This window comes from Physeter macrocephalus, chromosome 2, assembly GCF_002837175.3.
Source record: "Physeter macrocephalus isolate SW-GA chromosome 2, ASM283717v5, whole genome shotgun sequence".
Classification (NCBI taxonomy): Eukaryota; Metazoa; Chordata; class Mammalia; order Artiodactyla; family Physeteridae; genus Physeter; species Physeter macrocephalus.
Genome location: NC_041215.1, coordinates 77,261,771 through 77,405,949, shown reverse-complemented (window position 1 = coordinate 77,405,949; position 144,179 = coordinate 77,261,771). Strand labels below are relative to the sequence as shown.

General features: G+C 37.2%; 3 protein-coding genes, 1 long non-coding RNA gene and 1 pseudogene across 7 annotated transcripts in view; 2 read left to right on the top strand and 3 right to left on the bottom strand.

Moving 5' to 3' along the window:
- The window catches only part of LOC129392562 (uncharacterized), a 42,612-nt gene extending 38,710 nt beyond the window's left edge, over positions 1-3,902 (top strand). Inside the window, exons 2-3 of the long non-coding RNA XR_008618684.1 lie at positions 3,330-3,418; positions 3,528-3,902. This is a non-coding gene — a long non-coding RNA (uncharacterized lncRNA). The remainder of the gene's footprint in view (positions 1-3,329; positions 3,419-3,527) is intronic.
- The window catches only part of HAT1 (histone acetyltransferase 1), a 49,361-nt gene extending 22,062 nt beyond the window's left edge, over positions 1-27,299 (bottom strand). Inside the window, exons 1-4 of one of the 4 annotated variants that reach the window (XM_007117883.3) lie at positions 27,210-27,299; positions 22,175-22,279; positions 11,138-11,213; positions 7,444-7,564 (exon numbers count right to left, since the gene is read on the bottom strand). In XM_007117883.3, coding sequence (XP_007117945.1) covers positions 7,444-7,564; positions 11,138-11,213; positions 22,175-22,279; positions 27,210-27,216 — 309 coding nt within the window. In that variant the 5' untranslated portion in view covers positions 27,217-27,299. Of the gene's footprint in view, positions 1-7,443; positions 7,565-11,137; positions 11,214-22,174; positions 22,280-26,932; positions 27,033-27,209 lie in introns of those variants that run through there. The other 3 variants (XM_055088528.1, XM_055088526.1, XM_055088527.1) reach the window with 3 other exon arrangements.
- Positions 27,300-38,540: 11,241 nt separating this feature from the next.
- LOC102990315 (cofilin-1-like) lies at positions 38,541-39,181 on the bottom strand (annotated as a pseudogene).
- Positions 39,182-49,734: 10,553 nt separating this feature from the next.
- On the top strand, positions 49,735-138,769 carry SLC25A12 (solute carrier family 25 member 12). The gene is made up of 18 exons (XM_007117888.4): positions 49,735-49,834; positions 50,781-50,834; positions 68,639-68,781; positions 78,530-78,645; positions 86,746-86,885; positions 96,708-96,854; positions 99,009-99,147; positions 99,826-99,919; positions 101,462-101,546; positions 110,966-111,047; positions 112,329-112,487; positions 115,536-115,588; positions 115,835-115,915; positions 131,315-131,455; positions 133,285-133,423; positions 135,994-136,152; positions 136,266-136,356; positions 137,667-138,769. The coding sequence occupies exons 1-18, from the start codon at positions 49,823-49,825 to the stop codon at positions 137,863-137,865; spliced, it is 2,034 nt and encodes a 677-aa protein (XP_007117950.2). The 5' UTR covers positions 49,735-49,822; the 3' UTR covers positions 137,866-138,769.
- On the bottom strand, positions 105,306-107,914 carry LOC102989765 (small nuclear ribonucleoprotein E-like). Its single transcript, XM_055088516.1, has one exon. It carries the CDS (start codon positions 107,523-107,525, stop codon positions 107,247-107,249), a length of 279 nt encoding a protein of 92 aa, XP_054944491.1. The 5' UTR covers positions 107,526-107,914; the 3' UTR covers positions 105,306-107,246.
- Positions 138,770-144,179: the final 5,410 nt, after the last annotated feature.

The window sequence follows — 144,179 nt, the reverse complement described above, 5'->3', positions numbered from 1 at the left end:
GTTTATAGCTATAAAAAAAGCTATTATTTAAAAATATAGCTCTTCGACATTTTGCCCAACAGCTTATTTCTAATATGTGCACCAGTCCTTACAATCCATTCACCCTCAAGATCAAATAAACTGTATCTGACAGGACCACTTTTGCTTATTTTTAAAGTACTATTTGATAAATTATTTTTCCTTGATACTGCTATCTAATGTGAAAAGACCATCTTAAGCATATTTTATAGAATTTGTACAATTTCAATAATTACAAGAGGAAAGTGTAATAATAAGGGATAGGTTTAATAGGTCTGTTGTGTGGCAATTAAAATCCAAAGTAGCGATGGGTAAAGTACTATTAATTCAAGTTTTAAAAAGTCAAGAAACACTACTTTTAAATAAAGAGGTTTACAATCTATCAATTTAAAAGAAAACACTTCAAGGCATGTACAGTGTATATAATTTTAACTTTAAAAACTTTCCCTATGTCCTGTCTTCTCAACAAGGCATTGCAAAGCATGATCAAATAACTTCACATATCAGGCACCAAACGTACTTCAAAGATTTCTCAGAAACTCTAAGTTTCAAGTAGCAGTTCAGATAGAAGATAAAGCAGCCAAAGATTTGAGCTCAACAAAGTTGAAAGAGAGTTAATGTTTAACTTTCAGCCTTCAAAGGATACCTATTTATTGTAATAAATATCTTCAAATAAATATTTTGCTCTGAGCAAGTTTACACATTAAGAACTTTTACAGGGGAATAAAAGGCCAAGTTTAAAAACAAGGAATCTGTTACATATAATACATTAGAGAAAATGTATATGTATTACATAAAATACGTAACATAAAACCAAACAGCTCTTCAAACCCAGAATTCAGAACTTTGCACCACTAAAGGAAAAATGTCAGCATTTCTCTATTAAATGGATTCTGCTTTAAGAAAAAAAAATCCTATAACTGTCATGTCTTACGGATCTGTACTCTTTTCTAAAAGAATAAATACATTTTAGTTCAGTTAAATATTCATTTTTCATATTGGATTACTGGCCAGACAATAAAATTACCACTAGAGAAAACCCCCATATACTCATTTTCAATTGAATGTAGAATTAAAGATTAACTGAAACCTCTTAGTTCCAATGCTTGTGGCTAAAAGTTTGGATTCTGTTTCTGAAGATTCCTGAAAAATTCCCTATCTTCAAGAATATTCTAAACTTTAAATAAAATTATGTAAAAATACAGTTCTAGAAAGGATAAGAAATTAAGCTGATTAGATCAAGAATCTAGAATACAACCTGATATATTTAATAAGGATATGCCTTACAAATGTTTTCCTAACCCTTGGCAATATCTTTTTAATAAGGAAAGCATAAAAGTAACTCTTCTATTCAGGTCTTCTCTTAGGTGACTCAAGATGAAATATTCTAGATTGTATACTTTCTGACTATGGTCATCTCAATTTCCAATGTTCTGTACTTTGTTACACATGAGATGTTTCCATGAAGCAATTCTTACTATTCTTCATCACTGCATAAAGCAATGTACCTGAGACTAACTGGTAGTCTGCTATAATACAAATGTTTACACTTGTACACATGTACTTATCACATTCGAAAACCAAATTACCTCTTTAATGTCTTATCTTAAACAGCAGCATTTGTCTAAATTTGTCTATGGTGCTTTATTTTTGAAATAGCAATTTTAGAGGCATGTTAAATAGTAGTACATGCTATCCTTTATTTGGCTGAAGTGATGAAGACCTAACATTAACTATAATTCTAAGAATATGCTATAAAACAAGCAAAAAACTCCATATCTACATAATTTGCTCAAGATATGCTACAAAAACAAGCAAAAACACTCTGTATCTACATAACGTGCTCAATCTTACATTCTCTGACAATATTTAAGCCGTAGAAATTTCCATATTGTTAGAGTAGAGAAAAAGCGTGAATATTTCAACTACTGGAAAAACAAAGGTCGCATTATGTTAATTTATACTGCATTAGTGTTTTGCAACCTAAACTCACAACAAAGTTCCAAGATAAAAATCTAAATACATAATTTTAAAGCTTTTTATGATACTTCATAAAAAAATTACTCATTAAGAATGCTGACACCATTATCAAAAAAAGAATATAGTGGAATATACTGAAATATTATTAGTCTACCAAAGAGTTATTTTTTCACTTCCTCAAGATTAAATTTTTATAAGTACACAGGATTTTTCTATTTAAAAAGCCCTAAGGAATCCAGAAAATTTTAAAAATCTGCTCTCATCTACTCTCAAATTCAATCCATATTAATGAGAGACAAGGATAAAATAGATGACTGAAATTCACAGATAATACAAACCTTATCCATGTATTTCAACTTTCTCCAACAAAACTTTCCCTAAAATGTTAGCAGTTAGCAAGACTGAACAATCTTAGTTAGTTCCACACCCTTCCACTAAAAAGCAATGAAATTACCTCAAGAGAGGGCAGGAGGTATTGATAAAGGCAAAGATCAGGGACAACCATAAGATGAACAAACCATCAGTGCCTGAATAATCAAGTTTATTGTATCACAAAATTCAAAATAATTATGTTGTCTTTAAAGAGGACAGCTAGTGGAGATGTTTTACAGGCATCTTAATTGTAACTAAAAAATTTCAGGTGCCACTGGAGAGCATATAAAAGAAAAAGAATGGATAATGAAAGATTAATATAATGGCAAAATTTTAACAAGCAAATAACTTCTAAGCAGATTTGCTGTGGTTTCTGACCACCTAAAAGGGTATATTTTTCTTATGCAAAAATAATGCTACATAGTAGAGTCTGCAAAACTCAATTATGATATATTATATAATAACCTCAAAACAATACATCTAAAACAAAAATCTTGGGCTTTTCCCACTTAAATCTACTTCTCTCATCTTCCCCATCACAGTGAATAGTACCACTACTGCTTAAGCAATGGGATCCTCCTCGTTCCTCTTTCCCTCATCAATCACATTTAATTCAACAGCAAATGCTACTGGCTCTACCTCCAAAGATATATCCTCAACCAGACAACTAAATGCAGTGTGGCGTATAACACTGCAACATTCTGGTCTCCCTTCTTTCACTCTTGCCTCCTACAGTGTGTTCTCTGCACAGCAGCCAGAATCATCCTCTAAAAATATAAACCCTATCATATAACCCCCACCTACTTAAAACCTCCAAAGGCTATCAACTACTCTTACTCCATATGACCTAGTTTTGCCAACCCCCTTCAACCATCTCCTACCTTTCTCTCCATCACCACAATGACTTAACAACAGTGACCTTTCTGGACAACAAAAATGCAAGAATGTTCTCATTTCAGGGCCTCTGCATACGTTGATCCCTTCAGATTATTACATGGCTGTCTCCTCTTCATTCAGAAACCAGCAAAATGTTTCTTCAAACATTAAGGTATTTTCATACATATTAATTTGTTTATTTAATATTTGTTTACTGACTGCTCCTCTTGGCAAGAAGGTAAGCTTCATGAGAGCAGTGACTTTGTTTTGTTTGCCACTAGATTCCTGGCATCAAGAACACAGAAGGCACTGTGAAATGAACATTCTCACTGCAAACTGAGAAGAGGCAAGCCCATTCCTCCTACATCTGCTACCCATTCTTTTTTTATAAGGGGAAAAAGGTCTCTGCTTGAACATGTAATTTAAATAAATGATCTTCGACCATGAAGCAAATAAATAGTCCTACAAAAAGGCATTATAAAAGATGGATTCCTTACTCCTAACACAGTACTTCTAAATGGAGAAAGCTGGTTTTCAAGAATGGAACAATTAGAAGTCAATGCAAATACATAGCTATTTTCACTGCACATAATATTTGAAAGATTCATCAATAACTAAGTCAATAGTTCCTTTGGAAGAAATCAATTCAGCACTACCAGCCGGAACTTAAAAAAAAAACAACAAAAAACCACAAATCAGCAAACCCCTCAAACAAAAGTGAATTTTGTACAACACAAGAAAAAAAACCCACCACTGCATTTTTAAAGAGTATCTAGCCGGGCTTGAAAATTTAACAATCTAATAAGAAATATTTGATTATAAAAAGCTCCATTTTACTAAGTCTGTGTTAAATGCTAGTTTATCTAAGATTAAATTTTTTCAAGTATCAAATCACCACAACTACAGTATTATTCAGAATCACTTTTATATCTGCAAATTTTCAAAAATTCCCAAGGGACACAAACCACTGAATAAAACAAATATTAAGTGCAGTTACATATTATTTATCTGACAAGCTTAGGCATCTCAAACAGAGTGGGAAATGGAAACCAAAAAAAGTAAGTGCTCAAAGTATTTCTGACACTGAAGTTTGAATAACGGATATAAGAGACTATTTTAGACCTCTTTATGCTATATACGATTCATGTTACAATTCCATTAAGTTTACTAATATGGTATTTTTACCTATAAGGGGACTGTTTGCAAGAGGAAAGTCCCTCACACCAGCAGTAAATTGAGAGCTAATAGCATAAAAGTATGGGAGCAGGCAAAAATAAATCCACATTGTAAAAAACAGAAATAAAAACAAATAAGCACAAGCGCCTGGGCCCATTTAGAACAGGTCATAAACAGTTCTATAATCACATCTTTTAAGACGGTATTACTATATATTATGCATACTACGACTAAGTGATTCCCATGTACAATACAAATCATTTATTGATACTAGTTGTGGGACTTTGGGCAAGTCCTTTACAATAAAAGAAAACCAAAAAAAATTTAATAATAATAAAAAGGGGGCAAATCAACCAATGCAAGTAATGAGAGAAGGTTTTACAATAAAAGGGTGAGGCACAAGGTTGGCAAAAGGCTTAAGTCAGAAATTTAAAGTTAGTTAAAGCCTTGAAAAAGTTGGCTTCAATATCTTTAAATAGGAATGCCCAGGAACAGAACAAGTCTAAAATATATAATTTTTTGGGACTTCCCTGGTGGCACAGTGTTTAAGAATCCACCTGCCAATGCAGGGGACACGGGTTCTAGCCCTGATCTGGGAAGATCCCACATGCCGTGGAGCATCTAAGCCCGTGCGCCACAACTACTGAGCCTGTGCTCTAGAGCCTGTGCTCCGCAACAAGAAAAGCCACCACAATGAGAAGCCCATGCACCGCAATGAAGAGTAGCCTGCGCTCGACTCAAATAGAGAAAGCCCACACGCAGCAACCAAGACCCAAGGCAGCCAAAAAAAAAAAAAAAGTGTCTTTTCCACAAATATTTAAACAAAAAAAAAAAGGGAGAAAATGGTAGGAAGAAATAAGTCACCAGTACCAAACAATTTCAAAATCCAGCTAATCTAATCCATATTCCATTAGACCTAGGAATACTATGGCCTGTGGGTCCACCCTCTGAGCCTGAAGCTCCACCTTCAAAATTGTTCTTTCTTTTTCTTGAAAGGTAGCACATGTTTGCAGCTGAATAGTGTTATCAGCCTGTTTCCTGCTTATAGAATTTTAGAAGTCCATTAGCCTTCCCTCATTCTGTCAGTCCAAACTGGCCGTGTTTCTGCTGATATAACACTCTCGAAAAACCTTGTGGGTAATCTGTGTATACCATGAGCGTTCATGTCAATAGACAAGACGGTCCTCCACAGATGTTCCCTTAATTCATATCATAGAATTCAATCCCTATTCCTGGCTTTGTTGAGATTACTGAGAACAGTGAATCACATGCCTATCTCTTCAGCAAAATAAGATTACTTAGCCATACTCTTGGCTTTCTCCCCACAGCACACTTGCCTGACAATGAATCTTCTAATTTTAGTGTCTTCAGAACAGGCTGAGAATCTCCCAAATCATCAAGTCCTAGATCTTTTTTGCTTAACAGTTCTTCCCTCAATTTCTGTCTTTCCTCTCACATTTTACTAAAAGCAAGAAACCAGGCCAAAGCTTCAATACTTTGTTTGGAAAACTCCTAAGCTAAGTATCCAAGTTTATTGCTTACAAGTTCTCCTTTCCACATTAATGCAGGACACAATTCAGCTAGGCTTTCTGGCATTATACAACAAAGATCTCCTTTCCTCCAGTTGCCAATAACATGTTCCTCATTTCCTTCTGGGCCCTCACCAGAGGCACCTTTTACTGGACTGTTACTAGTACTAGAAGGCATTCCTATTTCTATCAACATTCTCTTTTATAATGATATAGTATGTATTCTCTAAGATGATAAAAAAGTTTTCTCTCCCATGTTCCTAACTTTGCTCTGAGTCCTCACCAGCAGTGCCTTTAACATCCATATTTCTACCAAGAGTTTGTTCAAGGCAATTTGCGTTTTCTATCATGTGTCTCAAAATTCTTCCAGTTTCTAACTATTACACATTTCTAAAGACATTTCTACAGTTTTAGATGTTACAGTAGTATCCCACTTCCTGGTACAAAAATCTGTATTAGTTTCCTGTGGCTGCTGTACTAAATTATCACAAACATGGAGGTTAAAACAACAGAAACGTATTCTCTCACAGTCTAGAGGCAAAATCTAAAATCAATATCACTGAGCTGAAATCAGGGTGTCATCAGGGCCACACTCCCTCCAGAGGCTCTGAAGGAGAATCTGTTCCTTGCCTCTTTCAATTCCTGGTGGCTACTAGCGTTCTCTGGCTTGTGGCCACATTACTCGGCCTCTGTGGTCACGCTGCCTTTGGTGGGGCCATAATTTTGCCTGCCACAGGTGCATACGCTTCATACTCTCTGCCTTTACCCTCTTTTGGTTCATTTGCTTCAAATAGTTTTATAATGTAATCAGCTTAATTATCCATGTTCATAAAGGAATATATATTAGGAAATTTGGGATTAGAAATATAGCAAGAGAAATTTTAATAAGAAAATTGTACATGAAGTAAATGCAGAAAATTTAGCTAGTTCCCTCCATCTTATTTAACTTTTGGGAAAATAAGTACTTTTAATGTCCAAAATAAAAAACTAAAGTTGGTAAATAAAATGCAACTCTGATCAAGTGAAGGTTTTTATGGAAAAGGTCCACTCAGGAAACAGATCAGGCTAAGGATCATGATCACAGGGTTAACTGGAATGACAGGCAGACAATCATTTCCATAACTAAATATTAAATATGTGGGGTTTTTTTTGTTTTTTTTTTGTTTTTTTTTTTTTTTGCGGTACACGGGCCTCTCACTGTTGTGGCCTCTCCCGTTACAGAGCACAGGCTCCGGACGCGCAGGCTGAGCGGCCATGGCTCACGGGCCCAGCCACTCTGCGGCATGTGGGATCTTCTCGGACCGGGGCACGAACCCATGTCCCCTGCATCGGCAGGCGGACTCTCAACCACTGCGCCACCAGGGAAGCCCTAAATATGTGGTTTTAAAGCTGCTATATAACAGATTCTTTCCTCCCTCAAACCTTTACATCTTATAATCTGTTTTATACTCAACTGGAAAACAGTTAAAAATAAATTTATTTCTGTTCTTACCTCTACACAGTCAAAGTTCTCATCAACTTTAGATGCATATTCAACACGGAACATTGTTGACAGGCTACCAGCAATATAATATAACAAGATCTTCAGACCCTTGTAACCAAAAGCAGTTTCACTAAAAGGGGAAAAACAGCAGTAATCTAAGACCCGAAAATGAATCTTGACAAAGTATTAACCCTACATATAAACAAGTTTAACTTCATGGGTAGTTTCAAGATTTTAAACTATACTTATTAAAAACAAACACAGAAACAAACCATACTGTAATGAAACTGTGCCTCCACTTTCCTCATTTATAAAATGAGAGAATAATAACACCTACCTCAAGGATGTTTTATGGGTTAAATGAACAAGTTAATACATGTAAACTGTGTATAATATTGACTGGCACATTGTACAAGTATACTACAGCTACTGTTGCTGCTCTTACTGTTGCTACTACTAGGAGGCATTTCAAATCAAAGACAAGTAATGTCAAATTGATTCCTGGCTAGGCAAGCAGCTAAGACGTAGCCTTAGCCCAGTGCTTCCAACTTACCACTTGCATCCATCACCAACATCCAGAGCTGCTGAAAGTGGTGAGTGATAGTACCTGTCTGATCACACCCCACTTATGAACTCAGAAAGCAGATCTGGAGCTGCTCCTATTTTTTTCCAACCTTGCTCCCTGCTACCCATCTACGCCTTGCTATTCCCTTTTTCAGCTTAAAAAAAAGTCTTCTGGGACTTCCCTGGCGGTCCAGTGATTAAGAATCCGCGCTCCCAATTCAGGGGGCATGGGTTCGATCCCTGGTAGGCAGAGATCCTGCACACTGGGCCAAAAAAAAAAATCCAGAATAGGTAAATCTATAAAGACAGAAAGGAGATTAGTGACTACCCAGGGCTAGGGAGGGTAGGAGAAAGAGGGAACAACTGCTAATTGGTCACAATGGGAATTTTGGTGGGAGTGATGAAAATGGTCCAAAATTGGCAGTGGTGATGATTGCGCAACTCTCAATATGCTAAAACCCATGGAACTTTACACTTTAAAAAGCTGAATTGTATGATAGAGGTTTTGTGGTTTTTTCTGCGGTACGCGGGCCTCTCACTGCTGTGGACTCTCCCGCTGCGGAGCACAGGCTCCAGACGCGCAGGCTCAGCGGCCATGGCTCACGGGCCCAGCCGCTCTGCAGCATGGGGTATCTTCCCGGACCGGGGCACGAACCCATGTCCCCTGCATTGGCAGGTGGACTCTCAACCACTGCGCCACCAGGGAAGCCCCAGAGTTTTTTTTTTTTTAAGGTGAATACTGAAAGAGTGGATAAAAGAAGCAGTGTCATTTCCAGATTTCTGTCTAGGCTACCAAAACAAAATATGAGCAGTGTCCATTCTAGGACTCTGAAAATTATATGTAGTAGAAAGGAGTGGCAATGACACTAGGATCAAGATCAATGTCATGGGTCCCGAGATACAGAGTTATCATGATTATGTGATTGTCATCTGCCTACCTTAGAGGAGGGGTATGCAAGCACACCACTTTTAATGACATGCAAAGTGAGTGTGTAAAATGCCATTAAGAAGCAGTACCTGTAAAACTAGATCCTACTCACTAAGATATTACCATAGGAAGAGATTTTAAATAGCAGTAAGAGGAAGAGATAAATAAAAAGCTCCTTAAAGACAGAGATACAAAGAGAAAGCATTATTTTTATGGTGTAATAAAACCTGTTTAAAATATGAAAGGCTCAAATTTTGGCACAAATCAATATATAATACAATTCAGTTATTAATATTTAAAGCACATAAAATGCCTAATCTGATGTATTAATAAGAAATTCTCAAGAAACTTGTTCCATGAAGAGACATTTGTCAAGTTAAAAACACATTAAATAAATGTATCCAAAATGTTGAAATAATGCATCGAGAAAATAGCAATAAGAGGGAATATTTTAAATGTCAACTATGTCTAAACACCCTTTCCTACTAAAAAAAAACATGTTTCCTTGAGAATATGCCCGACTCCAGAACTAGCAGAGGAAGTACCAGGTGAATGTGGAACACCTTATTGTATCACAAGGCAACATGTCCTCAAAATGATGACGATATATCAAAAGGACTCAAAAAGCCAGTTTGAAAGAAAAGCCACTTGTTGAATCTGTGATAATTTGAGCATCAAATTAATAACAGTAAAAGATTATAACCCATTAAGTTAAAAAAAGAATCCCTGAGTCTGTTCTGATATAAACAATACACAAGGGGAAGAAGAGCTGTTTTTTATAGTAGAATGCAAACTAATAACTGCTGAAGGTGTGGTAGAGTTAGAAAATCGCCATTTTACAATCATAGTAAAATACTGACAGGAATCATTAACAGTTTTAAAACTACTGAGCGAAAGTTTAATGGGAAACAGGATATTTTCACTCTCAGACTATCTCCCCACAGATTACATATAAATAACAAAGAAAAGCCTATTAACCTTTTAGTGGAAAAACCTGGCAGATACCTCTAAACTTAATGACCCAAGTTAGCTTAACCAACAATGGGACAAACTGACATCATGGACTTTCTGATATGACACACTGAGAAGGACATATACAACTTCTGTTGTGGTACTACAAAAATATGCATTATCTGAATTTAATCATGAAGAAACAACCAAACGAGTCCAAAATGGTTTATAAAACTAGCCTATTCTCTACAAAAATGTCAGTGCCATGGAAAACAAAGTCTGAGGAACTGTCTCAGACTAAAGAGAGATGACAACTAAATGCAAAACGTGATTCTAGATTGGATCCAGGATGGGGAAAATTGTTATAAAAGAATTACTAGGAATCGACTGGCAAAGTTTGAAATGTGGATTATATTTTAGAAAACAGTACTGTATCAATGCTAAATTTCCTGAGTTTTGATAATTCTACTATGGTTACTGTCCTTGTTTTTAGGAAATACATACTAAAGAATTTAGGAGTCAGAGAAGATATATCTGCAACCTACTCTCAAATGGTTCAACGACAACCTATCAATATATTTATATAAGAGAATGATTAAATCAAATATAGCTAAATGTTAACAACTGATGATTGTAGATAAAGGATATACAGAATATTATTCTTGCAACTTACTGTAAATTTGAAATTTTCTTCAAAATCAAAAGTTAAAAAAACACAAGGTGATGGACTATTCTAATAATGTAATGAAGGTATAGGAAATAAAAGAATTGTGCCGAATAGCCCAGGACGTATCTTTAAAGTTGCTTCTGAAAATAAATTTCTCTTAATTGCCTATTTACTTGTCACAGAATAAACTTGAGCTTTCCAGATTTAGGGGAGTGTTTTCTAAAAGCAGTATAGCAAAATGGTAGGAAAAAAGGAGTAGTTTTGAATATGGGCTCTGCAGTCAGACTGACTAAATCTGAACTTCAGCCATTCATACGTCCTTAGGCAACTATCCAATCCCACCAATGTTAATGTTACAAATGATAATACCATTGCTAAGATTATGAGAATTAAATGAGATAATGCACCTATAGCACTAAATGATAGGCATTATATAGTAGATTGGTGTCTCAATGTAAAAAATGCCATTCTAATATATATTTTAAAATAAATTACATGAAAAATAACAGTAAAGAAAATAAATTCTCATTTCTAAATTTAAAAAAAATGTTTTTGCCATACTAATTTGACAAATATCTTACTAAGTTACTTACTCATCCCCAAAGAGTTGATGGGTATATTCAGGAAAGAAAGTTCTAATGTCATTCTCAAGATCTTCAGGAAAACGAACTGTTTTAAAAGAATAAAAAATATAGAGATATTAACAATATTAAAGATGACAGGTATTTCCAGTTTAAGAATTTCAGTATAACTAGGATACAGCCAACATTTTTCTTACTTAAAATGTCACTTTTCCATTATATGATTTATACTGGATTCTCATGAGAAAAACAAACAATGAAAATCAGAATATTCCTTTGAGTGCTTCAGCATCAAAACCCTACTGATTCTAAGAATTAGAAAACTAGGCATGACAGAGGCATCTGATTTAATTTTTACTTTTCTGGTATGTTTATACACAATGCAGAGAGTAAAAGAAAACAAAACCAAAAAAGCACTTTGAGATGAGAAAAGCTACAGTACAAAGGAAACAAAAACAAAGTGCTAAAAGAAACATTCTGAGAACAAGAACAATCTGAGTTTGATGAAGCTCATAGCATCACATCATTCTTTATGACTGCAAGATGATGATGTTTATGTTGTTCCTAGTTTTTTTCCTTTTCTTTTTTGCTATTAAAAGTAACGCTGCAATGACATCCTTAACCGTGCTATACTTTTACAAGTATACATAGAGTAAATTCCTGGCAGTACAAGTGCCGAAAAAAGTACTGAAATATTTTTGCAAATACTGCTTAAGTGCCCTTTAAAATACTGTAAATACACACCAGCAGCTACTTAAACTCCTTTGTTTCTCCCATATCCCTGAGAATACTCTGTACCCTCAACTTTAATTTCTACCAATCTAAGATGGAAATGGGTATCTTGTTATTTTTATTTGCATTTATTATGAGTACTGATATTACTGGACTTTTTCCCAATATAATTTATCTTATGAAGAAAAACTACCAAAAAAAAAATAAACCCTTAAGCAATTGAAGAATGAAAAGATAACTGCACATGAAAAGTTGCTAACACTGTCCTCATAGAGCAGGTCATTCACAGGTTGCCAAAGTTATCATCTAGCAGCTTACTGATTTACAAAAGGAAAGACAATCTTCTCACTGTAGAAATCTGGTGGTCACCATCTTTCCAAGTGTCTCAAACTTAGAATCATTCATTGTGGGACAGACCAACAATATCTGCCTCTTGATTCAATGCAACATAATGCATACAGTATCACCTATGAAGTTTTCTTACTGAAAAATTTTATCCTAGCTCTAATCCAGCTTTATATCCTCCAATTTACAATACAGAAGTAGGGGAACAAATTAAATATCAGCAAAAGGAAATAGACAAATCCAGAATGCAGATTTGTTTAATAATTCTATGTAATGACTTTACTCTGCCAAATAAATCAATGGCGTAGGGAGGGAAAAGTTCCATGGGTAGGAGGGACTGTTCTGGATTAAAAGAGATTAAAGAAACACCCAACACAATGCATGATTCTTGAGTGGATTCTGGTTTAAATCTTTTTTTTTTTTAAAGCCACTGAAGATGTTCCAGAACAACCAGGGAAACCAGAAAATTTCATGATACCAAAGAATTACCACTAATTTTCTTAGGTGTGATAATTGTGTTGTGCTTATATATGTGCATATTCATATATTAGGACATGTGCTATGAGCAAATTCATGATGTTCAGAAAGCTACTTTCAAATAATTCAGCAAAAATACACACACATTAAAGCATATATGGAAAATGTTGATTGTTAAATCTAGGTGTAGGATATACAGGTATAATCCTACTCCCTCAATTTTTCTGTGTTTGCAAATTTTCATAATGAAAATTGAAAGAAAAAAAAGGCCTGGGAAAATACAGCAAAATGCTAAGATTTGAAAAAGCTGAGTGATGGAATCACAGATATTCATTAGTTGCTTATATTTTTTGCATGTCTGTAATATTTCATAATAAGAAAATAAAGTAGTCCAATATGTCTAGACTCATTAACTTAAAAATTCCCAACTACTGCATCTCTAATACTTTAAAATGTCTGATGTCTCTAGAAATTATTAAAAATTAATTTCAAGCTACTGCTTCTAATATGTATAGCACTTTGGTAACGATGGGTAGATACATGGATAGAGAAAAAGACAAGTAATGAATAGGAAAAGTGTAAAGTTAGTTATGATAACTATTTCTATAATTTGGATTGGCCTTCTTCCAATACCCACTCCTGTCATCCAAATTAGTGAGGTTTTACTATTTTAGCATGGAATTTAGTCCACAGGAGATAGGAACTAAAAGAAAAAGTAAAGTGATGAATCTTTTAGTTAAAATGAAGTAAAACTCAAATAGCTTAAGGCAAATATATACTTAAATATTTATTGACTTGAGCAGATTTGATTAGATTTTAAATATAAGAATCCAAGAGAAACTCTCTAAAACCAGTGCTGTGTAGTTAATAAAGGATTCTTTTACTATCCAATAAGTGAAGTTTTTATATCAGTCCTTATCGTGAAACTTGAAATATGAAAACTTGCTCACCGTACGACCTTTAACCACACTGGGCAGATTTCTAAAAAGTTGCCTAAAAGTTCCTGGGATTACACATTGAGAAAATACCATGGGTTAAACTTGATAGAGATTAGAATGAAAGTAATCTCCTCAAAAGAGGGTTTTTAAGGTAAAAAGTCCTGAGCCTTAGAGAAAAGGAACCAACAACTGGTGCTAGGGGCACAAAGAACAGAGGTTAGTCCTTTTAATAGACGGGACAAATGTGAGTTTTCTATTCTCATTTTAAAAACCCTCAACACTTATACAAATGTAGTAATTACTACGAAAGGAATGAAACCAGATCTCTAAATCTGCCTACCCTGGGCATATCAAATAAACAGAATTATAAAATATGAGGGCTTCTGTGTCTGGCTGCTTTCACTTAATATGTTCTCAAGGTTCATCCATGTTGTAGCATGTACTAGGAGCTCATTCCCTTCTCGTGGCTGAATATTATTCTACTGTACAGAGAGGCCGTATTTTGTTTATACACTCATCAGTTAACAAACATTTGGGACTATTTGAATAATGCTGCTATGAACATGCGTGCACAAGTTTTTGTGTGAAAAACATTGTTATTGGATATACATTTAAGGAGCAGTCACACAAAAAATAATAATATGTTATTAATAACATTATTAGTTGTCACTTGAACATTTACTGTGTGCCAGGCAATCTGTTAAGGATTTTATAAACATTATTGTAGTTAATCCTTGCAAGAGCTATACAAGGTAGGTAACATTACTACTTCCATTTTACAGATGAATAATGCAAAAAAGAATAATTTGCTCAAGGTTACAAAGTTGGTAATAGTGAGTTTAAGGCTGACTCAATCTGACATATATATATGTACATGAGAACACATACAAAGTGCTGTTATGTCAGTAAAGCAAGAGAGCAAGCAAGCAAACCAAATATCAAGCACTAGGAGAATGATTAAATAAATTATATAAATGTGAAATGGTTTATATAATCACTAAACATCATGTTACTGAGATATTTGGTGACAGAGAAAAATGTTCACAATGTACCTACAGTTAAGTGAACAGAACATGACACTGTGACCTGAATTTTATAAAAGAGAAATAATATAAGTGAATATATAATATAATTTAAAAAACTAGAAAGAAATATCCCAAATTACAATACTGAAGTAGTTATTTTGGGTGACAGAATTACAGGTTTAATTTTAATTTCTTATATTCTTCAGCACTTTTCAAAATTTCTGCAAAATATGCATTATTCCAACAGAGAAACAGACAATATAAAAACTGAAATAATTTAAAATAAGCACTAAAAATTTTCTTTCCAAGAAAAATTATGTCACTCACATCTGTGGAGAAAAATGGAAGATCAGGGCCTGGAATACTAAATGGCACCTTATTGCCAACATAGGACCTGAAATGAATCTTCTTTTTGAATATACGTCCTATTGTTTCTACTCCTATATATATAGTTCCTATATTTCCTAGTTCTCAGAATCACTTCCGTAATTTTTGGAGGGACAAAGAAGCATAAAAGAAGATACATCCTACATATGTCTTATTAGCCAAAAACAAAATTAAGAAATCACCAATGCATGTTAATCAATTATTAAAGTTTAATTAAATACTTAGGCGTTTAACATATGTACAACCCACTGACAGGTGCTCATATTGCAGATATAATGGGTTCTAGCTCTCAAGCAGCTTCAGAGATGCCACATATTCCCTACTGTATCTAGTTGTACTCTAGACTATAAGTTTATTCATAACCCTGTGTTCTTTAAATAACTGAAATCTTAAGTGCTTTGGCCAACATATATTTTCCTGAGTATACTAAATTCCAGAGCTATGGCAGAAATAACACATGAGCCTAGAACATCTTGTTCCAGAAAGGAATCAAAAAACGAAGTAATCAAATAATAAGGAGGACATGTAAAAAAGACACAGAAGCCAACTTGATCTGGCCTCCCACTGGTCAAGTCAGGGACAAATTGACCACCAAAATAAATTACAGTAACAGGTTATAATTCATTAAATAAAACAGGAAATAAATGAAAGAATTGAAAGTTTAATGAAAAACTGATAGGATGCAATGAGATCTGCACATCACTTCTGTGATAGTCCTATGAAAGATGTACAATCTGAAATAAATGATAAGCAAACATGTGCCAAACCCAAATTGAGGGACATTCTACATAATAACTGGCCTGTAATCTTCAAAGTGTTAAGGTCAGGAAAGTCAAGAAAAGACTGACAACTGTTCCAGTCTGAAGGAGACAAAAGAGACAGCCTGGAACACTCCTTGAGATATCCTTGAGTTATCTACATGATTCACAGATTCACTTTACTTAGCATCTACTCAAATGTCACCTTAGTTGTAAGACCTGATCACTCTCTATTTTCTCCATAACACATATCACAATGTGTCATGTATTTAATATGTCTGTTTTTCATAATGAGAATGTAAGTTCAATGAAAAGAGGGACTGTTTGTATACTGCTCTATCTCTAGTGCCGAGATAAGTGCCTGTCACATAGTACACCTAAATAAGTATTTGCTGAATGGTAGTAAACTTAAAACAGATAATCTCAGTAGAATTAACAATACACTGTATTTTTATAATTGGTCATATGGCTTTTTAGTAGAATTTAAAAGAGTATACTGAAGAGTAGGGGATAAGGGAAAACAAAACACACACTACATAGGAAAAGAGGAATGAGAAAGTATAAGGAAGCAACAGAAAAAGATGACAAAAGCAACAAACAATAAATGTAATGGAGATAAACTGGCTAGATTAAAAAAATTTTTACAAATCAAATCCAATATGTTCTCTATAAACGACATGCCTAAAAGGAATGACAGGTTAAAAGTAAATGGAAGGACAAAAAAATGTAGCATGTAAACCACAAAACCTGAAAATGCAATCTAAATTGTATTAAGGCAAAAAAAGCATTAAATGGCCTAAGAGGACAATCTCTTCAAAATAATTAAGGTGAATTCTTTCAAGCCTTTAAGGAACAAGTACACCTAATGCTTTAAAAACTGTTGAGAGGAATGGTAAAGTGGGAAGGCCATTAGAAATAGTTAGAAAGAGTACAAAAGCTGACCTTCACCTTCCCTAAAAAGAAAGCAAAAGAGGAGAAAAAAACAAGACCAAGCTCATCTATAAACAATAATGTAAAAATATTTAAAGATAATATAAAATAGTCTTCATCAAAACAAAATATCTCGAGGTACTGAAATGCAAGGATGGTTCAAAATCTAAAGATTAAAAAATAAAATTATTTAAATATTATGTTTTACATTGTATATAATAATCAAAATTCTTTCCAGGGAAACCAAAATGGCACTCAATAACCTCTAATATGCATGTTTGAATAAAAACTCTTTGCAAACTGAAAAATACTCTACAATGTAATAAGCCAGGATCATGTTTAGTGGAGAAATAACAAGAACCATCATCATTAATTTAAGGAAGAGGAATGACGGCTATCATTTTTTAACACTGTTCTGAACGCGCTAGCCAATGCAAATTGAAAAGAGAACAAAGTAAGAGGTATATATAGAAAAGAAAGTGAATTTACTAAAATGTTCAAATGCTATGATTGCATGCTTGAGAAAAACAAAGAAAATCAGCTGAAACCACTCTCCACAACAGTAGAAGAATCCAGTAAGATTATCTGTTTTTTAAATATATTAAAACAACAACGACAACAAAAATATATTAAAGATAAACAACTCAATTTAAAAATATGCAAAGGATATGAACAGATATTTCTACAAAGAAGATACACAAGCAGCCAATAAGCACATGAAAATATGCTAATGCCATCAGTTATTAGGGAAATGCAAATTAAAACTGCAGTAAGATGTAATTTCACACCTACTAGGATGGTTATATATAAAAAAATAATAAGTTCTGACAAGGATGTGGAAAAAGTGAAACTCATACATTGCTGGTGGGAATGTAAAATGGTGTAGCCACTATGGAATATAATTTGGCAATTCCTCAAAAAGCTAAACATAGAATTATCATATGACCAGCAATTCTGTTCCTAGCTATATGGCAAAAGAACTGAAAACAAGGACAACAGACAACTATATCTCGATGTTCACGGCAGCATTATTCACAATTGCCAAAAGGAGGAAACAACCCAAGTGTCCATCAACAGATGAATGAATAAACAAAGTGTGGTATACAACAGAATATTATTCAGCCATTAACAGGAATGAAGTTCTGATACATGTTACAACATGAAACATTTGCTAAGTGAGTTGAAAATATTATGCTAAGTAAAATAAGCCAGACACAAAAGGACAAATATCCCACTTAAAAAATATCTAAAATAGGTAAATTCATAGAGACAGAAAGTAGATTAGAGGTTACCAGGGGCTGGAGGGGAAGGTGAATGGGGAATTACTGCTTAACAGGTATATAGAATTTCTGTTTGGGGTGATAAAAAAGTTTTGGAAACAGATAGTGGTGATGGCTGCACAACACTGTGAAGGTAGTAGTTAATGCCACCTAACTGTATACCTAAACATAATTAAAATGACATATAGAAAAAAAGATTCACTCTTTCTACAGTAAACTACCCCCAGAGCACTGGACCTGTGTGGGAAAAGTGTGCCTATCAATCCCTCACACACGAAGTGAAAATAGCTTGCTATGGGAGAAGAATCTTGGGATAAACCTTAGTGGAATTATTGGTATGCAGTCAAGAGTTAAAGTTATCCCATGTGTCTAGTACAATGCCTGTCACATGGTAGGTTTCAATAAACATTTCTCCAGAGAAAGTAGAAGGGGAAGGGAAAGAGGGAGATAGGAAGAAAGGTTGTTTTGAGGGAAGCAAATTATTGCTGCTGACTGTAAGGGATTAGACTAACCAAATAACCCAGTCAATTTTAGTTCTGTCAAATATGTATAAAATTTATGTAAACTAGATTTTGATGTGGGAAAAAGATATATATTAAGAATTATTTTCCATAGTTCTCCCATACACAATAAAGACAGAAAATATAATGGCGAAGACATCCCATTTATAATAGCAGTAAAATAGATGAAATACCTTGGAATAAACTTAAATGTTTATCATCTGTACATAAAATTTAAAACTCCACAGCTAGACATAAAAAAAGACCTGAATAAACAGAAAGATATTCTTGCTATTAGAAAGGAAGATTCAGCAATGTAAAGATGTTGATTCTCCCCATATTAAACTTAAATTTTAACAGGATCTCAATTTAAAAAAATCAACCAAACATCTCTTTGGAACTTGATAAAATGTCCACCTAGAAGAAGACATTAGAGAAAACTTAGGAAAACTCTTAAAGAAATGAGTGGGACCTAGTCACACCATATACTAATCACAACATTTATTGTAACAGTACACTAATGGCTCAGGGAAAAAAAAAAGGCCCCAAAGTAAACCCAAGAATATATATAATACTTTAGTATGATTAAAAAAGAAATTTTAATTGTTGAAGAAAACAAATCAGCAGCTAGATAACTAACTAAACCATCTGGAAAAGTATAAAGCTGGATTCCCACCCTATGCCTTATTAAGATAAAGATTCAAAGGTTTCAATTTAAAAAAATAAAAAAAATCAACAAATTATTAAAAGAAACAATAGATAAACCTTTTCATAATCTTAGAGCAGGAAGGACCTCTTTATAAGACACAGTGAAAACTCATAAAAGAAAAAGAAATTTCCCTAGATAAAAAATTTAACTTCTACATAACAAACTCACCAAAAGTCAAAACAGGGAAAAAAGTACTTGCAACATATGACCAAAGAAGGACTGATTCTTTTAGAATACAAAGGATATACTTCTCTTAGGATTAAAAATCAATTTTAATTATCAAATCAAAAAATGGTCAAAAATTGTGGGGGGAAAAAAAAACCTCAGAAAATAATGTGTCGGCAAGGATGTGGAGAAATTGGAATTTTTGTGCACTGTTGGTGGGAATGTAAAATGGAACAGCAACCACTATGGAAAACAGTACGGAGGTTCCTCAAAGAATTAAAAATATAATTACAATATGATCCAGCAATCCCACCTCTGGGTATATATCCAAAAGAATTTGAAGCAGGATCTCGAAGAGATATTTGCACACCCCTATTCACAGCAGCATTATTCGCAATAGCCAAGAGGTGGAAGCAACTCAAGCGCCCATCAACAGATGAACGGATAAACAAAGCGTGGTATATACATGTAATGGAATATTATTCAGCCTTAAAAGGAAGGAATTCCTGCCACGTGCTAGGCTACATGGATGAATCTTGAGGATATTATGCTAAGTGAAATAAGCCAGTCACAAGAATACAAATACTGCATGCTTCCACTTATATGAGGTATCTAAAGTAGTCAAATTCTAGAAACAGAAAGTAAAAAGGTGTTAGCAAGGGGCTAACAAGAGGGGGAAAACAGGGATACAGAGTTTCAATTTTGCAAGATGAGAAGGTTCTGGAGATTAGTTGCACAACAATGTGAGTATAAATGCTAAACACTACAGAACTGTACACTTAAAAATGGTAAAAAATAGTAAATTTTAAGTTATGTGTTTTTCACTACAATTGCAAATTAAAACAAGAAGCTATTTTTCACCCATCACAGGGGCAGGGTGTTCTGCTTTGTTTTTTTTTAATGATAATATGCAACACTGACCAGGGTATAGGTAAAAAGGCAATCTCAAATTCTGGTGTAAGCACAGGTACTTTTTTGGAAGGCAATTTAGCAACAGCTACTAAAGTAGAATATGTTTGTAACCCTTTGACCAAGCACAGTGGTTCTTAAACAGAGACAATTTTACACACAACCCTCAGGAGATGTGACAACGTCAGAAGACATTTTTTTTTTTTTCTTTTTTTTTTTTTGTGGTATGCGGGCCTCCCCCTGTTGTGGCCTCTCCCGTTGCGGAGCACAGGCTCCGGACGTGCAGGCCCAGCGGCCATGGCTCACGGGCCCAGCCGCTCCGCGGCATGTGGGATCCTCCCAGACCGGGGCGCGAACCCGGTTCCCCTGCATCGGCAGGCGGACGCGCAACCACTGCGCCACCAGGGAAGCCCCTAGAAGACATTTTTGATTGTCACAACTGAAGGAAAATGTTACTGGCATCTAGTTAATAGACAAGGAATGCTGCTAAACATCCTACAAAGTACAGAATAACAAAGAATTATCTAACCCAAAATGTCAATAGTGCTGAAGCTGAAAAAACTCTGATCCAGCATTTCAATTTCTAGCCACACACTCTACAGATCACTCACACAAGTGGGTACATACATATGCAACAATATTTACTGGAGAATTACTTTTAATAGCAAAAGAGGAGAAGCACATCTTCCAACAGAGAATACTTAAATAAGTTATGATACAGTCATACTATATTACATAATTTAGAAGAATGAGGTAGATCTATATATAGTTACAAGGAATGATATTCAAGATACTATTAAGTTAAATAACAAAACAGCCTTACAACAGTATCCTGGTTTTAGAAAATTAATGTATGTACAAGAAAAAAAAACTTAGATCAGTATTACCTTTTTAGTGAGGCATCAGGGCACCATTATCTGTCACTTTCTTTGTATTTGTTATGTTTGTACTGTTTTAAATAATAATAGCTAACATTTATTGTGAATTTCTAAATCAAATTGTTTAAGCACTTTACTTGTATTTAACCTCATATTTAATCTTTACAACCACTATACAGTAAGTAATATTAACTCCATTTTAAAGATGAGAAACCTAAGGAATGGAAAGTGATGGAACCATAATTCATGAGCTTATAATTATTTCTTAAATAGCTTTATTGAGTTATAATTTACATCCCATAAACTCAACTGCTTTAAGTGCTTTAAGTGTTGTAGCATGTATCAGACCTTCATTCCTTTTAATTGTCAAATAGTATTCCATCACATGGATATACCACACTTTGTTTAACCGCTTACCAGCTGACTGATATCTGGGCTATTTCTTTTGGCTATTGTGAATGATGCTGCTGTGAACATTCATGTACAAGTTTTTGTATGGTCAAACATTTTCATTTCTCTTGGGTAGATACCTAGGAGTTGAATTGTTGAGTCATATGGCAAATATATATGTTTAACTTTTTAAGAACCTGCCAAACTGTTTTCCAAAGCAATTGCCTCATTTTATGTTCCCATCAGGAACATATGCAAGTTTCCCCACATTCTCCCCAACACTTATTTTCTATTATTTTTATAAGCAAATAAGTAAAAGTAAATATTTTTAAGAGGCCGAGACCACTTATACTTGTCACTTTTTGCCACACTGAACTTTCTATATGTAAACTCTGCCATCTCTCAAACATCTACCAACATCATGACATAAACCAAGACTTAATAAAATCTGAATGTGTTCAATAAGTGTAGAAAACGAAACATTAAATTGTAAAAACAATTCAATAACTATACAAATGACTACAATAAACTGCTCTTACATAAAATTCTACTTCAAATTTAAAAAGAAAGATTATATATACACACACACTACACAACGTAATACTACTTAGAAAAGGCATACATACCTAATTTTAGTTCAATTGCTGTGTTGGTGTTACATTTGTACTCTGCCAGTTTCTTCTCAACTGCACTCTTGTATTCAACCAAAAATTTCTCCATAGCACCAAATCCTAAGAAAAAACGTTTTTGAAAAGTCTAGGTGGAAGTGGTTTAATTAGTCAAACCTACAAATAGGGTTCTTATTAGAACTGGAATAAAGGTAAGACTTATAACATGCTAACAGATCATAGATCTCCATATACTCCTACATAAATGTACTGAGTATGACTGTCTCATTATAAAACAGAAAAAAATCACTTTTGAGATACAGGCTTGTGAACTAGACCTGCTTTACATAAATAAGTAAAGCTGATAATTAAAATGACAGACTATTGATATTTCTGAATATTTAATATTAATATAAATTACCTGTTAGGATTTATACCTAAGTAGCCTTTTTAAAAGAAACATAAAAAGGATGCTACTGCTCTAATAAGAATCAAGGTGAGAATGTCCTTTGATAATTACAAGATAGCATTTTTATTTCTAATACTGAAAAAATTCTACCCAGAGTACTTCCAGGTCAACTATTAAAAAGACCAACAACAGAAAGCAGGCATAGAGGGAACCTACCTCAACATAATAAAGGCCATATATGACAAACCCACAGGCAACATCATTCTCAATGGTGAAAAACTGAAACCATTTCCTCTAAGATCAGGAACAAGACAAGGTTGCCCACTCTCACCACTATTATTCAACAAAGTTTTGGAAGTTTTAGCTATGGCAATCAGAGAAGAAAAATAAATAAAAGGAATTCAAAGCAGAAAAGAAGAAGTAAAACTGTCACTGTTTGCAGATGATACGATACTATACATAGAGAATCTTAAAGATGCTACCAGGAAACTACTAGAGCTAATCAATGAATCTGATAAAACAGCAGGATACAAAATTAATGCAGAGAAATCTCTTGCATTCTTATACACTAATGACGAAAAATCTGAAAGAGAAATTAAGGAAACACTTCCATTTACCATTGCAACAAAAAGAATAAAATACCTCGGAATAAACAAACCTACCTAAGGAGACAAAAGACCTGTATGCAGAAAACTGTAAGACACTGATGAAAGAAATTAAAGACGATACAAACAGATGGATAGATATATCATGTTCTTGGATTGGAAGAATCAACATTGTGAAAATGACTATACTACCCAAAGCAATCTATAGATTCAATGCAATCCCTATCAAACTACCAACAGCATTTTTCACAGAATTAGAACAAAATATTTCACAATTTGTATGGAAACACAAAAGACCCCGAATAACCAAAGCAATCTTGAGAACGAAAAATGGAGCTGGAGGAATCAGGCTCCCTGACTTCAGACTATATTACAAAGCTACAGTAATCAACACAGTATAGTACTGGCACAAAAAACAGAAATATAGATCAGTGGAACAGGAAAGAAAGCCCAGAGATAAACCTACCCACATATGGTCACCTTATCTTTGATAAAGGAGGCAAAAATATACAATGGAGAAAAGACAGCCTCTTCAATAAGTGGTGCTAGGAAAACTGGACAGCTACATGTAAAAGAATGAAATCAGAACATTTCCTAACACCATACACAAAAATAAACTCAAAATGGATTAAAGACCTAAATGTAAGGCCAGACACTATAAAACTCTTAGAGGAAAACATAGGCAGAACACTCTATGACATAAATCACAGCAAGATCCTTTTTGACCCACCTCCTAGAGAAATGGAAATAAAAACAAAAATAAACAAATGGGACCTAATGAAACTTAAAAGCTTTTGCACAGCAAAGGAAACCATAAACAAGACAAAAAGACAACCCTCAGAGTGTGAGAAAATATTTGCAAATGAAGCAACTGAGAAAGGATTAATCTCCCAAATATACAAGCAGCTCATGAATCTTAATATCAAAAAAACAAACAACCGAATCCAAAAATGGCAGAAGACCTAAACAGACATTTCTCCAAATAAGACATACAGGTTGCCAACAAACACGTGAAAGGCTGCTCAACATCACTAATCATTAGAGAAATGCAAATCAAAACCACAATGAGGTATCACCTCACATCAGTCAGAATGGCCATCATCAAAAAATCTACAAACAATAAATGCTGGAGAGGGTGTTGGGAAAAGGGAACCCTCTTGCACTGTTGGTGGGAATGTAAACTGATACAGCCACTATGGAGAACAGTATGGAGGTTCCTTAAAAAACTAAAAATAGAACTACCATATGACCCAGCAATCCCACTACTGGGCATATACCCTGAGAAAACCATAATTCAAAAAGAGATATGTACCACAATGTTCACTGCAGCACTATTTACAATAGCCAGGACATGGAAGCAACCTAAATGTCCATCGACAAATGAATGGATAAAGAAGATGTGGCACATATATACAGTGGAATATTACTCAGCCATAAAGAGAAACAAAATTGAGTTATTTGTAGTGAGGTGGATGGACCTAGAGTAAGTCAGAAAGAGAAAAACAAATACCATATACTAACACATATATATGGAATCTGGAAAACTGGTACTGATGGACCTAGTGGCAGGGCAGGAATAAAGATGCAGACGTAGAGAACGGACTTGAGAATGTGGGGTGGGGGAAGGGTAAGGTGGGACGAAGTGAGAGAGTAGCACTGACATATATACACTACCAAATGTGAAATACATAACTAGTGGGAAGCAGCTTCATAGCACAGGGAGATCAGCTCGGTGCTTTGTGACCACTTAGAGGGGTGGGATAGGGAGGGTAGGAGGAAGGTGCAAGAGGGAAGGGATATGGGGATATATGTATACATATAGCTGATTCACTTTGTTATACAGCAGAAATTAACACAACATTGTAAAGCAATTATACTCCAATAAAGATGTTAAAAAGAAAACAACTAATAATGCAGAGAAGGATTATCTCAGGAAGGATACACAAGAAACTAGTAACCACTGTTACTTCTAGAATAAAGAGAAGGAACGAGGACAGGGTTAGGAAAGAAAATTTTCACTGTATTAGCAAAATTTTTGTAACCATGTGCATGAAGTCATAGGCTATTGGAATAACAAAATGGTTTTAGTACAACGTGGCTACCCATCAATGTATATAATAATTAACAATGGAAGAAACCATTATGAAGAGAAACTTTCAAGCAAAGATGACAATAAATTCCTGACAAAATGATCATAAAAATTAGGAAAAATTCAGGAAAAAAAGGTCATGAGCAGAAATGAAAAATGGGGTACAATGACATGCCACAAACTTCAGTAAGCGGTTAAAACACACATATACAGAATGTGGGGAACACTTGAAGCAGTATAGTTTAATGGTTTGGAGTCAGAATTGCTGGATTCAAATCCAGGCTTCACTATTTACTTACTAGATCTGTGAACTAGAGCACATTACTTGGTTTCTCTGATCCTAATGGATAAAAATGGTATAACAGAACCCATCTCAAATATCATCTATAAAAATGAGATAATAGAACCCACCTCAAGGCATTTATGTATAATCTAAGCAACAAATCATACATTAGTTTAATCCCCACAATTCTATAAGACAAGTAGATACTTCATCAGCCCCATTTCATATTCAAAAGCTCGGTTAGAAAGAGATTTGGTTGGGCTTCCCTGGTGACACAGTGGTTAAGAATCCGCCTGCCAATGCAGGGGACACAGGTTCAACCCCTGGTCCGGGAAGCTCCCACATGCCGCGGAGCAACTAAGCCCGTGTGCCACAACTACTGAGCCTGCGCTCTAGAGCCCACGAACCACAACTACTGAGCCCACGTGCCACAACTACTGAAGCCCGTGCGCCTAGAGCCCGTACTCCACAACGAGAAGCCACCACAATGAGAAGCCCGCACACCACAACGAAGAGTAGCCCCCGCTAGCCTCAACTAGAGAAAGCCCACACACAGCAACTTAGACCCAACGCAGCCAAAAATAAATAAATAAAATAAATTAAAATTAAAAAAAGAAAGAGGTTTGACTGCTTAAAGGGCACCCGATTACTAAACGGTGGGACTGAGACTCGAATTTAGGTGTAATTCTTATAACACTACACCCTGTGCAATACACATGTCCCCCCTCTTTTATAGTACCAGTGTACCCCCCAAATCCTACAGTCTCTATTTGGTAGAAGAGGCCTTCCTTAAACACTTGTAGAACTCATGCTATAGCCTTTGAATCCAGCACATCCATAAGTGTACTGAGACTACTATAAAGACAATGGGGAAAGATAAAAGAAAAAGAAACTGTCCATCACTTCAAAAGATATGTAAATAGATTTTAAAAAGCATATACTCAACACAAAACAATCCTTATAAACGTACAGAATAATGGCAATTATTAGTTATTAAATGTTGTGAACTGAAGAGACTCAATAAAGAAAAGGTGAATAGAATAAACACAAGAAAATTAAAATAGACACCCCCTAAAAGAGAAGTTTAGATTAAGGAAGAATGCTTCACTGTCTCTCTCTCAAAGGAAATCTAAATAGATCTTAGTATTACTAAAGTGTGAGATTCAGTAGACTATTACGGAGTCGATCAAGATTCAAATGAGAGCCCTAGTGCAGGGCAAGACATCAATGCGCTAGCTCAGAAGCTGACTGTAGTGGAAGGCGGAGAGAGACCTGGAAGAGTCTGAGCATTAAAATCAGCTGGCGGGAACACAACCAGACTAGTGGATGAGGCAGCAGTAGGTAAAGGGAACGAGAAGAGAAACAGGCGTCCAGGCACCTGGCACCTTACAAGCCCAAATCACGACGCTTTCTCCTGGCCTCTTCGGCCCTCCTAAGGGCCGAGTTTCCCAAAGAAGGTGCAGAACCCCGAGCCGTTGGGGGCGGGGGCACGAACGTCGGCGGACAAGGAGCTGAGCTGAGAGTTCCGCGCTTCCAGGCTGAAACAGGCCTTCTAGAACCTAGGCTGCAGCCCGAAAGTTCCGGGCAGGCACTGTCACCACCGTCTCGGCGTTCTTTCCCAAACCTGCCCGACCCCTCCCCTTGGTAAACTTTTCCCGGGAACTTACCCGCCATTTCCGAGCTACGAGCACCCGCGGCCGATGAAGGACGAATCAACCCGCGCGCTCCCTGGCCGGAAGTGAGCACACTTTCTGACGCATTTCCCCCGCCCACCCCTGGCCTGGTGCTGGCCAATGAGAGGAGGAGGTTCGAGGCGCGGGGTGGTGGAAGCGTCTCGAGAGGCGGGGCTAAAACGGCAGGGAAGGCTCGGACGGTTGCGTAGCCACGGCCAGCACAGTCTGCCTCTTTGAGTCTTGAATTGGAGGAGGAGGTCGCAAATGGGTATTCTCAGTTGAGATGCTCGCTGACTCGAGGAGAGGTTCTTTGGGGTTGATTTGCATTATATACATACCTCTGGCAGTTTTCTGTTCCGCCTTAACGATGTTTTGGAGACTGTTAGAAAAACTTTTCCCTTGGCCTGGACAGTAGATCCAAACACCTGAGCCCTCATGCCGCGGAGCGGCTGGGCCCGTGAGCCATGGCAGCTAAGCCTACGCGTCCGGAGCCTGTGCTCCGCAACGGGAGAGACCCCAACAGTGAGAGGCCCGCGTACCGCAAAAAAAACAAAAACAAAAACAAAACAAACACCTGAGCCCTAGTTTTACAGGTAAAATATAGGGATTGAGTTCTAGTTGCCAGAGAAAATTTCCCGTATTTTATTTGTTTCCATTTTTGCGGTAAATAGTTGTTTAACATCGTTTTTCTTTTATGTTTTTTTAACAGTATGTGTACGGTGTGATATCTAGGTACTCTGCTTTCGCATTTTAAGGTTATGAGGCAACAATTTAGTGTAAGGAAATTGCTACCTAGTAATAATTTAGGTGACCAGAACTGTTCTGGTTCTACATCTCTCAAGTCCTAGTGGCGTAAACCACATCACAGGATGCTACCTGATTTGGGCCATAGGGCTTGTTAGCGTTTAGTAGCTGCTGAAACTGTTTGTCCCTGAGGATAAGCCACTGTTTAGGTATCCACAAATACTCCCATGATGTCTGTACACTAGAATGCCTTGTCTCAACAGATGTTGGTTAATAGGTTTTACAATGGTGATACTAGAGCTAAAATGGACCCTTGGGATGATAATCTAGAACTAACACACTTCCTCGTTTTAGAGATGCGGAAACTAAAGCCCAGAAAAGAGAAATTACCCAAATTCACACTCAGTGTACAGCCTACACAAGAGCCCAGTTCTCCAGATACTCAGCTCAGTATTTGACTACATGGAGATGGCCCTCCTGAAGATAAAGATCAGAAAAGGTACTGAGAATGCTCAGATCCTTTTTCTTTAAGCTTTAATGAAACATAAGAAATTACGATCATAATGTTAAGAAGAAAACTGAAATCGTTGTCACTAATGACATTATGGATCAAAACCGGAAAACAATCTTTTTGTATAATCGTTCTTTCAAAATGGCAAGATTCAGCATTTCTTTCCAAAACCACCTTACCTGTAGATTTGTCAATAGCTGACCGGCAATTATGATCCTTAAAATAAGAAACCAAGAGGAATTTGTCTTAACTGTCGCAAATCTGAAACAGATTTTATGACTTTATGTGACTTTACGTTTGGTTGTAGGGAAGAAATATGTTGAAACATGATAATATGAATAAGAAATAAGGTGAATATGAGTAAGAAATACGATGAAACCTATATATTGTATGACTAATATTTCATATGATCTGCTTGCAGAATTGAGGTTACAGTTTTAAATTGTCCTTGTCTTAGAACTCTTCACACATATTTATTAAAAATGTCACAGAATACATGTTTAGCTAGTTTACCTAAAACCTAAATGAATGACTTCGTTCAGAAAGGTAGTAATAAACTTACCAAAAAGGAAAAAATATTTTTGTAGGGTTTTCCCACTCCTTTCAACTTATATTTTACCTTATTCTAAAGGGGATTTAGGAAGTGAATGTTACCACCATAGAATACAATTTCTACAAAAGGAATCTGCTGTCCTCATGTATAGGAAGGAGGCAGCATAGTGGTGTGGAAAGTTCATTGCCCTACTAGTCTCAGTTCTACTACTTCGTGATTGTGTGACCTTGTTTCATCTATTAAGTGGAGATAATAACTTTCCCAGTCATTACATTGAGTTGTTGTGAAAATCAAATGGAAAAATTTAGGAGAGAGGTTTGTAAACTGTAAAATTCTATATTAATATGAGGTGGTATTAGTATGATACCATTCACTCTAGAATAGGAAATTTGGAAAAGGCATTTTTCTCCATAGAAAAAGGCCATATTACACTGTTAGGAATGAACTAGCAACCGTATGTTTGGTACAGGTTCAACTGCATATGGACTAGTAAACTTTGCCATCGTGTCTTGAAACCTCTGGAAGGGATTTTTTTTTTTTAAACATGGTATTAAAAATATGGTTATCAGAAAGTGGATGTAGGAAATTTGAGTTCCAAAAGAAAAATGCAGGTACTTGATGTGTCTTTATTTCAAAATACATACATCTCTACAGACAAATAAGAATAGCTAGTTAACTCATTTGTTTAGCTCATAGTGCAAATGGTGGGGGTGTGGTGTATGAGTTTCAGTTCCCAGAACAATTATCCAGAACCCCCTATCCAGCTAGATGACTCTCATATGGGATAAAAGAAAATAAAAATAGGCCAGCTCATATTGAAAACTACTGCTAGAGGAATAACTTAAGATGTACAGCACCAACAGTTTGCACATTCCATATTTTAATTCTCATACACTACCCATAGGTATGTAAACTAGTACTTTTAGAGAAGCAATTTAGCAATTTAAAAAATTTAACACGTTTCTATTTGTACATCCTTTGAGGTAGTAGTTCCACTTAAAAGTATTTGTCCTACAAAACTATTTGCACAAGAATGCAAAGATAAATGAGCAAAGATGTTCAAGGCAGCATTAATTTTACTGGCACATTGGAAATAGCCTAAACATTCATCAAAAGGAGCTGGCTAATATGTACTGACTTGGAAAAATACTATATAATTGGTTAAAAAATAAATTACAACATTATAATGTTATTTTACTTGTATAAAAAAGTGTATTTTGATACAAACTTAGAAAACATCCAGAAGCATAATCAACTAGTTTAACTGTGGCTCCTTCTAAGAGAGGGAATTTGGAGATGGGGATTAATCAGGGATTTAAAACAAAATGCTGTTTGCTTCTTTTAATGAGGATGTATTGGTTTCTTTCATAACTAGAAACTTATCAATCTTTTGGAAGTTTTTAGACATGGTGGCTAACTCTACAGTCTACATTCTATAAATTATGATACATGGAATTAAAGAGCTTAATTGGTACAAGGAACAGTTAGTTGAAAATTAATATTTCTAGTTTTGCATTCTGTCATTATTTACAAGCAAAGACTGGTCAAAATGAGGGAAGAGGACTATAATTGCTTATTCTTGTTTACAAAATGACCACCCAGTGATGCCTGCTTTACTTTTTGAAACTATAGTTTGTAAAAATGTCTTTAATTATGTATGTCTACTTAGGGTGACTAACTCAATAATGCCTATGATATTTCACATTTCATAGTTAAAATATTACTTCAAATATTAATTCTTTTTTCCATTCTAGCCAACAGAAAAATGACCATTATTCCTCTGTTTTAAACTTTTTTTTTGCCGTTGTTTTGTGTTGTTTTTCAAGGTAGAAGACCTTCAGGATAGGAGGAGGGTGAAGAAAACTTTATCAAAGCTACTTTGATATTAAATAAATAAGACTAAAAAGTGGTGAAAATTATGACTAGAAATATTTTAAACTAATATATTGTTTCAGTCATTCTGTCTTTCTTTTTTTGATTGTAGTAAAAAAATACATAACAAAATTGACCATCTTAATCATTTTTAAAAAATTAATTAATTTATTTATTTTTCATTTTGGCTGCATTGGGTCTTCGTTGCTGTGTGCAGGCTTTCTCTAGTTGCAGCGAGTGGGGGCTACTCTTCGTTGCAGAGCACAGGCTCTAGGTGCATGGGCTTTTTTAGTTGTGGCATGTGGGCTCAGTAGCTGTGGCTCATGGGCTCTGGAGTGTAGGCTCCATAGCTGTGGCGCCTGGGCTTAGTTGCTCCGCAGCATGTGAGATCTTCCCGGACCAGGGCTCGAACCCGCGTCCCCTGCATTGGCAGGCGATTCTTAACCACTGTGCCACCAGGGAAGTCCCATCTTAATCATTTTTAAGCATACAGTTCAGTAGCATTAAGTATATTCACATTGTTGTGAAAGCTGTCATTCTAATGGGTTGGTTTTCCCGCACCGCTTTGTAACCTGTTTACCCATATCACTATGCAAAACAAGACTCTTAACTTCCTATGATCTGGACCCACAAAGTGAAGAGCTTTTATGCCTGCTATACAGTGTTGTTAAGTGTTTAGCTCATAAACCTCTTCCTTAAAAGAATTATAAAAAAAATAAAATAGCTTTATGGTAGTGTTTCTTCTAAATTTTTTTACAAATCAGAATTTTGAGGGATTATATATAGTTGTTAACAAGCTAAACCAACCAATCACTGTGCAAATTAGTAAAAGAATTCTTTCTGAAAATTTTGCTAGAGGGAATCCAGAATTTAATGATCTAAGAGAAACTGTCATACTAACCGGCACCATATAATACAAAGAGAACCTGCTTCATCAGGTAAGAAGGGTGTGTTGTTAGGGTTAGGATGCGTTTAAAGAATAAAAGGTTTACTTTTACATATCTTTATAAAGTTCAATTTTGTTGTATATGAGGCAGTTTATGTTACTATAGATATGGTGTTATTTTTTAATAGATTTTAAGAGCAACTAAGGTACTTTGAATAATACAGAATCAGGAATTTTAGAGCAAAGTGATTTTAGAAATCAGGTAATCTAGTCATTGTCATGTTTATTTGGTATACATATGCATAAAAACTTTTGCTGATATCTCCTCTTCTATATATCAATATATTTCTACTACTGTTAATTCCTATATTAAATATTACTATTATTAACTTTTTTTATTAATTAATTAATTTATGTTTTGCTGCATTGGGTCTTCGTTGCTGCGCATGGGCTTTCTCTAGTTGCAGCGAGTGGGGACTGCTCTTCATTGCGGTGCACAGGCTTCTCATTGTGGTGGCTTCTCTTGTTGCGGATCACGGGCTCTAGGAGCATGGGCTTCAGTAGTTGTGGCACGTGGGCTCAGTAGTTGTGGCTCGCCGGCTCTAGAGCACAGGCTCAGTAGTTGTGGAGCGTGGGCTTAGTTGCTCCACAGCATGTGGGATCTTCCCGGACTAGGGCTCTAACCTGTGTCCCCTGAATTGGTAGGTGGATTCTTAACCACTGCACCACCAGGGAAGTCCTGCTATTATTAACTTTTAATTTTTTAGACAAAAAAGAATATGAATACTCGTTTTTAATATTTTCTACCCCAGTCAATCACCTGTGCACCCCTGAAGGTCCCTGACTTAAAAAACCATTTGCTTGAGGTTTTTTAGCAAGTAACTGATGAAGGTGATACTGTGATCTAAGTCTCTCAGTTTGGTCCTATGGTTTCCCACTTTTTTTTTCCTTTCTTGCTGTAGAAAGGGCTAATTTCCTTCGTGAAATACGTTGCTTTGGGGAGAAAGTCACGTCTGGCACATGGTTGATATCTAATAAGTATTTGTTAAATGACTTTGCAGTAACACCATCAAGAACACAATTAACCCCCCAAACAACTAAGCTTCCGCTTTTGTTCAAGCACTTCATGGTTCCTGGTATTGGAAACTGCTGTTTCCTTGCTTTAAAATAAACATCCTTGAGCATGTTATTAGAATCAGACTAAAAACTACCTTATCCATATTTAACCCATTACTACCAACATGTGTATAACACAGGTGTTTTTCTATTAAATTGTTCTCTGGATGTCATCAGGGAATAGGGTGTGTCATCAATACAATTGCCAGGAGATGATCTTTTGCCAGAGTAAATTTATCCCTGGTACAATGGCTCCAAAGACAAAATTCCGTGGGACACAGGTGTTCTTGTAGCAAGCCCAGATCATCAGTAGCCCCGGCTTTACCCAGAGAATTTTAAACCAGATTAAATTCTAGCTTTCTTACAAAGCTCTAAGAAAGTCTAGCTTACCGTCTCATCAGAGTTTACTTACCCTCCTTCTCTATACCTCCTTCTCTATCTCTCAGTCAGTTAGGCACCCAAACGTTTAGAACTAAATGTATGCTGCCTTCTCCCCAAACCCAGGCCCTATTTGGAGTCTACTTACAGAGTCCAAGAGAGGTATTGGGTAAGTGGTACAGTAGGTATAACGTCTCTTCCTCCTTTTCTCCGTGGGTTTCCTGCAACAAACAGGAGTGAGCCCAGGCTGTTACTTGCAGCGGCCCCATGTTTCACCCCAAGTGAGGCTTGTATGCTCTTCTCTCACTTCTCTCCATTTGGCTTCATTGAGGCCTGCTGTATCTGGGGCCTGCTGTGTTGACTCACCAAAGCGGGCCTGCGTATCACAGAAGGATTGCCTCACTTTCTGATCTGTCCTCCTAGGGGATAATTATGAATCATCACGTTTGCCAGTCTTAAGTCTGTTCACCTCTTATTCATAACTCCTCCAGAGCTGGAACTGTGTTATCTTCATCCCTGAGTTCTTACTTGAAGTGAGAACAAATTCTTTTAACTAACATTTACTGAAGGTTTTTATTCAGATTAACTGTTGTATTGAATACATTTAACATTTAAATTTGCTTATATCCTGTCTTCTTAGGCCCACTCTCATGTTTGTCTCCCGCCCCTCCTCTGCCTGACCCTTAAGGACTATTCCTATATTAATGAAATTATCTCTTTACTGCAATACTGTGTTATATTCTCATTTTATGAAATCTTATCTAAAAATCTGAATGTTAACTTTAAAAAAACATGTAATATTCTCAATTAAGGACGAATACTTGGAGAAATGAAAACTTCCATTTTAAAAAAGTTTTAAGAATAATCTCAAGGGATTCCTAAGATATTTAAAAATATTAACAAATAATTATAACATTTTATGTTATATAAGTTTTGTTAGACCAAGATCACAAGAAAAACCAGGATGAAATTTTCTTTTTCAAAAAGTTGTGGCTGCACATCTACATTGTCCTTGGATATGTAGAAGCCCTGCTGAGCTAAATTGTATGTTTCTTTCATTTGGTAAAGATTTTTGCTATTTTTTCCTTTGCAAGTGGACTTTCAAGTTATTTTATTCTCAAATTTTGAACTTCACATTGTTCTTTTGAGTAAAATGCACAGAAGGACTGCATCAGGGAGATGACAAATGTCATTTAAATAGTATCAGTATAATTTAATTATCTTAGGTTTTGCTTTGCTTTCCGTTAAATAAAATAAATTAGATAATATGTTTAAATGCTAAATGACAATTTTATTTACTATTGGGAGACTTAATTGTATGTGAGTCCATATCTAAGCACAAATGAAAATTGCACAGTTACATGTTTAGTACATTACAACACGTTATCCATTTATTAAAGGTAGATAAATACTTATCTAAATCATCATGTGACAGATAAGAATAATAGCTGTAATTTGAAAGGTCATTCTTTGGTGATACTTTATTTTTATGCTATCTAGTTCATATATATTTCTCATTGGGATTATATAGAGTTGAGATTTTTTAAAAGATAGCCATAAAGTTCTTATCTTTTACCAGGCTTGGGTTAAGAAGGGGTTAAGGCATTCCTAGGTATGATATCAATATGCCACAGGAAATTCTTACCCTGCTCCAGTGTCCTAAAATATTCCAATATGGGAGGAAGACTTCATACATTAGAGTCTTTGTATAAATATAGCAATGATGCTATAGAAATTGGAGTTAGAATAGGTTTTGGTAGATGATTTCACATCGAGTGGGCCTAAAGGAATCTGCACTAGAGAGCTCAAAGACATGTTCTCTGAAATACCTGCACTATTAACAATTATATGTATAGACTCCCTGCAAACTGGAATGATTGCAGATAATGGAAAAAGTCAAGCATAATACTCAATTTTTAATGGAAAAGGGAGGAACTGAAAGATCACACTCTGTTTAGTCGTCTTTGAAATACTATGGTGTTAATCTTTGAAAAACGACAACAACCAAAAAACCAAAAGACAAAAAAACATGATTTATAAGTCCACAGAGGGTGGCCAAGTATCCATTGTCTAACATGGATTTGTGAAAAGCAATCTTGCTAAATAAACTTATTTTACTTCTTAAAACAAATAAATGGCAAAAAGAAGTATGTATAATAGTATGTTTGATTAGATACATGATCATTGCTGACCCTATGCAAAATTGTGTTTTAGAGAAAATTCAATTATCTGCTCCTGGCTTTGTTTAATATATTCAGATTACTCATACAATTGTACTTGCTATATATGTACAGTTTCAAGTTCTGATTCATTCACTTAACATTATATCATAAACTGCATGCTACTCTTACTTTTATGTGAACAAGTTACTAAGGAATCTGAACTTCGTGGGGATATAAACATAAAATGTTGTATTTTTCCTCTAGTCACTGCTGCCACTGTACTATGTTGAATACCCTTTCCCCCCAGGCAGATTCCATAGTTTTCTGCTCTTTTAAGTTACTCAAAGTCTAGCCTGGCCTAGTTTAAAACTTTGGTGTTTTAAAATCCCCTCCATTGTGGGCCAGACTTGTAGCCACAGGGGATGCGAAATGAGGAAGGGAATATAACCAATTTTTCACTCATTCTCCCTCATCAAGCCCCTAAAGATTGGGCTGGGGAGAGTGTCTGGTTCTAGGATATGTTTTCCTCTTTCTTTTTCAAGGGTAATTCCTCTGGTATTGGGGGATAGAAGTAGGAATAGAGGAGAAATGAATTTTGCTCTCTGTCTTGGTCATCTCTGCTTCTCCGGCTGATGTTGACTGCTCTCAATGCTCTTACTGCCTCTCCCATAGCACACATTCTTAATTCCTTCAGTGAGCAGAAAGGGGCCTCCGTATTGTACCAATTCCCTGATAAGGAAACTCCAGCACCTTGCTGCTGTTATTTACTTTGTTAGTAAGTCCTCCCTTTTGGGTGGAGTGCTGCAAAAGCAATTCAAGCCCCAATATCTTCCTGGTGTCACTTGACCTACAAGAAATTCATGTATCACATCTTGTGTGCAACCAATGTCCCCCATGCAATGGACACACATAGTCTTATCAGCTATCATATCATCACAGGATAATGAAATTTAAAATGTTAGCCAGTGCCAATGCTCTTCATATAAAGTGGGCGTGGGATGGGGAGTGATAATGATATAAAGTAGAGCTGCTATTGAACCCCCATCCTGTAGGTGGCCTTGAGGCCTAAGTTGATAATCATAACTTCATTTTTCAACCCTTCATTGCATGTCCTATTATCCCTCTAAGCTCCTTGACTGGGTCTGATTCTTTATCTAGTCCAGTGCCTAAACCTTAATTCCCAAATGATCTGAATCCACTATGGACTTATCTTCGGACTTATCTTATATTGGCTCTCTTTACTGAGTTGCCTCAGTTGGGTTTCAGACATAGTCATTCTTGCCCTATTGTATAGCAGAAACTGAGTTTCCCTTTGATGATCAGGATTAATCACCACATGGCCACGGCGACCCTTTTCTGCTTTTAATTCTACAGCTCCAGAAGCCGAAAATAGCCAGTGGGCAGTTTCAGTTTCTAATTCATCCGAACCTTGATGGTGTGTCCTGATGGAAGCATTCCTCCTGCGGATATAGGACCTCAAAAACCATGAGCCCAAGGTTGTTGGGAAGAAAGGCAAAAATTTCTTCAGTGGGTTACTTGGTGTGATAATGAGAGGGCAATTTTACTTCCTCTTTTAGCACATGGATTTGTGTGTTCCAGCTACTGAGATCCTCTTTTTATCTCCAATGTTCTGATATTTTATAATGTGCCTTGGTATTGAACCTTTTTCATTCATTGTTCTGGATATACAGAGGATACTTTGAAACTCAAAACTCATCCTTTGGATTTGGAAAATTCTCTTATTTTTATTTGATAATTTCTTCCCCATAATTTAAAATCTCTATTTTCTCTGGAGATCCTAGTAGTCAACTATTAGGCCCCCTGGTTTAGCTCTCTATATTTAAATATTTTTCTCCCATTCTTTGTGTATTGCCCTATTTTCTGAGAGATTTTCACAACATTTTTATTACAATCCTTTTACTAACCATTTTATTACCACTTCCTAGCTGTATAACATTGGGAAAGTTGCTTAATATCTCAGTCTGTTTCCTCATCTTTGAAATGGAGATGATAGCATGAAATAACCATACTTCACAGGGTTTTTTTGAGGATAGAGTCATAAAAGTGCTTAGAATATTGTCTGACACATAGTAAGTACTCTATAATAAATATTAGTTAATATTAGGTATTCACCAGTATCTTGTGAATTTGGTTAGTGTAAGTGATCTTTGGGCCATTTAGAAGACAATTTCTAACCAGATCCTGACCTTGGTGACTTTACCACATTAGGCCTTTTTTGAGAGGACCAAACAGTTGGCCTTTGGCAATCATGCCTCTCTATCTCATTATGTCCTTCAAAGGCAACAATTTTTAAAGTCCTTCTCCATTTTTGCCTCTGTATCTGTGCTTACATGGGTGTATTTTGTAATGTAAAATTACATATAATATCTTGTAAGAAACTCTTATTCTTAAAAAGGGAGATGATGGAGGGAAACATGATAATTCATGAAGACGGTCTGCCCCAGAAGTGTGCATTTATTCTTTTATTAAGCATCTTTATTTAACACTGCTATGTGTCTAGCGCTGTGCTAATTGCTAGGGATACAGAGATTTTTGTTTTATCTTTTTCTTAATTACTTGTGTTGAGCATCTACTATGCTTGAGAATCTATGTGAGTTCACAGTCTACGGCAGCATTTTTTTTTTCCCATCAGTGAGCCTTTTCATTGTTGTGCGTTTTTTTGTTTTTTTGTTTTTAATTGAGGGTCCCTTAGTGGTCCTGCTTCCATGAGTGGCTGTGACCAGGGGAAAAGGGGAGGGAAAGCAGGCGGCGCAGGGAGGAAGGGGTCATCTCCACAACATTCCATTTATACACAGAACTAAACAGACAAGCACAGAGTCACTATTGCGGTTAGAAGTTGGCAGCATGGAAAAAGGGAGGAACAAGTGGGGAACTGGGGTGTTGTTAAAAAAAAATACAGTCCCCCCACAAAGAGGGGTTCCTGGGGGGAACTTGGTCTGTTTCAACCCAAGAGGAATCAGAAGATCAAAAGCGGTTTAGGAAGGCCAGAACCGTCAGGGATGGAGGGAAGAGGAGGAGGAGGAAGGTCCAGGGGGTGGGGAGGCTGTTTGGTAACTGGGGTGAAGGGACTTCCCTCCCTCCTGCTGGGATCCCCCCAGCCCCTCCTGTCTGGCAGGAAGGGGGCAGCCTGCAACTCCCATGGGCAGGTCTGGGGCTGCCAGATGCTCCAGGCAGGGGTCTGGAGGGGGCTCACAAAGGCTTGCCCTCCAGGGAGATGACGGTGCTACCCCACAGCTTCTCTGCCAGGGTGCAGTGGTCTTTGACCTCCTCATAGCAGTTTGCTTGCAATTCATGCTTGATCCCCATCATCTTCCTCTTGATGGAGTCCTTGGAGCTGGCATAGATCATTTTGCTCTTAAGGGGTGCACACTCAGGGGCCCAGAAAATGAAACCAGCTCCTCCTTCTTGCTCTCCTTGGTCTCATAGGTTGCGTCATAGAGGGCGTAGCGGCAGTCCTTGTCTGGCAGCCTCTTGACAAAGGTGGCGTAGGGGTCATCTCGAGTCTGGCCCACATCACCTACCAGGATCTCCTTGCCCTCCTCCAGGATGATGTTCTTGTCCTCACTCAGGCAGAAGAGCACCGCCTTCTTGCGCTTCTTCACCTCCTCTGGTGTCGACGACTTACGCACCTTCATGTCATTGAACACTTTGATGGCCCCATCAGAGACAGCCACACCAGAGGCCATGTTTCTGGAAGAGAGAAGGAGAGAGCAAGGAGAGACAGAAAAGACAAGAGCCGCTACTGCAGCATTTTTAAAGTATGGGTCGTGAAATCAATTCAGAATGTTGAAAATAGAATTAGAAAAAAAAATATATAGAATAGTACAGAATAGTAAATACCAGAGTATGTTGCATGTAATAAAGTTTGGTATTGCTTCATGAAGTTTTTACTTCAGTGTGTACTGGGGTTGTGATAAAAAATGTATTTTTTACTATTTAGGTCTGGGGCAATAAAGTTTGAAAGCCACCAGTGGAAAAGACAATAGGCAAAGAGGTATTTACAGCACAATGTGATAAATATGATGGGGAGGTCTACGATGGGTGAAAAAGGGGGGTTAAGGATTGTTTTCTGGAGGAAGAGATTCTTGATCTATATCTTAAAGGATAGGCCAATTGTAATAAATGTGGAGTAAAATATCTCCAGTAAAGGAAATAGCATAAAAGCTCAAAAATCTTTGTGACTAAAGGAACAAGTATAGTAGAAAGATATAAGTAAGAGGAAGGGGCTGTATCAGGAAGCTTCTATTCTTCATCATACTGAGGAACTTGGATTTTATATTGAAGTCGCTAGAGAGCCACTGAAGGATGGGGAAGTGACAAAATTTAGTATCTTTTATATCGAACAGTTGACAGCACTGTGGAGAATGGATTTAAGGATAGTGACAGGAGGCAGAAAGTGGAGAACTGGAGGTGTGGGAGAGCAATTAGGAGGCATAATGAAGGCCATTATAATCAAAAGAAGAGATTTTAAAAAGACTGAAGAGGATGGAAAACACAGTACTGGGTAGCTATTTGGATGTGAGGGGTAAGGAAGAGTCTGATACCCAGCTTTCTGGCTTGAGCCACTAAGACAATGGTAATGGTCTTTACTTAGGAAATATAACAGGACTAATGGCTAGTGGTTGAGCAACCAGGTAAGAATAATCAATAAACATTTAAGTAGTACTTACATAGTTAATAAGAATAATCAATAAACATTTAAGTAGTACTTACGGGCTTCCCTGGTGGCGCAGTGGTTGAGAGTCCGCCTGCCGATGCAGAGGACATGGGTTCGTGCCCTGGTCCGGGAGGATCCCACATGCCGCAGAGCAGCTGGGCCTGTGAGCCATGGCTGCTGAGCCTGCGCGTCTGGAGCCTGTGCTGCACAACAAGAGAGGCTGCGATAGTGAGAGGCCCGCGCGCTTGCGCGTCTGGAGCCTGTGCTGCACAACAAGAGAGGCTGCGATGAAGAGTGAGAGGCCCGCGCGCTGCGATGAAGAGTGGCGCCCGCTTGCCACAACTAGAGAAAGCCCTCGCACAGAAACAAAGACCCAACACGGCAAAAATAAATAAATTAATTAATAAACTCCTACCCAACATCTAAAAAAAAAAAAGTGGTAAATTATGGTTTCCGTGAAACCTTCTGTATATCACCCAGCTTGAATTGATTTTTTCTTTTTCTAAACCTGTATTGCATAAATTTACCACATAGTTAAGCATATGCATTGTTAATTAATGGTTTTACCTATGTTTTGTCTTAATACATTGTAACATCTTTATGGAGAGGAATAGTTATGTTCCCTTCATATTTCCTGCTTATGGATATCAGTAATAAGCCAACACTATGTCTAAGAGATGGAGGAGAACTTCATAGCCATATATAATTCCATATGATGAAATGTCCTTTCATCCCTTCATGGTTCTCTAGTATGTTTGAACAAAAGGGGATTTGTCTTATCTACTACTGAACAGTTTCTTCTCTGTGATCCATGTCCCCTCTTTACCACCCAGTATACCTTGGGTTATACTCACTTGGCTGCTGTTCCCTACCTAGAACTGAGCCTACTGTCTTTGATGAAATGATACTGCTGCTACTGCCACATGGATCTCAGTGAAGGGGTGATATGAGGAAGGCTACACTTCCCATTACTGCGACTTAATTTTCCTTCCACACCATCAACACAAAACTAGTTCACATAAAATGCTTTATTGAGGGTCTGGGGATGATTAAAGGAAGTATAATTGCTGACTATTTTATTACCCATCCTCATCCTGAACTGTCCAGGTAAGCCCATCCATCCATCCAGGCTGATGGAAGAAAAGGGTGAGCAAACAATGTTTTCTGGGGCTTCTTTCCAAGTAGTAAAAGTGAGAGATAATACAGGCAAGACCATGTAGATCTGTTACTCCATGATTTCTTCCCATGCTGACTTGACCAGAGTCACGGAAGAAGCAGCAGGTCAGCATTACCCAGAAGCTTCCTCAAAAGCACAAAATATAGTTAACCCCCCCTCTTTTTTTTTTTTTTGGTATTTTGGCCGTACCACGCAGCATGTAGGATGGTTCCCCAAACCCGGGCCTCCACAGTGAAAGTGCTGAATCCTAACCACTAGGCCACCAGGAAACTCCCTAGTTAACCCTTTTTATACATAAGTTTATTCTTATCCATTGTGACATCTTTTGAAGTACAAAGACGTTATACCATGGTGAAGACCTCATAATTATTTATTTCATTTTCATGTAGTTTTTTCTTATCATATTGTCATTACCTTAAGGTGCTATATATACTATTGTCAGGGCTACTGGGAATGGAAAGTGCAGAATACTACTTTGACTGAGACCTTTTAACAGTTCTTGGTCAAGTTCCTTCTGTGTTCTCAGCTTCTGACATTTTCCAATCAAAAGAATGCCAATCATTCCACAATTCTGCCCACTTTTCCTCCTTGATTTGTCTCTTTCCACAAGATCTAACTGTCCTCAAGTTTTAGCTCTTTCATGTTGTTTCTCCAGAACTTTCTAACTTAAATTTCCTGATTATTCTTCTGGTCAGTACAATTTTATGCTGATCAATACTACATTGTATTACATTATTCCTTTATAGCAATTCTTCAGAAGGAGTTTCTTCCTGGGCATACCCTGGTTCCTAGCTTCCTTGTCTTGAGATTTGTGGCCCTCTCTTCCTTAAGGAGTCCTTTTTGTAGGTCTCCCACTACAAACCTGCCCTCCCCTTTCTTGAAACTCCCTTCTCACTGGGGTTGATTTCATCCTAGGATGAGTTCTCCTTTCCCCAACAGGGCAGTCCAAGGACACAATGACCCATTGCAGGATATTTCCCATCAAAGTCTTGAGTTTCTCAGCCTAGATTTACACTCTAGGTGCATTTCAACAGGAGAGTTCCAGGGCAGGCTTCAGATTCCAAGTCTGGTACTTTCCAAGGTTTCTGTCAGTATGTTATGCAAATATACCTCCACATTCTTCCTCTAATTTTCCTGTGGGTAGCTATTAGACCAAACAGACACATAGACACAAACACACACAACTCCCAAGGACATATAATTACTGTCTGAATCCATGTTAAGGAAAACATTTTTTTTCCTCAGTGCAATATAGTCTTCATAGATTTCGCTGCCTATACTAGAGATATATTATTTGTCAAGCAGTTTCAGTTTCTTTTCCCTACCCTGCAACAATGCACAGAGACCTGTCAGTGTTTAAAAAACAAGGTCCATTACAATTTCTAGCCAAATAACAGAATTACATAACTGGATAGCCATCTTCAGTATCAAAAGACCCAACACGATTTTCCCCAGTATTTTATTATGAAAATTTTCAAAAGTATACAAAAGTTGAAAGAATTTTTACAGTGAATTCCCAAATACCACCCCCACCCCAGGTTAGGTATAACATATCTATCTATCTATCTATCCATCCATCCATTGTCTTATTTCTTTTATGGATTTCAAAGTAAACTTAATATACCAGTACTCTTCTCCTTAAATACTTCATGTCATTACCTACCTAGTTCAATATTTATTTACAGATTTTTTTTTCTTTTGAGGAAAAATTGACACACAATGAAATGTATAAACTTAAAGTGTACATTCCCTAAATTTTGGAAAATACATACACCTGTAACCTAAGCCCCTAGCAAGACATAGACGATTACTATTACTCCAGATAGTTCCCTCATGCCTCTTTCCAGTTAGTTCTTCTCCCTAAGCAACCATGGTTCTGCTTTTTCCCACCATAGATTAGTTTTGTTTGTTCTAGAACTTTACATAAATGTAATCACATAGTATATGCTCTTTGTATAGGATTCCATGTAAGGCTTCTTTCATTTAGCATGATACTTTTAAGACTCATCCATGTCATCGTGTGTATCAGTAGTTTGCTCTCTTTTACTGCTGAATAGTATTCCATTCTGTGAATATATCATAGTTTGTTTATCCAGTCTCCTATTGATGGACGACTGGGCTTTTCCAGTTTTTGGCTTTTATTTATTTATTTGGTTGCACAGGGTCTTAGTTGTGGTAGGCGGGCTCCTTAGTTGCGGCTTGCTGGCTCCTTATTGCAGCATATGGGCTCCTTCATTGCAGCAGGTGGGCTCCTTAGTTGTGGCTCCCAGGCTCCTTAGTTGTGGCGTGCGAACTCTTAGTTGCTGCATGCATGTGGGATCTAGTTCCCTGACCAGGGATTGGACCCAGGCCCCCTGCATTGGGAGCTCAGAGTGTTATCCACTGAGCCACCAGGGAAGTCTGAAGTTTTGGGCTTTTATGAATAAAGTGGTTGTGAACATTCTTGACCAAGTCTTTTTATCCACACATATTTTCATTTCTCTTGGGTAAACACTGAAAGGTAGAACTGCTGATTCATAGTGTAGGTATATGTTTAGTTTTATAAGAACCCGCTCGATCTTTTCCCAAAGTGGTTATATCATTTACACTTCCACTACCGTGCACGAGAGCTCTGGTTGCTCCACATCCTTGCCAGAATCTGGTGTTTTCAGTCTTTTTAATTTTAGCCATTCTAGCAGGTGTGTAGTACTATCTTTTTACTGTGATTTAATTTGCATTTCCCTGATGACTAATGATGTGCAGTTTTTCATGTGCATATTAGCAATTTGTATACCTTCTTTTGTGAAGTGTTTGCGTCTTTTGCCTATTTTTAAACTAAGCTGTTTATTTACCATTGAGTTTTAGGAGTTCTTTATATCCTGGATATCAGTCCTTTGTTTTATATATGTTTGCTAGTTTTTCTCCTAGATGTGGCTTGCCGATTTCTTTTCTTTTTCTTTTTTTTGTTTTTGTCCTATTAATTTTCTTAATGCTATCTTTTGATAAGTAGAAAATTTTGAGTTTAGTGAAATCTAATTTATCAATTTCTTAATTTATGGTTATTGATTTTTATGTTCTAAAACACCTTTATCTACCTCTGAGTCATGAAGATATTCTTTAATGTTTTCTACTAAAAGCTTTATGATTTTAGCTTTTGCATTTAGGTCTACGATTCATCTCAAATTTATTTTAGTATATGTTTTGAGGTAGAGGTTGAAGTTTCTCTATTTTCCCACATGGATATCTAGTTAGTTGTGTCATTTGTTGAAAAGACTCCTTGCTCCATTGGGATGCATTGGCACCTTTGTTAGAAATCAAATGAGTTTATAATTTTGAAACTATTTCTGAGCTCTCTATTTTGTTCCATTGATCTATTTATCAATCCTTTTGCCAGCCAGTACCATACTATATTGATTTCTTTAGCTTTACACTAAATCTTGAAGCCAGGTAGTGTTAAGTCCTCCAACTTTGTTCTTTTTCAAGTTTGCTTTGGATATTCTGGGGTCTTTGTTTTTCTCCCAGCCCAATTAAAAAAAAAATTTATCTATTTTTGGAGGCGTTAGGTCCCCGCTGCTGCACGCGGGCCCCGCCCCTCACCGCGGCGGCCCCTCCCGTTGCGGAGCACGGGCTCCCGGCTTGGGGATTGTGGCCTACGGGCACAGCAGCCGCGGCTCGCGGGCTCCAGAGTGCAGGCTCCGCGGCATGTGGGATCCTCCTGGACCAGGGCCCGAACCCGCATCCCCTGCATTGCCAGGTGGACTCCCAACCACTGCGCCACCAGGGAAGCCCCACAATTTTTAAAGTGGAAATTTTTTCTTTACTTTGGATCAGACCCAAAGCATCCTTCCTTATTGACCTCTGAGTGGAAGGGAGGCAAAAACCAGATCCAAGTAAATCCCCAGAGGAGGGGAGGGGTGAGCATCTGAGGGACTGGGCAGGATGTTTGCTCTTCCAGTTATGTACTTTTGATTGGAATGGGAATATGTGACAAACCACAGAGTTTTTACCCAATTATTACCTAAAGCTGCCTTGGCCTTTGGCATATACAAAGGTTTTGGTATCATTCTTTCAGCTTTATTCACTGAAAAAATGAATAGTAGCAGTTGCCACAATAAAACATTCTCCATACTTTGGGAATCATGCTATTTATTTTTCTTATATTTCATATAGCTGCAACAGCAAGTTTAGTATCAACACAAGGCACTTAATGAATGTTTGTTAACTAAAATTTGGGTCATTCCAAATCATAACATTAGAGTGTTAAAAGAAGCATTAAAGCTCACCTAATTCAATCCTCCATCTGATCATAAGGTTTCCCACTAAATACCAGCTTGTACATGACTAATACAGTAATAGGGCACTCACAGCCTTAAACATCTAGAGCAGCTCATTCCATGAATTCCTTACAAAATCTATTGAAAAGAAAACTGGCTGTTACTGCCTCCACAAGGGAATAAAGAAGACTGGTCCCAAACTAAGATCACTGTTATCTGCATTGCATAATTTATAGGACTTAGACTGTGAGGAAGAGCAGTTTAGGAAGATGCAATTGCAAGAGTACAGCTATTTCATCTGATTTCTGATATGCCACTCTTCCCTCTCCACCAAAATGAGAATTTATTTCAATTAGTGCCAATGTTCCTACAGGGAGTATAATACTTGTACAGTATAGAGAATTCCTAAAGTGTGTCATTTATCTAGTATCTAACTATAAGTGGCTTGGGTTAAAATAATAATTTCTGATTTATTGATTTCCAGGTCAGCCTTACCAACTGAAACATAATTTGCTCAGGCTTGGACACTTAACCCTTCATACTTCTCCCCAGTCTACCCCTGCCATTTCCCCATATAGACTCTTAGCAAGGAAAAAGTTAAAAGCACAATTTATAAAGTTTGTAGGTTTTGCAATATTTCAATAAAATATAAAGAACCATTTTATACTTCTAGATGTAGGCTCAAACCAATCTACACTTAAAATTTCCAGATGTTCAAATATCTTTGTGTGTATGTGCCATTTATTTCATTATGCTATTTATTTCAAATATTTTAAGTGAGCATCTTGATGTGGGGATGGCATAAATGCCAGCTTATTCCTCATCATAGTGATGGTGTATGTACCCTTAATCTAGGAGGAGCCCCACTCCTGGTTTAATTAGTCAGTGATATCCTAATGCTCCACTACATGTTTGTACACCACCTTGATTTAGTTCTTGCAAGATGGCATCCGTCATAGCTGTGTGGGATATGGAAATGGGAACAAAAATATATTCATGTCAGTAAAATAATCAGAGGAAGCTAGAATATAAATAGAACATGTTATTAAATATAGAGGAGGGCCAGGAGTTGTGGCAGAATAGGCTCATTGGAAATTGCCTCTTGTTTTAATAACTACATTTTAGTTTATTAGGGTGCTAGGCATTAGGATAATTCCAACTTTCACCCACAAAGTTAATGCAATGTCAGCTGCCTGGGAGTTGGAGACATATTTCTGTGGATTTGTCTAGTAAGCCCATACTTTGTTTTTGCATCTGGGGGTAATATATTATTTTCATGGGCAAGGACTTCACAAGCAGATTTAAATTTCCAGCTCAGTCAAGCTTCATATTAAATATTTTATGAAACCAACTCTAAAAAGTGACTATTAATGACAGTACCTTTGCAGCTAGTCTCTTAGCCTTTAACTTCCAATTTCACTTTCTGAAATGTCATTCTTTTTTTTTTTTTTTTTTTTTCGGTACGTGGGCCTCTCACTGTTGTGGCCTCTCCCGTTGCGGAGCACAGGCTCCGGACGCGCAGGCTCAGCCGCCATGGCTCACGGGCCCAGCCGCTCCGCGGCATGTGGGATCCTCCCAGACCGGGGCACAAACCCGTGTCCCCTGCATCGGCAGGCAGACTCAACCACTGTGCCAACAGGGAAGCCCAAATGTCATTCTTTTTAGACTCAGTTATCAAGTTTTCAACTTATAGTTGTGCCAAGGTGTTAAAATTATTTCTTGTTTACAAATATCGTTTGCAGTCTAAAGAAAGTTATAAATTTCTATACTGGCATTCTATTTTTAAAAATTATAAAAAGTTTTGAATTATGTCTACCTCCTTTTCCCAAATATTTTGTGAATCTTATTTGACAGGTTTGTCTTTTGTTATTCCATTAACTAATAAGTTTTCCCTCAACCCTGATCATCTACAATTGAGGAAGAAGTAAGTTGTAGTTTGTTTTAACATCTAATAATACTATTAGCCAATCATCATAACAGAACGACAGAGTTCAAAGTTTTTCAGGGCAGAAGCTCTAACTCATAGGCTTTTGTATTCATTTCCGTACTTAGTTCATCCCACAGTACATACTTTTAATACCTTTGTCCAATTTATTGTTTGTTATATTTGGATAGATGAAAAACCTAGCAAAATTCACCTTTTTTTTCTTTTGTCTGTGCTGGGTCTTTGTTGCGGTGCATGGCGCATGGGCTACTCTATTTCTGTTGCACGGGCTTCTCTAGTCGTGGCACGTGGGCTCAGTAGTTGCGGCGCACAGGCTTAGTTGCCCTGCAGCATGTGGGATCTTAGTTCCCTGACCAGGGATTGAACCTGCGTCTGCTGCGTTGGAAGGTGGATTCTTAATCACTGGACCACCAGGAAAGTCCCAAAATTCACCTTTATTCAGGGTAGCTGAGCTCTCCTAACTTCTCTTTATTTAGGGTAGCTGGCAGCCTTAGTTTTAAATTATTATATCATCTCCATTGCAACTAGATTGGCATCAGTGATACTCTTAGAGCTTGCTCAAAGATCAGCTATATCTTATTCAAGAAAATTGTTATTGTGGCCTGGTGCCTGCCTATACCTATGAATTATTGTGGTGGGTTCTGTCTAAATGTAGTGTTGTCTTCCTCTCTACGAGTGGCCAGTATGTCCCTAAATTTCACTCCAAAGGTATGGATTTGGTCAACAACAATGTGTTCCAATAGAAAATAATCCCTTCATTTTAAATAAATGCCTTCCTTTCCTTTAAGTACTTTTATTCAAACTAAAGGACTTTGGGGCTACAAACAGACATCCTTCCCTTGAAAAGTAGCATGAAATAAACAACTTGAGATTCCTACTTAGAGAAACTTCATAAAATAAGAGAGCAGAGTATCAGGGACATAAGGTGCTGGTAAAACAAAATATGAATTTGTAAATCTTTATGTCCAATTACATTGTTAAAAGAACTTTGAACGGACTGAAGAAAGAGATGTGATGGTGGCAGACAGTTAAAGCAACTGCAGCAGAAAAGCTCACTTTAGGAGTACTAGTAATATATCATTCCTTATCAACAATTTCCATTTGCCAGTCCCTTGCCTCATTTCTACAATATTAACTTGGATAATTAACACAAATATTATGATTAGTGAGGCTGGAGAAAAGGGAAGCCTCCTGTGAGATTCAACACTGGAAATGGAAAAGAGGGTGGAGAGGGATTATAGCGCTAAATGAGATATTAGATATTAGACTTTTTTTTTCAAACAGGGAGCTTGCTTGGTTTAAAAACACAAACAAACAACAAAAAAAATACACTTAGGTTTGGGGTTGTGGGGAAGCACTGACCATCTGTAAGCTCCTAGACAGTAAGGGCTATATGTTATTAATGTTATTAATCTTTGTATTCTTTACATGCAGGACTGTATCTGGCGTATAATAGATGTTGTTGAGCAAACGTTTGTTGAGTGACTCAATATTCGGCTCAATATAGTCATAATGGCAGGACTCAGTTTGAGAGACATTATTTTGGTTCAAAGTAAAGCTACCCTTTCTTAGACAGGGCTGGAAATGTTTATGTAGAGGCAAGCTGGGCCAGGATTCAGTGCCAGCCCTGTCAAATGGATTTTTTTCCCTCTAGGCATTTGTGTCCCACCTCATGCACAAAGGATTTGGGTGATTAGGAATGTGGAGTCTACTAATAAAGCTTTATAACAGTACACGAAGCACAAGTATATTAAGCGTATTCATCGCGTGCCAATTTAAGGGCCTATTTCTCAAGTTATGTTTACTTAGGCTTTCTCCAGAGTGAGTGGTTCCCAATCTGTTTTATTGTCAGTATTTCCCTTTAGTTGTCATCAATTCACTTGCTGTTATTCTTTTAAATGGGACATGTTCTTTGATCCTTCGAAATCTTGCCCAATCTAGGCCCCAAGCGTTGCTCTAAGTCTCAGGAGAAAACGACTTTGGCTGAAGTCGGCTCCCAAAGCCACACCCACTAAGAGGCCTTAAGAGACCTGGGGCTTTCCCGGTGGCTGCTCAGCGGCCGGCAACCACGCGGCACGCCGGAATCCCACGGCTTGGTCCTCCAGTCTCCCCGGCGGGAGGCGCATCCCCCTCCGCGCCGCGGGCCAGCTCTTTCTAGCCGGGACGCCGGGCCTTCTGCCGGCCCCGCCCGCCCCGGGCTCATTTGCATAGAGGCGCGCGCGGCGCCGGCGAGCAGGAGGGAGGGCGGGCGCGGCCGGGAAGGCGGCGCGCGCGTGCCCTGACAGCTCGGCCCTGCTCGTTCACTCGCTCGTCCCCGGCTTCTGAGCACAGCATGGCGGTCAAGGTGACTCTAACTCTCTGCTGCTGCCTTTATTTCATAAGAGACATTCCGGGGACCGTGCCTGCAGCCCCTCAGCTCTTCCTATTTACTTCTTTGCCTGATTGTTAGATAGCGTGTCGTGGGGCTCCAGGGAGAGCCGTACGGGGCTTGCACCGGAGGGAGAGGATGCCCGGCCGGGGGAGGGGAAGGAGGAGGGATTGTGAGTTGGAGGGGCTTGTAAGGACCACAGGTCGGTGAAGGAAGCGTAGTATCCTGCCCTGGGTACATGGGATTGTGAGCCAGGGGTTGGAGGGCATCAGAAAGGGAGTGGGAGGAAGTGGCATATATAGCCGGGGATGCCTAAGGCATCTGTGTACCGCGGTGGGGGAGGGGGTGAGTTATTGAGTATTTTGGGGCCTCTGGAGCCGGGGGCAGTGGTTGGCATTTGAGCTGCAGGTGGCAGGATGGCTAAAGTATTTAGAAACGTTGCAGCAGTTTTCATTATTTTAGGTTGGGTGGAGAAAGAGAGGGGCGTGGAGATAATTATATTCTGGATTGCTTTCCACGGGAAGAAAGGCCAGTAGGCCATGCAATGAATTTGGGAGTTTCAACTTTCCTGTTGTCTCTACTCTTAATGGCCTCTTGATTTGAAGGTGGGTGGTTGCCAAATGTGTTGCTGGTGGATGTGGAGTAAGGTAGGGGATTGATCCTCATGGCCTTCCCTTTCCAGTCCAGGGGAAATCTATCTGATAGATTTGCTATATTTTAGGCTCTTCACACCTGTCTTTCCACCTTGTGGTCACAGAGCTCCAATTTGACAGTTGTTATCAGTATTAGTGCTTTTGGTTTGTTTTAAGCTAAATGCCCTTATAAAAGATAAGAGCATTGATTGCTGGCATTTGTGAACTGTAATCTCAAGAGATTGCCTGGTCTCTAGTGAAGCATTAACTGGCTTTTTTTTTTCTTACAGGTGCAGACAACCAAGCGAGGTGATCCTCAGGAGTTAAGAAACATATTCCTCCAGGTAAATTGGCTTATGTGCTGTGCTTTTTCTTGGTGGGGGAGATGTAAGTCTAGTACTTTTTAAGGCCTTAACTTTCAGGAATGTCCTATTTTCATGTATTCTTAAGAACATGATAATAGATAATATAGATTATAAGTCTCTTATTAAGTTTTTATAAAAAGATTTCCCTCACATTATTTTTTAACATGACTTAAGACATGTAAAAAAACACTAAAAAGAATTTCCAGCTTCTCTTAACCATTGTGACCAAAATAAAATTTCAAAATGTATTGACACTCTTGTGCAATTGATAGGTATGATGATTAAAATTCTTTTTTCCTTGAAAGTTGTGTGTTTATAAAGTTTTCCTACTTCTAAGCACTGTGTAATTTGTTACAGAGATAAGAATATTATCTGTTCTTAATTAAGCTGTTCTTAATTTGTGTGTGTTTTCTCCCTCTGTTTATTTATATTATATCCATGGGCATTGGGGGTTGTGTTACAAAATGTTTCTGTTTGGGATTCTTGCAAGGATCCACCTTCACTTCTGCTAAGTTTTTAGAATCAGTGACTTGCTGTAGATTTCTAAAAAATTGGCTTAGTTTTTTTGTTTTGCTTTCTTTTCTTAAATTTCAAAAGTTCTGCATGCAGGAAATTGTACCTAAGTACATATAAAGGGGGAGACAAGCTAAGGTGTTCTACCAAATGTTGTGTTTTTCTCTGAAATCTTTTAAGAACTTTCTATTCTGGACCTGGTTCTCGTATAGAAACTTTGACCTTGGGCAGGTCCCTTCTGGGTATTAGTTTCCTCTGTAAAATGAGAGGTGATCTCCAAGGTTCCTTCCAACTGCAGAAGTCTGTGATTCTATATTAGGAACAGACTAACATATACAGATCAGCCTGGAATAGATGACATTTTTATCTGAGACATGTGAGTTGCTTAAGCTATTGTTGGGGAGCACACTTCACAGATGACCAATTAGTGAAAATGAGAATCTTAAATTTTATAAAATCTGATGAAGGGAAGCATCATTTCCAGAACAAAAGTAATTGTGATAGAAATGCTCTATTTATGGTTCAGAACCTTTATTCCTCACAGTTGTTCTTGAAAATAACCAAAAATATGTCAGTGTTAACCACACGATGTACTCAATTGTTTTATGAGGAGTTCATGTGATATAGTTAATTTTATTTTCTAAATTAAGTAGGCATGGAAGAAATCATTTGAAATGCTGCAGGAGGTGATGAACAGAGCACTGACCCAGGTGTTAGGAACACTGGGTTCAATTGCCAGTCCTGCCTCTATCTGGTTGTTGCACCTGTAAGCTAATTATCTGGCTTTCCTGGGCTTCATCTTCTCATGTGGGACTCAGTGGGCATAAGGGAATGTGAACTGAAGTCCTTTCAGCTTTAAAAATCCTATGGAAAAAATCTGTGATTCTGTATGGATTTGGTTTTTGGGGAGAGGGGAGGGTGCAGATACAGAGAGAGAGCTGGGACTGTGCCTAGCTTTATGAAAACTTTTAAATCTTATCTTTTTACACATTATTTTGATGATGCCCTTATTTTTTATACTGAAAATTTGTGGAATTTATAATTGGATGTTTAGCACTAACTGTAAAGCACTGACCCAAGAGTTATTGATAAGAGACAGAGGAGATACTTACCTTCAAGTAGCTGAAGGAGCTTTAGTTGAATCAGTTTGAGGGCAGTTAGCAAGTAACATAGATTTTTAAATTTCTTTCTGAAATACTTCAAAATATAGTTACTTGAAGCTGTAGGACATTATTTAGAAAGTTTTGTTTTAGATACATATGGTTTATAAATATTTTAGAGGTAATAGCAGGCAAAAATACATACTAACTATGCATTTCTTTACAACTTAATGTTGCTACATATATTTACTGAGGATTATTTGTGTGCCATGTATGCACTTGTATTTAGTTTAGTATATTGAATAATTACAGGGGAGGATTGAGCCAAGACTTGAATGGTAATGGACATGTGACTAGCTCCTCTTTGAGACGGGTTCCATCTCCCACAGTTTTTGGTAGAGGGAGTCAAGAATAATGAAGGCAAATGCATAGCCTCTGGTATGACAGTCAAGTTGGTTTGTCTAGATAATTGTGGTTATGTAATAATAATGACGGTGACTATCATTTACTGATCATTCTGTAGTATGCTGGGTATTGACCTAGTCCTTTAAGGGTATTATATTAATTTTCTTTTTAAAAAATTTTTAATTGACATGTAGTTGATTTACAGTATTTCAGGTAAGGGTATTTTGTTAATTTTCATAAGAACCTTAGGAGATAGCATTATTGTCCCTGTTAAACAGATGAAGTTAATTGGCTTGGTTAATGTCACTTAGCTCATAAGTGGTAGAGATTGGATTCAAATCAAACTATAGAATCCATCTTCTTAACCCTTATACTCTGCCACTTGTGGGATCTTGAAATGGGATGACTTTTGAAAGCTAGAGGTATGTAAGGGTTTAACAGCAGCTGTGTTTGTTAAGAAGTTAAAGAAAAAAACATCCGGTTACTTAGGTGATGAAAAAAAGTACCTTTACACTGTGACTACCTAGAACATTTGGCCAAGGGGTTTGGATTTGCAACAGTAGGAAGGCACTGTGGGTTTTCTGAGTGGGCAAACTGAAGTGGTGAATTCTGGTAGCTCTTTGTGTATGTTGGATAAAGTGTGGAGAGGTTGGAAATAGGTAGAGAGATCAGTTAAGAGGCTATTGAAATAATTCATGTTGGAGACAATGACCTGGAGTGGCTGATGGCTGAGGAAATGGAATGGGAGGACAGTACCAGGGACTTTGGAAGGGATGAATCAATTGAATTTGGTATTAAATATGAAAGTAAAGGAAGGAGTAGTGAATCTGGCATTTTTAGAATAGATGTTAATTTATAAGGCATCTATTTTGGGAATTTGGCAGGGGGGCGGTTTGAAGTTTGGTTGCTAAATAAATGTGTCCCAGTAAGTAAAAGTCAGATACAAATTTGTACAGGTGGTAGATGAATCCTTGGGTTAGGGGGATTAATTGTAAAATAAACAAGACAGGGGATAAGGGACTGATTTATAAGTGATATCCTCAATTGAAGTGGAAGGAGGAGGAGAACTATGGAGAATGATCCCATGGGAGTTTAGAGTTTCACAAAAAGGGTATAGTCAAAGACTAAAATCTAGATTATTCTGTTATTAGTATAATTTGGTTTGGGTAGGATTTGGGGGTCACTTAAGTTCACGGTCATTTGAGCTACTTAAAGAGAAGATTTAATTTTGAATTTTAGAATGCAGTTGAAAGCTCTCTTTTGTAAAATTTAGATCTGTGGCATTAACTGTCTAAATTCACAAATAGTCGGTGTGGCTCAAAAAATCATTTGTTTTGTAAACAGCAAAATATTCCTGTTTGAAAGTGCTGTTATATCTGTGTTTAATGGAATGATGTGTGCAGGTTCATGAGAGTAAAGCATTATGGTTCTGAGTATAGAGAAATAGGTTTATTTTGTCTGTGTTCATTGTTTCTCAAATTTTGATGAGCTATGTTTTCCATTAATTAAAAAAGAACAATAATATTCACTAGGATTCTTGCTTTTTCCTGCCGCCCAAGTTCATAAAATTGGAGCAAAGCTATGAATTCTTATGTGTTAGACTGCTATAATTTTACAACCAGCTGTCAAGCTAATATTTTACTGTTGCTACCCTTACAACTGTCATTTCTTGATTTATGCCTTCTTTTACCTCTCTCACCCACACACTATCATTGACCCAAATTTGCTACATCAGAGGTATACAGTAGCAAAAGGAGACAATAGAAGCAATGAAGAGGGAGGTGAGGTGAGGACAACAGGAATGTCACAGGCTGTTTGTTAGAAGCCTGACGAATTTCAAAATGAAGAGTTAATCTGGTTTGGTCTGTGCTTTGTGGCAAAGTAGGTTTATCAAAAAACTGTTTTGAGGGACTTCCCTGGCTGTCCAGTGGTTAGGACTTGGTGCTTTCACTGCTGTGGACCCCGGTTCAGTCCCTGGTTGGGAACTAAGATCCCTCAAGCTGCACGGTGGGGCCGAAAAAACCAAACCAGAACAAAACAAAAAACTGTTTTAAGTGAATGATTTTTCAAGATCTCTGTCTTTTTTAAAAAAATTAATTAATTTATTTTATTTTATTTACTTTTGGCTGCGTTGGATCTTCGTTGCTGTGCACGGGCTTTCTCTAGTTGCGGCGAGCTGGGGCTACTCTTCGTTGTGTTGCGCGGGCTTCTCATCGCGGTGGCTCCTCTTGTTGCGGAGCATGGACTCTAGGCGTGTGGGCTCAGTGGTTGTGGCACGTGGGTTCAGTAGTTGTGGCTCGTGGACTCAGTAGTTGTGGCTCGTGGGCTCTAGAGCGCAGGCTCAGTAGTTGTGGCACACAGGCTTGCTCTGCAGCACGTGGGATCTTCCCGGACCAGGGCTTGAACCCGTGTCCCCTGCATTGGCAGGCAGATTCTTAACCACTGCACCACCAGGGAAGCCCTCTGTCTTTTTTTTAGTTGATAGATTTTCTGTTGTTCATTTACCAATGTATTCTATGATAAAAGCAATACATGTTGAGACTGTACCATTATATATGCTAGACCAAAAATGTATGGCAGTGTAGAAACCAAATATTATTTTGATCCTGTTCTTTTTTTCATTATCACCAATGTAACAATGCAGATCATATCCCATATAAAATTATGAAATTGCATTTTTTCTATCTTGTTTATTTTACATTAGAAAGTAGGTATAGAAGATGCTGCTGCTAATGTAAAGCAAAGAGTAATTCTTCCTTAGGGTTTTTATGATAACTTAAATTTTTGATTGAAAGAAATATCCTTTATTCAGTAAATATTTGTTTACATATTATGTATTTATTTACTTTTGGCAGTAACCTGTGGCTGAGAAGGGAGTTAAGCAGGGCTTTTAGCAGGAGACTTTTCTATTTTGTTGAAATATGAGTTAGGGCTATGTTTTCCAAAGTGTAGAAAGTGTACCACAATATTACAGTTCTAGTAAGATTATCAAGTATTGAAAGATGATAACATCTACTGAGGCCAAATGTGGAGAAAAAAGGTGCTCTCATACTGCATTTGTGGAAACAAAGACTCTTTGCAAAGCAGTTGGCAATGGTTTAAAATAAAAAGATACCACTTAAACAAGCAATCCTACTTTTGGGATATTTATCACAGAGAAATAAAAATACTCATAAGAATATATATGTACAAGGTTGTTAGCGGCAGCACTCAATTGTCCCTCAAACAATAGAAAAAAAAAAGGGGGAGACAAAATAAATGCTATCAAAGGGAAGTGGTAGAAAAATTATGAAATAACCATAACATGGAAAATTATGCAGATACAAGAAAGAATGAGTTAGGCTTATTCCAGCTGATTTAGAGGGATTTCCAATGTACTATAAATGAGGAAAGAAAGATATAAAAAAGTTTATGTAGAATGATTCTACTTTTCTAAACATTACTTCATATATGTTGTATGTATATTTAAACATATATTTTGATATGATTTAATGGGCATTAAGAAAGGTATGGAAGGATAGATAATGTTAACTTGGTTGGGGAAAGAATTTGGGGGAAATAAAAACAAAATTTCAATGTATATGTATTAAATTTTGAGCAAGAGAATAATTTAAAAAGTAAGAACTTAGTAATTCAGAACCCGAAGTTAAAAAAGGACTTCGCAGTGTAAATTGGGTTGTAGAACCCAGTAAGAGACACACAGAAGGGGATCTATAGTTTTCTTAGCCACACCGATTAACAGGTTTTCACCAGTTTTTCAGACTATAGAAATTGAAGATGATAACCTTTATCTTTAGTTTATAAAGTATTTGCCGTTAACTATGTAGAGTTCTCATTAATAAAAAAGTGTTAGGCATTAAGGGCATACTAGCAACATAGTGAAGGCTTTATCCTTGAATCAACTAGACAGATTAAAAAATAATTGAAAAGATGAAAAAATGTGTTATTAAATGCCATCTATGTTCTACTACCAATCAATACATTTTTAATTGTCTTCTATGTGATAGGCTAGGCATATGTGTGGTTCTACCTTTGTAGATAAGATAGGAGTTTAGTGAAGGTAGGACCTCACATTCTAGGTAGGGGTGAGACAGACAATAACAAAGCCCACACACTGAGAAACAAATAAACAAAAACCAACTACAGATTGTGACAAGTCCAATAAATGGAATGATGGAAAAGGTGATTGTTTTTCAAGATGGTGGCTAGTGAAGGCCCCTGAGGAAGTGATATTAGGGCTGAGAACTGAAAGGTAGGTATAGAGAGTTCCGCAAGTGCAAGGGCCTAGATGTTGATAGGGTTTGGTATGTTCAACAAACAAAAATGAGGCCAGTGTGCCTGAAGCATCAGTGAGTGAGGGGGTGCATGGCCAGTAAGAGATGAGGCTGAAGGAGCCACACCAAGCAGGGCCTTGTTTGTAGGTCATGAAGAAGAGTTTGGATTCTTCTTATAAAGAGTGTCGTGGAAACCGCTGAAGATCCTTCACCTTGGAAGTGGAATGATTCAATTTATATTTTAAATACGTTGTATTTAGATAGATCATATTGAAATGTAAGCTTTCTCATACATTTCTGTACTTTCTTGTGGATGACTGCCTTGAGTAGACTGTGATTCTTTCAATTTAATTTCCTCCTGTCCACAGCATTCTTAGAATATCTTGAGCTGGGCCTTGGTTGACTCCTTCTCATCCAGGAGGCAACAGAGTGTAGCTGGAACCTACATGGGCTTTGTAATCTAACCAGAACTTGAATCCTTATTTGATCCCTTTTTGCTATATGACCTTAGGTGTTTACATTACTTTTGGAGTCTGTTTCCTCATCTCTCTAAGAAAGAGTAACCATATCTAGCATGTAGGGATGCTATAAAGATAAATAAGGTAATGTGTAAATAGTGCCTGACACATGGAGAATCTAGTAAAGCTTAGTTCTTTGTCCCCTTTCTTTTCTTCTGAGGTGAGGACTTTTCTTTCCTGAAAAGGATCTCAGTCCCTTGTGTTCCCCAGTTAACTGTGCTGGACCTATAAAGTGACTGAGATGCTAATGAGTGTTTATGATTATGTACATTTAATAAGTTAATTACTCCTTTTTTGATGTGTTGGGTCTTCGTTGCTGTGTGCGGGCTTTTCTGTAGTTGCAGTGAGCGGGGACTACTCTTTGTTGTGGTGCGCAGGCTTCTCATTGCGGTGGCTTCTTTTTGTTGCGGAGCACGTGCTCTAGGTGCGCCGGCTTTAGTAGTTGTAGTGCACAGGCTTAGTTGCTCCGCGGCCTGTGGGATCTTCCCGGACCAGGGCTCGAACCCATGTCCCCTGTATTGGCAGGCGGATTCTTAACCACTGCACCACCAGGGAAGTCCTACTCACATTCTTGAGATATACATCTGAAGATCTTCACAAATCCCCACATTCAGAAATACTACCGTAAGAGGTAATTTCTCACAAGTCCGTAGGTTCTGAGAAGGGGTAGAGCCATGGTCTAAGACTGGGAGACTGTGGAAGATATAGGCAGAATTTTCTTTTGAACCTTTAGTTGCTCTTTCTGAATCAGAGAAGGAAAAATAGTCCAACCAAGAAATACCAAGACACAGACGTGAAAGAGAGACTTGTAATTCATTCTTTATGTGTGTAATTTAAAAAAAATCATCATCTCCCTGTTCTGTCCAGCTCTCTTTTACTTAGTGCTGCTGAAATTTCTGGAACATCGTTCACTGAAACCAGTGCTACGGCCAGTATTGGGCTTCTAGAACTGTGCTATTGTTTGCTTACTATTATGTCTTAGGCACTGTTTTAAGTGTTTTATACAAATCATATGCAATCCTCAGAACAACTCTATAAGGTAGGTGCCATTAATATTCCCATTTTATAGATGAGAAAACTGAGCCCCAAAACAGTTAAGCAACCTCCTCAAGGTTGTTTGGTAAATGGAAGAGACTTGCTTTATGTATGTTAATACAACATGCCTTTTTTACTTAATATTGTATGGCAATACAGGTATGGTAGTAAGTGTAGAATCGTCTCATTGTTTTTTGGAACCTTTTAAAAAGACTTTTTTATTATGGAAAATTTCAAACATATAGGAATTTAAAGAAGGTAGCATAATGAATTGCTATGTACCCATCACTGATCTTCACCAACTATCATAGCTAATTTTGCTTCATCTATATTGCAGCTGCACTGGATTATTCTGAAGCAATTCCCAGACATCCTATCATTGCATGCATAAATACTTTAGAGTCTGTCTCTAAAAGATGATGACTCTGAAAACCAACCAAACCACAATACGTTGTCACACCTAAAATTTTTCCTTAACCACATGGATTTCCATTCACTGTTGAAATTTCCATGCTTGTTTCATGTTTTTTTTTAAAGGTAACTTTTTTTTTTTTTAATTTTTATTTCTGGCTGCATTGGGTCTTCGTTGCTGCCACGCGGACTTTCTCTAGTTGTGGCGAGCGGAGGCTGCTCTTCGTTGCAGTGCGTGGGCTTCTCATTGGGGTGGCTTCTCTTGTTGCAGAGCATGGGCTCTAAGTGAGCGGGCTTCAGTAGTTGTGGCACACAGGCTTCAGTAGTTGTGGCTTGCAGGCTGTAGAGCGCAAGCTCAGTAGTTGTGGTACACGGGCTTAGTTGTCCCACAGTATTTGGGATCTTCCCGGACCAGGGCTCGAACCCATGTCCCCTGCATTGGCAGGCGGATTCTTAACCACTGTGCCACCAGGGAAGTCCCTTGTTTGATTTTTTTAAAGTTGCTTTTTTAAAATCAGGACCCAAGCCAGCTTCCTACATTGCATTTTGTTGATCTGTCTTTGCTCCCTACGAGGATAAAGGGCCTTCTTTCTCCATGGCAAAAATCTTGCTATTTAATCAAGGCTTACCAACAGTAAAGCATTTTGTACTCCTAGGAGCTGTACCTTGATTGTCAAATGTGATTTGCCCCGGCTTATAAGTATATACGCTCCTTGTATGTTCCCATGGTTACTTAGACCAAGAGATTGAAGTATTTATTTTAAAAACAATGCAAATTAATTATTCAACTTAATCTGCCCTGAGAAGTATTCTAGTTCCAGTTATTGACTTGTCTGGGGTCATTATTTTATTTCCAAGGTTTTCGGCCATTTTTAGGGGTTGTTTTGATAGACTTAGTTTATTATGGTAGCTTTAGTTGATTTCAGTGATTAACGAGAGTCTTACACCTCCTCATTCTGTTAGAAATTGCATTGTTTAGTAGCTGACAGTAGGACTTGCTGTAATGGACAGTAAAAAATACATATATTAAAGCAAAAAGAGAATAGTATTTCATGAAGCAATCAGAGTGAGAAAGGCAGACTTCTGGAGAATTTTCTTTGCAAAGTTAAATAGAAGGTTTTGTTTCTAGTATACGTGAAATATGCAGCTGAAAGTGCTAATTAGATGTATAAAACTGCCTTTTCCTAATGCGTTTGTAGATTTTAGTAAATATCAGAAAAATTTTGTGTCACTAATTAAAATCTGTTTAAAAAAAATTAACGTGGCTCAATAGAGTTGTTAAAATTTATGTGACCATATGTGTTAAAAATTATTTTTTCTCATTAAAATATTATTTATGATAGATGAATTCCACATTGTACTATTGTAACAGGGTTTGTGTTGTTGGATCTGTTGCGGTCTTTGCTTGTTGCATAGAGAGCTTGTGTCGTGAAAGGGCATGTATTCCTGACTAAATTTGGCTTCCATTAGGAGTAAGAGCAGTAATAATAGTGAAGGACAGCAAGAGGATTAGCTTCATATGCTGAGCTCTTGCCTTGGTACCTGTCTTTCTCCTCCACTGGTCATGTAATTCGTTTTTCTATGTGGGAAATGCTCTACGTGATATTTGTAGTTACTGAACATTGTGACGTCGTTTGAGAATTACTGAAATCGCAAGGATGTTAAGATCTGAAAATGTCAGTGTATCTTAATTGGAGCAAAGTCATGGAGGAACAGTGTGTTTTGACTCATATTACAGCCACATGTTGGCTGAGCAGAGATGAAGCTTCCTAGACCAGTCAGGACGGATTTTCTGGTAAACCCAAGAATAGTGGAAGTCAACCCCAAAGAAACCTTGGTTTGGATAAAGGTGAGGAGTTAGAAGAGTAACTCCTTCATGTTCGGGCAGAAGCAGAAAAATTCAATACGCAAGGAGGGAAACTGGGATCCTCTGCGTTTCTGTGTTTTGTGAGCATTTCTAAGCATATTCTAAGAATAACTATGTCAATATGCATTAGCTTTACAATTTCCAAGTACTTTGGTGTTCAAGATCTCATTTTCTCCCTTACAAAAATATCTATCTTTCTGTAACTTCTTGTTAAAGAGACTCTGAGAAGCTATGTGTTTGCTCAAGAAATCTCTACTAGTTAACGACCCAGGCTTAGTCCCTGTTTTCTGACCTTAGTTTCAGTGTCCATCATGCCATCCTCTCTGAGCAACTTGAGGGCTGGAGCTAAGTTTTTTTGATCTCTACATCCCTAGTACCAGGCCTAATGCCCAGCACAAAGTTGGTGCTTGATAAATGTTTTAAAAGTGAAAACAAAGTAACCTGAAAGATTTGATTTAAGCATATTTTTGGCTTAATAAGTAGTGCTTCTAGATATATTACCTTGTTTTGGTATTACTGAAAAAAGAATATCCTTTATCTTGACACACTGTATAATTTTTTAAAAAGTAACCAACTTTCTAGTCACAGCCTGTCAGAATTTTCCTTTATAATCTCTGGAAAGTCTTTTAGAAATATCAAACATCAAATAAAATCTGTTTTTGAACTTAAACCATTTAAACAGGTAATTTAATATCATTTAGACTATTTGGGTTTACTCATTCATGTCATTGAATTTTAAGTTAACCTTTTTTTTTTTTCCTTACTCAATGGAAATTTAGGGTTGTATATATAGACTCTTCGTAAAGTCTTACTTTATAGTTAACCTGTGATGTGGGTTGCATACATTCTAAAGGTTACTTAAGGTTAAATTTGGTAAATTGCAAAGGAGTTACTGTTATCCAATTTACTACAGTCAAGTGAGGTCTTGATGTGTTGATCTGTAGGCTTGACAGGCAAAACATTTCTAGATAACATGATCTTATCATTTGGTGCTAGAGGTAGTTCAGTGCAAGTACAACATAAATCTGTATATGAAACCCTACTGTCTTTTATCAACAATAATTTTGAATAAATGTATAAAGATTCTAATTTTTCATTAAGATCCATTTTCTTTCTCAAGTTTCAGAATGTCAAGGCTTTTTCAAACACATATGAACTATACTCAAAGTAAATCCAGCTATTTCTGGAAATGTCAAAGCTATGTGCACTTTTACATTAAAATACTTGCGTTAGGTTAGGAAAAAGTTTAATCGAGAGAACAGACTACCTATTTTTATTCAGATACTGTCAGCTACTTCTTGTCTGTCTTTCATGTGTCCTTGACTTCTTGCCCAAGAGGGATTTATGACTGCTTAAGAAACATATTTGAAATGGCAAATGATTAACTCTAAAGTTATTTGGAGTATGGATATAATATTTGGTTAATTTCATTTGAAGTCATTTTAGTTCAGTCTTTGAAATGATAGGAACAAAATAGGAATGATATTGTGGGACTTCCCTGGTGGCACAGTGGTTAAGAATCCACCTGCCAATGCAGGGGACATGGGTTCGATCCCTGGTCAGGGAGGATCCCACATGCCATGGAGCAACTAAGCCGGTGAGCCACAACTGCTGAGCCCATGCACCACAACTACTGAAGCCCGTGCACCTAGAGCCCGTGCTCTGCAACAAGAGAAGCCACCTCAGTGAGAAGCCTGGGCACCGCAACTAGAGAAAGCCTGCCTGCAGCAATGAAGACCCAACACAGCCAAAAATAAATAAATAAATAAAATTTTAAAACATTTAAAAAAATAATAAAAAGAAATGATATTGTGAAACTACTAAATTACTTTAATATATTAAAATTTTAGCCTAAGTGTTAGCCTAGGAGATCCAAAACTTTTTTTAAATTGCTTTTTATCGTTTTTAGTGTAAACATGCAAGTCATTTTGGTTAGCAGAAAGAGGTCTCAATAAGGCCACTTAACCTTTTCCTATTTCTAGCTGTATGTGTTACTTTAGGCCATGTTTCCTTTTTTTTTTTTTTTTTGGTCTGGTTAAACATTATTATCCAGTCAATTAAAATAAGTGTTGAAAGCAATGAAGTTATTTAAAATAAACAGATCAGTCTTCTTTTAAAAAATACTTTTTGGTTTAAATGTATCACCTGTTTTTGAGGTACCTGCTTTTCTTTGTTAACGAAATTCCTAAAATGTTTTAGTCTCTTGACTGACTGTGAGTAGATTCTAGTTTCAGTTATAAATTCCCTCTTCTGTTTTGTCTGTTCAGGCAGAAGGCTCACTGACATTGCCAAGTAATTGTCTCTAAATTAATGAGTTAATTAGTTAACTGTCTCCTGCAGAAGTCAAGTACTGACTCCTTGTAGGTGAGAAGACTTGTGTTTTTTTCTCTGAGCTATGTACTTTATCTTTCAGTTAAAATCAAGTTAAAATAGACTAGGAGAGTTGGGGAAAACACTAGCAAAATACCTCAGGGTAAGTGATTCTCTGGCATCATTTATAACCTAAGATACTGGCAAAGCCTGTTCCAAGTACATGTCAACAAAAGCATTTGTTTTCCTTGTTGGCCACTGTGTCCTTGGTGATTTGTGCTAAGGCTGCTTTATTTCCTGATAGTTTTAAAGTCAAGAATGTTGTGAAATCCTGGTGATTCAGTAAGTGCAGTATACATTCTGTGTGTGTGTGTGTGTGTGTGTGTGTGTGTGTGTGTGTTCTGTGTATATAGTGGTGATAGTCCTGGCAATCAAATTCAGGTATTAGTATTAGATATTAGACACCTCCGTGACAAAAGAAATGAACAATTAGTTGCTATATTTTGTTAATACTAACTCTGAAATGTTTTCATATTGTTTCTTTTGAAAATTGACATCTGCTAATTAAAGAAAGTAACACTCAAATTGTGAAGTGAGAGAACAAAGAGCACCATAACCCATCTCTTGTATTTTCTTATTTTATGTTTAGTTCTTAATTCTTTTAAATTTCTCTTAAAAGTTGGCCCAGGATTCTTTGTCAAAGAATATGAGCATTTCTATGGTTCTTTATATATGACATGTATGTATATTTGTGTGTATGTACATATATATGGCTAAATCACTTTTTAAAAATTTATTTATTTATGGCTGTGTTGGGTCTTCACTCCTGTGCACGGGCTTTCTCTAGTTGCGGTGAGCGGGGGCTACTCTTCGTTGCGGTGTGCGGGCTTCTCATTGTCGTGGCTTCTCTTGTTGTGGAGCACGGGCTCTAGGTGCACAGGCTTCAGTAGTTGTGGCACGTGGGCTCAGTAGTTGTGGCTCGCAGGCTCTAGAGCACTTAGTAGTTGTTCACAGGCTTCAGTAGTTGTGGCACACGGGCTTAGTTGCTCTGCAGCATGTGGGATCTTCCCGGCCCAGGGCTCGAACCTGTGTCCCCTGCATTGGCAGGTGGATTCTTAACCACTGTGCCACCAGGGAAGCCCTAAATCACTTTTTAAAAGGCCTGAATTTGAAAAAGTAAGGTGTACAGAACAATGTAAACAGTATGTTATCATTTGTGTAAAAAAGAAATGGATAAGAATATTCATACATACATATTTGTATGTATATATATTGGCATATATATATATCTTATATATAAAATTTACTTGTTTATGCACAAAACATCTCTGGAAGCATATGCAAGAAATCGATTGCCTCTGGAGTGAGGAATTGAGTGATTGGGGACAGAGGTGGGAGGAAGACTTTTCACTGTATATCCTTTTGAATTTTGAATGGTATGAATTGACAGTATTAAAATCATAAATAAGACAAAAAGCCGCCAGCAGTGAGTGAAAGTCCCCATTGTTTTTCATTTTCACTCCCATTGCCTTGGTTCAGGCTTCAGTCTCTTTACCTGGATCATTGCAGTAGCCACTGCTTGGTCTCCCTGCCCCCAGTCAGTTTCTCTCTTCTCCAGTCCATCTTTTACATTGCCTCCAGAGAGAGCACAGGTCAGATCATGTCTCTCTCCTGTCGTAAAATTTTCCGTGGCTTCCCATGGCCAGGATAAAGTACAGACTATTCAGTTTTGCATTCCAAGCCTTCCACTATCTGGTCTCAAACTGCCTTTCAGCTTCACTTTCTTCTACATATCTTTGTATACCCTCTCTTTGTTACCATTTCTTTCTCCAACTAACTCCTCCTCCCCCCAAAAAGAAATAAATATATTTTTAAAATTTCTGTATTTGTTTTCTTTTTTTTTTTTTAAGCCTGAAATACCCTTTCTCTCCATTTGCAGTTGAAATTAGATTTTACTTTCAAGGCCTATTCTAAACATTATTTTCTTTTCCCTCCCACCAATCCCTTCCCACCTCTCTGCAAAATGAATCATTCTTTTTGGTTCCCAGTGTATGTTTTTCATACCTTTGGCACTCATTCTAGTTAGTTGTTGACTTGTCAGTCTCTTAAAATTCTATTTTTATACTTCCTTTTATTGATTCCTCTTTCCAGTTGCAGTAGTCTCCCTGACATTGTGCCTTTCCCCACTTTTGCCTGTCCTTAACTCTGGTGGTTTTCGTATCTTGGTAAACATGTCAGGGTACACATGTCAATGTATAGCATAACAATGTTATGTTATACATTGAAGAACTTCAAGGAGGAGAAGAAGCAGTTGATTAGAATTAGTAGAATCCACTCACTATCACTATCAATGCCATTCAGTTTATTTTTTCTTTATCCTATGTTTGCATGTGTATTGTTTTAAAATTCAAAGATTATTTCATTTTCATTTTATAGATGCGTGTTATATCTAGAGGCCTGGGAGGAGAATGGCATCGTTGAAGGACTCACAGCGAGTTAGTGGTAGAGCCAGTATGTAAACCCAGGACCCTTTCAGGAATGACTTTTATAGCATGTAGAGAGAACATGACTTTATTTTGGGGTGATATTAGTTAGGTGCTTTTGGTAGTACCAGCTAGTAAAAATGCGTCCACCTTTGGGCTGCTTCTTGTGCAGGCTGATAGAGCATTTGTTGTGATACCCTCTATGGTATTTTTCAGAGTACAACAAAGGAAATATTTAAAAATTTAATTCTCTCCTTATTGAAAGAGCTAGTGGCTTGGTTTAGACAGATTCACAAATGAGGACATTTGAAATGCTTAACCAAAAAGCAGACCAACCGTCCTTTGCTCTTTTCCTTCTCATCCTCATCTTGTTTCCTAGAAGCAACCTCTTGTAACTTTTCTAGCTATTTATTTTGATATTTCCCTTCATATTTCTATACTGCTGTTCTAGACACTATTGACTTTCTTTTATAGCAGTTGAGGACTTAGCTTCTTTATACTACTTCCGGACCCCATTCTTCTCCCTCCATTCTTATGAGCATATTTGTAATTGTTATTAAATTAATATTTGTTATCTACATTATTATGACTAAGTTCTGTTTATTTTCAGCCAAGTCATGTATTATAATATTTTCTATTTTTATACAAAAGAAGTACTTATTCATAATTTACTTTTTTTATAGAGTTAAAAATTACCTAACTTTTCATTTACTTAGTGATTTGTGTACCTAGTACTAATTCATTAACAAATGTTTACTGAGTGCCCTCCATGTGCCAGGTATTATTCTTGGTGCTTGGGGATACATCAGTGAACAAACTAGACAAAAATTCCTTCTTCTGTGTTATTTACATTCTGGTTGGGAGATACAGTAAACATAATAAAGAAATAAAATATATATTATGTTAGAAGGTGATAGGTGCCAGGGGGAAGAAAAGCAGAGCACCCTGGAGGAATTGGGAATATGATATAGGCATGGGTGGTGATGCGAAATAGGCTGATGAAGAGTAGGTCTCATTGAGAGGAGGGCATTTGCGTAAAGATTTAAGCTCCTCCCTATGTTATTTTCCACGTACCAAATGCCTTGGATACCCTGACATTCCGGTTTCCCTAGTGGCTTGTCCTCTTGGAGGCCTCTGTCTGCCCCAGCCAGGAATGACACTCCAGAGACCTGCAGCACAAATGTTGTACTGGGATTTCCCTTGGCCACTTTACTGGGTTTGATTATCTGTTTCCTGAATCCCCTGTCTTTCTCTTACTTGGTCCATGCTCTCTTTTTGATGGAGCGAATTATCTTATAGCTTCCTGAGAAAGGGTACATAAAGGGAGAAAAAAAATCTTGAGAACCTGGATATCTCAAAGTACTTTTAACCTACTCTTAAAATTGGTTGAAAGTTTGACTCAGTTTAGAATTCTAGGTTAGAAATCATTTCTCTTAGAATTTTCAGTGCCTTACTGCAATGTCTTCAAAGCTTCTACTGTTTCTGTTGGGAAACATTGAGGCCCATGATTCATAATTCTTTATATATGACCTATTTTTTCTCTCTGAAAACTTTTAAGATGAGATTTTCTCTTTATCCTGATGTTCTGCAGTTTTATGATGATGGGCCAGGCTCTGGTGTGGTTTGTTGTTGTTGTTTTTTTTTTTTTTTTTGCAGTACGCAGGCCTCTCTCACTGCTGTGGCCTCTCCCACTGTGGAGCACAGGCCCCGGACGCACAGGCCCAGAGGCGATGGCCCATGGGCCCAGCCGCTCCGCGGCATGTGGGATCCCCCCGGACCGGGGCACGAACCCGCGTCCCCTGCATCGGCAGGCAGACTCTCAACCACTGCACCACCAGGGAAGCCCTGGGTTTTTGTTTTGTTTGTTTGAATTTATTGTGCTTGGCACTAGTGGGCCCTTGTATTCCTCAATTCTGGCAAATTTTCTGATGTTACTACTTTGATAGTTGACTGAAGTAGCTAAATTGATCAACTACAACCCAAAGATGAAGGCTTTGGTTGTTCATGTTTGGTCACACCATAGTACATAAAACCCTGAATGTATAAAGAGGCATTTATACAATAGGCAGGTATTATTATTATTTTATTCTCTAAAATTATTGACATAAAAGGCAGAATGTTTTTGTTTTTTCTTGCTCCTGGAACTTAGAATGAGTACCTATGGTGGCAGGTCTTGTTTGCTATGCTGTTGTCATTCATGGTTTGGCAGGTTGTGTCCCCATCCCCACACCCCGACTCTTGCAGGCAGGAAGTCTCCAGATGTTATCTTCTCACTTTCCATCTTGCTCACTTGGCTGCCTTTCCCCTTTCTTCGTCTTTCTCATATTTTTTCATATATATCTACACATACATTTGATTGACATAAAAGTCATTACATAAAATTTACCATTTTAAAGTATGCAAGTCAGTGTTTTTTAGTTTATTTACAATGTTATATGACTATCACCACTATCTAATTCCAGAACATTTTTTATCATCCCCAAAGAAAAACCCCCTACGTAAAGTGGTTACTCTTCATTCACCCCTCCTCCTAGTTCCTGGCAACTACTCTTTTCTCTGAAGCTCTGAATTTGCCTTTTGTGGACATTTCATATAAATGGGATCATGTGGTATGTGGCCTTTTGTGTGGTTTCTTTACTTAATAATGTTTTCAAGGTTCATCCATATTGTATCAGTACCTTACTGATGTTCTTAACTCAGGCTCTGGGTGTTTGTTTTTTGACGATCCAGAGAAAAATCTGCATTTATTATTCTTATTTTGATTATGATACTGGCCTTTAATTTACCTTTTCAGAAAACATTTGTTGGCTACAAAATGATATTGAATACTTTTAATTTTAAGTATACATTATTTGTTTATTTTTTAGTATGCCAGTACTGAGGTCAGTGGAGAACATTACATGACCCCGGAAGACTTTGTCCAGCGCTATCTTGGACTGTATAATGATCCAAATAGCAATCCGAAGATTGTGCAGCTCTTGGCAGGAGTAGCTGATCAAACCAAGGATGGGTAAGAACCTTTATGCACTTTTTAAAAATTAATGTTCTTCCATATTATATTAAAAAATAGGAAAACCATGAATTTACCCATGACCATCTGGAATTTTAATATTAATAAACCATATCTTTTCTTAGAAGTTTATAAAAACTGTTATTTAGTGCCATTATCAAATATACTACATTTCTTTCTCTTTTTTTCTTTTTATGAAAAAAAAATTACATGCAAAAGCAGTATTTTATATTGAATAATCTGAGCAGAATGGTTTTTAGGTAACTGTCTTTCATTCATTCATTCATTCATTCATTCATGCAGTAAATATTGAGTACCTATTATATTTTAGGCAGTGTTCTAAGTACTAGAATTCCATCAGTGAATAAATCACAGAAAACCAATAAACAAAATTTAAAAGTAAATTATAACATTAGGTTATAACTGCTATGTAGTTGTAGCTTTAAAATAGTTAAAGTAGAAGTGTTGGTTTTTTAAGTAAATTGTAACATTCGGTTATAACTGCTATGAAGAAAAATAAATCAGGGAAGAATTTAGAGAGTGGTATTTATTCATTTATCTGTGTACTCATTTATCTGACAAATATTTATTGAACAACCACCATTTGCCAGGCACTGTTGGACGTTAGAAATACAAACAAATTAAATGAGGTTCCTGACCGTAAGAAGAAGCTCATGGCTTAGTGAGAAAGAGGATGAGTAAACAAAGAAAAAAAAGTAATACTTTGGGAATAAGGTGTTATAGTAGAACCATATGAAACATACAAAGGACACCCAAGAAAGCATGGTTAACTATGTTTTGGGTGGTCAGGAGAGCATCTTAGAAGAAGTGATGCTTGAGTGAAATCTGGCAAGACAAAAAGGAGCTTGCTGGTGGTTGGACAAATAGGGAGGAGAATTCCAGGAAAGGGAACAACAGTGGCATGAAACATCAAGGGCCACTTGCATGTCTCTGCTGCATATGCATTGAGGAGGTTGTGTTACAAGTACTTCGGTGGGGCTGTGGCATTACTTTGTTGTTGTCAGAGTAGTGGTTGGAGTGCTGCTGGGACCTCATGTGCTAAGCTTTGACTATATCCTGTAGGCTTGTGACTCTCAGACTTGGAGGTATTTTTAGCCTGGCAGTGTATACATGTGTGCAGTCACAGAAGTTACAAGGTGCATCTTACTAGAGTGTCAGTTTACTCAAATCAAGGGGAAACAGCATTTTTATATTAAAATCAAGTATGACTGTATTATGGAGGGTATGGAATATTTTTATGCCTTGCTTTGTGAGTTCCAAGCTACAGCCCCAGGCCTCCAAGGGCCCAGTTTCTTTATCCTACCTGTAGAGGTGCTTGTGTGAAAAACTTTGAAAAACTAGGCAAAACTAGTTTTAAGTCTTTAAACCTTATTTCTGTTATTACAAATATGATCAGATTTTAGAAAAATGGGAGGTTAAAGTAGGACAAGACTTGCGTGCAGTGAAATTCGTTTAGAAGGCTGTTGTAATAGTTAAAGAAGAAGTGTTGTTTTCTAAGTTCTTTGAATCCTGGGTTATTGTATTCATTTGTATTTTCTCACAGAATATCTAGCACAGTGCATGAAATTTACTATGAGTACTTTATATCTTGGAAAGATTTTGTATAATTTATCAATGGCAGATATCACGGAACTTGTATATATTTTGTGCCCAGTCTCTTAAAAAAAGTCAAATGAACTGCTGAGTTACTGTGGACCATTCAGTCATTGGGTCTCTCAATAGTGATTAGACAGTAAGGCATATAAAAATTAATCATATTTAATCAGACTTCCTTCTTCAAATTTATTAAAGCTCTTTTAGAAACTTTTAGAGTATTTATTGTCATTAATTTGGCCTGAGACTTGCTTTCAGATATCCATATCTTTTCAGATGCTTCCTTTTGTGACCGTCTGCTCTGATCCATCCTACTTGTCTATCTTATTTGAAGCTTCATGTGGTTCTGCCAGAATCAGTTGTGTTGTTAAAGTGTGGTCAAGTGGAATCAAGTGTTTAAGTTGCCAGAGTGGGATAGATCAAAAATGGGTTTGGCTAGTAAAGAATCTAATACTGTTGAATAGTGTTTACTTAAAAAAAAAAAAACAAACTGTTTCTCTTTTGAAAAGGTAAATCTGTTCTATTTCAAATTTTAAAAACATCTTAAACTTCCTTTTTCCCCTCTCTCCTTGGAAGAAATCAGATTGAGATTGGGTAGGAAATCTGATTCATAGAGTTAGGTCATAAAAATTATAAATATATGATAAATATATGTTTATGAAACATAGATTATTTCTAAAAGCAGAGAAAGGTGGAATTTTCTAGAAACAGTGATTCTTTTTTCTTTTTTTAATTAATTAATTAATTATTTTGGCTGCGTTGGGTTTTCGTTGCTGCGCATGGGCTTTTTCTAGTTGCGGCGAGCAGGGGCTACTCTCCGTTGCGGTGAGTGGGCTTCTCATTGTGGTGGCTTCTTTTGTTGTGGAGCACAGGCTCTAGGTGCACGGGCTTCAGTTGTTGCAGCACGCGGGCTCAGTAGTTGTGGCTCGCGGTCTCTAGAGCACAGGCTCAGTAGTTGTGGCGCACAGGCTTAGTTGCTCTGCAGCATGTGGGATCTTCCCGGGCCAGGGCTCGAACCCGTGTGCCCTGCATCGGCAGGCGGATTCTTATCCACTGCGCCACCAGGGAAGCCCTAGAGACACAGTGATTCTTAACCTCCTGTTCTTGGATAGTCTTCAGAGTTTCCTGAACTTGCTGAAATATAATGCGAAATGAGTGAATTTGTATCTGCATTTTTCTGGGGAGAAATCACAGCTTTTTCAAAAGGGTCTATGGCTTCAAAAAGGTTATGAAGAACCTAGGGGAAAGACGGAAATAAAGACACAGACCTACTAGAGAATGACTTGAGGATATGGGGAGGGGGAAGGGTAAGCTGGGACAAGTGAGAGAGTGGCATGGACATATATACACTACCAAACGTAAAATAGATAGCTAGTGGGAAGCAGCCGCATAGCACAGGGAGATCAGCTCGGTGCTTTGTGACCACGTAGAGGGGTGGGATAGGGAGGGTGGGAGTGAGGGAGACACAAGAGGGAAGAGGTATGGGGACATTTGTATATGTATAACTGATTCACTTTGTTATAAAGCAGAAACTAACACACCACTGTAAAGCAATTATACTCCAATAAAGATGTTAAAAAATAAGTTAAATATCATTGTTAAAGTTTCTTTAATACTTTTAAGAAAATCAGAGGCTTTGATAATGTTTAACTTATTCCAAGTAGCCACCCCTTCCTCATTTAACGTTTAAGGAAAATGAGCTCCAGAGAGGTTGATTGACTTCCCCAATAACACAAGATTAGTTCTCTTAATTAAAAAAACTATCTTTTCTCCATTGTTCTGTTTCCCACCCCTTTACCCAGGGCAATGATGAAAAGTTCGAATAGTTCAGTTGGTCCATCTTTTTTCCAGCTCCAAGAGGTAGTCCTTGATTCTATTATACTTTTTTTTTTTTTTTTGCGGTATATGGGCCTCTCACTGTTGTGGCCTCTCCCGTTGCGGAGCACAGGCTCCGGACGCGCGGGCTCAGTGGCCATGGCTCACGGGCCTAGCCGCTCCGCGGCATGTGGGATCTTCCTGGACCGGGGCACGAACCTGTGTCTCCTGCATCGGCAGGCGGACTCTCAACCACTGCGCCACCAAGGAAGCCCTATTATACTTTTTTGATGATGAGTCTTATACATATATAACTTGAAATAGAATCACATAATATTGTTTATAATTACCCCAGACCAAATCTCAGTTAATGGAACTAGCATAAACAAGTTTGAGTGATTTAGTTAAGTGTATCAGAAAAGAAGGTTTGGGAGTGGTCAAATGTGGCCCCATGCTCTGCCCTTATCCCCCATGTTTTCTTAGCATGTAAACTGCCCCCTTTTTCTTCTTCCCTGCTCCCTTTCCTCCAACAGATAGTAAAATAAGCAGAAGTGTTTTGATACAGGTGCTTGCTATGGAGAGCCATGTAGAAACAGCATTGTATAGGATAAATAGCATGATGGGTTGTCTAAAAGTAAAAGCCATTAGCCAAGCATTATTTGTGAGATTGTGGCTTAAACTTTGAAGTTCTGGCTGTATAATGAAAAGCAAAATGATTTTGTGCATTAATTGCAGATCTCAGGGACCATTATTGTGTGATTTAATCTAAAATATTTAGACAGTTTCATGTTTGAAACTGTAACTTCTAGAACCATAGTTTCTATTATTTAGCTCTAGTCAGAATTTCACCAGGAGGCCCTATTCTCCTATAATGTGGAAAACTCTAGTTTTCCTTCCTTTCTTTTTCACAGGTGTTTTCTTTTAATATTCTACATGTGTATAGAAAAACCTTTAATGAAGAAATCTTGGTTGTTTTAAAAATTACAAAATTATCATATTAATGTTTTGAAATTTTATTAGTTTCCATTCAGTAAATTACAAAGGAACTCTAGGAAAATTTTAAAATACATCAAATTCATAAAATATATTATTTCAAAGTTATAAAATGAATACATGTTCTTTGAAAAAAGTCAAACAGAGGTAGGGTAAAAAGTGAAGGTGCCCCCTCATCCTCGTTAAAAGAAAACAAACTATGGGCTCCCCTGGTGGTTCAGTGGTTAAGAATCCGCCTGCCAATGCAGGCGGGGACATGGGTTTGAGCCCTGGTCCGGGAAGATCCCACATGCCGTGGAGCAACTAAGCCCGTGCGCCACAACTACTGAGCCTACGCTCCAGAGCCTGCGAGCCACAACTACTGAAGCCCACGTGCCTAGAGCCCGTGCTCCACTACAAGAGAAGCCTCCGCAATGAGAAGCCCGTGCACCACAACGAAGACAACAGCAACTAGAGAAAAGTCCACGCGCAGCAAAGAAGACCCAACGCGGCCAAAAATAAATTTAAAAAAAAGAAAGAAAGAAAAGAAAACAAACTATCAAAGTGTGAAGTAAGCAACGGTTTCTTCACTCCACAGTTAGTGGCTTGTGGTTTGCCTTTGTTCTGCTGAAGTCTTGATCAGGTTCTTTTATAGATAGGAGAATCCATGGCAGGATAAAGGAAAAAGAGCTTTAAAAATTATTCTGGAACATGTTTGCTTTATGTTGCCAGATAAGCAGACTGTTTCTTGCTTTCTGAAAAGTATTGTTACATTACAATGTGGTATAAAATGCCTGCGGGCTAAAAATAGATAAGGAGCATATCAGAGAGAATAAGTGGCCTATCCCCACTCCCCATTTCCTCCCAATGTTTTATTATGAAAAATTTCAAACATTCAGGAAAGTTGAAAGAATTTTACAGTGAACACCCCATATACCCACCACATGTATTCTACCATTAACATCTTTCTCAACTTCTTTTCATGTATGTATCCGTCTATCTTTACATCAGTCCATCTTATTTTTTTTACACATTTCAAGTAAATTGCAGACATTGATACACTTCTTAAATATTTCAGCATGCATATTATTAACTAGATTTTAATATTTGTTTTGAGTTTTTTTCTTTAGATGTAACATTTACACACAGTGAAAAATATAAATATTAAAGGTACATTTCCTGAGTTTTGACAAACGTGCACACCTGGGAAACCCCATGTGACTTATTATTTTTTATTGTATTAAAATATATATAACATAAAATTTACCATTTTAGCCATTTTTAAGTGTACAGTGCAGTGGCATTAAGTACATTCACATTGTTTGCTATCATCACCACTATTCATCTCCAGAACTCTTTCCTCATCCATACTGAAACTCCATACCCATTAAACAAGTCCCCATTCTCTCCCAGCACCCAGTTCCTGGTAACCACTATTCTACTTTGTGTCTCTATGAATTTGTTCTAGGTACTTCATATCAGTGGGACAATACAATATTTGCTCTTTTGCATCTGGCTTATTTCACTTAGCATAATGTTTTAAAGATTCACATTGCAGGATGTATCAGAATTTTATTCCTTTTTAAGGGTGAATAATATAAAGTGACTTATTTTTAAGTTGCTTTTGTGTTTCTTAATTGACTTTTCTTTCTTTAAATAAATCACTGTATAACAAAGGTAACTCTGAGTATTGAGGGTTGGCTGAGTATTATAATAATGTTCTACTTGCTATAGATACCAGATACCGTTTCTATTTTTCAACTATAACTTTAAATTTGGGGTTGGGGGGCAGGATGGTGAACACTGGATTGAAGGCAGGAGTTGAGTCTTCGACGTGGCCCACTGGGTTGCTGAATGTCTTTGAACAGATCACTTCTTCAGATTTTCTAAGGGTCCTTCTGACTCTAAATTTCATGAATATATGATTTGCCTTTTTGAATATACTGGTAGTTAAAAATGTAGATATTTAGTAAAGTCCATAGAATTTATATTTTAAACAAAGTGGCACTTAGTTGGAAATCTACGCTGCAAGAGTCTCAGATCTGCAGGGGCAGGTGTAGATAACTGGCAAGCCCTGGTCTCTCTGAAGAAGGCAGCTTCTGCTAGGCTCCAGGAAGCTGATGCTACTTGGAACCAGAAACCTGTTGCCCAAGTTCATAATTTATCAAGAGAAACCAGAAAACTGGATATTTATGTGAAACCTTAGGATTTCCTAATGTTGGCAACAAACCTAACTAAAAAAATAATGCTTCACATGCTAAAGAAAACACATGTGTGGGCCAAATTCAGTCTGCCAGCCAACCATTTACGACTTTTGCTAGTTAAGGAAAAGGTCTTTGACCTCTTCTCATAAATACAGAAAGTTTTACTACTGAGCATGAAATATGCTTTAAAGCTACATATTCTGTACTTCAGGGTAATTGTATTTTTGATGTCTAATTCCTGAGACTTGTTTTGGAAAAACCAAGATGCTGGGCATTGTTCTTCCCTCCTATAATCAGCCTAGCTACTTTTAATTTTTATTTTTAAAATTAATGTTATGAGCAGAAGAAATAATGCTAATTCTTTATTATAAATATAAAAATTTCAAATGTTTCTGAATTACATAATATAGAAAGTGAAAGTCTACTCTAACTCATTTCCTAGATCACTGTTGTATTTGTGTTATACATTCTCATTGATCTCTAGTTTTGTTCAGAGCTTAAAACCACATATTGCTCATTGCTTTTTAGGAGTGTGTGCATAGTCATGATGATACCTGATATATTGTTACTTCTTTGTTTTTTTACTACCCTAAAATTTGTGTACTGATAATCATACTTTTGAGTTTTACTATATTTTTTAGTAATGCATAAGGTGTGTTATGACATGTAGCCTGATAAACAGTTTTGATTGTTCCTCCCAGGATTCATTAGGCACTCAAGCTCCTAATTTCACCAAGGATTCTTCAGCGTGGGCACAGTGAGGGCATAGTCTTCAGTGCCCTGAATACTACCACCACAAAGCCTTTCTTTCCCTCAAAAAAGGGCAACGGCATAGTGTACATCGTTGCTTTGTGTATAATGTAATCTGTGTAATTTAAACATACTTCAAAGTGTTTTAAGTAATAGAAAATGTAACTTTGAATGTAAAATATGTCTTAGATGAATGAGGGCATAAAATGAAAAGTAAGATGTAGTCACTTAATACCGTGTTGGAAAACAGGTATCTCTAAAAAGTCATGTATTCTAAATTGGGTTTATTCAAGAAGATTTATGAGTTCCTACCCTGAATCAAGCCTGTGCTCTGACAGGCCTACCTTCTAGCGGGGAATTGGACTTTAAACAATGAGTTACATAATTACTTTAACAAGAATTCTGTGAGGGGCACTAAAAAAGTACAGTACTGCTGTAAGGTGTGAAGGGGATGTGAAGTCATCTGGGGACTTTAAGATGATTCTCTTGAGGAAATGATATTTGAGATGAGCTATGTAAAGACTGGGTAGAAATTAAATGGACAAAAGTTCGGAGATGGTGGGATCATTCCAAGGAAAATGAATTGCTGAATGATGGCCCTGAGTGGAAGGAGCATGGATTGTTTTAGGAGCTTAAAATGAGTGGCCTGGAGTGCAGAGAGCAGGGAGGAGATATGGAGAAGTCAGATCCTGTGGGCCTAGAAGCTACATTAAGAATTAGGTCTGTTCCTTTGGATAGGGTGACTGTAAATGTATTGTCCAAATCAGCCCATTTGAGAATAAAATGTGGCACTATTGGTGTGTGTGTATATAATTACTTGGATATATACTGTTATATGTATTTCTTGGATATATACTGTCACTTGGATACTAGTCACTATCAGTGGCAGCAACATGGTATGAAATATTTGCAGCAAGATTTGTTGTGGAAGATGACTCTAAACTAGCATATGCCTACTCCATAAGATCACTGAAGGCAATTTCAGTGTAGTTTTGGCCACTGGCTAATTTCACAACCTTGACTATTATAGGATGAAATAAGTTTTAGTTTTCTTCCTTTTTGTTTTGAATTTTCCTTTAAAAATTTTATCATTGACATTTCAAACATATATAAAACAAAGAGTAGTATAATAAATTCAATATACTCATCGCCCACTTTTTTTTGAGGTTAGTTCGTGCTTTTATTTGTCAGTATAATTTAACCACAGTGGCCTGCAAACTTTTTTGATCTATAAAGTACATTTTACATCACAATCCAACAAACATACACACATGTATAATATGTATACATATATAAAAGTGAAACAAAAGTTTTGCCAAAAATGTCTACCCTGAGTGTTCATTCTTTTTTAAGACTCTTTTTTTTTAAACTAAGGATGAACTGCACTGACACATCATAATCACCAAAGTCCCCAGTTCATCTTAGGGTTCACTTAAATGAAGTGAATACACCCACTTTTAATAATTATTAAGATAATTATTAAATTTGTTTCACTTATACCTCCACCCATTCCTTCATCCTCTGGAGTATTTTGAAGCAAATTCCAGGTGACATATTTCATCTGTAAATATCTCAGTGTGTATTTCCAGAAGATAAGAAAAATTACCAAAAACAAAACAAAACCTCCTCAAAAACATTGATGTCTTAATATCATCAAGCATTTGTGTTGTAACAATATTTCCATTTCCTGATTTTCTTATAAACTAAAAAAAAATTTTTTTTACTTTGCTTTAATCAGAATCCAAATAAGATCTGTATCTTTGTAATTAATTGCTACATCTCTTAGGTCTTTAATGAGGTTCTCCTCCATATCTTCTTTAAAAGTTCTTTTTTTTTTTTTTGCATATACAGAATGTTCACTCTGTAGTTTCCCACAGTCTGCATTTTTGCTGATTGTGTTTCTCTGGTAATGTTTAATTTGACATGTTCCTTTGTCCTTTGTATTTTTCTGTAAATTGTTGATTACATCTAAAGCAGTGGTTGTCAGTGGGGCGGGTGCTATTGGCATCTAGTGGGCAGAGGCCAGTGATGCTGCTAAACATGATGCAATGCACAGGAGGCCCCCACAGCAAAGAGTTATCCAGCTTCAAATGGCACGATTGAGGGCCAAGCTTTAGAAACTCTGATCTAGAGACTTGATCAGATTCAGGTTCAATTATTTTCAGTCTAGTCTCTTTCTTCTTGCAATGTTAGAGGCTATTGATAATTGCCCAGGTCCATTAATGAGTTAAGGGTTTACAAAACCATAACATTCTATCATTCCTTCTTTCTTTCTTATCTGGAATACCACTATAAAGAGACACTTCCCTTCATCAGTTATTTGGTTACCCTGAGCTACAATTCATACTGTAAAGGCAGGTTACCAGCCAATAATATTTTATATTTTATTCCAGGTTGATCTCCTATCAAGAGTTTTTGGCATTTGAATCTGTTTTATGTGCTCCAGATTCCATGTTCATAGTGGCTTTCCAATTGTTTGACAAGAGTGGAAATGGAGAGGTGACATTTGGTAAGAAAAAAAAAAGATTATATGTTTAAGTGAGGTTAGTGAGGCTGGTTCAGTTTTTAATTGCTAAATTTAGTAACTGCATATAGATTGCTGCTTATTTAAGAGCTAGTCAAAAAATGAAGTATTAATTTCCTAAAAGGATTTACATAGATAAAATTAAAATGGCTTTATTTTCTTTTAAGCATTAGACTATTGCAAAAAATTAAGGAATTTAGGAATGTTGTTGCTTCAACTCAATGACTCTCTGACACTTTCACATTCCTAAAGTAGGTGGTGTAAAATTATCTTGTCTGGGACAGCCTGGGCAACATTTTTTATGAAACAGACTGAACAATGTGGAGTAATCATCTCATACCTTCAGGAATTTTTGGGTAAAGAGTTCAGAGCTTCTCTGGAGCATCTTTGGAAAATTGCTGCTATGTCATTTTAACACCTAAGAATGGAACTGAAGGAGGGAGTTAAGGCAAGAATAGTTAGCATTCTCTGAACCTCCATTTTAGATTTTTGGTCTTAGGCAACAAGGCTAGAATATTAAAGTTGCCATTTGAATTGGATGTAGAAATCAATTTAAATCCTTTGGTAGGCACATAATCTAGCACATTGTGGATGTCTCAAAGCATACAAGCTGGGATTTCTATCTATAGCCATGTATTAGTTTTTTGAAGAGGCTTACTTGCAGAAATTAGTATGTGTTTAGTAAGAGTATCAGCTAATTTTTCCTGCAAGAGGCTTTTCAATAAAAATAATGTAGTGTTATCAAGGATCTAGAGCACTCCTCCCTTTTTTTTAAATATTTGGATTTTTTTTATTGTGGTAAAACAACACCTAACATAAACCTTAGCATCTTAACCATTTGTAAGCATACAGTTCAGTAGTGTTAAGTATATTCACATTGTAATGAAACAGATCTCCAGAACTTTTTCATCTTGTAAAACTGAACTTGAACCCCTTTAGTGGTGTGAATTGGAATCAATATGTGGTAGAGAACTCTTGAAAATCAGGCTTCCCCTGAGCCACAGTGCTAAATATTTATTCACTGTAGTGTTGGTTATAAAACAAATATCCTCTAGTTAAACCCAAAGGAAGATGTATCGCTGCTATGGTGAGAATGGTGAGAAAGTACAGGTATTTGAAAGGACCAGTGGTGCCTTTGCTGTCATCTTAGTGGGCACATGTTCTAGCTTGGCATTGATTGTTTCCTTACTTCTGCCCACTGACCCAGTTGTCTTCTGTTATCAGAAGATTTTCCCAAATAAATACCTATGCAGAGCTCTTTAGGTGTCTGTGTTTATCTTGGCATTCTCTCTGCTTTGGAGCAAGCTCTAGCCATTCTGCCTCCTAAAGAATGTTGATTTTCCTCAGAAACACCTAGATTTTATAGTTTAAAGCATAAAGCCTTTATCATCTCATCATTCAGCATTAATCCTGTACTGCTGAGAATGCTGCATTTTCTATTTTCAATAGGTATCACACATGCCCATATGCCTTATTTCCAAATGTGATGCACAGATGCTTGGGAAATAACTTGATATAAATATCTGCCTTAGTGACAGTATACCCGTGCTTCTGTCATGTATCCATTTCTTAAGAATTAGATTTCCCAACACCAAATTCTATTTTTTTTGGTCCCCTTTACCTTGGTATCATGATTCTTTGTGTCTCCTCCATTTGATTGCTTTTTCCAATTTCTATTTTAAAAATAAGTCACTCAAGTCAGTTTATTCAACAGACTAACAATAGAGACTCATGCCATTGTTGATTAGCAGATTAAAATGTGTAGGAAGTAGCTGAGTGGTTTATACACACATTATTTCATGCAAATGAAAGCTTGTAGTTATTAGACTCCAACTTTAGCAATTTATAGATCTTTTGTTTTTCTCTCAGACTATGATTTATGAGTTAAAATTTCAAGAAAATATAATTAGGATTAAAAGCAGAACAAATCAGTTTTAGTTTTTATAGCACCTGTTAGGAACTGAAGAGCATATAAACCCTCCAGAATCCTTCATTCTGCTGCTCCATAATCTAGAGTTAGGAAGATTCTTATGGAATGAGATAAAATTGAGCTCCCTTTCGACATTGTTCCTGTGGTCCCTGGCCAACTGGATGGTTCTCTTGATGGTGCTCACCTATTTGCTGGGGACCTTGACCATTTCCCCTCCCTGCCCTACATCCCTAATTTTGAGGATTCATTTTTAGACAAACTTTCTTAACTAAAATGAAAAGAATCATAATGAAGGAGAGAAATTTTAATTTTATATTCTTAAGAAAAGAAGAAAAGCATTGAAACTGTTACAGATGCCGTTTAACAAAATTTCTAAGGCCCACTCATTTCAGGCTGTATTCAAGACTACAGAATTTCAGCATAAGGAAATAATTAACTTGGAGTTTGTTTTAATAGGATTTTGGATCTGTGATAAAGGTCAGTTTTCATGTTTGTACTCACTTAATAAAATGAATTGTGCTTATGTATTTATAGACGTATGTTTAGGTAAAAGGAAAATTTAGATCCATTCTAACTCTAAATCCTTTTCACCAGATGGCCTTATGTTTTCTAGTTTGGAGCTTATTTAAAGTATAGATTTTTCTTGTGTACATCAGGAGAGAAAGGCGGGAGAGAATATTGGATGCAAGGTGTAAGGGAGTGGGGAAGGACTATTACGCCGTCAGTATATCTCATGGACTGTGATGATGATGTTATCTGTGTACTTGTGTATATTCTCATCTATGCTTTTTTTTTTAGATATGCTTTTTATACACATCAAATTGTGTACTTAAATTGTGTGTATCTTTGCAAATATTTATATATATATTAGTATTGAACAACATTTACTTGAATGCTGGACAAGTTTTTTTTTTTAAATTAGAGATACCTCTGCTCTGGGCTAGAGGACTTACATTGAGACCTTGGTCATCCATTTTAGAATGTACAAGCTCAAGAGAGGGTTTTGGAGTTTTTAAAAGAGTGAATAAAATCATTAGTTGTTTCTTCTTTGGTGTTCTTTCAGTAAAACTTCTAATGCATGCTGTGGATGATTACTTAATGGCTTGTATATCTGTTTCTGCCTGGTGGCATGAGCCTTATAGGGGCCATTGCATGACTGGTGTGTGCTAGATATCATGTAAACTTGCCTTGGTCTCACTGTTGTCCACTAGTGTGCTGGATATTCTGCTCAGTAGAATTAAATTGAGGTACCCTAGATAACCAGCTATTCTACACTGTGTTATCAATAGTTGCCATGCATTTGTCCCAAGTTAAAAAAAAAAAAAAGACTATTGCTTTAACAAGGATGTAATCATTCTAAAAAGAAACCCCAACAACACTCTTACCTATTAACTGATAAATGAATATAAAACATGTTATATATTCTAAATTTTCTGTTAAAAATCTCATCAACATTGTGTTCCAAAGTGTTTGCCTGGGAATAGGAACTCTCTGAAGAAAACTTTTCCAGGGGCACATCTTTACCCCTACTGTAGAACCCTCAAAAAGTAGAGATTCCTTTTGATTTTGTACCATGTTTGACCATCATTATGTATTACAAATAAAAATGTGTTCCATTTGTGCCTGTAAAACAGACTCTTTTTCCCTAAAGGGAATAATAATCTGATTGGGCTGTTTTAGGCATGACCACTGCTATTGTTAAAAAGATTTAGGAGATGGAAGTCTAGATATGAAAAATGTCATATCCTCTCTCAGTGGAAACAAAGCTATAGACATGGTATAATATGAAATTCTAATGGTAATAAATACCTAGTGTAACTTGGTAAGAATGAGAGCTTCACTTGGGTGTTCAAATTAAATCAGGAAGACTTTTTGAGACTCCTTTCAGGTATCACAGAGAAGGTCACATTAATATTCAAGGATATAGAGTAGCTTAGAATTTGAGGTAAAAAGAGATCATGGTTTTACTTGTTTTTATGCCATTTGGTGATAGATTGTTGAAACATCTAACTTCTACAGCAATAGATGCTCTTTAAATGTAAACTCATTTTTCCTGAGATGTGGACCTTTACATATATTTGGCAGCAGGACTACTCTGTTGACTGATTGTACAGTAGTCCCTTTTGGAGGTAGGTAAAGGGTTAAGAGAAATACTTTTCCCTCAGTAAAACAGAGGAGGTCACCCCGGAAACTAATGAGCCACCTGGAAATAGAACCTAGAAGTCTGGCCTGACATGCTGTGTTGGCTGGGACTTCTTCTACAAGCTCCTGTTGTTTATCTTTTTGTTGTTGTTATTTGTTTTCCTTTTTTTTTCTTTTTTAGTTTCTTAGTTGTTCCTCTTCTTTCTCCCCAAGTTTTCCCTCACTGAGAAACTCTTTACTTCTGCAAGTCTTGCCATTGTTTTTGTTCAGTTATACACAAGGATATTCATTGTTCCTGGTGGGAGTCCTTCTAAAAGCCTCTCTGACTTCACTTTAAGAACTGTGCAGGTGAAACTCAGCTATTGAGGACTTTTTTTTCCCCTGACAATAAAAATGTTTGATCTCAAGCCTATAAGTTGGAAGGAGTGGCTCCTGCTGGGCTGGAATCCTTGGAATCAGGATGTCATTGGGCTGATGGTAGGTGGGCTGTGTCACAGGGCTGATGGCTTGTATACCTACAGGAGGAGTTCTCTGGCCACACCGTTGGTACAGCAGCTCCTTCCAGGCTCATTCATGGAACAGGCATGGCGGCAGTCTTGGAGAAGAGTGCCAGCCCCGGTCAGAGGTAATTTTGTACTGCAGAAAGGTGAACAAGACCAGTAGGAAGCTCCCATAAGGACCAGGGGAGGGATGAGGGTGGATGAGATGGGGAGACACAGTGTGGGCTGCTGGGGAAATTAAAACCTCTGTTAAGACATATTTACATAATATATATGCTTCGATGTATTTCATCTAGTGCAATCATCATAAGTGACTGATACAGCTAAACTGACTAATGTTATATGTCTGTGAACATTTTTACTTAATCACAGTTGTCACCATTACCTGCCCTCCTGACAAATCATTGTGCTCCTCTCCTTTAAGCAAAGAACATAATGACAGGCTACTTTTGTATCTGGCCCTGATTCCCTTTTCAGAGGAATTATAAACCATCTCTTTCATGAGCCCATGCTCTGCAGGAAGTGAAAAAGTGGTCTTTTGTTTTCTATATGTCAGAAAACAAATGGATTCCTATTTCCCTTAGCAGTGCCAACCTAGTATAAAACACTCGATCATGATCTTGTTGCCAATAAGATGTGACTATCATATCCCTTTCATCCAAGCCAGAACTGTGGCCACTGAAATAGCACTCCTTGGAGAGCTAAAGACCCTTGTTTGCCACTGGAAAGACGGGATTCTCTCTGGGGGGAAACTTGCTATGTAGTTTCAGTTAGATATATTGGGTATATTTGAGATTATTGCTGCTCCCTTTCATGTTGTACAGAACCTGATAAAACTGGGTAAGATAAGAAGATCATCAGCTCTTTGGGCTATTGCCTCACACAAGTATAAGCTCTCCAGTTCTGGAGCTTTTGTATAACTTTTTTTTTTTTTTAATAAGCATATCCTGGTAAAAGTAAAGTGATAATTATGAATTTGACTTCAAAACAATAGTTGTACTAATTATTTCTGTAAGCTTCCTGATTTAGCCTTAGGCAGTTGGTAGTGGAAATAATAACAGAAGGGAAGTGGAATATCAAGAGGTGCCAAAGTAGGTTTGAAATTTTGTAGCCTGTGACATGGCTAAAATAATTTAAAGTGTCTGGGGGTAGTTAGTAAACCACAGCACATAATAATGGTCATAATAAAACCATATACAAAGCTGTCAACTGACCACTTTGGGTGAAGGGAGAAATGTTTAAACAAATATTCATGGAAAATGACACTTCTATATTTGGGGAAATTATTATGAGTAATTTAAGCCATCATTTTAATTGTTTCAAAGGTATTGTAAGATTTTATTTAAAGATTGCTAAGTAGTTTACAAAATAGGATTTTAGTTAAAAGTTTTTATTTTAGAGCTGTTTTTCTGAATGTAAATTATACATTGTAATTTTGGTTTATAAATATCCTTTTTGTGATAATAGAAAACAATTTTCATGGTTCATTAAATTTTCATAAGTTTGAAAGCTTTTGAATCGTTGGCTTTATTTGATATAGTTTCGCACTTGAGATTCTGATATTTTCCAGTCATACAAAGGGAATTCAGTTTTATTCCACTGTTATATAAAACTTATTTAGGTAGCAATACGTATATTTCTTATCAAATAGTTGAGTTTTGGGAGTTGTGACCTTTAAAATAAAGGTTATAAAATAACTCATTCCCTTTAATAATTTATCTTAATGTTACTTAAATATATGTAGTAATTTAAGTTATCCTAATATGCTTTCCATGAATTTCTTCATATTCCCTTAGTTTAACACTTAAAATAAGAAATCAAATTAATTAATTTGGAAAGAGAAGCAACTAATTAATTGAATTAGGAGGATCCTAAAAAAATCTTTGCTAAACAGCCATAATACTTTTAACTCTAAATAGGTTTTTGCCATCCTTATTATTTTAATTATTTTGTAAACTTTAACATATTTTACAACTTGTTGAAGTTTCATATAGATTCAAGGGTAATCCTTTGTGTTGGTTAGGATCCCATGATTTGCTGTATTGTGTTAATTCTTTGCTTTCAGAAACAAAAACTCATATATTTAATTTGTGTTTATGGAAGATGAAAATAATTGACATGATTTGAAAACTCTGAAATACTGTTGCTATTTAGGCCAGAAATAAATGCTACATTCCATTTGAAAGAAAAGATGAGAATCCCATCTCCCCAGTGACATCCAATGCCGCCTTCCAACTGACTAATCACTGTGACCTATTCAGAGCTGTCATGTTGAGTCCAGACTGGTAGGATTTCCAGTTCAGGATTCTTACACTCCCTCCTGCTCCCTCAGCATAGCAATGCTTTTATCAAAAAAAAAAAAAGTATATTAAAACTAAAGGGAATCCATTAAACCATTTACAATATGAGATTAATATCTTACTCAAAGAATTTGCAGAAATTAGATAAAATAGCATAGTTGGAGATTATAAAACGTTAAGCTTGTATTTACTAATTCTTTAGTATAATTGATAGCTATAGATAGTAAAATCCTTTCACTAATATAATTGGCTTAAATTTGAAAATAATTTTGTTCTTAAGACATCAGTAAAACGGGCTTCCTGCTTTCTTAACTTTGTTAACGATTTTTTTTTTTTGGCATGAGCTTCTAAATTAGTCTATCCAGTCTATGCTTGTTAAAGTACCAGTCATTTGTGAATTGACTTTCATAGTAAGTGTAGAATGGTGTAAGAAAGTGAATGACTTTGTTAGCGCATGAAGACAAGCTGTCAAAGGGTTTTGGTTGTATATTACACAGTGTGACTGGTTCCTATCTAAAAGTTAGTATACTGTGTTTAGTCCTTCTTTACTTAAAAGTGAATCACTAATTTTACTTATCTTAAAATATTTTAATAGCTGAGACTAATAATCATGGTTTTTATGGGGATCTTGAAGCTTTGTGTCAAGACCATATTTTTGACAATATCAGAAGCTTTTAATAAGGTGCTTGCTGCTGAGCTAATGATATGCTTTTGATAGTATTTCTTATACCTATCTTCAATAGACATATTCAGGCTAGTGTGAATGTAATAATCAAGCCTCAATCAAGCCATACTTAGTATGACAAATATTGCATTATACTGTAATTTAGGTATTCATGCTTCTGATAAAGGGCTTAATTCGACTCCTTGAGGAACTGGGAAAACACTATTGATTTTATACTGGAATGCAAAGTAGCAGCCATTTATAATGCAAGATATAAATCACTTCCTAATTAAAATTAAATCAAGAGAAATTAAGAATCTCATGGCCTTACATGTAATGGTACACAATCTTAACTGTAAAATTATATTTTGTATCAATTGTGCTCCTGTGCATGGGTTTCTGAGCACAAAAAATTTTGCAGCTAATGTTAGTAGAAGCAGATAATATTGACTTTTAAAATTTCTCTTAATTTCTTTCTGTAGGAACATTGCAGTGGACTAAACTACTTATTCCAGATATAATTTATTTATTTTTGTTTTCCCTTTCAAGAAAATGTCAAAGAAATTTTTGGACAGACTACCATTCATCATCATATCCCTTTTAACTGGGACTGTGAATTTATCCGGCTGCATTTTGGGCATAATCGGAAGAAGCATCTTAACTACACAGAATTCACACAATTTCTTCAGGTGAGCTTAGTTTTTCATAACCAGTGTAAATAAATACCATTCCTTCTCCATCTCCTTCCCTTTTAGCTTTATTAGGTTTATTACAAAAAATAGCAATCCTCTGTGGCATTTCACCCCCATTTTTCATTTCTCACTCCCAGAGGCAACTTATTTAAATTCTCGTAATTGTTTCTTTCGGTGTTTACTTTCATAGCTTTAAATAATAAACATGTGCTGGCACTTCTACTTTTTAATTTTTCACTTTTAGGTATTTTTTATTTAATTTGAACTATGGAAGATTAGGAGCTAGCTTTTTCACCTTTCCCTCTCTATCACAGACTTGGACATTTTCTGTCCCCTCCCTCCATATAATTATGTCATGATTCTGCTTAGATCGGTAATCATATTTGAATCACCACAATTTTGTAAACACTGTGCATGACTAAAATGATTTTCTTAGCGATTCTAATTTTTATTATTTCATTTTCTGTATATTAATGCCAATTCATTCTCAGACTTGGCCTCAGTTACTAAAATCTCATTTTAAAAAAACAGAGTAGGTGTTTGGTCAATTTCATCCTCTTGGAGCAATCCAGGAGCTTGCTTTCTTTTTAAAAAAATTTGAGGTAAAATTCACTTAACATAAAATTAACCATGTGAAAGTGCACAATTTAGTACATTCACAGTGTTGTGCAACCACCAGCTCTAATTCCGAAACCTTTTCATTACCCCAGACGAAAACCCTGTACCAGTTAAACAGTCACACCCCATTCTTGCCTTTCCTTAGCTCCTGAAACCACCAATTTACTTTCTGTCTATGGATTTACCTGTTCTGGATATTTCATATCAGTGGAATTATACAATATGAATTTTTGTGTCTGGCTTTTTCTTAGCATAGTGTTTTCAAGGATTATCTGTGTGTAGCATATATTAGTCCTTCATTCGTTTTTATGGCTGAATAATATTCCATTGTATGGATATATCATATTTTGTCTATCCATTCATTAGTTGATGGACACTTGGGTTGTTCTTGCCTTTTGGCTGTTATGAATAGTGCTGTTATGAACATTGGTATACATGTATGCTTTTGAATACCTGTTTTCAAATCTTTTGAGTATATCCCTAAGGTGTGAGATTACTGGGTCATATGGTAATTTTAACTTTTTGAGGAACTGCCAGACTGTTTTCCACAGCCCCTACACAATTTTCCTGGAACTTTCTGATACTGGACTTTGTACTTACTACACAGCTGTCAGCTTGTGATCTCCCTTCATCTTCATCCTGGGGAGTCCATCTGCTTTTCTGTTATGTTGAACCTCCCATTTGCTGGATTTCATCTCTTCCTTTATTATGGTTTGCTTCCTCTTTTTTAAAAAAATATTTATTTGACCTATTTATTTATTTGGCTGTGTCGAGTCTTCGTTGCGGCACGTGGGATTTTTCATTGCGGCGCTCGTTGTGGCGCGCAGGCTTCTCTTTAGCTGTGGAATGTGGGTTTTCTAGCTCTAGTTGTGGCACGCGGTGTCCAGAGTGCATGGGCTCTGTAGTCTGCGGCACACGGGCTCTCTGGTTGAGGCGCGCGTGCTCAGTAGTCGCGGTGCGCGGGCTTGGTTGCCCTGTGGCATGTGGGATCTTAGTTCCCCGACCAGGGATTGAACCCACGTCACCTGCATTGGAAGGCAGATTCTTTGCCACTGGACCACGAGGGAAGTCCCTTCTCCCTCTTTTTGGTAGAATACTTACTGCAGGGGCTTCCTAAGGAAAGTAAAATAATTTTTTTGTGAGACTTGATATCTGAAAACCTCTGCTCTATCATTACCTTTAGTTTGGCTGGGTATAGAATTTTAGTAATTTATTTTCCTCCTAATTTGAAAATATATCTCTTTTGTTTTCTAGCTTCCAGTGTTGCCACTGAGCAGTCCAGTACCATTCTAATCTTGATTCTGTTTTGAAACTTTTTTTTTTCCTCTCTGAAGGGTTTTAAGATTTTTTTCTTTTCAGCATTTTGAAATTTCATGATGCTATTCCTTGATGTGAGTTTATTTTTATTCATTGTGCTGAGCATTCAGGGGCTCTTTTAATTTGAAAGCTTATGTACTTCAATTCTTGAAAATATTCTTTCTACTTTTCTTCTATTTTTTTTCCTGTCTAGAACTAGTAAATATAATAAATGTATGATCCTTTAGTTTTCTTTTCTCTCCTGTTTTCCTTCTGAACCTTCTATTGTTTCTTTTGTTATATTTCTAATTTTCAAGAGTTCTTTTTGGTTTTCTAAATATTTATTTTAAAAATAGCATACTGTTCTTCTTTCATGGATGTAGTATTTTCTCTCACTTCTCCAAACATATTAGAGGCAGGGTTTTTTGTTTTTTTGGTTTTTAAAAAATGTTCTTCTCCCTGCAAAGTGTCTGTTTCTGTCAAGTTACTTTCCTTCTCTTTGTTTGGGTCTCTCTTTTTCATGTTAGTAGCTCTTCTCCTATGTCTAATGGTTCTTGGTCCTCTGCTCACATTAAAATTAAGATTGAGGCTTATTGGGAGCTTTGGGTTCATGGCAGGATTCATTAACTGGACCTTACTGTAAAGTTCTCTGGCTGGGCTCTTTTTCTGGGGACTCTCTAATGCCTGTATGTTCAGGTCTTTTACTTTGGATTGGGGAATCAGAATAATCATTTGGCCACCCATCTGGAGTATTAGATCTGGCTTTTGATATTCTGGTTGCTGAGTAAGACAAAAGGGTTAGAGGTCTGCAGCATTCAGTATGGAGATGAACTTTTATTTAATTACCTGTTTTCATCTGTGCCTGGTCTCCCTTAGTCCAGAGATCCTCTGTTAGACTCACCTAGTTGTTTTCCAGGGTTGGGAAAGGGCTAGTGGCCTGGCTGTGGTGGAGTATAGCAGGTAACTAATTGCTGTATAAACAGGCTTCCATCTAAGCCTCCTGTTCTCAGCTCCACCTTCATCATTACTTCTGGGGGTACTAGTATAGCCAATACACAAGTCTTTGGCAAATTCTGTCATGTACATTGGATTGCTTTTTTGCTTTCCTCACTTCTAGTTTTCTTGGGCCTGCTAAGCCAGTTGTCATTTGCTCTTTTGCCCTCTAATCTTTTTTTTTTTTTTTTTTTTGTAAATTTATTTATTTATTTATGGCCGATTTGGGTCTTTGTTGCTGTGCTTGGGCTTTCTCTACTTGCGGTGAGCAGGGAGGGGCTACCCTTCGTTGTGGTGTGTGGGCTTCTCCTTGCGGTGGCTTCTCTTGTTGCAGAGCATGGGCTCTAGGTGTGCGGGCTTCAGTAGTTGTGACACATGGGCCCAGTAGTTGTGGCGCACGGGCTTAGTTGCTCCGCGGCTTGTGGGATCTTCCGGACCAGGGCTCAAACCCGTGTCCCCTGCATTGGCAGGTGGATTCTTAACCACTACGCCACTGGGGAAGTCCCTCTAAACTTAAAAATGTAGTTGCTGTGATCTTTTCTGTTCTCTTTGTCCTTGAGTTTCTGTATTGTTTTGTTTTTCATTCTTTAGCGTGACTTTTAGTGAAGAGTAGAGTTTTGAAAGACAGCAGAGCTAAATGTACTAGTTCAGTCTCATCCAAAGCCACAGTATTTCTGAACCCCTGCTATTTTCATCTCATAGTTAGATAAGATGCATTTCTAAAAACACAAGATCTTTAGCTTTAACATAACTTCTTGTATTTACCCTTTCCCTCAGTTCCCCTTTCCCCCCCTTTAAATCTAGAAGCAGATTTATTTTATCTTTTGTTTATTAGAGTATTTTTATCTCTTTAGAATATCTTTATTTTATCTTTTATAGGTCCAGAGTATTGTTTTTTTCATTAGCTTGATCACAGTATCTATTCTACCCTGATCTTTTGATTACACTACATAAATGGAGAGCTTTATATGCAGAACGTTTTTCCTTTGGTTGCTTCTTTTTGAAGTCCTTAATTTTAATTTTTTATTTTGAAAGACTTCAAATATATTTAAAAATAGAATAGTATAATGAACCCCCATGTACCCATCAACTAACTTCAACAATTATTAAATGTTGGCCAGTCTTTTTTTTATCTATACTCTCCACTCTGTTCCCTACTGGAGCATTTGGAAGCCAATCCCATACACTCTATAGTTTCATATGTGATACTTCAAATGTATATCTTTAAAAGATACAGGGGAGTCCTTCAGCTGTTGACCTAATAGAAAATAGAAAATCTGTTCTTCCAGCATTACTCTTGCATTACTCTTGCAGTGAGGATTCTGCTTTTCTTCAGTACTGAATGTCATTAATAAGGCTTAATCATGCCCATGGTTGCCACTGGATATTTCTGAGAGTCTAAGAAGTGCATGGAAAAGACAAAGACATAATAAAGGCATAAATAGGGAGGAAAAAAAAGAGTGAGGAAGAGAAAGCCTATGTAAGATAGAGTGGAGCTGTGTGTGCTTCTAATGCTGCTTAGGAATATCCTTTCCTTGGAGAGCACTTTCAACCATATTTTAAGGCTGAAATAAAGATAAAAAATTCCTGATTCACTTGAAGGGTGATGTGGTTGGAGCTGAGGTGATAGAAAGTTGGAGTATGTTAGGGAGAATGACTAAAGTAGAAGAGGAGAAAATTTACAAATTGGAGATTGAACAACATGCTCCTAAGTAATCAACAGTTCATAGAAGGAATCAAAAGGAAAATCAAAAAATATCTTGAGACAAATGAAAATGGAAACACAGCATGCCAAAACTTAAAGGATGTAACAAAAGCAGTTCTAAGAGAGAAGGTTATAGTGATAAACACCTACATTAAGAAAAAAGAAAAATCTCAAAAATCTACCTTTATACCTCAAGGAACTTGAAAGAGAATAAACTAATAAGCCCAAAGTCAGTAGAAGGAAATAACAAAGATCAAAGGAGAAATAAATGAAATAGAGACTAGAAAGACAGTAGAAAAGATCAATGAAACCAAGAATGGGTTTTTTGAAAAAATAAACAAAACTGACAAACATTTAGCTAGATTAAGAAAAAAAGAAGTCTCAAATAAAATCAGAAATGAAAGAGGATACCTTACAACTGATAAAGATCATAAGAAACTACTATAAACAGTTATACACCAACAAATAAGAAAACCTAGAAGAAATGGATAAATTCCTAGACACATACAACCTACCAAGACTGAATCGTGAAGAAATGGAAACTCTGAACAGACGAGTTACTAGCAAGGAGATTGAATCAGTAAACAAAAACCTCTCAATGAAGAAAAGTCCAGGACCAGATGAATATTACCAAACATTTTAAGAAGAATTAATAACAGTCCTTCTCAAACTCTTCCAAAAAATAGGAGGGTATACTTCTTCCAAATTCATTGTACAAGATCAGTATTACCCTGATACCAAAGCCAGACAAGGGCAGTACAAGAAAATTACAGGTCAGTATCCCTGATGAAGATAGATGCAGATATTCTCAACCAAATATTAGCAAACTGAATTCAGTAGTATACTAAAAGGATCATATACAATAATCAAGTGAGACTTAATTCCTGAGATGCAAGGATGGTTCAACATATGCTAATACACCACAATGAAGGATAAAAATCATGATCATCTCAATAGATATAGATGCAGAAAAAGCATTTGACAAAATTCAAGATCCATTCATGATAAAAACTCTTAAATTAGGTGTAGATGGAATGTACCTCAGCATAATAAAGGCTGTAGATGACAAGTCTACAACTAACATCATACTCAATAGTGAAAAGCTGAAAGCTTTTCCTCTAAGATCAGAAACAAGTCAAGGATGTCCACTGTTGCCACTGTAATTCAAAAAGTAATGGAAGTCCTTAGAGCAATTAGACAAGAAAAAGAAATAAGAAGGGACTTCCCTGGTGGCGCAGTGGTTGAGAATCCGCCTGCCAATGCAGGGGACACAGGTTTGAGCCCTGATCCGGGAGGATCCCACATGCCGCGGAGCAACTGAGCCCATGCGTCACAACTACTGAGCCTGTGCTCTAGAGCCTGTGAGCCACAACTACTGAGCCCACGTGCCACAACTACTGAAAGCCACGTGCCTGGAGCCCGTGCTCCACAACAAGAGAAGCCACCGCATGAGAAGCCTGCGCACTGAAACGAAGAGTAGCCCCCGCTCACTACAACTAGAGAAAGCCAGTGCGCAGCCAAAAATATAAATAAATTAATTAATTTTTTTAAAAAAAGAAAAGGCATCCAAGTTGGAAAGAGAAAAATTAAAATTAAGTTAACTAAATTAATTAAAATTAAAATTGTCCTTGCTTGTAGGGGACATAATATATGTAGAAAACCCTAAAGACTTTACGCTTACACAAAATACTGTTAGACCTAGTAAATGACTTCAGGAAAATTGTCGGATATAAAATCAGTATACAAAAATGAGTTGCATTTCAGTACACTAACAAGAAACTATTGGAAAGAGAAATTAAGGAAACAATCTCATTTACAATAACATTAAAAAGAAGAAAACAGGAATAAATTTAAGGAAGTAGAAGATCTGTAAACTGAAAACTATAAGACATTGATGAAAGAAATTGAAGAAGACATAAATAAATAGAAAGATATTTTGTGTTCATGGATTGGAAGAGTTAATATTGTTAAAATGTCCATACTACCCAAAGCGATCTGTAGATTCATTGCAATCCCTGTCAAACTTCCAGAGGCGTTTTTCACAAATAGGAAAAACAATCCTCACATGTGTATGGAACCACAAAAGACCCCAAATAGCCAAAGTACTCTTGAGAAAGAACAAAGCTGGAGGCATCACACTTCCTGAATTCAAACTATATTGCAAAGGTATAGTATTCAAAATAGTATGATATTGTCATAAAACAGACACATAGATCAGTGGAACAGAATAGAGAGCCCAGAAATAAACCCATGTATATATGGTCAATTAATTTTTGACAAAAGAGCCAAGAATACACAGTGGAGAAAGGGTAGTCTCTTTAATAAATGGTGTTGGGAAAACTGGACAGCCACAGGCAAAAGAATGAAACTGGACTCCTGTCTTAAACCATACACAAAAATCAACACAAAATGGATTAAAAACTTGAACGTAAGACCTGAAACTTTAAACTCCTAGAAGAAAACAGAGAGAGTAAGCTCCTTGACTTCAATCTTGGCAATGATTTTTTGAATTTGACATCAAATTAAAAAATAAAATAAACAAAAGCAAAAATAAACAAGCAGGACTACATCAAACTGAAAAGCTGCACAGCAAAGGAAACCATCAACAAAAAGAAAAGGCAAGCTATGGAATGGGAGAAAATATTTGCAAACTACATATCTGATAAGGGGTTAATATCCAAAATATACAAGGAACTCATTCCACTCAGTAGCAAAACAAAACAAAACCCCCCCAAAACGCAATTAAAAAATGGGCTAGTGACCACAATAGACATTTTTCCAAAAAAGACATATAGATGGCCAACAGGTACATGAGAAGTTGCTTAACATTGCTAATCATCTGGGAAATGCAAATCAAAACCACAGTGAAATATCGCCTTGTACTTGTTAGGATGTCTGTTATTAAAAAGACCAAAGACAACAAATTGTGTCAAGGATGTGGAGGAAAGGGAGCCCGTGTACACTATTGATGGGAAAGTAAACTGGTACAGCTATTATGGAAAACATTTTGGAAGTTCCTCAGGAAGTTAAAATAGAGCTACTGTGATCCAGCAGTCCTATTTCTGAGTATATATCCAAAGGAAATGAAATCATCATCTCAAAGAGATTATCTGTACTCCTGTGTTTACTTTTTTTTTTTGTACTCCTATTTTGTACTCCTATTGCAGTAGCCAAGGTGTAGAAACAACCTAAGTGTCCATTGACAAAAGAATGGATAAAGAAAATGTGGTGTGTGTATATAAATGTATGTGTGTGTGTGTGTGTGTGTGTGTATATGTATATACGTATATTATTCCACATTCATACAATGGAATATTTTTCAACTTAAAAAAAGTAAATTCTCTCATTTGCAGCAACATGGATGAACTTGGAGGGCATTATGCTAAGTGAAATAAGCCAGACATAGAAAGACAAACACTCCATGGTATCACTTACATGTAGAATTTAAAAAAAAAAGAAGTTGTACATGTAGAAACAGTAGAATAGTGGCTAGGGGGTGGGAGAAATAGGAAGGGGCTGGAAAAAGGGCACAAACTTTGTTATAAGATAAATAAGATCTGAAATCTAATGTATAACATGCTGACGATAATACTGTATTGTATAATTGAAATTTGCTAAGAGAGTAGAACTTAAGTTCTCTCGTTAAGAAAAAGATAAATATGTGAGGTGATGGATGTGTTAATTAACTCAATGGTGGGAGTCCTTGTACAATATATACATATATCAAATCATCACATTGTACACTTTAAATGTATTATAATTTTATTTGTCAATTATACCTTAATAAGTTGAAATTTTTAAAAAGCAGAAGGAGGTGGAAAGAAAACTTTGTCAAATCATGCTGGTTGTTTATTTTGTACTCTTTCATACATTTTTACCAGTTGACTTTTAGTTTCTCTACTTCTATTGGTCTTTTCAAGACCAATAGAATATTTGAATATTTATAAATATTTCAAATTCAAATATTTACATGTGTGATGATGGATGTTAAAATGTTTAGATGTTTTCCACAATGTTGTTATTAAATTTTTTAAAAGTTAAGATTATTGAAAGATTTAGTAGGTTTGATATACCTGTCTTTAGCCTATCAACCTGCTAAGAAAAAATATTTTAAAAACTTGTTTTATTGTTAAATATCATACAGATACAGAAAACCATATAAAACAAATGTATAACTTAATGAATTATGAGACAAACACCTGCTAAGGCAATTTTAATGTCTTTGAATTACTATTGAGATATAGAAAAATATAATTAATTAGTAAAAGGATGAAACTTCTATCAAAAGCTGTTTTAAATGTCAGAAAAGGGTAAATCAACATTGATTTGTAGGCTTTTATAAATGAATGGCAATGCAAATTGCCATTACAATATTTACAATATTAAATTACAATATTTAACTTTATCTGTGAATAATATTTATATATTTAGATAGGAATATTATTTCCAGAGTTGCAAATAGTGTGAAAATGACATCTAATAGCACTATTATTATGTTGTGATAACAGATTTATTTGGATTATGTCATATGTCCTCAGGGCAGAAATGCTTTAAATTTTGACTTTTATATAGTCCTTAGGGTATTACTGGCACCTTTTTTTTTTGATATCACCTATTACAAAAGTCAGCTGTCCAGTAGTTTAAAAGTTTAGAGATCTTCTGTATTGTTCTACAGTTTATGAGTATCACTCTAAGCCACACAGAGTGATAGCTGAACACTATTTATGCAGTTTTTTATTCATAACTTTCACGTTAGAATTTCAAGCTTCAGTTGGTTGAATCTGCAGATGCGGAACCCTCGGATGTGGAGAGCCAGCTGTAATTCAGAAAGTACTCTTGGATGATAAGAATGCCTTCAAGCAGGAGAGTTACTAGTTATTTTAAAGGTAGAACTTAAAGCACTGAAAAGATACTCTGAAGAGTTTTCAGTGATGAAAACTTCTCAAGTAAACAAAGGTTGTTTTTCCTCCCTTTTCTTTATTGACATTCTGTGATTCACTTTTCCTGAGGAGTAACATGTAGTACATTTTCAGGAAAACGTGCTTTGTAAAAAGAAATGAAGAGTTTCGTTGTACATTCAGAGCTGTATATTGTTCATTTTTGTAGTAAATGCATGTAGGGGAAGGATGTCTATCCTTCTTTTCTAGAACATACACTCGGGATGTGCTTTAGTTAACCTAAGGCCCCATTTCTAACTTTCCCTCCAGGAACTACAATTGGAACATGCAAGACAAGCCTTTGCACTGAAAGACAAAAGCAAAAGTGGCATGATTTCTGGTCTGGATTTCAGTGACATCATGGTTACCATTCGGTCTCACATGCTTACTCCCTTCGTGGAGGAGAACTTAGTTTCAGTAAGTAAAAAGCAACCACTTCAACTTTCTGTCTCCTTAAACCTTTGAAACCATTGTCCTGGATTGCATCCCTGGGCCTATCTCACTCTCAACTATTCTAACTTTATGCTTAGTTGGTAGTAGGTAAACAGGTGTGTGTAAGGGAGGTGGGGGGGGTGATAGTGAATAGTCTTTCCCCAGATCATAGCTGCTTTTTTCAGCACCACCATCTTGCTCTCATGTATTTCCAAATTGTTTATTTCCATTTACAGAGTCCCCCTAAAGAAAACAGGGGAGTTTGTAGACAAGGGTGTGTAATTACTTTTTCCAGTGGGCAGTACTTCTCTCAGACACTACTGCCTTCACCTTTGGCCTCTTTCATCCCACCAGGCTCCCAAAGCCTTGCTATAAGGATGGCTCCTTCCTTTGTTGCCAGCAGGGTGCTGTTTGCTAGAGGGATCATCACTGGCCTCTACACTGTTTTAATAACCATGGCTGTGGCAGAAGGTATGGAGGAAATATGTGGGCGTCAGCTTCTGTGGCTCACTCCTCTCTCTGCCCCTTCACCTGTGCATTCAGTCTGCATGGACCAGACAGTTTTTTGTTTTCTAAACTGCTAATCTCTGTAAAGCAATCATCTGGACCAATAGCAAACTGATGTCATCCACTTCCTCACAAAGAATGGTGAAACTGTCCTCACTTATCAGTTTTCTTGTTCATGTGTTGTACTTAATGTATAAGTTTTTGATTGCTGCTTGTTTTAAATGGAGGGAAGCCAATGAGTGCTTTTGTTGTTTCAGCTGAAGATCATTATCCCTGATTCAGACCGGGGGTAGAAAGATCAACTTCTGTTCTTTTTCTTCAGTGAATTTGAACATGGAGCATGTCACTTTCTCCTACACATTTCACCTCCTTGACACCCACCTCCCACTCCCCTACCCTCACCTCGTACCCCAGCCAAAAAATGAAAGGAAGGAAAGAAAGAAAGGGAGAGAAGGAGGGAAGCAGGAAAGAAAATCCTAGAGAGAAGGACTCCAGTGCCTTGGGGTGAGGGGACCCATTTAATCTTTTCCAGTTGGGTTTGATAGACCTGTTATAGCCTCAGTTTACCAAATGCCATCTCAGTTTCTGGAGGAATGTGTTAAATAATTTGAGTCTGGCTTTTGGGTCGCTTGTGTCCAAATTCAGGCTAATACAAATATCATATATATTTGGGTTAATGCATGTATGTGAGGGATGGTGGGGGTGGGAACATATGCCCAGCATTACCTATACTGTCCTTAATGTAGACCTTTATGATTAAGGTTGTCACACTGGTATTTCTATGAGTATTTCTTTTGAGTTTTTAATAGAGAATGTTTTTAATCATCTGGGTTCCTCTGACTCTTGGCTTAGAAATTAGGCTTTTGCAATCTATGAAAAATATTCACTTTTGAGTTTATGTCCAAGTGTTGGACAGAGGGAGAAATTACTTCCTCACCCTGTAGAGGGAATGAAGGCCATATTGTCCCCCATCCTTCCCCAGGCATGAGAGAGCCTCTTTAGCGCTGTTCTAATAAAGACATGATTTATATCCCTAGATTTTCTCTACATCTTTTGGAGCTTTTGGTAGTTGTACCTTTTGTGATAGAGATTCAGAACCTAGCACGGACTGTTTTATATCTTAACTATAACAATAAGCTTAAAAAGGAAAAGATTAGGAGAGTTGATGCAGTGAAATAGTCTTAAAATTTAAAGTTACCACTGGTTTTTGTATATGTGTGTGGAAAAAAAAGTTTAAAAAATGCTCCTTATATTGTACATTGAGGTTTGGATTAGCCAGAACTAGCAGGAGTTCCATAGTTGAAGGTCTTGAAAATCCTGTTTAAATAATCATTGGTTTTGATCTGTGGTAATTGTATTTGTTGTTTTTGACCTTATAGGTAGATGAACCATGAAGTCCAACTTCCAGATGTTGCTTTCTTCCTTAACACCTAAATTACATAGACTTCCTTGAGGGCATGAAACACACTGACAGTGTTTCAGCACGATACCTTCCTTGTATTTATGGACTGGCTGTTAATCATTTTAGTAATGAAGACTCCTTTGGATCTTCTTTGAGCAAAGTTCAGTGTCCATAAATGTATTTTTTTGGTTTTGTTTGTTTGTTTAACTTTCTGTGTTGTCATTTCCTAGGCAGCTGGAGGAAGTATCTCACACCAGGTTAGCTTCTCGTACTTCAATGCATTTAACTCCTTACTGAATAACATGGAGCTTGTTCGTAAGATATATAGCACTCTAGCTGGCACAAGGAAAGATGTTGAAGTCACAAAGGGTAAGATTTTAAAAATATACGTTGATTCGAATCTCAGCATTTTCACTTTTCTTTATCTAGGCAATGAGGTTGGTCTAAGTTTACTACTCTGAAGCCAGATCTAGAAAGTATGTTACCATGTGTGTATGCTTCACTTGGGCCATAATGGTCTCCAGAAATCCAGGTGAATTTAATGGGATGCTGAGGTCAGGAATGGAAAAGTGGCTCTGACAGTTTTGAAAAGAACCTTGGCCCTGTCTGTCAAACAGGTTAGTGGCAGCGGCTTGTTTGTATGAGGAAGGAGTTGCCACAGAAAGATGGGCAAGGCTACTCCTTTTGCTGAATCGTAGTGGGAAGTTTTAGGTGACTGGAGAAGAGCCAATTCTTTTGTCTTGTAACTCTGGAGACCAAATCAAATAAACAAGACAAGAGAGGATCCTAAAGAGGTTGTTTTATCTCTGAAGTTAATTTATCTTTATCTACTTTTACTGTTTCATCATCTTAACATTTTATCTTTTGCCAGCTTTCATACTTTTGTGGTTATTTCTATATAATTGAATTTAGATATTGAAATTCAGTTTTAGACTTTTAAAATAATACTGAAATGTTTTTAGCTTTCAGGTAATAGTTGGTTAAGGTAGAAGTTTGTTATATGTTAAGAATCTTTTAAGAGTTTAAAATATTTTCTTTTTCTTCCAGAGGAATTTGCCCAGAGTGCCATACGCTATGGACAGGTCACCCCACTAGAAATTGATATCCTGTACCAGCTTGCAGACTTATATAATGCTACAGGGTAACTATTCCAATAATTCTTCATGATATTTTTTAGGACAGTCATTTTAACGTGAAGCAGTGGTGTTCTTTTAAACAATAGTTTATTCAGAATATACATTTCAAGAAAGAGAGACAGGCAGATATGAGAAACAGAGGAGGAAGGAGAGGCAGATGAAGACAGACTAAAGGTAGGGGGAGATGGAGGGAGGAAAAGGGAAAGAGGACAAGAGGGGAAAAAAGAGAGAGAGGAGGGGAAGAAAAAAGGGAGGGAAGAAATGGAGACAGAGGGTAAAAAGAAAGGGAGTAAGGGGTTGAAGGGTGTGAGAGAGGGAAACGGGAAAGGAAGAAAAATGATAGAGGAGGGGGAGAGGGAAGTGACAAGAAGTAAGAGAGGGACAGAAAAATTGATTTAATCTGGACTCTAGAGGTGTTAGGAATTTTTAGTGATTTGCCTAAATTTATAAAATAAATTGAAGTACATGTTCAGGGATCTTATAATCTTTTTGATTCGTTGTGAATGGGGATTTTACTAAACAGTATATACCATTTTGGGTTGGAGAGTATCATTTTCTTGAAATATGCCTGTGGCATTATCATCATGGTTATCATCATAGTTAAGCTCCGACTATTTAATTTGCAAAGTCTCATGCAAATCCAGATGAAAAACCCTTGTCTTTGGGCACCCAGTAGGACCTGTGTGATCTGCTAAGTGATCAGATTTTATTAGTCACCTGTAGTAGTTACGTAAGTGTAGGCATATCTGAAAAAATGGGTTTTAACCCTAGAACTGAAGACTAATAGAAGTTGAGTGTACGTGGATGATTTATTACCTTCATGCTACATAATGAATTGTTGAGCTGGAGATGATACTGGATAAGCCAGCCCGTCTTTGGTGATTGACATGAACTATCAGGCCATGTCTCATCCACCTAGAATTCATATTTTTAGTAAAGGTATTGTACTCCATGATAATAAATGCTTTCAAAAAGTGCTTCTCAAAACTGGATCTGACGTGACGTACTAGCTAGTTCAGGGAATGTACTTATTTTAAAGTAAAATTTTTTGGAAACAGTAGTGCATTCGCGTGGTTCAAAACTCTTAAGAGTTTAAAAGAGCATGCCGTAAAAATGTCTCCCTTCTACCCTTCTCCCTTTTCCCCTAAAAGGCAACCGGTATTATCACTTTTATTTTTATCCTTCTCAAGAGACTTTGCACTTATGCATTAAATATGTATGCTATAGGAATATATTTAGTGTGTATGGACTGTCAATGTTTATACTTTGCTTCTGGCAAGAATTATTTCTTTAATTTTATTATCTGTCTTTGGAGTCATTAAATTTGTGTACTCCACATAATTTCTTTAGAGTCTTTTGCTTTTTGTGTGGCAAGCAGGGTCTGAAGTTTTTTTTTTCTCTCACTAAAATGATCTGTGTGAATAGAGAAATACTACTTTTAAACCATAGTTCTTTTTTACCCTCTTTTTTTCTGAAGAAAGATGATCTTAGTATGAGGAGTTTGTTGGTATCTAACAGTTCTTTCTTTCCTGTGTTTTTGCCTGAAGGCGCTTGACTTTGGCAGATATTGAGAGAATAGCCCCATTGGCTGAGGCGGCCTTACCTTACAACCTGGCAGAACTTCAGAGACAGGTAGGAGGAGTCTCATAAACAGAATCACCTTCAAAAATGCCGAAGTAATATGTACATGACAGCCTCAGGCTCCTGAATCTATGAAAATTAAAAACTGCTTTACAGAAAGACGTTACTTAGCTCAAAGACTACCTTTATAGAACTTTTACCCCTACCCTCACAGAGTATTTTATGGAGCAACTAGATTTATGTTTGTGGTTTTTTTTCTTTTAGCTTATTAAGATGAGGAAAATAAGAGTGCAGACATACATGAGCTTGGCTTCCCTCCCCCTAGGAGTAGCAGTTTTTTCCTTTCATTTGTCTAGTGACATTTAAAGATAAGTGTTAAGTTCATTTTGTATCATTAAACTGATATTTATAGGGTTTTTAAAATACAAAACATTCCTCTACTGAAATAAATCTTTCACTGAGAATGTGTCTTATAGATTACAACAATAACACAGGAAAACTATCTAATTAATGAACCAGAAGGAAAACCTTGATTATTATTACATTTTTGATAGTATTAGTTTTTTGTTTGAGTGATAAAAACAATAGCTCTGAGTCCTAGGAAGTTTATGCAGTCTTATTTCTGGTTTCAAAAATACTATCTTGGTAGGAAAATAAACCCCATGATATTACCTTGAATAGTGGAATGGAGCAATTTTAAAAAAATCTGATTTAAACTGAAGCCCTACTTCTGGAGCATTTGGAGGAAGCCTCAGTTGCAGCAATGGTCATATAGTTTTGGTGGTGGGGTGGGCGGTGAGGGTTATAGGAGGGCTAGTCCTTGTCTAATACACATGAGACCCGTGTCCCTCATGATTCTTTAGGAGACTGTGATGCCCTATGAGGCTAGGAGAGATGGAGAGGGTGTGGGGAGAGGGGGGATGAAGACAGGAGACAAGAAGAGAGACAAAAAAGCTACATGGGCATGCCATGGAAAGAGACCAAGTCTGCTTTTTCTTTACTGCTACCACACTGGTGAATAGCCACATGTGCTAGTGAAAGATCTAGGTATATAAGTGTGGTTCGCTGTGGGAAGTTTCAGTAGCAAATCTTTCTTCTACTTGAACTCCATGGAATGATGATTCTGCCTCTGAAACGAATTAGAATTTCCAGCTTTTCTTTGTGTAATAAACAAGAACTTTTGTAGTCAGGTAAGTAAATTGAAAATGGAAAATAATTGCTTTTATATCTACATTTTATGTTAATACTTTGCTTGGTGTGTAATAAAGCTTCCTGTAAATTAAAATATATCTGTAACCCACTGTGATTTAGCCTCTTCACTAGCAAAAAACTCTTATCTGCTGACATCAAAGTTTCTTTTCGTTACACGTTCTCAGATCCTTTAAAAAAAATAGATGGATTTATTCCAATTCATTGATTTACAGTAAAATTTAATAAAATTATTTAAAATTTGAGATGTATTGAAATATTTAAAGAGCTCTTACTGATTTTAATTTTATATTTTGTAGTGCACATTTATAAAAATTTATTCTTGAAGTCTGAAAAATTGCATTTCAGAAGGAGATATTTTTTAGTGTTACAGGTCTATTAATAGAGCTTTCCTTGGGGGTGTCCTTAATATTTGTAACTGGGGAATATCTCATTTAGCTTATTAAAAACAATGTAATGAATTTAAAAACCCCACTCATTTCCTCCTTTCTAAGCCTTTCTGCCACTGTTTTTTGTTTTACCCGCCTTTCTTGCCCCTAGCGATTTTCCTGGAGGCGATAAATGAAAGTTGCTTTTGTAATCTTTGGCGCCCTAAGTCTGCATCGCTCATATTTCTGATTCCTTAGGAAGGTGATGTAATTCTGATACTGTTGGAAATTGTTTTGAAGACAGATTCGAAGATGATTTGCCTTCAGTGGCAGCACTGGTGCTTTTTATGCTGGCATGGATGGCCTCAATGCTCTTGTCAGATACTTAGAAAATGGGCAGTGATAAAAACCACTACTAACTCTTCTTACCCTTTGTTTCTGATTGGCATCCAGGATGGTGGTAGAGTGCCTTCTCTGCCTTTTCTCTAACAGTAGGATGGCACAGGGATCTGCAGTCTCCAGAGAGCATGTAGAGATCCTGGGTGTTCTTACATTGGTCTCAAAGGAGGAAGGTCAGAGACTGTATTATTTTTCCTTTCACATATCAGCTAGATTGGGTAGTCTTGTTGCTGAGGATTAGGAATAGAGAAATAAAATGAAGACTTTAAATCTATTTTTTCCCTGTAAATTAGGGTAAAAACACCACCTGGGAAAATAAAATGCAAAGAAGTCATAAATAATTTTTAGAATTTCATAGCAATAGTTTATGAAGATTATTTAAGAGGGATTCAAGTTAATATCCCTAGTTACATCCATTGTAATTCAGACCTTTACTGTCCTTGGCTTCTGGTACAAGTTTCTGTGGGCCTCACTTTCTCCTTTAGTAAAATTAGTACCTGCAGATATTTCTAAGAATCCTTTAAGTTCTTGCATTCTGTAAAAGTTATGTGAATCAATAGATTTTTTTCTTTTTCAAAAATTTTAATGTATCTTCCTTTTTCCTTGTAGCATTAAAAGCTATGTAAGGAATATAGGCTAGGACCCAAGTAGAATAATATAAAAATATGCCTAAGTTATTATAGCAAACAAAGTAATAAACTTTCAGCAGTTTTCAGTCTAGAAACAGGTTTTTTCAGTTAACGTATTTTAGATTTATGAGGCATTCTAAGGCAGCCATATAGACTTCAATTTTAGTGGCTGACTTGTTTTTTAAAATTCTCTAAGCCACAGAATTACATTAGTGCTAACCATAACTGTTTCCATGTCACTTCCAGAAGACATTTTTGATTCTCTTATTTTTTCTATACTACCAAATATGAATACATGATTATTTACATTTTGTATGTAGAGTGTTCCTCTATAGCAATTTACTTGAAACTTAGATAAAAAATAGGAAGGAAGGCATGTTTTGTTGTTATCTCAATCTATGAAAGTTGTTATGAAAGCACATGTGCATGATGGAGAATCTGTGAGTTCAGAAATAGAAGTTATGAGAGAGGCAGAGGTTAAGAACTCGGGGACTGATTATGTAACATCTTTCCTTTCTCAGTTTCCTCATTTATTAAGAAGAGACAGTAGTATCCATCTCATAGGGTTATTGTGAGAATTACATGAGATAATGCACTTACACCTACTAAGCATGCAATAAATGTTAACTGCTATTATAGTTGTTGTTATTGTTGTTAAATATGAGAAAGCTATCTGAGCAAAATCCAAGTTGGGCTCAAATACAGACATGACACAACTCCTTCATCCACCTTCATCCACTTTCCTTAGGTGGAAGGGGATGGGAAGTGAGGAAGAATTATATCTTTGTATTTTCTTCTTTATTGCCTGAAATGTTTTGCTTTAAAAATTTTTGTGCTGGCTGAAATTCTACGTTGTATTTTTTTAAAATTATGACTGATGTATATCGTATAGAAAAAAAATTCCCACCCCATACCATACACAAAGGTACGTTCCAGTTGGGATGTTCTAAACTTGAGAGCTTAGAGAAGATAACATAGGAGATTATATTCATAATCGAGAGATAAGCAAAGATTTCATAAACAGGGCACAAATTACCTGTCATAAAGAAAACGATTAATAACTTGAACTTCATTAAATTTAAGAACCTTTGTTCATTAAAACATATCACTGAAAGGGTGAAAAGACAGGCTACACAAAAGGGAAAGATAGAGGATATCCAAATGGGGAAGGGAAGAGGAGGGGAGGGGAGGGGATGGGAAGTTAGTTCAGCATCATTAGTAAACAGAAAAAAATACACATTAAAACTACAATTAGGGCTTCCCTGGTGGCGCAGTGGTTTGAGTCCACCTGCCGATGCAGGGGACACGGGTTCGTGCCCCGGTCTGGGAAGATCCCACATGCCGCGGAGGGGCTGGGCCCGTGAGCCACGGCCGCTGAGCCTGCGCGTCCAAAGCCTGTGCTCCGCAACGGGAGAGGCCACAACAGTGAGAGGCCCGTGTACTGCAAAAAAAAAAAAAAAAAAAAAGACTTCAGCTTTTCCTTCCTTTTCTTCTGTCCGTCAATAGTGTGCCATTTGGAAGAGGCAGTTCTCATCGTTTGGTTGGCATACTCCATGAAGCGGCTTGGTTTGGGCAGGGTGCTTGACTTGTTAACTGACATGATCTTGCCTTATCTAATTCTCATTTATAGGATAAGGTACATTTAACAACAAAGTAAAAAGAACTTTCTCCTCTCTCAATGAGCTCTCGAGCCATTTCCTCATTTCCTATCATACACATACGCTTAGGGAGCAGGTGTAAAATCATTTAAGATTTTCAACTCTTATTTTGCTTTGAAAAACACTTAATTAATCTTGTTAAATATCACCTTCATGATCATAATCATAACCTTAAGGAAAAGAGTGCCTTTTCCTTTGGCCCATTTGCTCACGGTAGGTGATCTTCTTAGTGCTGAGATTTTCTTTCAGCCTAAATGCTAAAAAATTCAGTACACAGTCATTAATAGAGATGACAGCTACAGTAGCATTCTACTTATGAATATTCATGAAATGAAATCCATAGCATTAATTATATTAATTTACATACCTGAATATAAGTGAACCATAAGTTATAGTGATAGCTAAGCCCAAAAAAAAAACCCCTTAGTAACCGTATATTGTATGTTTTTTAAAAAACAGAATGCAATTTAATAAGGGCAGAGGTGGCATTTTCAAAAGGCATTTGGGTATTTATAGTTAGATATGTTTTTAGCTAAGAATTAAAGACAGTATAATCCTACAGTTTTCATAGGATTTTGTAGGGCTTATAAGCATTCTTTAAAGGAAGAGCATATAAAGAAAATATATGTGCTTGAACACAGGAGAAAGCTTTTGTATGAATAAGGGAATTAGTGGTTACTTGATTCTTTCTTTAATTGAGATATAGGTGATTTACAATATGACATTAATTTCAGGTATATAACATAGTGATTCAGTATTTTTATAGATTATACTCCATTTAATGTTATTATAAAATAATGACTAGGGCTTCCCTGGTGGCGCAGTGGTTGAGAGTCCACCTGCCGATGCAGGGGACGCGGGTTCGTGCCCCGGTGTGGGGGGATCCTGCATGCTGCGGAGCAGCTGGGCCCGTGAGTCATGGCCACTGAGACTGTGTGTCCGGAGCCTGTGCTTCGCGACGGGAGAGGCCACAACAGTGAGAGGCCCGCGTACCACACACACACACACACACACACACACACACACAAAATAATAATAATAATGACTATATTTCCCTGTGCTGTACAATATATCCTTGTTGCTTATTTATTTTATACATAGTAGCTTGTGTCTCTTAATCACTACCCTCCTTTTGTTTTTAGTTTTTAAAAAAATTTCATTGATGTGTAGTTGATTTACAACGTTGCGTTTAATTTCTGCTGTACCGCAAACTGACTGTTATACATATGTATATTCTTTTTCATATTCTTTTCCATTATGGTTTATCACAGGATATTGAATATAGTTCCTTGTGCTATATAGTAGGACCTTGTTGTTTATCCATTTTTTAAAAAATAAAAACAATCCCACAGCATTTATTGTCATCTGGTAATAACATAAAGGTGAGCAAAACAATATGAATAAATGCTTTAGAATTACACTTCTAACAAAGGACACCTAAACAAACTGCATTGCCTTCTCAACAGTTTCTCACTTCATTGATCATTTCTAGTTGGAGACACTTTGGAGCAGAATAATGTTATCTCCTTTTAGCATGATCCGACCCAGTTGTTTTCTTGACTTTGGTTTAGAATGAATCTCTTCTGCATCATCTAATACGAGGTTCATATACTCATCAAAACCAGTGATACAGCCCTGTATCCACATATTCACTTGCTCATAAAGCCACACCTGAATCCGAGATATATTTTGTAAGTATCTGAAGATGAGATTGATGGGCTGCACCATCACCTTTTGCATCTTCTGGTCCTGGCCCTGGTACGCCATGGTGGAAGCTCACAAAGACCACACTATCCCACACACTATCCATCTGATATATAATAGTTTACATCCACTAATCCTAAACTCCCAGTTGTCCCCCCTCCCTACCCCCTGGCCCCCGGCAACCACAAATCTGTTCTGTATATCTGTGAGTCTGTTTTTGTTTTGTAGATAATGTTCATTTGTGTCAGGGTTTTTTGTTTGTTTGTTTGTTTTTGCTGTGCTGCACAGTGTGCAGAATCTTATTTTCCTGACCAGGGATCAAACCTGTGCCCCCTGCAGTGGAAGCATGGAGTCTTAACCACTGGACCACCAGGGAAGGCCCTGTGTTGTATTTTAGATTCCACATATCAGTGATACCATATGGCCCATACCCTTATCTTGCCCCTCCCCAATACTTGATTCATATTTGGGACCATAGCTCTTTTTAGTGAGTTTTAAATTTAACATATTCGTTTGAAAGGAGTCATGATTGAAAATAATTCATAATCTATGAGAATGGATTTATTTTCACCCAGTTTTGTGACTGAAAAACTTCGATTTCGGAAAAAAAGTTTTATGTGTGCATTTTTAGAAGTTAAAAACATATATGCTATATAGGTAGTATAACAGCCACATTGGTTATAAAAGATTTTAAAATCTAAGCCAAAATGCCATAACTTGAATTTCTTTAAAATATGTGATGTTGAACATCATCTTTACCTCAAAGATACAGATTGCGTTTGTTTTCAACTGGATTCTTTGAAACAGAGTATCAGAATTAACTCATTACCCTCATTGTGTTCAGTCAATATTTGAAAAACTAACTGAAGCATATTCAGTTAATATAATATTTTAAAGTGATACCGAGAAGGGTTTTGCATTAATAAATGCAAAATAAAATTTTAAAAATCATTTTATTTCATCTCATTCTTTTATAATTTCTATTTTTGTATGTTTAGATGTATATTATATGTAATTTAATAATATAATTAGATTTTTATGTATATAATTAGTACAGTAAAACATGCATATAATTTATAAATGAAATCATATATTGGAGTTAAGTGCTTACAATCTTTGCCTGGCAGGAGTGTTCAGTTATAATGGAGAAGGCAGTGGAGTGACAAGGGCCATTGCTCTGCTTATTCCCTATTTCACAGTGAGGCCTTTGGCAAGTCACCTGTCCTGTCCATAGTGTGGCCATCTTACCTTTGTATGTATAGTGGACTGACTGGCAAAATAGTACAGTGTGGTCTCACTGTGGGTAGAAATTGCTGACAGTAAGCATCCTTCTATGGTCTCACAAGGGAATTTATTTACAGAAGATTGGAAAACACTGGACCCCTGAGGGCTGCATCAGGGCAACAGTCCTGAGTACTTGGTAAAGTACTTTCACCTTTTGGGGGACAACAAATCTCTAAACACTCTAAAGTTAGTATTATTATCATAGTAATAAATGGAACAAAAAATATCTTTTTGGATGGCATATTTTTTGCTGTTCTGTGAATGAGTCAAAATTAGGCCTATACTCAAGGTTTTGTTAAAATATTCTACTCTTTCCCTTATTAAATTTCAAATAAAATATCAAAATTAAATTGTTAATTGCTCACTTTTGTTACAGCATGTAAATCAAATGTAATGGATGGCCATGCAGTTGCTTGGGCTAACTTGCTAGGAAAAAATGTATTCCCTACAAAATCATGATTATGTCTTTGTGCAGTTTTTCGCCTTTTTTATGATGGTTTCTTCCATGTATTAAATTCAGTTTTGGATGTAATAGATGTATGCTTTCACCTAATTTCATTATAATAAAGTTGGTATATTGGGACAGTTGACATTTATAAAATATGTAGTGATTTTGTTTGAAGTAATGGTGTTTGACTAATTGCCAGATTTTCCAAGGGTTTCTTATTGACTTTTCATCAAACATTACTTATTTTCCTTCACTGTAGAATATATTGAACCACAACACTATGACAAGCATAATGAGCTTTTAAAGATCTCTGCCTACAGAGATCACAATCAAACATTAAATATTTAGATATCAGATGCTTTTGTTCAAACAGAAATGATGCTTACTGTGGTGCAAAATTTACAAAACAAGAAGACAGATAAAACCTTTCTATAGGCTGCTTCCCAAATTGTTTATAAATATCTGGTTTTGCCATATTTAGCTTCCTTAATTGAACTTTGAAGAGATTGTACAAATGAAAGCAAATGAGAGTAGACTAGCTTACTTTTTTCTTTAGATTTTAGGCATGGAGTCCCTCTCCATTAAATTATTCTAAATTATTCTAGTGAGTATCTAAACATTTTTATTATGCTGTGTTTTGAAAGCTCATTCAAGTCGCTATTTTTCAAGTTTTCTTACGATAAAGCAGTATTTCCTTCATTTCAGACTGTTTATACACATAACTGTTATTTTCATAATGAAAATATTAAAGAACAAGACTGACACACTAATATAGACAAATTATTTCAAGTCCTTTATGCTGTGGGATACCAATGAAATAACATTCTGAACCACAATAGGTTTTTCCCATTTGCTCTATTTTCAACATAGATTTTATGTTAGAACTACAAATGTGGCTAGGACAGTGGTTCTCAACTACACAGCAGAATGATTTGAAGCCTTTTAAAAATTTATAAACCCCAGGCCTCAGGGATATATATTTTAAGGTCCCTCAGGTGTTTTCTTTGCGTAGGCAGAGTTGAGGAATACATAGGTCTAGGAGAGCAAATGCTTGGTAGCATAGGTGAGAAATACTATACTTATCTATTGATAACCTCAGTGGTTGAGCTTCAAAGCCACAAATAAAGGGGCAAAGGCTCTGAACCCTTGAAATAGCAGCTATTAAAGTTTTTCACTTTAGCCCAAAAGAGAAGTCCTTGACCTTGCTTTACATATAATCCTAACAATTCTAGTTATGTGATTTCTCTAGCCCTGATAGATGAGAAGCGGCAAAATCAAACTAGGAGCCTGTTGGTAAAAGAAGTAATAGTTGTCAAGCATGGGAAGATAGCACAAACAGCTGCGTTAGATCTCGATGCAGAAATTGATGGACGTATGAATATGTTTGACCTTCAGTCATTAGAGGTGGAAAATTGTGATCAGTATGATCTGATTTAGGAATCGCGATAGTTTTTATACGTTTTAGAAAGATTTTAAAATTTTAAGTTGGTTAAAGAAGGGGGAAATGATTTTAAACCTGAAATATTTACTTACTGAAAGATTCACTTCTGTAGAATGATAGTGTATTCCACAGTAGTAGCAGATAAATGAGGCATTAATAGGCTCGTGCAAATGGGGGGGGAAAGCTACTGTGTCTGTTTGGCCAGATATGGTTTTTAAATGCTAATAATAGAAGTATCTATTTCAAAATCTTAACACAGCCAAATTATAGCTTTTTTCATTCGCCGTATGCTTTTCCAAAATTTTTTACATGTTTTCTTGTTCCCCACAGCAATCTCACGGTTTAGGCAGGCCTGTCTGGCTCCAGATTGCCGAGTCTGCTTACAGATTCACTCTGGGCTCAGTTGCTGGAGGTGAGTGACATGTCTATGTGCTGTTTCAAGCTTGCGTTCATGTAATATTATCTCACTAGACCGGGACAGATCAGCAAAGGTTCAGTTCATTGTTCCCAAGGGTCACGACTGCAGGGCTTTCTGAAGTATTCTTTATTTTTACCTATGATCGGAGGACTTGTCATAGCACGGCCATGGCCCCTCTGGCTCCAGTCTGTCTTCAAGACAAAACCTCTGTAATCATGTGAAAGTCTTGGATGCGTGCTGCACTCCCCTTAATTATACTGGTTAAAGCCAGTACGAAGAAATGGAGAATAAGACTGTTTCTGGTGTTAGGAGTGAGGGCAGGTAAGAGATCAAGATTTGGGGTACAAATCCAGAACCTTATGAAATAAAACAACCTCTCAAAGTGATTCGCTTTTGCTTTTCTCCTTGTTTTCCCCCCCTTCCTCATCTTTTACTGGCTGAAGAATATCTAGACTTGAAGGTTATTTGTTAAAATGAACCTCTCTTCCCTGCTCCTGGGCAAAATTTGAGAGGCTTTTTTTGCTTAAATCTCTCCATAGAAAATGTATAAAATCTGAAGTTGCTTTATTGAGAAGAACCTAGTAGTGTGATTAAAATACTTATGATTTTTGAAAAGAAGTCTAAACTGATGAAACTATTATTTTTTCTTTTCAATCTCAGTTTTAGAAGTTGCAAAGCATGTTTTGGTTTTCAACAGTTGAAAAATATAATACTCTAATTCATGTTATAAATTTTTCAGTCCCTGAGAAATTCTAAAGCCTGGGCTTTTTTTTTTTTTATAAACCGAATGCTGTAAGTAGGGGGAGGGTCATGTTGAGATTTGGTTCCAATATTATAGTTGTAACTAAGGTTAATTTACCAAAATTCTGTAGTAAACTAAATTTTAAAATTGCAGCCACCTATGTGTAGATATATAGTTATTTTAAGAGGTAACTGGTATAATATGTAGGCATTTAATGGAAAATATAAAGAAATATGTTATATATAAGAGTTTAATGTTGTTAAAGGAAATTGAGTGTTGATTATCTAATGTTGGTGATGACTTGAAAATCCATTACAGTTGTTCTCTGAAGCAGCTGTATTTATGGATCCCAGTGGTTGCTAGCCTGTGATCCTTCAGCTGTGTATGGAAGACGGGAAAATTACATAAAATCTCTTTTGCGAGGATATATACTGTGTTCTGTTTTCTAGTCCTTTGATTTGAGATTTGTTTTCCTTAGAGATTCTCCGTTTAATTGTGCTCTCTTTTAAGCCTAACAATTGTTTCGTTTGTAGCTGTGGGAGCCACCGCGGTGTACCCTATAGACCTGGTGAAGACCCGCATGCAGAATCAGCGTGGCACCGGCTCTGTTGTCGGGGAGCTGATGTACAAAAACAGCTTTGACTGTTTTAAGAAAGTCTTGCGTTATGAGGGCTTCTTTGGACTCTACCGGGGTGAGCAAGCAGATCTCGGCTGCTGAAGTTAGTGAGTTTATCTCACCAGCAGCAGGTTTCAGACTTACTGATTGTGAAAATCAGTGCGCAGCGTTCTCAGTCAGACTAGGGCTGTTTCTCTCTTTTTATTTCCTCCTTGCTCATTTCCCTTTTTACATTCTTGCTGGTAACTAGCAATATTAGTCTGCAGCCAAGGTCTTTATTTCTTCTTCCTGCAATCTAAAGCCTGCATTTTCCCCGGCATGGGTCTGTGGTGGTCACCATGCTCTTACAAACTAAGGCACATGTCTGCAGGTGGAATACGAGGATGACAGCTAAGAAATAGCTTCTTTTCTCAAAGAATTAGAGAGGAGATATATATCTCTCCTCTGTGAAATAGAAACCAGGCTGCCACTTGAAGGTGAGTTTACACTCTATCTGTTTGTTTCAACTGAAAGAAATATTGCACGTTTTTGTCTCTTCCAAGGAGACCATTCGTAAGTCTTTTCCAGTGAGTCATCTGAAGGTTAAAAAAAAAAAAAAAAAAAAAAAAAGCAAGAAAGAAAAGAAAACCTTTTTGCTCCAAGTCTCCTTCTTGCTCCTTTTCTCCCTGTAGTTCAGAGGCACTGAGTGGAAGCAGAGAGATTTTCTTTTGCAGGGAATGTTACCACCAACTCTAAGCTGAGCACACTGCTATCGGCATCAGAGGCAGCAAGCCCCACGCAGAATTCTCCCCACCCCCATCGGCTTTGTAGGAACTTGTTCTCTTAGGAGAGGGAGACTTTCATGTACATGTTTTCACGTTAGAATTTAGGGTTTCCTTTGGGAGGGAGATTAATTTTTTAATCCCTTTGGGCGCCACTTGGAATTCTTTGAAAAACTTTCTACATGCTCAATTCCAGGGCATTTATGTAATTTACTGTACTTGTTTTTTTGCACACACAGTCCCATTAATCCTGAGCTCATTCTGAGCTCTGCTGAACTGTTTGGCTTAGAACCTCTTCCTCGGAAAGAAAAACTGGGCCTGAGCAAAGCTTTATGCTCATGGCCAGGAGGAAAAACACATCTGATTGGCATTATGTGCAGATACTCAAGTGAAAATGTAGTTCTAATATACTTATACTTGAAGGAGAGGGTCATGAGGATATTCATTTTTGGCATTGTGTATAGAACAAGAGAAGAGAGTTGTTCTGGAATCAAACTAGGCTCAATACCCTGCTCCTGAGAAAGAATGTGATGAATTTTATTCAGATATGCAGAACTCTAGCCCATCTGAATTCTAGCTGTACGACATTTACTCCATGGGAAGAGGTGTGCATTGTTAGAATGCAGATCTGTGCATGTGAGTGCTTGTTTTAATATGTATATTAAACACTGCATATCTAGATTTTATTTAATAGGGAATCTGAGGGTTAAGTGGCGCTATGGTGGTTTTCTTCTTTGACATCTCCAATCTTTCTTCCTCCTTGGTATACTTTAAAAGAGAAGGAACTTAGATATACACCGCACAGTTTAGCCTTCTCAATGGATGGATGCTTACAGAAGATTTCATTTGGGAGAGATGTCATGTTAATTAAATGGGTCCAATATAGGAAGTTGGGGGTGGAGGGTATGGAGGGATCATTAGCTTGATTCAGAATGTGAGCTGATAAAATCAGTCCTTTAAGTGAGAGATTGTAGGAGTCCAGTATCTGAACACTGTGATTGTTGAGATTGTCATATATTGCTTAGAAGTGGTCCATTATTTTGTCAGATGATTGACAGAATTGTTGACAGATTAGCCTAAATTTCTTTGTAGGCAACAATGATAAAATGACATAAATCAGTACTTTATTAAAATTCCGTGAGCCTTATTGAGGCAAGTAGTAAAACAAACACACATGCTGACACGGTTGTATGGGAGTCAGATTAAAAGTAATAGGGCCTGATAATCATGAGAGTTAGAAAGTTAAGACTGCCATCTGCTGATTTATTCTTTTAAATCAGTTTGTTACCCATTAAAGGTGTGTGCAGATTTGTGTTTGTCACTGATAATTCAGTTTGACTGACAGTAGGCTGTATGTACGATTACTTGCTGGCTCTCAACTTGTAGAAAATCACTCAGCAGTATCCTCAAAGTAGGCTTAAGATCAGCAGTGAGCATGCAAACACATACATAACTTCCCCTTGGCTGGGTGATTTAAAGGATATAGTATGTTTATTGTTAGCATCTTTAAAAGATGTATGCAAAAAATGTATTTTAACGATTTGGATAATCTGTGTGCTTTAGAAAGTTGAGCCCTATGAATAGCTACAGATGTTGAATTGTTTATATATTTTTTCTTTTGCAGCCAGCCTGGAAAATTTAACTTTCTAAGAATAATGATTTCCTTTGTTTTAGGAGAATTCTTTTGAAATGTCTTAAGTTTGACATATATTAGCAAATAGGCTAACAATGGGCTGTTTTTGCTTGTAGAAGGTACCCATTAAATGTTACTTAAAACTGCATTTTTCTTTGCAGTTTTGGCTTTCTTTTAAATAAATGAGTACTGAATTCTGGGTTTCTGTAAAGAGAAAATGATGGGAGTTGGTTTTCTGTAATAGCCAAGCCACTGTATGCTATTACGCAGGTAGCATCATTTGTGGCAAAATCTGGGTCTACTTAACAGGACACTTTGCAGAGCTTTTCCAAGCATACAACATTGGCTTCTCTAAAGCGTCTGTGTATGTTAGTACGTTGTTGGTTGTAAAGGGGGGTAATCTGGTTTCATTGCTATTGGCAGTGTTCTGGGAGTAGACAAGATCCATGGGTTCCATTCCTTCCTCATACTTTTTGGGAGGTGGTAGATAACCAGGCTTTAAAGGAGGCATGCTTAAGAAAAGGATTTATAGCCTCAAGAAGTATAACTGTTTTGACATGAATAATTATTATATACATATGCATAGTTTTTAGGATAAGCCACTTTTCCCATTTTAATAAAAACCCTAAAATGTTTGATGGGTAAATAATATGGGGAAAACCACCTTGTTGGGCTTGTGTATTCATGTTTAGTACATCTATACCGCTAACAATTCTCTCTGTTTACCTAGGTCTGATACCACAACTTATAGGGGTTGCTCCAGAAAAGGCCATTAAACTGACTGTAAGTTTCTTTCTCATTGAATTTATGTCATTTGTTTAGATTATCATTAAGCCAAAAATGAAAACTGATGCTGGTAAGACTAGCACACTATCAAGGCACTTGTAAAATTTTAAACTTATTTGTAGTCATTTGCTAATTTTAAATTTTATATGAGACAAATATTTTGCTGATTTGGGAAAACCAGTAATGTACCACTAAAGGTAATGATTGGGAATTCTGGTTAACGGATGTTGTCTTTCTAATTAGGTCAATGATTTTGTCCGGGACAAATTTACAAGGAGAGATGGCTCCATTCCACTTTTAGCAGAAGTCCTTGCTGGAGGTTGTGTAAGTATTAATACTGATGATTTCTCATGGCAAATATGTTCCTTAGGATTTTTGCACACTGGTTATACTATCTGAGTGACATGCCCCCTGAACTCAAGGGCCTCTAAGCAGATTTTCTCAGTGATAATAAGGAATGATTTTTTAAATTTCATTGCATAATCTCACTGGTTTTGAGGCAGAAAAGAGGTAGTATTTTTGTAGAGGTAGTATTCTTAGAAGCTCCTAAAGCATTACCTTTTACACTTTTTAGAGTTCTAATTCTGTTTCTTTTTAAATACCACAGAAAACAGAGTAGTGGGTAGAGTTACCCTATATTTGTATTGACTGGAACTTTAAAATAAGTGTGAGGTGACTGATTAATTGGGCCCTTGTATTTTAGGTGTAGGATTGAGTAAGCCATTGTGGTATAATTATAATTTTCCTCCTTTTAGGGACCAGAGCAAACAACCATAACTATTGACAATAGTTAATAGCTATTGACAATTCTGAACTCAGAGATTCTGTCTTTAAAGTGTGAGCATGACATTGGATTTAGACCAATTCTCAAATCTAAGTTTGCAGCTCAACTCATCTTATTTGTGGTGTACCTTTCACATTTGGTAGTACATGATTTTTTAAAGATTTATTTAGTCCATTTTGTCCCTGAAACCCTTAATGACTTCCAGTTGACTTGGCTGACAGTCTTGGCTAAACCCTCCTCAGTTGCTTGTGGAACCTGAGGTGATGAGGTCAGTGACCTTTGCAGCTTTTAATTCAGAGAAGATTCCCTGAGGGTCAGAGAGAGAGGGTGCTCTGGATTCTCCTTCATGATATTTGTCAGCCTGGCACATACCTGGGTCCTCATCTTTCTGCAACCAAAGTTCTTATGGAAGAGGTAGCCTGCCGCACTCCCTTTGTGTGTGTGTGCGTGCGCACGTGTGTGTATACTTATGTGCATTTGCCGCTATACCTGCACCCATGCCCAAGTGCGTTCTCAGGGAGAAAACTCATGTCTTTGGCTAACTTTTTTCATGGAGGACAAATAATGGACATAGACTAAGGCCTTTGCTTAGTTCTTACTGTTGTTTCTCCTCTTCCTTTACCCCAATTAGAGGCTGTAAGTGTTTCTCTTCTAATGAAAGAACCATTGCGTATCATAAATATTCTTTTTCTCAGTGGTTTTAGTTTTAATTTGGTTAAGAAATTTCCTAACTCAGCTTTGCCGCAACACATGTGTACATTTTTCAGAAATCTTCCAAGCCATGCTCTCTGTGTTCCATGTAGCTAATTATTTGTTTCCATTTGTAATATCCAGAGGTTTTTGCCCATGAACCTGACTTGTTCCCTTGTCTGACATGTGACCTAAGTGGTTAAATTATAATCAGGTATTTGGTTCCTTTGTTCTTCCTAGGTATTGACCCTGTTTCTAGGTTTGAACTTTGGGAATTTCTCTTGAAGTCTGGGGTGCCTCGAGGGTTGTGCTGACAGTCTAAATCTCTTCCTTACGAGATTTATTTCTGGACGCTTTGACTCATTTCTGGACGCTTTGATGGATTGTCTAGCTGGAAATTGACAGCGTGAAAAATAGGTTGGGCTATAGGAGGATGATTAGGTTGTATGCAGTTCTTCACCACAAACACTTTCTGCTTCCCTCTTTCCTCTACATCTCTTCATTTCAGGGAGGAAAGAAAATGTATAATTATTGAGTTTCTACTGATGAATTCAATCACACTACAGTATAAATGATTGTTAAAGCACAATCTGCTACTTCTCCCAAAAGTCTACATATTTCAACAGAGAATAACCTTAAACAAAAAGGATGAGTCTCTGCTGATAGAATATCAGGCACTGTGGAATATAGGAATACTCTTTTTGCTGAATGAAACATGGTAAGCAGCCACCAGATAAACACTAGGAAGAGTGGCTGCCGTGAGGCTGATCAGGAGAACCAAACCCTCAGGATCCTGGGTACGGGTGGTGATAGAATGTGGAGTGTCCTGTGGGTGTTTGGCTGAATGCTGTCAGTGCCACCAGGTGAGAGGAGTGCAGCTGTTCTTCCAAACATCACTCAATTTTAAAGATGTATTGGGTTGGCCAAAAAGTCCTTTCGGTTTTTAAGTAAAAATAAAAGACACGTTTTTCATTTTCACCAAGAACTTTATTGAACAATGAATTCACCCTTTTGTTCCACTACCTTCTGCCATTTTTCAGGCAACTTCATGATTCCATCTTCCCAAAACTTTTTATCTTTTTGAGCAAAGAACTGTTCTAGGTGCCTTTTACAGTCTTACAGAGAATTGAAATTTTTTCCATTAAGAGAATTTTATAAAGACCTAAATAAATGGAAATCTGAAGGTGCAATGTCTGGTGAATACGGCAGATGAATCAGAACTTCTCAGCCAAGCTGTACCAGTTTTTGCCTGGTCGTCAAAGAAACATATGGTCTTGCATTATCCTGTTGGAAGATTATGCCTTTTGTTTGTTTGTTTGTTTGTTTTTTTGTTTTTGCGGTACGCAGGCCTATCACTGCCGTGGCCTCTCCCGCTGCGGAGCGCAGGCTCCGGACTCGCAGGCTCAGCGGCCACAGCTCACGGGCTCAGCCGCTCCGCGGCACGCGGGATCCTCCCGGACCAGGGCACGAACCCGTATCCCCTGCATCGGCAGGCGGACTCTCAACCACTGCGCCACCAGGGAAGCCCCGATTATGCCTTTTCTTTTGACTAATTCTAGATGCTTTTTGTCGAGTGCTGCTTTCAGTTGGTCTAATTGGGAGCAGTACTTGTTGGAATTAATCGTTTGGTTTTCCAGAAGGAGCTCATAATAGAGGACTCCCTTCCAATCCCACCATATACACAACATCACCTTCTTTGGATGAAGACCGGCCTTTGGTGTGACTGGTGGGTTCATTTCGCTTGCCCCACAATATCTTCCATTCCACATTATTGTACAGTATCCACTTTTCATCACCCATCACAATTTGTTTTAAAAACGAACATTTTCATTACATTTAAGTAGAGAACTGCATGCGGAAATACGGTCAAGAAGGTTTTTTTCGCTTAACTTACATAGAATCCAAACATCAAAGCGATTAACATACCCAAGCTGGTGCAAATGATTTTCAGCACTTGATTTGGTTATTTTTAGTATGTCGGCTATCTCCCACATGGTATAACGTTGATTGTTCTTAGTGTCTCGATTTGATCTCTGTCCACTTCAACTGCTCTACCTGGCCATGGAGCATCGTCCAGAGAGAAATCTCCAGCACGAAACTTTGCAAACCACTTTTGACACGTTCAATCAGTCACAGCACCTTCTCCATACACTGCACAAATCTTTTTTTGCGTTTCGGTTACGTTTTTACCTTTCTTGAAATAATAAATAAAGCATGATAGGCAGAAAATGTTGCTTTTTTTCTTCCATCTTCAATATTAAAATGCCTACACAAAAATTCACCAGTTTTGATGTCTCTTTTTAAATGCATGCTGATAAGACAGCTGTCACATACAATCTAACAAAATTATTTTGAATGAAGTTAAAGGCAACTAAGTGCTACTAGAGCCATCTTACGGAGAAAACTAAGCAGACCTTTTTGCCAACCCAATACCTAATATGTTGACCTAATGCAGATTAATTCAGGAGAAATGGCTCAAACTGAGCAGTTAGTATTGACTTTATAGATTTTTTTTCCGTAGCAGAAGAATCAGGTAAGGGTCCTGAGTTCCCTACATATGGGAGGGAAATTCTACTGCTCTGAAAATGACTGTGCCGTCCTTTAGGAAAAATGATGTACACTAACTAGATCATTGAGGTGACCAAGAAATGAAAATATCCAGTCCTTAAGCATTATGTGTTTTTTTGTTGTTTGTTTTGTTTTGTGATGTTTTTAAAAGTATGCGATATTAGATATATGCAAAAGAGAACACATTATGTAAACAAAAAGTTATAATAAAATGAGCATCCATGAGCCTACCACTCAACTTAACTACAATATTACTATTATCATTGATGCTGGTTTTTGCTTTTACTGTAGCTCTAATCTGCTAGAATGCTAATGAGCGGTAGGGACTTTTCTTACTGGGCTGAACATACCTATGAATACATAGGTATTCTGTCATTATTATTCCCAATTGGAGTTGAAGAAAATAAAACCTGAGAGAGATCTAGCACATAGTGAATGGCAAAGTTGAGAGTCAAACCACTTTTGTCTCCAAATCTCTTTTAACTCATAGTTGGTATGTTTTCATTCATTCTTTCTTCCATTTATTCATTCTCATCCAACAAGCTGTCAAGGCTGAGAAGGATTTAGAGTTTCATCCTGTGCAAGGAACTAGACTTAGGAAATGTTTATATCTCATAGAAAAAGGGTAGTTCTGACCATTCTCACCAGATAAAACCTAATCTTAAATCTAATATTCCACTGTGGTAATTTGAATGTAGAATTCCTTATCGTGATTTGCTTCATTTCTACATGTCACCAAAGAAAATACGTGCTTATGATTATAATTCATTGTAATAATAGCTACTGTTTCTTGAGCATCTTGCACTGGACTGAACACTTTATAGGCATTATCTCATTATTATTCCCAGCTAGAGTCGAAGAAACTAAAAGTTCAGTGAAATCAAGCACTTAGTAAATGGAAAAATTGAGATTCAAACCACTTCTGTCACTAAATCTATATTCTTTCATACTTGGTTTATGTTTCCATTCATTCAGTCTTCCATTCATTCTCTCATTCTTCAAATGCTTGCTATGTTTCAGGAAAAAATTTTTAAATAACAGCTTTATTGAGATAGAGTTCACATATCATACAATTCCCCACACGTAAAGTGTACAATTCAGCAGTTTTGAGTATATTCACAGAACTGTGCAACTATCACCATAGTCAATTTTAGGACATTCTCATCCCCAAAAGAAACCTAGTACCCTTTAGCTATTGCCTTCCAATTTTCCTGCCCTCTCCCCATCAAGTCTTAGGCTACGACGCGTAAACTTTCCATCTGTATAGATTCACCATTTCTGGACATTTCATATAAATGGAATCAAACAATATATGGCCTTTTGTGTCTGGCTTCTTTCACTTAGTGTAACGTTTTCAAGGTTCATTCACGTTGTAGTATGTATCAGTATTTCAGGCCTTTTTTACTGCTGAATAATATTTCATTATATAGATAAGACTACATTTTTTTAATCCATTCATCAGTTGTTGAACATGTGGTTGCTTCCACCTTTTGGCTATTATTAATAATGCTACTATGAACATTCATGTAAGAAGTTTTGTGGACATATGTTTTCATTTCTCTTGTGTATATACCTAGGAGTGGAATTGGTGGGTCATATGGTGACTCTGACTAGTATTTTGAGGAACTGCCAGATTGTTTTCCAAAGTGGCTGCACCATTTTACAATCCTACCAGCAATGTATGTGGGTTCTGATTTCTCCACATTCTTGCCAATACTTATTATTATCTTTTCGTTATAGCCATCCTAGTGGTATGAAGTGGTATCTTATTGTGATCTAATGACTGACAGTGTTGAGCATCTTTTCATGAATGTACTGGCATTTGTTTATCTTTGGAGAACAATCTATTCAGAATATTTGCCCATGTTTTAGCTGGGTTGTTCGTCTTTTATTATTGAATTGTAAGAGTTCTATATGTATTTAGGGTGTTCTGTATACACACAAGAGTTCTGTATATATTTAGTGTACCTTACCAGATACGTGATTTGCAAATATTTTTCACTTTCTTGACTGTGTCCTTTGAAGAACTGGACTTTGATTTTAATGAAGTCCAACTTATCTATATTTTCTCTTGTTGCTTGTGCTTTTTGTGTCATATCTAAGAAGTCATTGCCTAATCCAAGATCATGAAGATTTATACCTCTATTTTCTTCTAAGGGTTTTATAGTTTTAGATCTTACATTTAGGTCTTTGATCTTTCACACAAATTTTTAACCTTAATTTTTTCCGGTGTTTTGCTTTGAGCAGAGATATTACCAAATGAAAGTTTTATTTTTCATTGTCAACATTTCGGTATATTTCCTCCTAATGCTTTTATAGATGTGCTTTTGTGCATGTACAGACATAAACATACACACACACACACACACACACGCATGCACGCACATTATATATATATTTTAACATCTTTATTGGAGTATAGTTGCTTTACAATGTTGTGTTAGTTTCTGCTGTATAACAAAGTGAATCAGCTATATGTATACATATATCCCCAAATCCCCTCCCTCTTGCGTCTCCCTCCCACCCTCCATATCCCACCCCTCTAGGTGGTCACAAAGCACTGAGCTGATCTCCCTGTGCCATGCAGCTGCTTCCCACTAGCTATCTGTTTTACATTTGGTAGTGTATGTATGTCCATGCTACTCTCTCACTTTGTCCCAGTTTACCCTTCCCCCTCTCCATGTCCTCAAGTCCATTCTCTACATCTGTATCTTTATTCCTGTCCTGCCTCTACGTTCTTCAGAACCTTTTTTTTTTTTTTTTTTCTTATCCATTCATCTGTCAATGAACACTTAGGATGCTTCCATGTCCTGGCTATTGTAAATAGTGCTGCAATGAACATTGTGGTACATGTCTCTTTTTGAATTATGGTTTTCTCAGGGTATATACCCAGTAATGGGATTGCTGGTTATTGTTTGTAGATTTTTTGATGATGGCCATTCTGACTGGTGTGAGGTGATACCTCATTGTGGTTTTGATTTCCATTTCTCTAATGATGAGTGATGTTGAGCAACCTTTCATGTGCCTCTTGGCCATCTGTATGTCTTCTTTGGAGAAATGTCGATTTAGGTCTTCTGCCCATTTTTGGATTTGGTTGTTTGTTTTTTTGTTATTGAGTTGCATGAGCTGCTTGTAAATTTTGGAGATTAATCCTTTGTCAGTTGCTTGGTTTGCAAATATTTTCTCCCATTCTGAGGGTTGTCTTTTCGTCTTGTTTATGGTTTCCTTTGCTGTGTAAAAGCTTTTAAGTTTCATTAGGTCCCATTTGTTTTTGTTTTTATTTCCGTTTCTCTAGGAGGTGGGTCAAAAAGGATCTTGCTGTGATTTATGTCATAGAGTGTTCTGCCTATGTTTTCCTCTAAGAGTTTTATAGTGTCTGGCCTTACATTTAGGTCTTTAATCCATTTTGAGTTTATTTTTGTGTATGGTGTTAGGAAATGTTCTAGTTTCATTCTTTTACATGGAGCTGTCCAGTTTTCCCGGCACCACTTACTGAAGAGGCTGTCTTTTCTCCATTGCATATTCTTTCCTCCTTTATCATAGATAAGGTGACCATATGATGTACATTATTTTTTAAACCAGATGGAAGTTTTGTTGGCTCTGACTTCCTTATTAGAAATGCAAGCAGCTCTCGTTTTCTAAGGGCAGCAGAAAATCACAGCAGAGCTTCTCACTTTGGAAATAGATATAACCTTTGGGAACAGAATTATAAACAGAGTGTGCGTTTTCAAATTTTAAATCTTCATTGGGAACAGTAACCAAACTTATTTTATATCTATATTAAAATCTTTTCAAAAAAGACTTAGTAGTTCAGAATTTATGATTTAGATGTGATACTTTTTGTTGTTGTTGTTGTATCTATAACTCGAACTTTAGATTTAATAATTTCTCCACCCTTCTATAGGTGGGGATGGGATAAGAGTGTATGCATGTGGATACAGTTACTCAGTAAATATCTGTTATGGATGCTTATGAGTAATGTATATGTAACAGTAGGTTTCAAATAATTTTTCTCATTGTTCTCATAGGTAAGCCATTCTTATCAGGCCATATGTTTTCATTTTTCTATTAGAAAGTCTCCCTTTATATATGTATAAATGTATACATATATGTTACACATACATATATTACATGTCCATATCAGACATAAATATAATTGAGTGTTTAGGGCTTCCCTAGTGGTGCATTGGTTAAGAATCCACCTGCCAATGCAGGGGACACGGGTTCGAGTCCTGGTCCGGGAAGATCCCACATGCTGTGGAGCAGCTAAGCCCGTGCGCCACAACTACTGAGCCTGTGCTCTAGAGCCCACGAACTGCATCTACTGAAGCCCACGTGCTCTAGAGCCCGTGCTCCGCAACAAGAGAAGCCACCGCAATGAGAAGCCCGCGCACTGTAACGAAGAGTAGCCCCTGCTTGCCGCAACTAGAGAAAGCCCGCAGGTAGCAACGAAGACCCAACACAGCCAAAAATAATAAATGAAAATAAATAAATTGATTAAAAAAATATATGTATATATAATTGTTTGATTATGGTATCTGTTGTGTGCGGGAATAATATCAATACTTTGTTGTCAACTTGGAATTTTTCCAATTACTTTAACATGCACTATTACCACCTCCTATAAAATGGTAGATGAGAAACAGAAGCTCAGACAGGCTAACTCTCACCCCAAATCACACAGCTAATATATGCTGCAGTTTTCATGTACACCCAAATACTTTGATTTTAAAGAAAAGACCAACTCCTTTTGTTCTATAATGCTGTCTTAGGGAATCAAATCAAGGCCTTCTCCATATGTCAAAATAACTCTAGATGAGCCCATTCAACTCTGTAGTGGCTTTTCTTTCTTTTTAAAAAATATTACATAGATATATATCATAGAAATTTAGCATATATCTGAATATATATATACATATATATGTTATTTAGGTATAATTAATGTATTAAAAAAACTTAGCTGTCAGCTTAATGAGTTTTAACAATTGTATACACCCATGAAATCACCACTCAAGAGTGAGATAAAGAACATTTCACCCCAGAAAATTAATTCATGCCTCTTTCCAGTCAATCATTCCTCCCCTCCCCCAGGCAGCCACTGTTCTGATTTATGTCAACAGTTTTGTTCCTTCTTGGATTTCATATCAACAACTCGCACGAAATGTGTTTTTTTATGGTCGGCCTCTTTTGCTTAACAGAGTGTTTTCAAGTCGTCCTTGGGCTTCCCTGGTGGCGCAGTGGTTGAGAGTCCACCTGCCGATGCAGGGGACACGGGTTCGTGCCCCGGTCCGGGAAGATCCCACATGCCGCGGAGCGGCTGGGCCCGTGAGCCATGGCCGCTGACCCTGCGCGTCCCGAGCCTGTGCTCCGCAACCGGAGAGGCCACAACAGTGAGAGGCCCGCGTACCGCAAAAAAAAAAAAAAAAAAAGAGTCATCCTTGTTATTGTGTGGGTATCAGTATTGAGTTTTTTGTTTGTTTGTTTTTAATTTTACTGAGCATTATTCCATGGTATGAATTAACTACAATTTGCTTGTCCATTCTTCTATTGATGGACATTTGGGTTGTTTCCAGTTTTTATCTATTGTAAATCAGGTTGTTATAAACATTCTTGTACAAATATTTTTGTCAACATATGTTTTCATTTTTCTTGGGTGACTAAGAGTAGACTAGGGTAGATGTATGTTCAATTTCAAAGAAACTGCCTGTTGGTTCTTTGAAGTGGGTGGACCATTTTACAGTCTCATCAGCAGTGTACAAATATTCCAGTTACTCCACATCCTCAACAGTGTTTGATATTTTTAGTCTTTTTGTTTTAGTCATCTGCTTGGTGTGAAGTGATATCTTGCTGTGGTTTTAATTTGCATTTCCTTGATGCCTAAAGATATTGAGCATTCTTTCATGTGTTTATTGGCTTTTTACATCTTTTTCAGTGAAGTATCTGTTCCAGTCTTCTGCCTATTTTTATTAGGTTATTCATATTTTGTTATTGATTTGTAGGAGTTCTTTATAAATTATGGATACAGTCCTTTGTCAGGTGTATGTGTTATGAATATTTTTCCCAGGCTGTGGCTTGCCTATTAATTATCTTAATAGTCTCTGTGTTGGTTTTATAAAAGAAAAAGAGGATGTAGAGTTTCTTAGACACATTCATAAACCTAAGTGGGAAAAAATTTAATGTCTTTCTGAGTCAACAAAGCATAAAGTTTAAAAGTCTAAAGGGACTGACCTACATGTATTTTCTAATCATCTCTCTGGTTTTTATGTTGTTAAACTTAGCCAGAGCACTTACCTGACTGATCACATTACCTCTTTCAGGGAGTAGATACTTCTGAATGGATAAGTCATAAAACTCAAAATGTATTTATTGCTCAACAAAGGACTGATATAACCCCATTATGCTGCAGGTGTTTTCATAGTCCTGTATGAACATACTTCCTGGAGAACAAATCCCTTCCCTTGGTATCTTGCTTTCAATCTGCCTAGCGCTCTCACCTTAGGTTAGTGCACAAGAACTCTGTGAGGTTGTTGGAATCTCTGTTGTCATATTAGGAAACCAAGGAATGGAAAGGTTATGACCTATCTAAGGTTACAAAGTTAACGACTATATAGGTCAACAGCCTTCCAAACCTGGAATCTTTCTACTCTTCTTTTGCCTGTAGGTGCACATGGGCACACACACACACCCATACCCATGCCCGTATAGGTGCAGCAAGAGGTCCACTTGTTAGTTGGAGCATTTACTAATCCTGGGAGCCACAATTGGTAGCGAGCCAGCTCCCTAAGCCATGTCTTTCTTGGCAAGCTGAGCTTGCACATCTCTGTAAAGAGCTGTTTGGAAATAGTTTCTCCAACTCCCATCCCCAGGAACCAGTGTGGTCTCAACTTTATGCTTGCATACTTACGTGAACACACATACATATGCACACACATTAAACGTACATATATATTTATGTCATAGTTGCATATCATCATGCTTTAACCAGAAATTTTATTTATCTTGGTGTCTATTATTTCAGATCACTAGCTTTAATTGGTTAGATTTTTTTGATGTTCATATATGTGTATGTTGATAAGCCTTTTAAAAGTTTTGGATCCACAGATAGCTAGTGCTAACTAGTTTTAAAAAATTCATGTAAAGTGTATGAATTACCTAGTTTACCATGGGGAAGAATGTGTGAGAGAGGACCTAGTCTGTAAAAAGAGCCATTGTTTCTAAGGCCAGTTCTGTTTCTTATTTGTGGTGCTTGTGGGGGGGTTGTTTTTTGTTTTTGAATAGTTAATACATTCATATGATTCAGAATTTAAAAGATATAATAGCATATGCTTTGCAAATTCTTTCTCCTAGCTATTTATTTCTCCTTCCAGGGGAGCAACCAATGTTTTCATCTCTGAGCTATTCTGGTTTTGATAAACTTAGGTAAATTTTGATGTATTTGTAATCAATGGGTACCTAATACTTTATGTTCTGTTTATGTCACTTGGCATGATTTTATTACCTAATCTTATTGCCTGATTAAGAGCATATAATTATTTCTACTTAACTGTTTACTTATGGGCATTAAAAATTTTTTTTCTGTTTAATTTTATTGCTTTTTAAAATAGCAAACATTAGCATATTTGTAAAAATACAGGTACTTTTTTAATTGAAAAGTTACTATATTTTTATTTCACAATTTAACATTTCTGAAATTCTGTATATTCAGTGATTATATTTACTGTAAGTAGTGTTTTTTCCCTGTGGAAAGCTGTTATTAAATTCATGATATCACTTACAATCAGTAGCATCTTAATATAGAGGAGAAATGATATTTTCCTGGTGTTTGTTTCTCAGAGGGGAAAAAGTTAAGGATGTGATAACATCATAATCCTCATTCTTTGTCATTACATTTCTTACCAGAATGATTGAATTAATTGCAGATCTTACTCCCCCTGACCCCTGTTCCCAGTTTAATATGTATGAGAGTGGTTAACCTCAGCGTTTAAAAAAGGACAATCTGTATTTGCCTTGTATGTTTTCCTTCAAGTGTTATAAAATATCCGAAGTTTTAGGCTCCGGACGCGCAGGCTCAGTGGCCATGGCTCACGGGCCCAGCCGCTCCGCGGCATGTGGGATCTTCCCGGACCGGGGCACGAGCCCGCGTCCCCTGCATCGGCAGGCGGACTCTCAACCACTGCGCCACCAGGGAAGCCCGATAGCAATCTTTATTACTCAGTGTTTCTGTATTACTGAAGTCAGGTTCAGCTGCTCGCCTCTTGAAAGCCAGTACTTGAGAGGCAAGTGTTGGTTGGAAAAGGAAATGTTACTTTAGGAGGCCGGCAGTCTGGGCAGAAGGCGGACTCATGTCCAAAAACCAACTTCAAAGATTCTGCTCAATGATGAAAGTTTTTAAAGGGTGAATCATTTGGGGAGGGGGTCAGAGTCTTCCTTATCTTCCACTGTGTACCTTTCTTCTGATCGGTTGGTGGTGAGATAACCAGGCGGTGTTCCAGGAATCCTGTGCTCAACCTGAAGTTACTGTCCTCCACCTGGGTAGAGGCCTTAGTTCCTGGAGAAGAACTCAAAGGTATTTTGTTACGTATACTCCTTGAGGAGGCACGAGGACCCTGCCCCATGGCTGCACTATTGTTTCTTGATTGCTCCTGCTTTGTTTCTGTGTTCCCTCCCTTCCCTGAAAAGCAACTGTTTGAATCTGCCCTTTGGAACTAAGGGAAGGTCAAGGAGGCTGAATGAAGCCTATTTCCTACAAACTAGAAACAGGGGACCCAGAAAGGATTTTTACCTAGGAGTGCCCCACGGGGTCTTGTTCCATTTCATCTGGAATAGTATTTGTCTACATATTCCTAGGTCTATCATGAAGTTCTTAAAAATGATTATTAATTTTTAAAGCATATACAGACTATGAAATTGGTAGAAATTTTCTCCTTCAATCATAGTAGAGTACATACATAGGTGTGAAACAAACTCACGGTGTGTGCCTTGATCATAGTGTCATTGTTTCATTGTTTACACACTCATTTGTCATATTTTTGTGGTTGTTTCCAATGCGTTGCTGGGACTTAGTATATATGCTGGGTAACAGATCTTCAAAGCATGCAATGGTTAATGTGTTTGTGTTTCCTTCTTTTGGTTGTACTGTTTTAATTGAAAGCCTATTACATGTACCCATAGAAAGAAATTTGAAGAGTTGTTAAAGAAATACAAACCTCAGTAAACTGGCAGTTATTTCCAAAAGGGTCTGTGAGAGAGGGAGGAGGAGGAGGGAGCTGTGGCGGTGGAGAGTGCTAGTTGGAGTATTCCTGCTCTGCAGGATGTTATAATTTACTAATGGTTAAAAACATGAAAGAACTTTGTAATTATTTAAACGTAACGTCCATGTTTAATGAGTAGTGCCCAGGGGTTGACATCATCTGGTGGTGGCAAATTTGGGGGATTATAATAAAAATTGGTTCTTTTTTAAATTTAATCTGCTTTAGTTTAGAACATAAAGCGCATTTTCCCAAAGATAGCCTTTGCAACAATTATTTAAATGAGATTTCAGGGAAGTAGTAAACTTTTTCGATTGGTTTGGTCTTTAATGCTACCTATGGGGAGCAATTACTTGGATTATCATTTTGACATAATTTTTCACCCAGCAGTCCTTTTGAAAGTATTGTTTCCTTCGATTGAAACATTGAAATACTTCCTCCTGCCAGCAGTGCCCTAGATTAAAAGAGAGAGAAACACAGGCAAACCAACATGTAAAATTGGGTCAGTTGTCATTCAGGGGCCAGTGTGCCAGTGGTCTGGATTGTGTCGAGTTGGGAGTCGTAGGAAGTCCACAGAGAGACAGCAAATTGCTGCACCCTCTGTGCTTGGTGGACAAAAAGAGGATTAGGGCCCTGAGGAATCCAAGATAGTAAGCGTCTCACAAGGAGGAAAGGAATCTTGTGTCAGTGTTGGCAGTTGTGGATGTTGATAGGAATAAGGGATCAGGATTGGAACAGGAGTATTTAGTTGGTTTATAGCCCCTGGCCAGTTAGGAGAATGGGCTGGGACTTGTTGCTCCCCCTTGGAAAAGGGGGTCTGGGAGGGCTGTGGGTTTTAGAAAGAATGAACGGGAATGTGGGTGAAGGTAGAGTACTGAAGTGGCATTGAATGTTGCTCGTATTTTTTTTTTATAACTTTTTGTTTTAATTTTTATAAATTTTATTTATTTTTGGCTGCGTTGGGTTTTCATTGCCGCACATGGGCTTTCTCTAGTTGCGGAGAGCATGGGCTGCTCTTCGTTGTGGTGCGCAGGCTTCTCATTGCGGTGGCTTCTCTTGTTGCAGAGCACAGGCTCTAGGCATGCAGGCTCAGTAGTTGTGGCTCGCGGGCTCTAGAGCGCAGGCTCAATAGTTGTGGCGCACAGGCTCAGTTGCTCTGCGGCATGTAGGATCCTTCTGGACCAGGGCTTGAACCCATGTCCCCTGCATTGGCAGGCAGATTCTTAACCACTGCACCACCAGGGAAGCCCCTGCTTGTGAGTTCTATGGGTGTTGTTTGTAGTCCACCCATACCTGTGGAATTAGAATCACCAGTGAGGTACCCGTTTCCTGTTTCACATGTGACATGCTATTACAGTAAAGTTATGATTATATAATGTAATATGATTATACGAATGTGGTTCTGATTATGTAATGTAAACAGCTACACTTGAGATGAAGATGTGCAAATGAGATGTTTTTCACTTCATGAATGGAGATGTATATATATTTATGTTTTTAAATTTTTATTTATTTTTATATATCCATATGTACACACATACACATAAACGCTTTTTTTCTTTCTTACAGAAACCAAAAAAGGAGTTGGTAGCAGTTTTGTTAAACATTTCCCCCCCACTAGTTAACAGATTTCAGGTGCAAATACACTTTCATTAGCCAAATTCAAATACCTCTGTCAGTCACCCACCGCTAGAGAGTGTGGAAGGTGGCTTTGATTTGCCCTCTCGTTCTCATGGTAACTAGATGTTCAATTTCCCAGCTCTGTCTTTGAACAGTGTTTCTGGTTTGGTCTTGAAATGATACTGCAATTGTCCTTCCAAATTATCTTCTTTCGTGTGCGTGTAGTTGTAGATCTGTCTCGGAGTTTTGTTCAGGATAGTACATTTTAGAATTTGAACCAGAGGAGACTTTCCCCTTTGACTTAAGCCACCTCTGTGGGGCAGAAACACCTCTGTGTTAATTGCTGCGCAGTCCAGTGAAGCAGAAGCAGGTGGTTGAGCTAAGGAGAACGCTTGCTAAGAAGAGGAAAGAAACTTGTAGATCCGAATTTTAGCTCCAGCTTGGTAAAAGATACCAGTCAATCTTCTACCATCTCTTTCCCTTTCATTGGATCTTGTGCTGCCACATCTGGCTTCAGTTTTGTTTTCCAAATGAGTTTATTAGTTTTGCCATTTTGCATATGGCTGGGTTAACCTTTGAAAGACTGCTCTGGGAAACACTCTTGACATTTCAAATAGAAACAAAGCTTGAGACAGAGTTCCGGGCCATCCCTGTGAGCCCCTCCAGCATAGACCAAAGCATCAGACTCTCATTCGCCCGCGAAGAGGGACGCGTAAAGCGGTACAATGTGGAGGCATCTCCGGATTTTTCTTGCCTGTACTTCCGGTGAGGCTGATTTGGAAATCTGCTCTATCTCTCCTTTCTTGCCTGCAGGCTGGCGGCTCTCAGGTCATCTTCACTAACCCTCTGGAGATAGTCAAGATTCGCCTGCAGGTAGCTGGAGAGATCACCACAGGACCCAGGGTCAGTGCCCTGAATGTGCTCCGGGACCTGGGACTCTTTGGTCTGTATAAGGTGGGTAGATTCCCTTGGGTTATCTCAGTAGAGAGGTTGTAATGTACTCAATAGAAACGTGAAAGAATGTGGAACCAGACTTCTCCCCCACCAAATGGAAAAGGAATCTTGTCCAGCGGGGTAGTCCCTGGAGTAGAAAATCAAACAAAAAGAAAAAACCAGGACACTTCTATTAGAGGCAGTGAGATACACAAACACGCTCTCCTGTTGTCATCTTCAGGCCTTTATGAAGCTGCCAGCAGGGAGGCCAGCCCTGCAGACCTGCTGGCTGCAGGCTCACAGCCTTTTATTTGACGGTGGGTTTGGGAAGTTTCTTTGGTGTTCTTTTTGGGCTGGTTTAGGACTTCAAAATAGTCTTACGTTTATTTTGAGTCTGAGTTAGCTCTATTGTTATCTTCCCAGTAGGAGCTTCTCTTTGTCGTAATAATTTGACCTCAGTGAAACAGTAGTAGAGTTTGGTAGGATTCAGGTAGTTAAGAAGTTAAGTGGTGGGATTTGTCAATAATGAATTCCATTTAAAGACACAAAATCAAACCAAACCAGGGTGTACTGTACTTTAGCAAAATGCCAGTCAACAGATTCCTTCCCCACAGGTGTACTTACTCCCATCATTACAGATCAGATGTAATGGAGCAGGAGCTATTATTTTTCTTAAACAAGGAAGAATATTTCTTTCTATTCTTTTGCCTGTTATAAAGGGGGTATACGTAAATTTAGCTTTTATAGACAACTGTGTTTCCACAGCATCTGATTTATTTATAGATCCATCACAGTAGAAATGTGTAAATTGGCTTCTGTAGCTACAAATTGGAAATTAGAAATTCTCTGCATTAGAATCACACAGCTAGAAGGCTCTTAGGAGACCAGTAAACCAATGATGCCTATCCTGGGAGAGTTTTGTACATATTCCCTCCCCTCCACCCCCAACTTCCATCCTTTTTGGAATTCCCTTTGAGAGCTGATTTTATTAAAGTTGTTTCTCTCTGTATCATCTTTCAGAGAGTCCCAGGAATTTTTTTTTTAATGTTTGAGTTTGTCTTTTAAAAACAGAGCCATGGGGGAAACAAGTACCAAAGACCGAGTTTTTGCCCGGCTAGCTAAAGCCTGGGGAGTAGAATAGTGGGGTTGAGGAAGGTGTTCATTGCAACCTCAGTCACTGAGACAAGCTGTACCTGGCTGGATTTCTACTCCCAGGGAAATTTCCTGCTAAAATATTTTGTCTGGGTTTCCCCCGTCCTCTGCTATTTAGGACACGGGGAATGAAGAGGGAAGATTGGTGGTTTCTTTTTCCCCTTCCCTAAAATAGTCACTTTCCTTTTCCACTGCTCCTGTCCATAGCTTCTTACCTGGTACTTCAGGGACTCAAAGCTGAGTGGGTTGAATTGGTAATTTGTTAGTTTTGGGGGCTGCCTTTGCTGGTTGCTTTGAAATCAAGCTATTAATATTGGGTTTCTAAGTCTATTCCCACCCACACGCCCTCCCCCTGGCACTCACCAAAGCCAAACAGAACAAGCAGCCTAGAGATTTGAGCACTGAATTTTTATTAACCTTAAAATCTGAATCTATACTGGAAATGCCAGAAAATTCTTAGTTGTCAGAATACCATCATTACCCAGTTAACTAAGTCTAGGACTCCTGGGTCCACCAGTGTTTCTCAAACTTTGAGCCATGTCTCTGTTTCCCTGTGCCCGGCTGGTTCTCCTGTTTCCCTTCCACATCAGTCCCAATGCTGTTTGAGGGACATCTCAGGCTTGTCACCCTGGATCCCTCGTGGGCATTCACACCTTGTTTACACAACCGTTTTGCACTGTTTCCTCACTGTGTGACAGGGTGCCAAAGCGTGCTTCCTCCGAGACATTCCCTTCTCTGCAATCTATTTTCCTGTTTATGCTCACTGCAAACTACTTCTGGCTGATGAAAACGGACACGTGGGAGGTATATATCTCCTTGCAGCTGGAGCCATGGCAGGTAACTACAATTTTTTTTTTAAACCAAAAGAGTCCCCGCCTCCCCCTACATTCTCTTTAAGAAGTACAGAATCTGTGTGTGCTTTCCCCCTTTATTTCTGGAAAGGTTATTGTTTGTATCTGACTTAGTTTAAATATGATCGCTTTTTCTCCTTTGCGAGGTGTGCTGTAATTCTGATGAGAGTTAATTACATTTGCATAATGTGGATAAACAGCTTAATGCAGCTTAGCAACTCAGAGCCAAATTAGCTCTGCCCATCTCAATTGGGCTTTCATCAGTAACATGTTTCTTAGCCTCCTCTGCCCCTGAAACCTTGGGTGCAGCCAAGCTAAGCATTAAAGTGGAAACATTCTTCATCAAATCAGTTGCTTTGTTGTACCTCATCCTGACGCACGGGTCTAAGCATGCTCTCACTTTCTAATTCTGTATATTGGAATCAACACGATTTGGCTCAAAATTGAGTTTGCTTCAGGAAGCTGTTCCTGTTGCTTCTGCCATCGTCCTCATCAGACCAAAGTGAGCCGTACTTGCCCAGCACACCACCTCGCACTCCATTGGCATCTCTTCTCTGTCTCTTAACACTTTTTGTCTTTTATTAATGGTTGTTTGCATAAGTTTTACCCTCTGTACTGGACTGGAAGCTCCTTGAGGGCAGGGGTTTCATTCTCTTCATCCTTGCCTTCCCTACGTGGCCAACATAGTAATAATAGGAGCTCAGTAAATGTTAACAGAACGAATGAAAATCTTCATCTGGTCTAAGATACCAGATTAAGCACAGAAGAGATTCCATCTGAAAGAGGAGCCCAACAAGTGCGGGAAGGTACTAAGACGCTTCCTCCTGATCTCATGCTCCAGCCTTCCTCTTGAGCTGTGAGGGAGCTGACTCGGGGTAGAAGAGGAGGCCCGGGCATCCTTTATTGCACCAGCCCTCAGATGTGACAGAAGAAGGAAAGGGCGCATGCTTGCTCCCCATTACAGCTGGTCAGGGAGAGAAACGGGCAAGGTGAATGAACACAAACCCAGGGCTGTCCCCAGGTGCTTAGGGTGGCTCTTACCACTTGGCTCCTGGCACTGCTGGGTGGCTCACTGGGTACCTTCTCCTCTGGTTTGCTGGCTAAGTGCAGCAGGATAGCCCGAGCACTCCCTGGAGTGCAGCGTGTGGCAGGAACCCTTGCTTCCAGGGGTGTCGGGTGGGCATGTTACTCTTCTCATCCACGATGATAGGGAATGACCTGTGATGATCAAGAAACTCTCCCAGGGAGCCTTGAGCCCTTATTTGGGGCAGTCACTTGCAGTTATAATTAGAAAGCCAGTAAAGCTGCCTGCTCAGTCTTGGCACCGAGTGTTCATCCAGTTCCTTTTTGGGTGTCCGCCAAAGCCTCCCCATTTTAAGTGAGGGCCAGCGAATCTTCCCCTCAGTCTTTTCTCTCTGCTGTCCAGGCAGCAGCAAAGAACAGTCTAATCATGGACAGGTGTTTTGCCAGTGGTTGATGGAACCAGGTAAACATTTTCATGGAACTGTCAGCACCAGCTTCTTGCCCACAGACATTCGATGTCAGTTTTCAGAATGAGAGATAAATTGTTCTCATTTTTACCTGTAAAGCTTTGCTGGCAGGCACTGAGAACATTCAGAATTCAGAACATTCCAAAGGCGTCAGTTTACTTAGTTCTGTCTGAACAATGTAGAGGGCTCTGGGGGGGGATGTTTGCATGGTCTCTAACAGAACCCCCGCCCCCCAGAGTCGCGGGCTCCATCTGCCTAGTGACCATTTGGTGATATTCAGGCCAAATTGAATTTCTTCCCCCTGAGGAAGATTATCTTGCTCCTTTGTTCCCTGTTTTGTTTTATAAGTGAAAGGTGTGGTTGTGAAATCCATCTCGTGTGTCCTGCTGTTGATGAATCTTAACATGGCCCCGGGGAGTTGGGGCACAGGGGATGGATGACAAGGCCTTTTGATGATCAGTTCCCTTAACGTTCCTTAACTGCTTGCCTGGCCTCCTCTGCTTCCGTTGTAATGACTTCTGTCATGTAAGCATGTCTGAAAGGGGCACAGTCAACTCTCAAGTTAGCCCCTCAAACGGGTGAGTGGATACATGAGTGTTGATATTCACCTTGCACAGTAAGGTGACAGGAATCAGCAAAAAACACTACAGCTTGGTATCAGATATATTTAGCAGCTCATTAAATTGGCATTATCCTCATTTTTTCTATTATACATGAAAATACTGTATCTTATTTAAGAAAAGAAAGGAGGTAAAATAATTGAAACCTAAAGGAGAACACTTGGGGATTGTCCTAGTAATATTGCTGCATTTCTTCCTCACACAGTTCTTCAGGATCATGCAATATAGAGTGATTTTCCTAATTCAGAAAGAAAAAAAAAAAAAAGAGCTTTGCCCTGACCCCATTGAAGCAGCTAATAGGCTTATAGATCCTTTTTCCATTAGCGCCCAGGTATCTATTTAAGAAGCTTCGAGTTAAAGCTGCTAATTGTATTGTTAGTTTTAGCAGTATGTCTATCCTTTGTTAAGGTACTTTGGATGAATTAAATGTGCCTTTCTCCTGAAAGGTGTGCCTGCCGCTTCTCTGGTGACCCCTGCTGATGTCATCAAGACAAGACTGCAGGTGGCCGCCCGCGCTGGCCAAACGACCTATAGTGGTGTCATCGACTGTTTCAGGAAGATACTCCGGGAAGAAGGGCCCTCTGCATTTTGGAAAGGAACCGCAGGTAGGGGCTGGGGCCATGTGGAAAGGCTGGCATTGGGGTCCTGTTGCCATTACTCACTGCTTGTCTTTGCCATAGTCATCCTGCTGTTAACTGCCCCAGTCTTTCTCTTTCAGCTCGAGTGTTTCGATCCTCTCCCCAGTTTGGTGTTACTTTGGTCACCTATGAACTTCTCCAGCGGTGGTTTTACATTGATTTTGGAGGCCTGTAAGTGCAGCTTTTCAACTCCCTTATAAAGAAAGCACCAAAACCCAAAACAGGTCTTTGTTCAGCCTACTAAGGCAGTTTTGGAACAGAAACTGACAGGACAGAGGATCCTGCAGGACCAACACATTTAAAACAGACAGTGGACTTGAGAAGCTTCAGTGTCGGAGGAGTAAGACGTTGGCAGGGTGACGTCGTACAAGGATTAAGCAGCTACTGGGGGAAAGTTTAGGGAGGCAGCAAATTAAAATGTAATGTGAATAATTGTCTTCTAAGTGTGAGCAGATACTGAGCTTCATGGATTTAGCTCCTTATTTGGATTTTATTATATATGGCCTTTTCTCCAGAAGTAATATAAATTTGTATTAGTTACACTTTTGTAAACTTTCTAAGACTCAGTCAAGCCCTTTCACACCCCCAAGATTTCATTATTCACCATAATTTATTATTAGATAGGTATAGACATTCTTAGAACTGATTTACTGCAAAGGAAAAAACCCAAAAAGTTCAAAGAGAGGTTATGCCCATGGACAAAATCACTGGTGACATTTAGGCCAGAAATTGGGCCTTTTGAAGCTTAGTACTTGAAGCTTGTGCTGTGGACAAGAGGAATCACTTGAATTTGCTGGCGAAGGTTGTACCCAAAGGAAGCAATTACCAGCTTTTCAGCAGAAGATCAAATTCTGTATCTGAGTCTTTTCCTCATAAACCTGTGAACCCCTTTCCTGCTCAGAAGCCAAGCAGGGAATTAGCTGTTGAACCAAGAAGTAGAGGGACTTAACACAAAGAAAGTAAGAACAGCAATCTCACAATTCCAGGCTTTTCTATACTTTTACATCCTGGAAAAGTAAGCATTATATCTATTTCTCTTTAAGTAATTTTAGTAATAACCTTCGTGAGTCTATTACCTAAAAAGTTAGCTTTTAAGATTATGTCAAAATAAAAGAAAGATGTAAATTTTCTATGATTAATTTATGCTTAGTGTAAAAGAATTGGGAAAACAGAAAAACAGAAAAGAGAAAATCATCCGTATTCCTACTTCCCAGAGTGGTAATATTTGAGTGTATTTTTTTCTGGTCTCTTTTCTGTGGATCTATATATGTATATGAAATTGAGGCCATTTCTCTTAATCAAATATGTGACTGTGTTGCTTTCAAAGTAGCTATAAATAATGACTAACGCAGCATAAATGACAAGGAACTCGTTGGACAGATACTCTTCTTTGAGGCACGTGGGTCAGATTGAAAGTGTTCAGTAGTTTTCCATCTTTATCAGTTTCGAGCCCACTAACCATTGGCTTTCCCTATCAACAGCAAACCCTCTGGCTCAGAACCAACACCTAAGTCGCGCATCGCAGACCTTCCTCCTGCCAATCCCGACCACATCGGCGGATACAGACTCGCCACAGCCACTTTTGCTGGCATCGAAAACAAGTTTGGCCTTTATCTCCCCAAATTTAAACCTCCTAGTATTACTGTGGTTCAGCCAAAGGTGGCGGCGGCAGCTCAATGATGAGACAACCATCGAGTGCGGCAAAATAGCGCCCTAGAGAGAGGCCTAGGAGAGCAGCCCCATAACGCATCCAGTCAGCTGCATGGTACTGACTGAGCTGAGGGGTCAAACTATTCTTTCTATATGACATATACATATATTTGTTTATAAACTAATCATTTGCCCAGGAAAAAAAAAATACAACGCAGTTTGAATCTTTAGTTTTATGTGTTGAAATGTTTTCTAAGCCTTGGCATGAATTACTGTCCTAGACTGCTTTGCACAGCTTGCACTTATAGTGACTGTACATATTGTACATCTTTGTACAGAGACATCTTGGCACCTCATCCCGACAAATCACATTTATAGAATGTAATGCAGTTCTGAGTGGCTTGAAATGTACAGAATGTTTTGAAAGTGCTTTATTAAGAATCACACGAAAATAAATGTATTAAAATTAAATTCATTCTCTTATTGGTGACTTATGGAAATAAAGCATTCAGTATTGGATGTATTTAATTCCTAGCTTGTTTTCCATTCTGGAATAAAAAGGTATTTGCTGATAAGAGGCATAATGAGACCAAGTGCTGAGACCATTGAAGAAGAGACCCTTCGGAACAGATGCATGCCAGGGGATGCCGGAGGACCAGGTTAATGACTTGTGTGGGTGCTGATATGTTGCCATTTATATTTCACGTGTGTATAGATTCTCCTCTGTTCATCAATCAAAAGGCATTTCCTAGACAGCTCCTCTCCTGTCAGTGTGCATATGGAAACAGGGATGTCTCCAGCATTACTGGCTTAGTTTTGCCTTCCTCTGACACAGCAAGGCAAGGGCCTAGCTTTCAAAAGAGTAAAGAATACTTTGGCAGTTTTCATTCATATGGATATGATTCCAGTCAAAAATAAAATGCACACCAAAATGTATGCATGGAGTTGGATTTTTCTTCATAAAGGTACCGGTAGTACTTTTTATTTTGATTCACTACTGATTCCCAATAACTGATGATCAGGTTTCCCTATTTCCCACTCTTATAGGAAATCATTTGATTTGGAAAGGGCTGTGGTGGAGTGAGAGGAGTGCAGAAGAAAGAGAAAAGCTCTATCTCATAATTTGGTGGGGTCTAGGCTCTTCATTATGAATCCAAATACAAACTTATTCCAAAAGTCACTCACCAAGGGTGAGATTACTAATTTAGATCTAAACATGCATCTTGACAGCCACATCAACACTTTGCTCTGGTTGTGATTTGATGTATAGCATCAGAATTTATTTACTTTAGCAAAGTGCTTTGGGAAAACATTATTGCTATTGCCAGTGAGCCGGCATATGAGAATGTATGCAAATATTTTCAAGGGGTGAGCCTGGAGATGGACCAAGTCACTTAATATCCTACACATGGTTCATCAATTGATGGCTGACAGCCCTGTAACACACTATAGGCTCTCTCGAGGCTCTCCAGGAACAAAAGAATTCGCTTCAAAAGCAAGTTATTTCCAAATGTATTCAGCTCTTCTCATTGGAATGGAATAAACAGCAATACAGTTGTTATGCTATTACCACCAGTTAAAAGTAAGCAAGTAGTCCATGGATATGTTCTTACCAAAGATTCAGGGAAAAAAAAAAAATATATATATATATATATATATAGAGACAGAGAGAGAGAGAGAGAGAGAAAAAAAAGATGTGAAAGTACCCTCTTTACCCTGCTTCTCCCTTTACCCTCCCTGCCCCAGAGGTAATCACTGCTAACAGGTTAGAGTATAAATTTGTAGTCTGTTTTTCATACATATATATGTATATAAATATATGTACATATTTAGATTTTTAAAACAGGATTATGCTATGTATGTGTTGTTCTGTGACTTGCTTTTGTTCACTTGAAGTCTTTAAGATCTTTCCAGGTCAGTTCACAAAGATTAATTTTTAAAGCTGCGTAGTATTCCAGTGTATGGGTTATGATACTTTTCACAAAAACTCCCTTATTGACATTTATACATTTTTTTCACTATTGCAAGCAATGCTGTAGTGAACAGTAAACATCTTTGTATGCGTATTTTGAGTACATGTGCTAGTATTTCATTAGGATGGATATTTCAAATTGGAATTGGTACTTCACAAGATCATGGGTTTTACATTTTTATATATATTGTCACATTGTTCTTCAAAAAGGCTTTACTAATTTATTTTCCTTCTGACAGCATATGGAGAATGCCTATTTCTTTGCAACCGCAGCAAAAATGGATATTGTCAGTCTTTTACATTTTAGGCAAATCGTGATAGGTGTTTTAGTTTTCATTTTACTAATTACTAGTGAGGTCAAATGTCTTTCCATATTTACTCTCTGTGTATCTTATTACTATAGTGTGATATACAGAAAATACATGAAACATCTATGTGTATATGTATACACAGACACACACATAGATATTTTTTAAACAGACGGTCATAAACTGAATACCCATGTAACTACCCAGGTCAAGAAAGAGGACGTTTCTAATACCTTAGAAGGTCCTCCACAGGATCCTCCCATCATAACCCCTGCTGTTGTCTTTAACACCATCCCTGCTCTTCATTTCTTTGCTTTTCTTTATAGTTTTACCACCCACATATACATTCCTAAACACACTATTTGGTTCCTGTTTTTGAGATTTATGTGAATCAAATTATACTGTATACTTTTGCTTCCTTTTCTAAACATTATAAGATTCATCCCTATAATTTGCTATATAAGCTATGATTTGCTTATTCCATTGTATGAATATATTACAATTTATTTTGCCATTTTACTCTGGACATCTGGGTTGTTTCCAGTTTGGGTATATTACAGACAGTGCTGCTCTGGATATTTTGTATGTGTGTTTTGGAGTATGCATTTTTAAAAGGATATATACCTAAGAGCAGAACCACAGAGGCACAAGGTTTATAAGAGTCAACTTAGCTAGATCATGCCAAACTATTTCCCAGAGATGCTCATACTGATTTACATTCCTTCAAGAGTGTATTGGCTCTTTAAGTTTTACCAATCTGTAGAGTGTATAATGTTATCTTGTGATTTTAATTAGCATTTTCCTTATATCAAATGAGGCTGACACCTTTTATATGTTCATATATATTGCGACATTGTTCTTCAAAAAGACTTCACTAATTTACTTTCCACCTCATAGCATGTGAGAACGCCTATAAGTTTATTGGCTATTTGGATTTCATCTTTGGTGAGTGAAATGTGTGTTCAGGTTTTGTCCATTTTTGTTAATAATTGGCAGGGGGTTCTTTATATGTTCTGGATACTATTCCTTTATGAGTGGTGTTACAAAATCTTTTCCCAGTTTGTGGCTTGTCTTTTCACAATGTTTTGATTAACATTTTAATTCTAATATGTTCAAATACATCAGTTTTCCCTTATGGGTAGCATGGTTTCTGTTTCACTTAAAAATTTTTTCTCTCTCCAGGTTATGAATATGGCTGATATTTTCTTCTTAAATGCTTTATTAGTTTTGCCTCTGTCACAGAAGTTTCATCCTACTTGGAACTGTCTTTGGCATGTGGTATGAGGTAATTTATTATTATTATTTTTTGCTTCGTTATATGATTAGTCTGTTGTCCCGGCACCATTGGTTGAAAAAAACCTTCCTTTTCCAACTGCTTTGAAGTGCTTTCTGTTATATATCAAGCATTGATATATGCAAAGATTTACTTCTGGACTTTTAATTTTGTTTTATTGGTCTTATCCTGTGCTGTATACACTCTCTTCATTACTGTATCTTTTAAAAAAGTTTTGATATATAGTATAGCAAGTCCTTTCACCTTGTTGTTCTTCAAGAGCTCGTGGCTCTTCTTGGTTCTTTGTTCTTCCATGTCCATTTTAAAAAGAACTTGTCAGTTTCCTCCCCAAAACTAAAAAAGCAAACCAAACACATTGAGATTTTGATTGGAGTTGCCATGATTCTGCAGGGCCTTTGGAGAGAATTAATGTTATTATATTGGACCTTCTAATCCATGAACATGTTGTATCACTTATTTAAGTCTTTTTAATGTTTTTATTTTTAAATATCTTTATTGGAGTATAATTGCTTTACAATGGTGTGTTAGTATCTGCTGTATAAGAAAGTGAATCAGCTATGCGTATATATATATATCCCCATATCCCCTCCCTCTTGCACCTCCCTCCCACCCTCTCTATCCCACCCCTCTAGGTGGTCACAGAGCCTCGAGCTGATCTCCCTGCGCTATGCAGCTGCTTCCCCCTAGCTATCTATTTTACATTTGGTAGTGTATATATGTCAATGCTACTCTCTCACTTTGTCCCAGCTTACCCTTCCCCCCTCCCCATGTCCTCAAATCCATTCTCTTACGTCTGCATCTTTATTCCTGTCCTGCCCCTAGGTTCATTAGAACCTTTCTGTTTTTTTTAGATTCCATATATATGTGTTAGCATATGGTATTTGTTTTTCTCTTTCTGACTTACTTCACTCTGTATGACAGACTCTAGGTCCGTCCACCTCATTAAAAATAACTCAATTTCGTTTCTTTTTATGGCCGAGTAATATTCCATTGTATACATGTGCCACATCTTCTTTATCCATTTATCTGTCGATGGACACTTAGGATGCTTCCATGTCCTGGCTATTGTAAATAGTGCTGCCATGAACATTGTGGTACATACCTCTTTTTGAATTGTGGTTTTCCAGGGTATATGCCCAGTAGTGGGATTGCTGGGTCACATGGTAGTTCTATTTTTATTTATTTAAGGAAACTTCATACTGTCCTCCTTAGTGGCTGTATCAATTTACATTCCCACCAACAGTGCAAGAGGGTTCCCTTTTCTCCACACCCTCTCCAGCATTTATTGTTTGTAGATTTTTTGATGATGGCCATTCTGACTGATGTGAGGTGATACCTCATTGTGGTTTTGATTTCCATTTCTCTAATGATTAGTGATGCTGAGCAACCTTTCACATGTTTCTTGGCAATCTGTATGTCTTCTTTGGAGGAATGTCTATTTAGGTCTTCTGCCCATTTTTGGATTGGGTTGTTTGTTTTTTTGATTTTGAGCTGCATGAGCTGCTTGTATATTTTGGAGATTAATCCTTTCTCAGTTGTTCAGTTTCCAAATATTTTCTGACATTCTGAGGGTTGTCTTTTCATCTTGTTTATGGTTTCCTTTGCTGTGCAAAAGCTTTTAAATTTCGTTAGATCCCATTTGTATATTTTTCCTTTTATTTCCATTTCTCTAGGAGGTGGGTCAAAAATTTGGATCTTGCTGTGATATATGTCATAGAGTGTTCTGCCTATGTTTTCCTCTAAGAGTTTTATAGTGTCTGGCCTTACATTTAGGTCTTTAATCCATTTTGAGTTTATTTTTGTATATGATGTTAGGAAGTGTTCTAATTTCATTCTTTTACATGTAGCTGTCCAGTTTTCCCAGCACCACTTATTGAAGAGGCTGTCTTTTCTCCATTGTATATTTTTGCCTCCTTTATCAAAAATAAGGTGAGCATATGTGCGTGGGTTTATCTCTGGGCTTTCTATCCTGTTCCATTGATCTATATTTCTGTTTTTGTGCCAGTACCATACTGTCTTGATTACTGTAGCTTTGTAATATAGTCTGAAGTCAGGGAGCCTGATTCCTCCAGCTCCATCTCTCTTTCTCAAGATTGCTTTGGCTATTCGGGGTCTTTTGTTTTTCCATACAAATTGTGACATTTTTTGTTCTAGTTCTGTGAAAAATGCCATTGGTAGCTTGATAAGGATTGCATTGAATCTATAGATTGCTTTGGGTAGTATAGTCATTTTCACAATGTTGATTCTTCCAATCCAAGAACATGGTATATCTCTCCATCTGTTTGTATCGTCTTTAATTTCTTTCATCAGTGTCTGCATACAGGTCTTTTGTCTCCTTAGGAAGGTTTATTCCTAGGCATTTTATTCTTTTTGTTGCAGTGGTAAATGGGATTGTTTCCTTAATTTCTCTTTCAGATTTTTTATCGTTAGTGTATAGGAATGCAAGAGATTTCTGTGTATTAATTTTGTATCCTGCTACTTTACCACATTCATTGATTAGCTCTAGTAGTTTTCTGGTAGCACCTTTAGGATTCTCTATGTATAGTATCATGTTATCTGCAAACAGTGACAGCTTTGATTCTTCTTTTCCAATTTGAATTCCTTTTCTTTCTTTTTCTTCTCTGATGGCTGTGGCTAAAATGTCCAAAACTATGTTGAATAATAGTAGTGAGAGTGAGCAACCTTGTCTTGTTCCTGATCTTAGAGGAAATGGTTTCAGTTTTTCACCATTGAGAACAATGTTGGCTGTGGGTTTGTCGTATATGGCCTT

Bases quoted from the DNA above. Each gene is read 5' to 3' on its own strand.
- SLC25A12 (XM_007117888.4), top strand. The intron at 115,916-131,314 runs GTAAGTATTAAT...TCTTGCCTGCAG, and splicing joins AAGTCCTTGCTGGAGGTTGT to GCTGGCGGCTCTCAGGTCAT. The intron at 131,456-133,284 runs GTGGGTAGATTC...ACTGTGTGACAG, and splicing joins GACTCTTTGGTCTGTATAAG to GGTGCCAAAGCGTGCTTCCT.
- LOC102989765 (XM_055088516.1), bottom strand. From the start codon at position 107,525: ATGGCGTACCAGGGCCAGGACCAGAAGATGCAAAAGGTGATGGTGCAG.